Here is a 144179-nt window from a genome sequence, read left to right on the forward strand (position 1 = left end):
ATTGAGGTCTTTCATCCATTTGGAGTTTATTTTTGTGTATGGTGTGAGAGAGTGGTCAAGTTTCATTCTTTTGCATGTAGCTGTCCAATTTTCCCAGCACCATTTATTGAAGAGACTGTCTTTTTTCCACCGGATGTTTTTTCCTGCTTTATCAAAGATTAGTTGCCCAAAGAGCCGAGGGTCCATTTCTGGGTTCTCTATTCTGTTCCATTGGTCGATGTGTCTGTTTTTGTGCCAGTACCATGCTGTCTTTGTGATCACAGCTTTGTAGTACAGCTCGAAATCCGGCATTGTGATGCCCCCAGCTTTGTTTTTCCTTTTCAACAGTTCCTTGGAGATTCGGGGCCTTTTCTGGTTCCATACAAATTTAAGGACTATTTGTTCCAGTTCTTTGAAAAATGTCCTCGGTATTTTGATCGGGATAGCATTGAAAGTGTAGATTGCTCTGGGTAGTATGGACATTTTAACTATGTTAATTCTTCCAATCCATGAGCATGGAATATTTTTCCATCTTTTTATGTCTTCCTCAATATCTTTCAAAAGTGATCTATAGTTTCTAGCATATAGGTCCTTTACGTCTCTGGTTAAGTTAATTCCAAGGTAACGTATGGTTTTTGGTGTTATTGTAAATGGGGGATTCCCTAATTTCTCTTTCTTCAGTCTCGTTATTCATGTATAGAAATGCAACTGATTTCTGGGCATTGATTTTGGTTGTACTTTAAATCCCTTTGGCTAAAAGAGTTCTTCTGTTCAACATAAACCAAAACTTCCATTTGCACAGATGACATTCCCAATGAATCATCATCAACAATATCTCAGGACCTGAGTTTTTAATCATGTACTAGTCAATATCACATGTAATGCATAAGGTGAAGCTCAGGGTAAGCTTAATTTATCAGAATTTGCTGCAAACTTCATTGGAAACTGTCCTACAAGGAAATATTGTAACCTGAGAGAACTCTTCTTTGCTTTGAGTTATATATAATACTAGCTTCAAGTATCTTTGAGATATTACCAAGCATCTATTTTATTACCAGACAGTGACTTAAAGACTCAGAGACCATGGTTCATATTGCTTATATGAATGATTTTTATTTTCTAGTATGTCTCTGTAGTCACCTTTACTGCTTGTACTTCTATACCTGATAAATTTGTTCACCTCTGTAACATCATGATTGTTTAATCTCGTCTTTGAGTAAGACTAGGATCTCTTTAATGAGATGCTATAATAAAGACACTTGAGCTGATATTGTGAGACTGATTTTCTTCATTAGCAGATTCTGATATCTTGAGTTTAATTTGCAATCATAAAGTACTGTCCATGAACCCATGCATCTAATAAATTAGAGTGAACAAAGAAAAGATTGAGAAGATATCTTTAAATTTAGGTGGGAAACATGGTTTTAGTTATTTTGGGTATTCAAGTCCCAAGTTCCTCTTATGATTAAAGAGACCAATGCTTTTTTACCACTGGTATCTAATTTGCAATTTCCTTCTTTGATGTTTTGCTGGCATCATGTTACTTAAATGAAGCAAATATGCTCTTAGCTTTAAGCAGCTACTTAAATCCTTTTGAAGTAGAGTAGAAAACAGCAGGGTTCTGGAGTTAGGAAGATCTGAGATTTAAATACCAGCTCTGCCATTAAGTAGCTGTGTAACCCTGGGCAAGTTATTTAACTTCTCTGAGTTTCCTTCATTTTGCCTATAAAATAAATATAATAATATTAAAGTGGAAGATTTCTTCTAGGGATTAAATGAAATGAAAAATCTATGCAAAGAGATTTAATACAAATCCTACTAAAAAGTAATTGTTCCTTTAATGGTACGTATTATTAATTTTATATACTGACATAATTTTAATAATTTACTTTTCGTATACAAATATTTTAGAATAATATCTCATTTCAACTAATTTTTATTTCAAATATTCTAGAAGCTTTCAATTAGTTCTTCTGATATAGTTTTTTTTTTTCCTATGTCTCAATCTTCTTTCTCAATTGTGAAATCTACTCCTTCTCTCCAGATGAAAGATATTTGACTAGGAAGTCAATTCACTAAATGCTAAACTAGGTGTCCCAAAACTACCATGTTTGTGAAGGAAACAGGCAGAGAAGACAGTACAGCAAAGTCATTTTTTATTACAATAAAGTGTTTTGTAGAACATTCTATAGAATCTTAAGCTGTGAGCTAATCTAAGAAAACAAAATAAAACAGAAATGAACATGGAGATTTTATAGATAATAATAAATATTAATGACCTTTCTTGGAAATTCATAGAACACTAAGCCTTTGAGAATCCCTAGATAGGAACCTCAAGTTTCTTGAGTCCACTAGTATTTTCATTTTCATTTATTTTTATCAAATGCAGTTGACCCTTAAACAACATGGATTTGAGCTGCATGGGTCCACTTCACAAGGGTTGGTGGTCCTACTTCTTACACCTTTCAAGAGTCACTATAACTATTTTTTGAATAAATTTTTGAAAATAAATAAAATCCTATGGAATTAGTGTTTGTGTGCAAAACACATTGGTAAATCCTGTCACATGGCTTTGACACCACACCCTTATGAAGAACATTGAGCTCTGATCAACAGGGTTGGATTATACGTATTTGTATCAATGAGACTCTATGTATTCTTTTTCTACGGTTTTCATTAAGTATATTGAGTTACATCCTTGGTTTTTTTCTTAGGGACTCACAAATTTCAATCTTAATTCTTAATATTTTAATGGCAAGATGAATAAACTAATGACAAACTCAAAGAAAAGGAGACAAGCAGCACAAACTATATTTCTGATCTGAGTATTAAATACCAGATTTATAGTTTTGGGGATGGAGCAGTTAGGTGCAGAAATGGTGATGGGTCTCTGAATTTGAGTGGAGGCAAAGATCAAGAATCTAAGAGACCAGATGATAGATTTGTTAAAATGCAAACACTTAAAACATTTATTTTAAATGGGATAATTTCTGTAAAGTACATAAGAACATGCCTAGCATAAAGTAGGCATATACTAAATGATATATACATTCATTGTTGGTATCCTCAATTTTGGTAATGATGATAACCAACAATTTCAAAGTATGTCTTAAACAGAAAAATGCATTTGCAAACCAATGTGTAAATTTGATATTTTTGTCCCCATTTTACAAATCTGCATATTGAACTTTGAGAGGTTAAGTGATTTGTTTACACTTACATATTTAGAAAAGCACAAGAACTGAGAAAAAATAAATAAAATGAATAAATAAAATATTTATCTAAAACTACATTTTTCCTTTTACTAATTTCTAGAAAGAGAATATTCACTTTTCTACTTATAAGTACCAGCTTTATTCTCCACAGGGAGCTACACCAAGATAGCTATCACATTTTGCTACTTAATTTGATTTCTCATTTGTCTCCTAAACAACCTGTTCCATACACTAATTCTTTGGTCTCTTAGATTGTTCTCAAATGTCATAACTTTTCATTTGTTAATGTTCCTCTTTATGTAGGACAACCAGAATTACAAAGTACAAATGTAGTTTTCATTACTTCAGCGTTCAGTTTATTTATTTTTTTTAAAGATTTTATTTATTTATTTGACAGAGGGAGACAGCCAACGAGAGAGGGAACGCAGCAGGGGGAGTGGGAGAGGAAGAAACAGGCTCCCAGTGGAGGAGCCCAATGTGGGGCTCGATCCCAGAATGCTGGGATCATGCCCTGAGCCGAAGGCAGATGCCCAACGACTGCGCCACCCAGGCGCCCCTCAGCGTTCAGTTTAAACTTTATTTTCCTTGCTCTTTAAATAGGCTTTTATTAATTTGAATTTTGATATGTATTTACATAAAAGCTGTGGTGTTTTGACTTCTTTTTCACATGGATTATAGTCATTCCAATCCTTACTTTTTCTGTCATTGTATAATTACTTTTGTATAGCTAAGTGTAGACTTCATTTCTGCTTAGGATGCAGGAAGGTGCAGTGAATGTCCCTGTTACCGTAAAAACAAGAAAGATTATTAATCTAGAAAATCAATACTTTCTTTGAGCCCATCAGATTGCTAAGGTTAAATACAAGTATGTAAACCAATTCCTAAAGAGGATAGACAGGACACAGAACTGTGTCACTTTTGACAAAGCTTGGAAGAAAGAGGAGATCACCATACAAATGATTAAGAAGAAATTTAAAAAAATAATAATAATTACAGGCAAACTTGGGCCAACATACCAGTTTGGAATAGCTGGGGGCCCCAGATAAAATGGGAGTCCATCTTAACTAGAAAGCTCTTCTTAACAGCACTTCACCTTATTTTCACAAGGAAGGTTGAGGACAAGATTAAAAAAATACTGAAGGAAGTTGTACTTTGTGGTGCCAGGGTACATGAAGTGATAGGAAACCAGAGGGTGACATGGCAGTGACAGGCTCCAAGCCCTGCCTGTCTTCCTGGACCCTACTTTCCTACAAACTAAAAGACTCACACCACTGGGAAAGAGGCAGCAAACAGTTTCACATCAGGATGCAGAAAAAGACTTATTGCTTCTGGGGGAGGAGTAGAAGCAAAAACTTCTACCCCTTGAGAGAGGAATAGGAGACTAGTGATCAAAATTATATGTATTATGAAGCATACATTTGGTACCACTGGGAAAAGACAGGGAACGCTCACCCAAGACCAACCATCTATAGAAGGAAGAGTTTGACTGCCACAAGGAGGAAGAGAATAAATGCACAGAAAGTCCTACTCCAAAGTCTAGTAACACAGGGTTAGTCAAGACTGAGACTGGACCAGGGAAATAGCAAACCACCATCTGTGCACCTCACACAGTTTAAGCACCAAACATGCAGCAACAGTCCGGCACTTGAGAAAGGGGAAAAATGTGTAGAAAGATCCTACTTGGGGTGCAGGTGTGCAAAACTGACTAAAGTTGAAAAGGTAGCAGAAACACCAAAAAAACGTCTAGCGCTCTACTCCTTACTTTATATGCACGGTAACAGCAGCCCAGTACTAGAGGAATTTGAAGCCTATGTATCTGTATTAGCCAGGATTCTTAGAGAAACAGAATTAATAGGATATATATATATGTGTGTGTGTATAAATATATACATACAGATGTGTAGGAAAAGAGTTACTATAAGAAATTGTCTCATGCTATTATGGAGATTGAGAAGTCCCATGATCTGTCATCTCCAAGCTGGAGGCCAAAGCTGGTGGTGGAGTTTCAGTTCAAACCCAAAACCCTGAGTACCAGGAGAACCAATGGTGTAAATCCTAATCTGAGTCCAGAGGCCCAAAGTCTCACTTTCAGCCCAGAAGTTCAAGAATCAGAAGCACTGATGTCCTAGATCAGAAGAAGAGGGATGTCCCAGCTCAAGCAGAGAAAGCAGATGAATCTTGCCTTGCCTTACTCTGCCTTTGTGTTTTATTCAGGTCCTCAACAGATTAGATGATGCCTACCTGCTTTGGTGAGGATCATCTTTACTCAGTCCACCAATTCAAACACCAATCTCTTCTGGAACGATCCTCACAGACACATCTGGGAAAATGTTTTATCAACTATGTGGCATCTCTTAGCCCAGTCAAGTTGACATATGACATTAACCATCCTAGTATCCCTAAAGATAACAATAGCAATAACAAAACCCAAATTGAGTTCAATTACAAACTAAATAAGCACATCCCCTACACTAACAGCATACCTATTTCCAATAATAAATATTATTTTTAGTCTTTATCATTGTCTATACAATGCCTGATATTTACTTAAAAAATTGAGACAACCAAAAATGTAAGACAAAAAATTAAAATTATTGTCAAGAGATAAAGCAATCAATGAAATCAGACTCAGGAATGGCCTGATACCTGACTATGAGATAGGGACTTTTAAATAACTGAAAATATTACAGGATCTATTAGAAAAGGTAGACAATATATACGTATGAGGAAATTTAACAAAATGTAGGATAATTTAAGAGAGTAAAATAAAAATGCTAGAATTTTTAAAAAACACTTTCAGAGATGAAGAATTCCTTTGATGGGTTTATTATTAGATTGAACACAAAAGAAGAGAGAAAAGAAAAAAAGAAAGAATTCCAGAGTAGAAAAACAATAGGAAACAGGCAAGCATATACGTAATTGGAAGACCAGAAGGAGGAGAGAGAATTGGGGTACAGAGAAAATATTTGAAGAGATAATGGCCAAGAAGATCATAGAATCCCCATCAGCATATATACTAAGAAAACAAACCAAAACCCATCTACCTAGACACATCTTATTCAAAATATGGGGGGAAAAAGAGAAAAAGAAAGTCTTGAATGGAATCAAGGGGTAAAAAAGGAAATTTTATATACCAAGAACAATACAGAAATTGTCTTAAACATATTGACTAGAAATGATACAAGCCAGAAGAAAATTGATTTACATCATTACACCACTCTAAGAAAAAAAAAATCATGGAAAGCAGAATTATACATAAAAATATATCTTCAGGTATTGTTAAAATATCAATGATCCCAAATTGATTTGTGAATCCAATGCAATTTCAAACAATATCCCAGCAGGGGAGAGTTTGCTTTTGTTATAGATTGAAAAGTTTATTCTAAAATATTTATAGGCATGTAAAAAAGCTAAAATAGTCAAAGAATTTTTGAAAACAAAGAATAAAGTAGAAATAGAAGAACTTCCAATACTTGATTTCAAGATTAAATCTATAGCAATCCAAATACTTCAATATTGGCAAAAGGATAGACATGTAGATCACTGGACCAGAATAGAGAGTCCAGAAATAGGACTACATGTATGTTAGAAATTAGTTTCCACCAGAAGATGGCAAAGTAATTCAATGGGAAAAGGATAGTCTTTCCAACTGGTGATGCACTAATTGGGTACTTAAACACACAAAAAAAGATTTGATGCATAATTAGCAAAATAAAGAAAATTTAACTCAAATTAAATCATAAAATTAAACACAAAACCCACAACTACTTCTAGAGAAGTCATATGAGAAAATTTTTTTTGACTTTGGAATAAGCAAAGTGTTTTTAGACAGGACACACACAGCAGAAACCATGGAAGAACCAATTTTCTTTCTTTTTTTTTTTTTTTAAAGATTTTTTTTTTTTTTATTTGACAGAGATAGAGACAGCCAGCGGAGAGAGGGAACACAAGCAGGGGGAGCAGGAGAGGAAGAAGCAGGCTCACAGCAGAGGAGCCTGATGTGGGGCTCGATCCCATAACGCCGGGATCGCGCACTGAGCCGAAGGCAGACGCTTAACCGCTGTGCCACCCAGGCGCCCCAGAAGAACCAATTTTCAACTGTACTTCATCAAACTTAAAAATTTTTGGTCTTCAAAGAACTAAAGAAAATAAAAAGACAAACTACATACTTGGGGGAAAATATTTATAACTCATATACAGGCATACTTCAGAGATACTGCAGGTTTGCTTCCAGACCACCTCAATAAAGTAAATATCGCAATAAAGTGAGTCGAATGAGTGTTTTGGTTTCCCGGTGCATAAAAAAGTTATGTTTATAGTATACTGTAGTCTATTAAGTGTGCAATATCATTATGTTTAAAAACACAATATATGTACCTTAATTAAAAAATGCTATGTTGCCAAAAAACACTAACCATCATCTGAGCTTTCAGTGAGTTGTAATCTTTTTGCCTCAATGTTGATGGCTGCTGACATCATGGCGGTGATTGCTGATGCTTGGGTGGCTGTGGCAATTTCTTAAAATAAGACAGCAATGAAAAAAAAAGACAATGATGAAGGCTGCTACATCTATTGATTCTTTTGCGAACAATTTCTCTGTAGCATACAATGCTGCTTTGATTACATTTTACCCACAGTAGAATTTTCAAAATTGGAATCCTCTAAAATCCTGTCACTTTTATCAACCACGTTTATGTGATATTCTAATTGCTTTGTTGTCATTTTAACAATCTTCACAGCATTTTCACCAGGAGAGAGAATCTCAAGCAGACTCCGTGCCGATTGCAGACCCGGATGCCATGTCCATCTCTGGACCCTGAGATCCTGACCTGAACCGAAATGAAGAGTTGGGCACTTAACTGACTGAGCCACCCAGGTGCCCCAGGAGTAGATGCCATCTTGAGAAGCCATTCTTTGCTCATCCCTAAGAAGGAACGCCTCACCCATTAAAGTTTTATCATGAGATTGCAGCAATTCAGTCCCATCTTCAGGCCCCACTTCTCATTCTAGCTCTCTTGTTACATCTACCACATCTGCAGTTACTTCCTCCACTGAGTCTTGAACCCCTCAAAGTCTTCCATGAGGATTGGAATCCTCTTCTTTTAAACTCCTGTTCATGTTGATATTTTGACCTCCTCCCATGAATCACAAATGTTCTTAATTGACATCTAGAATGCTGAGTCCTTCCAGAAGATTTTCAATTTACTCACCATCAGAGGAATCACTACCTAGGGCAGCTATAGCCTTACAAAATGTATATTTCTTAAATAATAAGCCTTTAATGTTGAAATTACTTTGTTTCATGGGCTGCAAAATGGATGCTGTGTTAGCAGGCAGGAAAACAACATTAATCTCGTTATACATCTCCATCTGAGCTCTGGGGTAACTAGGTTCACTGCCAACAAGCAGTAATATATATATATATATATATATANATATATTAGGTATCATTTTTATATATATATAGTTATATATATATAGTTATATATATATAGTTATATATATTGTTAGTTATATATATATTGTTATATATATATGTAGTTATATATATATATATATTAGGTATCATTTTTAAGTAATCTCCACACCCAATGTGCAGCTTGAACTCACAACCCTGAGTCACATGCTCTATCAACTGAGACATCCAGGTCCCCTGAGCAGTAATATTTTGAAATAAATCTTATTTCTGAGCAGTAGATCTCGATAGTGGGCTTAAAATATTCAGTAAACCACGTTGTAAACAGATGTGCCATCATCCAGGCTTTGTTGTTCCATTTATAGAGCACCGGCAGAGCAGACTTAACATAATTCTTAAGGGCCCTTGAATTTTCGGAATGGTAAATGAGCCTTGGCTTCAACTCAAAGTTACCAGCTGCATTAGACCCCTGAACAGGAGAGTCAGCCTAGCCTTTGAAACTTTGAAGCCACCATTGACTTTTCCTCTCTAGCTCTGAATGTCTGAGCTGAGATGGCATCTTCTTCCAATATAAGGCTGTTTCATCTCTATTGAAAATCTGTTGTTTAGTGCCACCCCCTTTGTTAACTATTTTAGCTTGATCTTCTGAATAACTTGCTGCAGCTTTTACATTGGCACTTGCTGCTCTACCTTGCACCTCTGGTCTGGGGATGGCTTCTTTTCTTAAACCTCATGAACCAACCTCTGCTAGTTTCAGAGTTTTCTTCTGCAGCTTCCTCACCTCTCTCAGCCTTCACAGAGTTGAGAAGAGTTAGGGCCTTGCTCTGGATTAGCCTTTGGCTTAAGGGAATGTTGTGACTGGTGATCTTCTATTCAAACCACTCAAACTTTCTCCATATCAGCAGTAAGGCTGTTTTTCTTTCTTATCATTCATGTGTTCACTGGAATAGAACTTTTCATTTCCTTCAAGAACTTTTCCTTTGCATTAACAACTTGGCTAACTGGTACAAGAGGATTAGCTTTCCACCTATCTTGCCTTTCGACGTGCCTTCCTAACTTTAATCATTTGTACCTTTTGATTTAAAGTGAGATACATGCAGCTCTTTCTTTCATATAAACACTTAGAGACTATTATAGGGTTATTAACTGGCCTAATTTTAATATTGCTATATCTCAGGGAATAGGGAGTCCTGAGGAGAGGAGAAAGGAGGGGGAATGGCTAGTTGGTGGAGCAGTCAGAACCCACACAACATTTATCAATTAAATTTGCCATCTTATATGGACATGGTTTCTACTGCCCTGAAACAGTTACAATAGTAACATCACCATAACAAATACGATAATAATGAAAAAAATTTGAAATATTGCAAACGTTACCAAAATGTGACACAGAGACATAAAGGGAACAAATGTTGTTGGAAAAATGGCACAAATGGACTGGCAGGGTTGTCACAAAACTTCAATTTGCAAAAAACACAGTATCTATGAAGCACAATATGTCTATAGCCATTAAAAGGCTTGTATGAACTCTCACAATTCAATAATAATAACAATAATATATCCACTAAAAGTAGAAAAGAATTGAACAGACTCTGCCTTACAAAAGAGATATGGATGGCCAACAAAGACATTCAGGAAGTTCAGTATCATTATTAATTGGGGAAATGCAAATGAAAACCTGAATGAGATTCATTACAGACATATTAGCATGGCTAAAAAAATGGCAATGCCTAGTGTTGACAAGGATGGAGAGCCACTCTTATACATTGCATTCAGGAAAGCAAAATGGTACAGCCACTTTGGAGAGCAATTTAGCACTTCATATATAATATTTAAGATGCACATATTATGTATATAACATAATATAGATATAATATGAAAATAATATAGATAATATAACTAATATAATATAATATAATATGTAGCCAGCAATCCCCCTCCCAGGCATCTAGCTAAGAGAATGAAGACATATATCTGGAAAAAGACCTATACACAAATGTTTATAGCAGCAACTATATGTGTTATGAAAAATATGCATCAATGGTGAATGAATAAATAAATCTTGATACAGCCACACAATTAAATATTGTTCAGCAATAAAGGAACATAATATTGATGACACCTAATAAAGCAGAATGTTAAATTTATTATGCAAAATGAAAGACACAGACACACAAGATTGCATACTTTAAGGTTCTATTTATATTACATTCTGGAAATGGCAAAGTATAGAGGTAGAAATCAAGTCAATAATTTCCAGGGCTGGGCGTGACACGGACTAACTACAAAGGTGCATGGGGAAACTTTGTAATAATGGAAATATTCTATATCTTCATAGCAACAGTGGTTACACAACTGTATCCATTTGTTAAAAACCTAAATAATTGTACACCTAAATAGAAAATTTTACCATTTGTAAATTACATTTCAATTACCATGATTTAAAATAACTTAAATGATGTTCTTTATGTTCATTTCTGCATCAAGGTTTTTCAAAACTTAATTCTGTCATTCAGCATATTAGTAAACTTTCTCTCCTAGCTTGTGTATTTCACTGTCTTGCAAAAAAGGCTTTTTAATCTCCCTTCAAGGTGACATTGATCAATTCAATCTATACCGCCCTTGTTTGGTTGACTAAACAACTTTAAACCCACAAAGACTGCAGCTACTAGACAGATTGAAGTAACATGTACTACAAGGACATCAAAACTATGACCTTCCACCCTGTTGGCAGAAAGTTCTTGCAATGCAGGCAACTGAATTATAGAGGAAGGTTGATGTTGATGAAGTTATCCCAAAGTACTAATTTCTATCTTGAATTTCTTTATGAAAAAAAAAAAAACCTAAAACTTCTGTGGCTATTCCATGTGTAAATTAATGTGGATAAGTCTTATTGTCTGACTTTGTTTTTCGATCACACTTATCCTTTTTATTCTATCCTTATTTATTCTAAGTTGTTTATTCATAACTTTTATATGAGTTCATGGTCATTGCACTATGCTTAAAATTTAAATGAGGTTGGTGGTAGGCCTAGAGGAGAGATCAGCATACATGCAAATCAACAGCTGTTATGAGTACTTTAGGCCAATAGATCTTAACCTTTGAGGGAAGGAAATAAGGATCCCTCTAGGTAGTCACATATTTGCTGAATCAATGAGAATTAGATGGAACTTCTTCCCAGGGTGAAAAAAAAGCATGTATTTTGTGTAAAAAGGAGTTCAAAGACTGTGAATCCCATCCATCCTTTCATTAAGAGGTCACCAAACCCTAAGAGAAGGATCACTATTATAATGGCTTATGAATACTTGCTAAGTTCTTGGAACTACTTAACCCTCTTAGGAAGGTGATAAATTTAGCAAAGCAGTAGTTCACTTGTATATTCACTGAACAAATATGTACCAATTTCATTTTGACATTGTATTTAGTGATTTTTATGCAGGTTCTCATATCCTTTACTTACACATCTACTGAGAAGTTTCTTACAAATTTCAGGATTTTACCTACTGAAACTCCGAATAAGATTGTACAGAATTTCTATTTTTAAATGCTCTGCTAGGTTCTTCTGTTAAAAAGGCAGGTTTGGAAATATGGTTCAAAATTAGTAAGTCCTGTGTTACTTTTCAATGCTTATAAAGGCATGAGATTATCTAACATGTTCTTTATGTTAAACTTCTTTTCAATGCAAAAAATTGCTGATGAGAAATATATTTCTAAAGAACATGGCAGAAAATTCCATGCCTTCATAACCATTTTAAACATTTGTTCTGGGCAAAATAATTTTTAGATGCCTGTAGCAATAACGAAGAAGCCATTACCAAGTGAAATACTGACTTCAGAGAACTAATAATGTAATAATAAAATAAAATATAATTTTCAAAGAATAACACACAGATGTTCATAATTTTTGATGGGAAAATATCACTGAAATTAATACTATAAAGACCTCTAAGAATCAGCACTATTAATCAAATATTCAATATTGGAGAAATCTTTAAATTATTATGCATATATGTTTTGTAAATTTTTTCCTTCTCATCTACTCTACTTATAAATATTTTAATATAAATTTGTTTCTATACTCATTGCCTCATAATTTGCCTTAGAGATTAATTGTCCATACTCCTGGTCTATGCCACCACCCTGTATATCCAGACAAATATATTCCTCTTTTTTACCCATAGAATCTGACACAATTTCCCTGATAAGCTTTCACGTCTTGTTTTGATCAACAAAAATGCAGTACAGACAATTCTGAAGGGCTCAACTTGTACCAAATGTTTGTACCATCTCTATTTCTGATGAGAAAGCTCTCCTCATATTAACCCTTACATATCCTATCCTGTGGGCCCAAGTCTGTAATAAGTCTCCAATTCTTAATTATGTTTTTAAAACTTAAATGTTGTTCTCATTACTATAGATAGACATAGTGACTGATAGATAATTTAAAAATTTACTCTTTTTCATTCGTAACTGTTGAATGTTACGAACTGTATACAGTTATGAACTGTATAGTTGACACAGCTATAGCCAGATATTAGGAACACAAAGACAAAAAGGAGAGTCTCTGTCATAGACAGTTTACCATATAGTGACAAACACCATAATATAAAATACAAACTGCTATCAATGCAATACAAATACAGTGTAAAAGTACAGAAAAAATAGATGTAGATATCTGACAATGATTGCTGTGTCATGTGAGACCTGTCCATACAGATTTTAATGTAAAAATACTTCAATACTGTGAATCAACACATTAGACCTCATTTATTTTCAAGTATTCTTGGAGACTTTTGTAATTTGGACCTTTTACTTTTGCTAAAAATGAGTCAGACTTCTGTAGAATTTTGTGGGTAGGACCAAAATGACTAGGTCTTCAGGGATAGGAATTGCGGAAGAAGTGAAAGGATAGAGAGTGAGGAAAAACTGGAAACTGGGGTGTTTTTCACAACTTCCCATGCTGACAACTCAGCTAACTTGCAGAAGAAAACAGCATCCTTGGAAGGATCCCATTTAATCAACCTATTCCCAGGCAGCAAGTTGACATCCCTGGGGTATGGTACCATATTGGGAGCTAAGTATTAGTATCTGTTATTAAAAAGCTGGGAAATTGTTTGGATGCCTGGGTGGCTCAATCGGTTAGGTGTCTGCCTTTGGCTCAGATCATAATCCCAGGGATGTGGGATCAATGGAGCCCTGCATCAGACTCCCTGCTCAGTGGGGAGTCTGCTTCTCCCTCTGCCCCTCCCCCAGCTTGTGCTCCCATTTTCTCTCAAATAAATAAGTAAAATCTTTAAAAGAAAAAAAAAGCTGGCAAATTGTAAGTCAGACTGTATTTGTTGAATCTATGTTGTTGTTACTATGCATAACATTCATCCCTGCTGCCGTGTCCACTTTATGTAAGAGACAGTCTGTAAGGACAAAGGTGGCTGGAGAAAGAGGCTAACTGATAGATAAGACATCATCTTGTTCATGTGATTATAAACTTCTTATTCTGCTGAAACTACTCTTTGGTGAGCATTCACAGACGGATCAAAAAAATTTTTGATATTCTGTGCTCATTCAGAGACATTTGTCCAGTATCTCTTCCCATTTCTTCTTTTCGCTATTTTTCCAATGTGTTCCTTCTAATCTCTGATCTTCAGTCACAACCTATGAATCAGTGTGGATCTTGCCTCTGACCATCTCTCATTTCAGGGAAAAAAACAAAACAAAACAAAAAACCAAAAAAACCCTCAACAAAGCAGATATACTACTCACAATTCTGCCTACTGGGAGGACTTTTCTTCCCCACTTTATTTGGAGGCATCATGGAGTGAAACCATAAAGCTACTGCTGTTTGGGGTGGTTCTAGTCAATCCTTCAGAGCCACTTATAAAAAAGGCCTGATTTTTCCTTCCTCAGTTACTAGTCATAGGAAACTCCTAATAGGGTTCTAAGAATAATGATTGAGAGAGATGGGCAATAGAGCTGGATTATGGGCCATAGGCATCTGAGCCATTTGCTCATGTGACTTAATCTACGCCTTCAGGCTTCACTCAAGCCTGACCTCGTGTGTTGCTTTCATTTGGTGATAGACTTCCATCCATGCCCAACAATACCAATTGGTGAAGGGTAGCTCAGGTTGTATGGTAACTTGGTAACAGAATCTATTTCTTAAAAGAAGATAATAATCCCAAGAGAATGCCATTGCTTTGCTCTAAAATCTTAAAAGTCTGCTTTGTGATTTACCAACAGGAGTTTGTCCATCAGTGCCATTCAGTATCCCTATCTGCTACCATCATTTTGAACATAATTGGATTTGCAGTATCCTATGGCCCAAGTGGTAGAGCAGCTTATGCAATAATCTAAATTTATGGCTGAATTTTCTCTTTTCTGCAGCCCTGATAAAGAACGGACTTTAAGTTTACCTGGCAAATGGGTTGGAGTAATAAACCCAAATAAGGAATCTGTTGCCTCTGAAATCCAGAGACATTCTGTACCTTCCTTAATAATAGAAAAGACCTGATAAAGCAAATTTCCTTTCACCTTTGCAGGGATATTGGGACATGTGCAGGCCATTGAACGCCTAGAAATTTCATCAAGGTTTTAAGGCCCTGAATTTTTGTGGAATTCTTTACCACCTTCAGTTAGCATGTGTCTTATCAGGGTGTTTAGAATAGTTCCTTCTTCTTTTTTACCAGGTCCAATCACTATGGTGTCATCAATATAACGGAGCAGTACGATGTCCTATACAATAGAAAGGCAGCTGAAGTGCCTTTAGACTAGACGATGTCCTCAGGACGGATGTTAGATTTAGCCCTGAGGTAACTCAGCAACAGTGTATTGCTGACCCTTTCAGATAAAAGTCAACTTCTAATGGTTTTCACCAATAAAAAATCTGCTGAATACCATGTGTCAGGGGATTGTGGAAACTCCAGCAATGAAAACATGATAAAAACTCTAATTGGAATGATTACCTACTTAGATACCTTATAATCCACCGTTATTCTTTCATATACATCTGCCTTCGGCATCAGCGAACTAGGCAATCTGAGGATGTAGGTCGTAAGAAGCACTACTTCACCTCTTAAGTCCTTGATGTGGCACAAGTGAGTATTATATTTTGCTTGTTATACTGGTAGATAAAGGTAGTTCTGTGGTTTTTACTTGGGTTTTTCTCCACAAGTCAAGGAATTAATCTGGCTTTCTGCAAGTTGCTGCGTTTGTGCCTCACAACCATGTATTTTATCGTGGGGATAAAATCACATGATGAGTTTAGGTGCACACTGTGGCCTACTGTGGTAACCAAACCATACATCCAGTTGTCTGTATAGACATCTACTATGGCTACTGGACTACAGTTGCCTTTTGTAGCTCCAGGAATTGCTTGTCAGAACCAAGGTGGTAGAGCCTCACAGCCTAGATATTCAACTTCTATAATACACAGTCACTCTGATAAATGTTGGCAGGGTTTCTTGGAGGAAGGCTAGGAGGTAGAATTACAGAATAAATTCTCGTCTGTGTGGCCACAACCTTTTTCAAGGGAATCCAATATCCTCTTTATTAAGAGACTCTGGGTCCAGAAACTGTCTCAAGAGTAAAAGTTGGTTGAGGGGCTTGGACTACCTTGTGGCAATTCAAATCACATCTCTCCACCAGACCTCGTGTTTTTCTGACTATGATTCTATAGACTGACCATCTATTTTAGTTCTAAGGATACCACAATCAGTTGACTAACACCGAAGACCTCTACAGATCAAACTCTACTGATCACTGTGTTGCCTATACTTTCCATTTCTTTAAGCCACTTTAATTCTAGTGATTAAGTGCTGCCACTCAGCTCCTGCTGTTTTGGGGTTTTATCACACTCACTGAATATAGGGAATCCCTGGGATCCCATTATCTCCATTGGATTTTGGGAATCCAGTTTGATGGCAGCATTTGCCACTGTCATCCCTGGCCTAAAGGTAATAGCCACCCCAGAATTCTTCAAAGCTGCTGGAGCTTCCCTGAGGAATACTTTAAGGTTAAAGAAGTGTCCCTGGACAAATTTAGGTGCATAGATTAGAGCTGGTGAGTGGGATAAATCTATGCTAACAACCATTTCTTCCTAAAACTTTGGATACCTACTTTTCAGTACCACACGTTTTAACTCCATTATTTGTTACCTTTGGGTAAAAGGTTTAATCTACCATTACAGCAAACTGCTACAAATATTCTTAGCCCCTTGATTAAATATATTAAATCCAAAATCTTTGCTTAGTACTGTGGTCATTTAACACATTTTGACAATCCAGCATTATAATCCTTCCTCCCTGATCGAACAAACTTAGAATTTATACTTATAAGGGCTCCCCAGATTTCTGTCAATAAAAGTAATTCTTTTGGTGTGCATGGCACCTCGTTACAGAGCTAAGAGGAGACTTGAAGATTATACAAGGTTTCCCAGTATTTACCTGTAGTTGCTGTGTTCTTTGCTGGAACAAGGGCTACAGTGAGACATAGAGGGAGGAAAAAAGCAAGTTGAAGGACCTCTGGACCTTAATGGCCATAGGAAACTATATTATTTTTTAGCTGCTAGTCAAAACCACACAAGTAGATACATTGCAGGCTATAAACTAGATGTTAAGGGAGTTAGGTATTGGACAGGGCCCATTCAAAGATGCTCTGCTGCTACTATTTCAATGCCAGTCCTGCCAACAGGGCATTTTTTAAAATAAAATATATTAAACTAAGTGAGTAATTGATATAATAAAGCTCCATCAAGACCTTTATGCTTTTCATTAAATGTCAGGCTTTGATGAATCTCCAACTGCTGGATCTCTTTCCTGTGTCTCATATCCTAAACAGGACTATATTCTTTTGAAACATGGCTGCTTAAGGGTCATTCTTCAAACTCTTTCCCACCTTTGACATTTTTACAGGATGGCCCTTTAAAATAAAACATGAAAGGTTTTCAAAATAATGATGCCCTAGTATGTAGTCACTGAAATAACAGTGTTGGTTAACCTGAGAGGGGAAAGGTGTCTTGGCAGACATATGGACAATAACCTTTAAAGCTGAGATCATGACTTATTGGTCATCTAAAAGACAATATCACATAGCAGGTCAAAACATGGGCACTGGAAACTGAATCCCTAGATTCAAATCCCAGCTCTACCACTTACTTGCTATGTGATGTGGGGAGGTAAATCTCTGCTGTTCAGTTTGCCATCTGTAAAATAAAGGAATTGTAATAGTAAATGTCTCCCAGGATTGTTATAGGCTTTCAGTAAGTTATCTAAATAAATTAAGATAGCCAATGTTTAGAAAACTGCAGGACTATATCATTGTTAGTTCTTGATATTTTGTATTTCTTTGTAATTTTTCTTTAATTACCATGATTTTGTATTGATCAATAATAATGATAATATCAACAGTGAATATTTCTATATCATTTAATGATTTATAAAGAGTAATATTAAAGTTATTTTTTTTAATCTTCATATCTGTTTTGGTAGGAGTAATTATCTCTATTTTCTAATTGAAAAATCTGAGGTTACTGAGATAATTGAGAGATGTCATGGCTTGCTAAAAATCACCAAAAATAATTAATGTAGACAGGATTTAAATTTATGTGACCTAATTCTACATTCCATCTTTTTCCAAATGTAACTTAATTATATGATTCATGATGCATACAAGGGTTTACTTATGTAATTCCAACTTCTTGTACTTTCATTCCTTCATTCATTTATTCACTCAGGAAATGGCTCTGATGGGGCAGTATACCAGACACTGGGGACACTGTGCAAAAGGAAGAGATAAAATCTTTTATTATCAAGGAGTGATAGCCTAAATAAGAGACAAAAATTAAACAAATGTTTATGAAAAATATGTTTAAGAAGGAAGATATATGTAATTTATATTATAGAGAGCTCAATAAAACGCTAGCTCCATGAGAGTATGAAACTTTTGTTTACTATGATATCTTTAGTATATAGAAGAATGCTTGAAACCCTAGTGCTTAGTGACTACTTCTTAAATCAAATAAATCAGCAAATTATAAAATATAGCAAGCGGAAGGAAGGAAGGAAAAGTACTGAAGAAAGAAAGGAAAATACCGAGGGAAGGAAAAGGAAGGAAGGAAAAGTACTGAGTGCTATTGGATGGCATAATGGAGAATTTAATTTAAATTGAGGAACTGGGGCTTGCTTGAAAATGTGCCAGTTAAGCTGAGACTGAAAAGAGGACAATAGCCAGATGAAGGGTGAAGGGTGAATGGAGTGATCCAGGTATGGGGAAATCACCTGTGAAGCCCAAAGGTACCAATGAGTCACAACAATGAAAAAACCAAAGGAGGATCATTCTGGCTGGAACATGTTGAAGTAAGGAAAGAGGTGCTAAGAGGGAGTAGGGGAGAGAGGGAAGGACCAGAAGCTAGAGGGTCTCAAAGGCTGTAATAACAATATTACAGTTTTATCCTACAATAGGAAATCATTGAATGATTTGCACAGAATATAGTCAATTTTTTACTGTCTAGTAGTTATATAAAAAAAATAAATCAGAGGTAGGTATGATTGGAAAAGGAAGGTATTGTGGTAGTCCAAGTAAAAGAGGATGGCTGCTTGGATTAAAGGGCAGTAGAAATAGAAAGAAGTTGGAGAATTATAATAATAATAGCAATAATTAAGATTAACTGAGCAATTACTATGTGCCATCCACTGTTCTAAGAGCTTTATATAAATTGACTAATTTCATTTTTGCAGTAATCATATGGGAATTAAGGTATTAAAAAATAAGTAAGCTTCTTATTCTTACACAGTTAGTAGTAGACAATCTTAAATTTGAACAAGGGCTGTCTTATTTATGAGACCGTAGTCACTGAAATCTATTTATACTGGATAGACTGGAGATAAGATCTGGGAATATTGAAGAGTTCATGATAGATTAGATGATGTGTATATCTAGAAAAACTGTGAAGTTTTGGTTTTACTAAGCTGGTGGGGCATATGTGTCTGAAGCCCAGTAGAAATTCCAGATTTGCAATGTGATTTGAAGGGAATCATTTCCTTTTTTATTTTTTTAAAGAATATTTATTTATTTATTTATTTATTTATTTTTATTTTAGAGAGAGGGAGGAGGAGCAGACAGAGAGGGAAGAGAATCTCAAGCAGACTCCCAGTTGAGTGCAGAGCCTGATGTGGGACTTGATCTCACAACCCGGAGATCATGACCTGAGCTAAGATCAAGAGTCAGATACTTAACCAACTGAGCCATCCAGGTGCCCCTTTCCTTTTTTAAAAGTTATATATAGATATAGATATAGATGATATAGATAAAGAGCTTGGGAAATAGATGAGGTTGCCTAATGTGAGAGTGTGATGCAAAAAGAAGTTGAACTGATATTTGAGCAATTTCACAATGTTGGGGCCAGATAAACATGTAAAGAAGCTTAAAAAGAGTCAGCTAAAGACTCATGAGAAAAACCAAGAAAGCATGGTATCATGACATGTAGGAGTGTTTTGAGAAAGAGGAAACGGCCGACTGGATCAAATGCTGATGAAAGATCATACAAGGTGACTAAGCAGAACATCTACTGGAGTTAGCAACATAGAGGCATTGGTGTCATGGGGACCGAAGGCAAACCATAGAGTTTGGTGAGTGATGGAGAACTAGGGAAGGATGGCTATTAATGAGAGTAAGCAATAAGCTTGGAAGACAGAGTGGGAAACGAGGGTAATATGTGTATATGCATATTTTAATGTTATACATGAGCATATTTGCATATTGGTGGGGAAATCAGAAAGAAAAATATGGAAGAAACAAGAAAAAATAGAAATAACCAGCAGCAGAAAGCCATATTAAGAAATTACAGTACAGACCCAAACCAAAAAAATGGGATGAACTTAGGGTTAGAAGCTTTAGATCCATTGCTGTCTGCCACCAAGGATCAGCTTTTGAACTCCCTCTCTTGGCTGCATTCCAGAGGACACCTATAGGATTCAGGAGGTTGGACAGATTGACAAAGAAAGAGTCTGTGCCTTCAGCCTTGATATCTCATTGTGCTGTCCCTCCCTTCTGTTTGATTTAAGTAATAACTTGATTATAAAACATAAGATGACTTGGTTTGTTAATTTTGATCATATTGACCTGTAAATAGGAGAAGTAATTAATTCTTATGCTCCCATGGGAAGGAATAAGTTAAGCAACAGAATCTAGATTTTGTCTACTTAGCAATGGGCATTTGAGACTTATACTGTTGAAGAGAGATCCCTTAAGGGCTCCAGAAATATATAAAATGATTAAAGCCATTAATGTGTTTATTCATTTGATTATGCATTAAATACTTGACTATTCTGCAGATATGTATTGAGTGTCTATTACTTGCTAGCCACTGCTTTGAACAAAGGGGGTGATGAAAATAAATGAAATCTCTGGCTTCATTGTGCTACGTTCTAGAGAGAAATGTAAAGATACACATACTATCATAACATTAAATATACACATATTATAATCGGAGGTCTGATAAGCACTATGACTCTTTAGTGTAAAACTTAAAAACACAAAACTGACAGTTTGGGTAGCAATACAGATAGTTTCCAAAAATGGTGATATATTCTATGATACAAATATGAAGTGGTTGCTTGAAGTGAACAGAGGATTATATGCACCTATAATTTAGAACTGTTATATATAATGCCTGGTGACACACAGTAAACATTCAGTAGGTTTTAGCTGTTACTATACAACAGGAAAGACTATACAACAGACGAGCATGGAGTGAATAATCGATAAGGGTTTTTGGGGAAAAAAATGAGCCCTAAACTTAACTAGGAAAATGAAGAGAGCGGGCAAATGAAGAGGAGGAAAAAGCCCTCCTAAGCTGAGGGAGGAGGATCTGACAAGACAAAACAAGGATGATACTGAGGGATACATTTAGGAACCTGTTATTTTTGTGACTGAAGCACAGTTTGTGGCCATCTGAAGAGAAGGGAGAACTAAAACAGTACTCCAATGTCTTCTGGCTCTTGAGAAGCCAGGAATAATGATAATGTTGAGGGTGGGGTGAGAACAGCAGTGTCCCCTAATCTTCTCCACTCTCTCAATTAGACTGTAGCTACTAGAAATAACTATCTGGTCCCAGGTATTATACTTAGGGCTGGAGTAAACAAATTAGATCTGAAACCTACTTTCAATGAGTTAACAACAATGACATATTTTGAGTAATTTCTAATATACACGTACTGTTTAAAGTGATCCCCATATATCAATCCATTTAATCCTTAAAACAACTCTGTCAGCTAAATAGAATTCTTACCTCCTTTTTATAAGTGAAGAAACTGAGGCACAAATAATTATAAGTCTTGTTCAGCATTGTATTCTTAAGGTCAGGCACAGCGTCTGACATCAGAACTTCTCAATACATATTTTTTAATGAATAAATCAATAATGGCCAGATGAATCAAGTCAAAACCTGGCTTTGTTGGGGCCAGGGTTGCACATACATAATCAGGTCACTGTCTCACTGGTTATATTGTGAGATGATTATAGGGCAATGGTTTTCAAACTTTCTGATACATGATTATTTCCAGAGGTTCTTCTTAATTCATTAGGTCTGGAGAGAAGTCCATGAATCTGCATTTTTAATAGGGATCTCAAATGTTTTATTCTAAGATGATATCTGAACAAATTCTGGAAAACAGGAATTTGCTGTACACAATGAGTTGATAGTCACTGCAGCTCAATACAAGATGATAGTTGTGGCTCAGTCTATCGAAGGTGGAGGGGAATGGTGACTTCAATGACAGTATAAGGAAATCATCAACTGCAGTGGAATCTGGTTACCTTCATCTCCTTCATCCATATTGCAGGGCTTTTCAACTTCAGTATTATTGGCAATTTGAACTTCATAATTCTTTGCTGTAGGACAGCTTTCTTTTGAATTTTAGAATGTGTAGCAGCAACTCTGGACTCTACCCCTAGATGCCAGTAGCTTACTCCACACCCCCTAATTTGTGACAACTGAAAATATCTCCAGATATTGATAAACGTCTCATGGGGTCAAATGCCTCGAGTTGGAAATGACTGCCACAATGGAAGACAGAGAGCTTTCTCCAGTCCCTTAGCTATAGCAATTTCTGGCCTTCTAAACTGGAATCGTGCGTGACATCTGATCTGTTTTCTCTTGAGTATTACTCTGTGAGACACTATGTTTTCTTTGGTAAGTATAGTATACTTACTTGGCTTTTTCTAGGACTCAATGTGTGTCATCCCCCTCCCAATCTGGTTTATTAAACCAAATGAGACAGACTATCAGGGTCAAGACATGGCTGATATCCAAAATAATTATTCCTTTTTCAGTTTCCGGAGGGCTCAGATTCCTTTTTACTCAGTTTACAGGGAATTATAATTAACTATGACAGCAGAATAGGACCAGTTTTCCAGAAGATATATATTATAGAAAGGAAAAAAATCAAAGAGAGAGAAATAGATAAAATTGCTTGAAAGAAAGGAGTGAGGTACATTTGAAAATATTTCAGCACAAAATTGTCAAAAATCTAGTTTGGAAAATGCAGGAAATTTCCCAGTCTGGAAATTACTCCAGTCCTTTATCTTCCATAAGGTTAAACAGACAACATGTAATTACCCAGGGGTATATCCTTCACCTTTCCTCTCCATTAATTTCTCTTAACTGTTCTCAGCATCTTTCAGTATTATATGAGAACAGTAAGAGTGAAACCTTGTTAAGAATTTTGATGGAAGAAGTATCAACTACTATTGTAAAACACTATGCAGTATCATATTCCCATTAATATATGCAAAAATCTTACCTAATTTTAGCATAATGCAAAGAGTAACCAGGTAAGTATTTGCTATTCACTACATACTTCTAGTGAAATAATTCCTAGTTCACTGGCTAATCAGATCAGTGAATTAGTGTGGGCAACCAATGAAACAGTTAAATAGCTATTCAAAGCACATTCTTATTTAAAGCAGAAAAAAAAAATCTACTCAGATTTATATTGACTTCAACTTTTAACTAAATTTATTCACCTCGGAATCTATTATAATGAAACTTCGTTGTTAAATAAGTTATTTGGTTTGAGCTACCTTGACTAACATGCTTTGTTGAAGAGAATAATGCTGCCTAATTAACGTTTAGTAGGAGAAGAAAAACAAGGAGGTCAATACTATTTTCAGAGGAGACTAAAAAATGGAGAATCAGAGAGAAGACAAAAGCCCAGCACTGCACCATCTGTTATTCTGGGCCAGGAAATATCTGTAACCTTGTTACCCCCATTCAGTTCCTTTAAGGGATTTCAGAAGATAAGGTAGCAACAGTTACCTTATGCTTATGCACAAACACTGTTACTTCTGCCTTGAATTCTTTGCCCGGAGACAAATACTCTCAAGTGACTCGGTGGGTTTTACCTGCCGTTCACCCCTGAATCTGGTCAATTCCAGGTGGTTGTGGGGTGGGTGATTAATGAGATAGCCAAAGACCCCAACTCCAGGTGGCTTCAGTGGGAAGCAGGGATTGAAGAAGGCATAAAGGCAGAAGATGGCTGGGCAGAGACAGCCTGCTTCTACCACCACCACCACCACCACTGTCTTCGCCTGTACAGTTGTTCAAGCTGCCAGAGGCTTCTGGTTGCCATGGCAACTGTTGGGCTCTGCTGCAAACTCAAAGCAGAGCCTCTGAAGTTAGGTACCAAACACTGGAGCTCAACAAATGGGAAGGCAACTGGGGAGGGAGCAGAGACCAAGGATTACCCAGGTACTAGGGCTCCAATTCCTATAGCTAAGAGGACCATTTTAAAATGGAATTTTTGTTAATGTTTCTGTAAAATGAGATAGTTCTTGCCAGACATTATTCATGAGCATCATTTGGTGCCCTGAGAGAGGAGACTGCCAATCCTCTCACTCATACAGGCAGCGGAAGGGGGGTTGGAAACGTGATTACCAGGAATGCACCGAGCCCGCTCATTCATTCATTCAATTAGATATTCAGCATCTCCCGAGAGCTCATTTGTGCCGGGCACTGTGCCAAGTGCTGGGACTGCAAAGCGAAATGAGACACCATCCAACACTCAAAATTAACAACGATAATTAACAAAAATTAGCAGAACCTTCGTGAGCCTGGGGAAAACTGATTAGGTACTGTAAGCTTGCCACGGGTCTCTCTGGGAAGGCAGATTCAGAATTCAAACGCGGGAGAGAAAGAGGCAGTGGCCCCCGAAATAGTGTCAGGCAGGAGGGAAGGCCAGGGGGAAGAGGGAGGCTTCTTTCCCCAGGGAGGGAATCTGTCAAGGCCACTCAAACGTTTCTCCGAGGCTGCGCGAGAGAAGAGGTTTGTTTTTCTTTTGGAAAGACGGAGCCCTTTTCCCCACTGGGCTCGATTTCTAGTAGGAGAAGCCCCGCCTCTTTGGGCCGTAGATTGGCCCAACTCTTTTTCAGATAATTTATGCTAGCATCCTCTGGGTCTGATTGGCTCCCCGGCTCAATTCCGCCGGGAGTCGCATCCTACCTGGTTGGGAGGCGTACAGCCTTGCTACACTCTCCGCCGCGGTACTCTCCTGGCTGCTGCTGAGGTGGAAGAAAAAGTCCTAGCTTGGAGAATTGAGCGGAAAAAGCGATCCTGATGGGTTCTTGGAAGGCTTTTTTCTTCTCCCCCTTTCTTCTGTGGAGTCAAAGTAGAGTGGTGAGGCTGATGTTCTTGTTATTGACCCTGCATCTGGGAAACTGGTGAGTAAATTCAAGGACTTAAAACTACTCTTTGGGGTCAACCCCTTCTCCTTCATTTCTTTTTCTCTTGAAAACCATTGTAAGTTAAGTAATTTGCATTTCTCTGGGCACAAGCCCGATATTTTACCATCATTTTATTTTCTGATTAGATATACTTATTTTCAGATAGGATGAGATGAACCTATGTGTGAAAGCATGGAAGGCAGTTCAGTTTTGGATTTGTTTTGTTTTGGCTTGTTTGACTTGGCACAGTGGAAACTAGTAAAGGTTCAGTTCCTGGGAGGGGGAGTAGAAATGATTTTGCTACTAAATTTAGTGAATGAATGTCATTGATGAACTTTCTGGATAATTCTGCATTTTAAAGAGAAAGTTATTTTAGAAACTTGTTACACAACATGGTATGTATGGTGCTTTTTTATAAACAAATATTGCTTTTTCTCTTATCTTTTTTTTTTTTCTATTCTGGAAAAACCCAAAGTTACATATGGAGAGAGATTATAAATATGGCTTAAAAATCAGGGTTGAGAGTGTGTTATATTTAAGTTAGAGATAACCATGTATATTTTATTGAGCTCTCTGAATAATTTTAATTTTAATTGGTTGTCTACAAGGAAGTAAAAAATTGTATGTATATGAATGTGTGTGTGTGTGTGTGTGTGTGTGTGTGTGTGTGTGACAGAGAAAGAGAGACAGAGACAGAGACATTAACAACTCCAAGCCTCCAATTTAACAGGAACAGGATTTGGGCTCCTTGGGCTGTAATATCTTCCAATAAAACTTTGAAATCATTCTGACAGAAAAATGAAATGCTCAGGTATTGTACCTGGATATAGGAGTAGTGGCTGAATGGAGTTAAAATATGTTAAAACACAGACACTATTAAGGTCTTGGACATACTGTTCATATCATGTAATTGTGTTTTATATAAATGCACATTTAACATTATATTATTGTATTATGTGATCATGTTTAGAACTCAAGGGTAAAATGCAATCATTATGCAGATGGAAACATGTCTTTATAACTACTTGCATCATTACTAAAAAAAATGATGATGATGATTAATTTTACTATATAGCTAGAATGAATATTTTTGTCATTGCCAGCAGATAGAACAACTGTATTTTCTCTCCAAAAACAAAGAATGGATCAAGCTATGCTAAGTAATATTAGACTTGTCAGAAAAGGTTTGACATATGATTTTTTTTAAGTATTACAGTTTTAATTTATTTACCCTTTCAGCTTAGAAACTTAAATTCATTCTGCATGGGCACAAACATACTACTGACTAATTATTTCTTGTATATAGATTGTATCATAATCGCTTATTTCTTTGAATATATTGTAAAATTATAGAAGACATTTTGGTCAATCATGTATCAGTGTTTTCATGCATCTTCATAATATTACAAATGAATCTGTATTCTCATAAGTAAAAACAAATTTACCCAGTAATTTTCTGAAATAACAACCTGTATGCTCCTTTGCCATTATAAGTGCAAGTTTCCCTTGGAACCTAATAGACAAGCTGATTATTGAGATATCTAAAACAAAACATCTAAAGAGATAGTAAAGAAACAATAGCTTTTGTTTTTGAGGATATTTACATCACAATTATCGTAATTGGCTCCAGAACTCTCTTCAAGCTCCTCAGAGTTAAAGAGTTATGTAGTATAGTGGACGGAGATGGGTTCTAGAAGTCTGGAGACATGATCTGTGTCAAGAGTCCTTACCCTCTTTGAACAGTTAATTCAGCTAGGAAATGAAGGGCAGTAAGAGATCATTTATGATTTCTATGTGTTTTAGATTTGAACTGAAACATAAAACAACTCAGTGGTTGCTTTATTGGCTTTTCTTTGCAGTTTTCAAGAGTGAAATTCTAATTGGAATTCCACGTACTTTTTTTTTTTTTTACCATATGTAAGAGTGAGTGAGAGAGAAGTGTTACGCAGTTAAAATAGATAAATTATTCATTTTATCATAATGGTATAGACAATTTGGATTATTCTGGCCAATCAATGAAAGAATATTAAAAAATAAGGCTCTATGTTGCTGTTATAATTAGCTGTCCGGGCCTCCATGATGAGAGTTTATGTCTTCACTTTAAAGTAGCTACAGGTGTGGTAAAGTTTTCACCCTTTTAATATTTAGCTGGAGATATTTCAACATGTATAAACCGGTTACATTCATATTTCCTTCTCCCTTTCTCCTTCTTTTGAGGGACCTTTCTTTTAAAACTTATCACAAATCATTCTGTTTATAAGAATTTTATTGTCTTATGCTGGTTTCTAAAATAAATCTTCAAAGTCACCTATGTGGGGATTTACCAAACTGGAAGTTGTTATTTCTTATATTTAATCAGAGACAATAGCTCGTTTCCTTATTAGTCTCCATCAAATGCATAAAGGAGAGACACTATTGATTTTTATATTGCTGAACTATGAAAGCCTATGCTATTGTTGTAACTAAAAGCTGTAGTCAAGTTTCCTGTGTTTAGTTCTCTGTGAGGCTCTATGGCATCTTGACAAGTTGGTTAAACTCTAAAGCTTGATTTGACTTATTTATCATGTTGAAAAAACCTGGTTATAATCAGATTTTGAAGAAGAGTTGAAAAAAGTGCTTGGAGGTTTTAGTTGTTCTAAAAAGTAATTTGTGATAAGATTTGACTAAGAAGTTATATTTTGGAAGAGCCCAAAGAAAATAACTTGTTTTGTTTTTTCCAAACAATTTCATGAGTGAATAATCATACAATTTAGCAGTCAGTTTCCCAAATAAAAATATTCAAATATACTTCCTTTATAAAATATGTTATTTTCAAGTAATTTCAGTAATGTATTTTGTGGGGGTGGTAGTGAATGATTTTTCTTGAGGCATTTAGAGTTTTGACTTAATTTTCTGATAAAATACTGATGCAAACTTGAGGACAAAACTACTGAGTAATGATGTTCCATGACAATAAAATATTCAAAGAAGGAACAAGATACAAAATGTTTTTGAAACTAAAATGCAAATACTGTAATAGATAAATCCTCTGTCTATAGAGTCTTTTAGGTATATTCTTCTTCTATTTTGTTCCATTATATACTACGAGACGTTCTTTTGCCTAAGCAACAAAAGGAAATGTTCAACTTTTCATTCAATCATTAAATAGGCTAATCTAATATTTTAGAGTTATATAAAGGTGATTAAAATTTGTCTAAGAAAATATTAATGATGAGGGTCCCAAAGGACAGGAGACAAGGCAGGGTGGAAAAGTGGGGGAAAAAAGCTCTTGAGATATTACCAAAATATGATAATTAACTGCCACAAGGGAAAGAGGAAAGGTGGGCATAAATTAAATGTATGGGCCTCAGGGGAATAATTCACATATACACAAGGTACCAATTGAGAATCCGGGACTTGGCCATTAGAATGTAAATTCTAGTTTTAGCTCCACCACTTCCCACTAGGGTGATTTCAGGAAAATCTTTGAGGCAGAGAGTCCTCATTTGTGAAAATGGAAATGACGTTCTCCTTTCCACTTGTTTCAAGACCAAGAGAGAAAATCTGTACAAAGTACATAGCACTTAAAATTTTAACTGAAAAGATATAACAACAGATATTCTGAGAATTACAGTGATTCTAGTATTTATTATACTGGTTAAAGTTGTCTCAAGCACAGTGAAGTCCTTGAACCCTTAAGCATTATCAGATATGTTTTGGATTCCAGAGAGATCATTCATTCTTTTATTCAACAAATATTTCTTGAATGCCTGTTGTCTGCCATACACAGTACAACACGCTGGGTTTACAGTGGCAAATAGACTAGACATGAGTACTACTTATTTGCAGTTTATACTCACTGCTAAGGCCAAGATTTATGGTATTTATCAAAGCAAAACATCTTGTAGTCACAATAAGGAAACATAACATTCAGAACTCCAAGGATGAACAGAACAGTCTGCTATTAGAACAGATCTCAATCAAGGAAAGAGAATTAGAGAGCCATGAGATTTCCCATCACAATACTAGAAGACTATGGGGGAAATGTCTCCAAAATTATATAAAGACAAATGTTCAGTCTAGAATGTTACACTTAGCCAAGTAACCAATTAAGTATGAAGGGATAATACTGCTTAGATACTGTTCTTCTCCCCATCTTGCAGATGGGAAAACTGTAGCACAGCAATTTTTAGGAACTTGCTAAACACCTTGCTGATAAATGCTGAATCCAAGACACAAGTCCATGTGTTCTATCCCCAGAGCCTACATTCTTAACCACCACACTTTTCAGATGACAAATGCAGTTTAAGTCAAAGCAAATAACATGACTATGGATGAATGGGAAGGAAAGGAAAAGAGGGATGGAAGGAATGAGGAAGGGAAAGAACAGACAATGCAACTGATAGAAGCAAGGTAGGTATAAAAGTCTACTCTGTACCTATCACATAATCTGGAATATTATGTGCAGTGCTAGATTAATTATTTTAGGAAAAACTTCAACAACGTGGAGCCCTTGATCTAGAAAAAATATAGGATAAAGAGTTAAAAGCAAGAATTTGGAATTCAGTTAAGTTTTTTTGAGGACTCAGATAGCAACATATTTTTAAGAATGCTATATAAAATCATGGTTGAATTTACGACACATAGGTAAAGCAAACCATAACCGAGTAGTGAAAGCTATGTGAAAGCTGATTTTCTTCCAACACAAAAGGTCTAACAAAATAATGGATGACTTATCACTAGACTTCTTCAAGCAGAAGCTTGTTAGAGTTCTTGTACTCTGTGGGAGGCAGATGAAATTTATGTCTCTTTCTATTTTTAAATATCTCAGAATCTAATTCTATTTGTACTAAAATAGTTTAACCAACTGAAGCCTCCTGTTTCAGGAAATAGTCTTAGCTATTTATTCACTCAGTAAACATTTTTTGAGCATTAGCATTCATTCAACAAATATCTACTCAGTGCCTACTGTGTGTTAAGCAGAGTTCTAGCAATTGGGGATGCAGTGATATGTAAGACAGAATCCTTACCCTAATAGTGTTTGTATCCTGTATATAGGGCATATATGTAACAGAATATATGCTAGATGAGCAGGACAAAGAAAGCCGAGCCCCTGTCCCCAGTGAACCTGAACACTAGTAGTTTATATTCACTATTCAGAATTCTAGAGGAGCTATAATGTGGACATCAAGGAAGCTGGCATAGTTGCAACTCTGGGGAAAGACTGAATGTTCTCAGCTGTCATGGGTGTATGTTTGGATCAGTATTAGTGAAGGAGAGAGAGACTGAGATTGAAAGAGAGAGAGAGAACATTACTAGTCCCTGGCCAGTGGTATGGTCTCAGAGTTTAGTAGGTCTTTTGAAATTGAGAACTATTCCTATATCTTCTGGGAGATCCTTGACTCTGGTCCTCTAACCTGTGGCATTAAAATGGCAACATTCTGTTATAACCTGTATCATTTAGTTTAATAGTAAACTTATGAACTGTAGGAATCCTTTTCTCCCAGATACAATGTATTTGGTGATTTTAAATTTCTCCTTATTTTTGGACAAATACATTGAGTAACACAGTAGTAGAGATTGCACTAGGCATTAAGGACAGAGAAGTAAAGTTGATAAAGACCCTCCACTCTAACTTGCAACTACATGGGGATATCACAAAGTCTATGATTAGGATATAGTTAGCCTAATAAAAATAGTTTAATATTGGTGTGATCAGGGTGTGATTTGGTTCTTTAGGTAGCTTTAAGACTGCCAGAATCAAGGATTCTGGACAAGTTAATATTTGAGTAGATTTCTAGGAGTGTTACTTGCAGTTGCACAATTTGTGAATTGCTTAAATACAGGGGCATTACTCACCTCTCGGTCATCCTAGATATGTATAATTATCAGAATAATCTTCAACACATGGAGAAGAGTGGTTTGGGTAAAGATTGCCTTTTCCACAGAATAGCCATATTGACTAGAACAAAGTAACCATATTGGCGAGATTAAACTTAAGTGTTACTCAGACATGTATGTTCTATAAACTATTTTGTGGTTCTGTGCAGGTGGCTTATGAGTGTATGTTTGTGTTGTCATTTCCTTAGTAACAGTTCTTTTTGAAAAACCTTCAAACTGTCACACCTGGAATGACTAGAAAGATAGTTTTGCTGTTTCTGTTCTATGCATTTGTATTCTCTCCTTTTTAAGTGAATGGGTCTGAAGATATCCTTGTGTCAGTGAAAATATTTTAATCTCTCATTTTGTGATCCCAAGACTTAGGAAAACAGGTATATTTTTCTGCATTCAGAGGAACTAATTGCCATTTCTTTCTTCAGTTTAATTTTAAGATCTTTCAATGTGTTTTCTAATTTAATAAGCCTCCACTTTGCAAAATTTAAGCAGACTTATAGAATTTATCTGATGCATAAGAGCATTGAAGGCTTAGAGAATGCGAATGTCATAAAGAATTATATTGTTTCTAAGACTCATTTATATTCTGTCAGGACCTATGTATATAAGTTGGAACAATAGAGATTTTAGTGTTTAATATACTTTCAAACCAATGGTCATTTTTAATACACTTAATGAAAATTATGGTTTATTTTCCCTCCTCTAAAAAACAGGTTTCTTTTTATTTTGGCAGGGCAAGTTTCATCTAACAATTCTCTTTTTCCATAATTTCTGTAAACTCCTATATTGATTCTTCTACTTAGTTATGATTTTAACCTCTTACATCCTCTTAATAATTTTATAAGTCATACTGTTATTGTGAAAGAAATATTTTTGTTTTTATTTATGAGGCGTTAGTGCTAGTATCATAAAGTTACTTGGTTTTTTTAAATTAATTTTATATTAAATTAGCTACAATAGTAAATTCTCCTATTAGGCCAATGGTGATAGTTCTTAGTTATTTATTTTCTTGATTCACTGTAATTTTACCTGCAAATAGCAAAATGAGTTTTAATATTCTTTCCATTTATTCAGTGAATATTTTTATTAGACACCTACCATGTGTTAGGCATTGGGCTATGTGCCAAAGATACCACATTGAAAACCTTAACCCTTACCTTCAGTGAGCTTAGAGAAGGTCATAAATAAATAAGGTAGTTAATTAAGATGCAATGTGATCAATTTTATGGGAGAGTTAAGCCCCGGACTTTTTGGAAACACAAAGTGGAACACACTTACTTAATATTCTAGGCTAGGCTCCCTTCTTCTTCCTCAAATTTCCTAAGTATTCTTCTCTATGTGTGTTAAGTGATGGCTCCCATATTCCATAGTGCTAAAAAAAAATAACCATTGAATTGAGTGGATTATCATTTCACCTCTCTAAAACTCTGAATGTTCAGATCTATAACCCTGTCATGCTTTTACTTCTTTTGCTTCCCTACTAACTTTTACAAATAATAAAAATGATTCAGAGCTACAATTGTAGAAAGGAGCTCTGTACAAAAGAATTTAGCAGCTAGACTATCAAGGAAAAAAGAAAACAAGAAAATTCATTTTTTAATTTTTTACTTTACTTTTCTCATTTTTTAATTTCAGATCTAAAATCAATAGCTATATCTACTCTTTAAAAGCTAGCTCCTGTGGACTTTGGCATTAGGATATCTTCTACTCAGAAACATTAGAACAGGTCTATTTCTTTCCTGGAACTTGTCACTTGACTTATGCTTACAGAAACATATCTGATGTTTATAAACAAACGCTAATCTGTCATGAGCAACAGCTCACAGATGAGGCCTGGCTTTGGAGTTTCATTTCCATCTTCTAAACAGATTAATGGAAGAATTTTCCGCAGGTGTCAGAACCAGGACATTTGCAGTCGCCTTTATATGAACTATATAAAGGATGACTATATAATTTATCATCCAAATTAGGCCATTTTGTGAGTGAAAGAGGGTGCTATTATTATTCTAGGACAACAGGTGTAAACCAAAGCCATCCTGGGTAAACCCTGATGAATGTTTAGCCTTTTTATAAAACATTATATTAATTGACTTGCTATAGACTTATATTATTTTATATTATATTATTTTTCTCTAGCTATAAAGATGAATTCTCTTCATAATTGTATGGTGTAACATACCTTGTTTTACTTAGCCTGTCTTAGTTATTACTAGTTCAAAACTTTTGCTTGTTTTATTAAGAATGGTAATACACTCATTAAAGTACTTTTTCACATACAATAACTTATTATATAAACAGATTGATTTGTATAATGTCTTAAAATAGCTTAGACAAAAAAAGACATACCAACACTGATGTAGGTGACTCAGAAATTTTCCTAAGTAAATAATTAGCACTGTCAATTAAAATATGTGAGGAGCAGAAGCGTTGGAGAAGCAGATGCCAAGGTGAGATTAGACATGTAAGAGATTTTTTAAAGATAAACAGGAGAAAGTGGAAGTAAGCTGAGAGGGACCTCAGATGATAATGGAGGAGGTCTGACACCTCCATGGTGGTGGGGGGGGGGAGGAGCTTGTGTCAAAAGAGTCTCAGACCATATAACCCTCCTAATAAAATTTTGACCAGGCCAGTGAGAGTTGTCCAACATGAGATGCCCTTTAGAGGAGTCCCTAGTCCTGCAGGAATGGGTGCATACTGGGACTGCCTCTATGTTCAGTTATTGCTGAAAGCCGCCCAGGGAAGCTTGGGTCTGGTGCGGATGCAGGTCTGGTCTGGAGGGCTGGCAGCTGGGTGTCGGTCAACTCTGTTCCCATGGAAGAACCAAGTAGCAGATTTTCAGGGCTGCCACTGTTGTTTTCTTGGCAGAACATAAAGTTCTGCTTCTCTCTATAAAAGGCTCTGTTTGATTATTTAATTTTATGATTTAAAAATTTATTTCAAAACACTATTTGATTTATAGGAAAAGGTAGCTCATTTTTAGGCATTAATGACAAATTACCTCCTTTTCATGTATTTATATTACAAAATTCTACAGAAAGACTGTAGCATACTATTAATACACAAACAAAATTCAATTTTCTATTGCCCCACTAGTATAGAACACTCAGTGTACTCATTATGCCACTTTCCCATTAAATCTTCAGCCGTTTTGTACATAGGTTTTGGTAAAAACAAATTGTTGTATGTTATTTTCCATATAACATTAAAATATGAAAATATTTTTCTATTTTTTATAGACTACTCACAAAATCGCTCAAGAGGATATATCCATTACATCATAGGTTTATATAATTATTTATAGTATTTAAAATTTGTGCTATCATAGGTGATATCGTAATAAACATCTTTGCATATGATGGCTTTCTATACCATTTGTTTAAGTAGTTTTCTCTTTTATTAGAAAATAAGATAATTTAGATCAGGAATACAACTTTGTCTGCATTTTCAGAAGTTAGCACATTTGTACTACATGATATTTCCTCTATAAATGAATTAAAGCGTTGAATTGGAAGTTAATCACATATGTTAGAAAGTCTTTTTCATCAGAGAACGTGTGTGTGATTCCCTGAAATCATTATTCTAACCTTTCGGAATTCAAGGATGGAGATTAGCATCCTACCCATGCACAATCCAAATGTACTAATTACCTACCGTAAGTGTTGCTGCATTCTTATGAATTAGAAAACTCGCAGTCCAACCACCCTGGATATTTTAATAAAGATAAAATGAGATGATGCTATGGAAACTTCCAAAAAAAAAAAAAAGAGAGAGAGAGAACAGTCTTCAAATTAAGTTAATCTTCCTGGTTCTATTATTTCATAGGGTATGTCCTAGAAACTCTATAAATCTATTTTTTCTCATCTGTAAAGTAGAAATGTTAATATTTATTTCAGGGGATTACTCTGGATTAAATGACATAAAATGTGGAGAGAACATAGCACACAATTCCTGAAACATGGTAAGAATTAATGGTGCCCTATAGGCACTCAGTGGCTGATAGTAATAATAAAAACATTAACCTTTAAAATAACAGTTACTAAAATTTTATACTCAGGGGTCTAAATGTATTTCCATTAATTATAAAATTATACTTATTCAAATTATATAAAAGAAGTGCTTGAGCACGAGTCAAGAAAGTCACAGTGTTACCTAAGAAAATCATACTTCTTTCCCCAAAATGAAGTCACTCAATGTATATTAACATTACAAAAATCCCCCAGACTGGAAAAGATATTGAGACATCAGATAAATTATGTGAACTATTTTTTAAATTATGACAAGTACTTTTTAATCACCAAAATAATACCAGTAAGACCTTAATGTAATTAATGAATATTCTGAAGGTAATTTAGAAAGCTTGGACGGAAGATGTAGAAAAATTAACTATAATGAAATTTTCCTTCTATTATTGCCAAACATGAGGGCAGTTAGCTTTGTGGTAGCACTGAGGTTCTCATATTACCTCCGAGCTGGCTGGGAAGAGGGGAATATAAATCACTGTGAGCATGTGCTTTTGGGTTATCGGGATGTTGCTACTGTTAAAAAATAGAAAAAGCTTTTTATTTTTTTTTCCTGGAAACTTCCATTTGACTACAATCACGTTTGAAAGAAAGATCAACTGCTTATATGTGCAGTGGTCTGCCTCTAACCACCAGATGTTTCATTCTATAAAACTGGGATTTAAAGCTAAATGGATGCTCTAAAATTTGGGTTGTTGCCAATATCTTAGCAATTCTAACTAGATAGGATAACTTGCCTGGAGGACACACCAGCAGGGATTCTTAATACCTCAGTATTTTCAGTGCTTTAGTTTATGAATGAATGTGTGTGTGTATGCATATATTTTACTGAAGGAAATGAATTATTTTAAATAAATCATATAACTTTATTTCAGTAGTATATACATTTTAAAGTTAAATACAACAGAACAATTAATATAAATAAGCTCTTCATTAAAAACCTGTTAACTAAATGTACAATAGGGGTCCACATATGAATTTAAATTGCATCCTGGGTAGTAAACTACCCCCAAATCTCAGTGGCTTACGACACTAAACGTTGATTTCTCACTCAGGCTACATGTCCATTGTAGGGCAACTGTGGCTCTGTCCATGGTGTCTTCACTCTGGGGGTGAAGTAATGAGATAGCCTCTGTGTATGGCTGGTCTTTTGGCAGAAGGACAAGAGAGATATGGTGAACTGTGCCCCAATATTAAATCTGCTGCTTGGTAGTGATGCATGTCACATATATTCTATTAGCCAAAGCAAATCACAAGGCCACACCTGAGTTCAATGAACAGGGAAGTATAATCTTCTGGCAGGAAGGAGCCTTTCAGGTCACATGACCAAGTTAGAAGTCAGTGGAGTGAAAAGTATAATTCTCTGACAGAAAGGAGAGAAGAAATGTTGAGAATAATAGTCCACCCCATTATCTGTTGGTAATAACTATCAATAGAATTACTATGGAGAAGAAATGAGGTAGCAGATATCTTAAAGGTGATTTTAATTTATAATGTTAATTTTTACTCATTAAGGATAAAAAGCGTAGATGTTAACTAAACTTATTGTGGTAATCATTTTGCTATATATATATATCAAATCATTCTATTGTACACCTTCAATTTATGGTATAATATATGTCAATTATATCTCAATAAACCTGGAAATTTTTTTTTAAAGATTTGTGTATATATTTGAGAGAGAGAGAGAAAGTGCATGCGAATGGGGGGGGGGGGCAGAAAGAGAGGGAGAGAATCCTTAACCAGACTCCCTGCTAAGCTGGGAGCCTGAAGCAGGGCTTGATCTCAGGACCCTAGATCATGACCTGAGTCAAAATCAAGAGTGGGTCACTTAACTGACTGAGCCACCCAGGTGCCCCTGGAAAATTTTTTTTTCAAAAGATAAAGATGGTGAGGGCTGCATTAGCTAATATGTTTTAGGTCCAAAGCAAAAGAAATCTAAAAGGATACTGTAGAAAAATCAACTCAAGATAGTGAATTAAATTTGCATGTTTACTGCTAGGCGGAAGCCTATCTCTGAAACATATGTAAATAACTCATGTATTTTGGATTTATCTGATTTCACCAATGTAAGTGTTTAGTCTTTGAACACTTTTTCACTGAAGGACTGAGATTTACTAGAGTAGCTGTTAAGTCAAGGATGATCATACTCATTTGAAGATGGCATTCTTTATGAGTAATAAAGGGAAGTGTAGTTTGTTACTTTTGATGAATTGTAGATGAATATCTATATTGCTGCATTTTCTACCATGGTGCAGAATTAAGCTGAATCCATATGCTTGTTAAACACAGAGAAGCATTAACTGGAGAGTTAGGACTTGATTCTCAGTTTTGCTAATAAGTGAGTTTGTGGATTGGCTAGTTCCCTACTGTCTTTAGTTTTCTCATTTATAAAACAAAGGCAATGGTGTTATTTGATTTCTAAAGTCGCAGTTCTAGTCATAAAACTTGAGAGTCATGTCCTCCTCCATATATAGGGCAGGTGAGTCACCCATTCATGATTTGATGACAAGACGATCTCTGACAAAGTTTGTAGAATATGATGCCTGAGTTCTTCTGAATTGAAAGGAAGAAACATAGATGTGTTCAATACTTTTTCCTTTATTCTCCTTTTCTACACATGCATTTTTAAATATCTCACTAGTTATTACAACTCTTCCTGTATTTATTCACCTTTTAATTTTGTATTTTTGGGTGTGGTGGTTTAGAGTCACCACATACAGTTGTGCAGATTGTGTACTGCACAAATCTATGACCATAAAAATTATGATTACCTTAAACTGTGTTTGTCAATACAAAATTTGGTTGAATTTCCTATCTTTTTTAAAAAATTATTTAGTGTTGATAAAGTGGATGATGAAGATGATGAGGATTTAACGGTGAACAAAACCTGGGTCTTGGCACCAAAGATTCATGAAGGAGATATAACACAAATTCTCAACTCATTGCTTCAAGGCTATGACAATAAACTTCGCCCAGATATAGGAGGTAAGTTAGAGTTATCTGTTTTGGATTTTGGTGACTATGAAAAGCTTATTTACTGACGTTATTTTAATCATACAGCTCATATTCCTTGAGTATCTGATGTATGTCAGAGACTGCTAGGTTTGATAATTACTAGTTAAATTGGCACTGTTTTGAGAAATTCACAGTCTAATGTGGGAAGAAAGGCATATAAACATTTTTGATGTAATTATTTTACAACTGCTACCATAAAGGGAATAACAGCGAAGTTTTTATAAAACTGCCTGAAAAGCTGAGAGGTATTTCATAATAGAGAATATTTAAAAGGTAAGCAGTGTTCTAATTTTGTGCCGATGCAGCATTGTTTTAATTAATTATAAGCCGGTAATGGTGCAGGTAATCCTACTTTGTTTTTCTTAGTCATTTGCATTTATGTATAAGTTTTACAGTAATTAACTTCTAAGCCCCCCCTCATGACTTATTAAAAACAAATAAAAATTGTAAACAAGCCAACATTTTCATTGGGATTGCATTAAATCTGTGGTCAATATGGGGAAATTGAAATCATTACCATATTGAATTTTTACTATACTAAATTCATAAGCATCGTGCATTTCTCTATTTATGCATATTTTTATTTTTTCCTGTGAAGAAGTGTTAAATATATTTTACTAGATTTAATTCTATATATTTGGAATTTCTTTTGCAAGTGTAAATAGACTTTTAAAAATTTATTTTCTAATTTTGTACTAGCAGTATATATAAAAAAATAGTTATTTTGCAAATTTATTTTGTCTACAGGAGCCTTCTGAAATTTATCAATTTTAATTACTTATTTTTATATTCTTGTAGGTTTTCTACAAAGATAGGGTAATGACTTACAAATAATGACTGCATTGCAAATAGTGTCTATTTGCAAATAATGAGTATTTTATTTTATTTCCAAAATTATACTTTTTTCATGCCTTGTTGCATTGGCTAAGACTAGAGTAAATTTTGAATAGTTTTGGGTTGTCTCTGATATCAGGAAGAGCAATTCATCTTTCACTATTAGGTATGATTGCTGTACGCTTCTTTTTTTTAAAGATTTTATTTATTTATTTATTTGACAGAGACAGCCAGCGAGAGAGGGAACACAAGCAGGGGGAGTGGGAGAGGAAGAAGCAGGCTCCTAGCAAAGGAGCCTGACATGGGGCTCGATCCCAGAACGCTGGGATCACGCCCTGAGCTGAAGGCAGACACTTAACAACTGTGCCACCCAGGCACCCCATGTAGGCTTCTTTTTTAAAGCCACCCTTTGTAAATCCTTTCTCTTCTTATTTTGCTAGATTTTTTTTCCTCCTTAATGTTTCAAATAATTTCTGTACATCTATTGAAATAATCATATTGATTGTATATTGCCCTCTATTCTACTTACCATTTGTTCTGTAAGTGACTGTCTGATTTTTAAACCTTAAACCAAATTTGCATTTCTGTAATAACTGGCACTTGGTTGTGATATGGTAACTTTTAAAAAATATCACTAGATTTAGCTTAATAATATTTTGTTTTGGAATTTTACATCTATGTTCATGAAGGACATTAACCATTTATTTTACTTCCTGTAATGTCTCTTTCAGTTTTAGAACCAAGATCATGCTAACATCTACAAATGAGTTCTGTTTTCCCTCACTTTTCACCTTTGAAAGAGTTTATCTAAAATGAATCCTATTACTTCCTTAAATATTTGGGAGAAGTATTTGGTGAAGTCATGCTAGCCTAGCATTTAATTTGGGAGGAATTTTTAATAATTCAATTACTTCCATAGTCAGTTTTAGTAAGCTAAACCTCTTAAGGAATATAAATTTTCAAATTTACCAGTGTTAATTGTTTCATATTAACTTTTGTGATAGTTTTAATGTTTTTAGTATCTGAGGGTTTTTTTCCTCTTTATCATTTCTGATATCAGTAATCTGTTCTCATTTGTGAATCAATTTTGAAAGACTTTTTCAATTCTACTAGTATTGTTATAAAATCAAAATTTGGTTTTGTCAATTTTCTCTGTTGAAAATTTTTGTTTTCTTTCTTTTTTTTAAAAGACTTATTTATTTGAGAAAGAGAGAGTGTGCACACATGTGCAGGGGGAGGGGCAGAGGGAGGGAGAGAGAAAGAATCCACAAGTAGGCTATTGAGCGTGGGAGTGGGGCTGGTGGGCTCGTTCCCAAGGCCCTGGGATCATGACCTGAGTGGAAACCAAGAGTCGGCAGCTTAACTGACTGAGCTGCCCATGGGCCCTGAAAAATTTTCTTAAATTTCATTGGTTTATGACATTTGGTTTACTATGTTAATATAATTTCCTCATATGCAATTTGCTGTTTTCTTAGATTGTTCTAATTATTTAATTTTAAGGTAAAACTTAGACTTAATAAAATAGTATCCATACATGGAATTTCCACAAACCCTTTAACTATAATGTTAACATTTTATATAACCATAAAAAACCTAAATCAAGAAAATAATATCAAGAATACCATTAAATACTCTACAAACCTTATTCGAGTTATGGCAGGTGCCTCATTAATTTCTTTTTATCTGTTTCAGAACAACAACAAAGATCACACAATACATTTTGTTCTCATGTCTCCTTATTTTCCTCCAATCTGATGTAATTTCTGTTTTTCTGTTTGTTTCATAAACTTGATAAATTTCAAGAGTACTGGCCAGTGGAATGTCTGTCAGTTTGTCTGATATTGTCATTATTCCACTGAGTTTACACATTTTTACTAAGGATAACACAGAAGTGATGTTGTGCCCTTTCAGTGTGTTATATCAGTAGGTACATGATAGTATATCTTATTACTGGCGAAATTAATTTAAATCACTTGGTTTAGTGTAGTTTCTTCTAGGTTTCTCCATTGTAAAGCTATTATTTTTCCCCTTCTAGATTAATACATATGTTGTGAGGAGATACTGTCAGGAGGACAGTCAACTATGCAAAAATTTCTCAGCACGTTTGTCCATTAAGCTAGTATCCATCAATGATTCTTATCTGTAACAGTATTTATTACTGTGCTCTTTGCCAAACGGTGACTCACCATTATTATCATTCCTTCTACGCATATTATTTGTAATTCTACCATAAGGAAGAGCTGTGGCTTATCCTCATTTATTTATCTATTCATTTATACTCAGTATGGACTTACACATGTTTTATTGTATAGCTCTAACCCATTACTATTATTATTTTGTTGCTGAAAATAAATTTGGCACTGGGATTTCCTACAGTTTGGCTTCTGTGTCCCTTCATATGTCCCCATCATTTTCTGATCACATCCTTACTTTTTAGTACATAAGATATTCCAGGCTCATCTTGATCCAAGCAATAAAATTCACCATTTCTCCAAGGTATTAGAAATCAAGATCAGGGCAGTAGGTATATTCATTAATATTGGATGTTACTGCTACTTAACCATTTCAGTGAGTAGAAGTAGAAAATATATGTTCTACAAACACATTCACAGGCATCTATATTTCTGTATCTATCCCTTTTGACATGTATTATAAACCAAGAGTTCATACTGATATTTCTGCTTCCAAACTAAACACCATGGGGTTCATTCTAGTGTTTCCTCTTTATTTGTAACTCCTTTTTCCAACAGTGAGACACCTGGCTCTGATTTATCCATAGTATATTTTCTTATTTTTTCAATTCCAGTAAATACAAAATGTAGTTCTAAAATTTTGATATGTCCCTTGTCTATGAAAACAAATTACCTAGAATAAAATGCTCAAGTACAATTGTTTTCATCTTTAGCTTTACAGAATATAATTAAAATACTATTCAACAAAGTTAACTTAGGTTCTTATCTTTCCTATTCCCTTCAATGGTTATTTTATTCATTTTTAATACAGTTTGGCTCAAGTATTTTCTGGATATATTCACTTTGACTGGAATTCATCCGTGTCTACTTTTAGTACTTGCATGGTTTTATTCGTTTATATTTAATTCCCTAATCCGTTTGGAGTTTATGGCATGGTAACAAGTATGAATCTAATTTTTCTCTTTACTGAATGGCTTTTCTGTTGGCTAAGCATCATTTATGAAAGAAATCAATCTTTGCTTCTGTTATTTGAGACACCCACTTTCTCATATATTACATTTTCTTATGAACTTTGGTTATTTCTGATCTTTCTGTTCCATTCTCTCATCTGTTTTTTGCCACCACACTATATTAATAGTAGAGATTCAACAGTATATTTAGGCTAAAACATTTTTTTAAAAGCTTCTATTTATTAATTTGTCAGAGAGAGCATGAGCAGGGGGAGCAGCAGGCAGAGGGAGAAGCAGGCTCCCCGCTGAGCAGAGAGCCAGATGCGGGACTTGATCCCAGGACCCTGGGATGGTGACCTGAGACAAAGCGGCCCCTTAACCGACTGAGCCACCCCCAAGGCTAAAACATTTTGTATTAGTGTCTTGTAAGGCTAGTTTCACCTCATATTTTCATTTTGTTTTGTTTTTCCTTTAAGTTTTTCTGGCTATTTTTGCTGTTTTTGTTTGTTTGTTTTTGAGAGGGAGAGAGGGGGTGGGAGGGGCAGAGAGAGAGAGAGAGGATCTTAAGCAGGCTCCACGCCCAGGACCGAGTCCCACACGGGGCTCCATCTCACGACCCTGAGATCATGACTCTAGCCAAAATCGAGTCGAATGCTTAACTGACTGAGCCACCCAGGCGCCCTATTTTTGCATTTGTAAATAAAATATATGGGCTTTATTATCAATAAATTTAGCTCCATAAAAAAAAAACCCCACAAAACTTGTTTGTATGTTTATTGGGATTGTGTTAAATTTGTAAATTAATTTTGGGAGAACTAACATCTTCATAATACTGAGTAATCTAATATGGGAATGATTTACTTTCACTCTAAGTTTTTGGCATATTGCTATCCATGTTTTCTTACTTCTTTTGTAGATTTTGCCTCAACAGTAGCTGTTTTGTTATTCGGTTTATAAGTATTTTGTGTAATATCTTCATAATGACTTAGAGCTTTAAACATTAAAAAGGAGACCTTAATTGTCACATTTAAAGCTTTTTGACTTAAATTATGCCCCATTGGAAGTATAATTTCCTGTTGCTTCTTATTGTTTCTATATGCCTGGTATCTTTTTGCCTTACCCATTAATTTTTGCCTTCGTGAATCACTTCATTTTAGCTGTGCCTTCTGTACGCAGCATATCATTAGGTCTTGCTTTGTGAGCTAAAATGAAAAGATCTTTTTCTTTTCATAGATAAATTAATTCCATTTCATTTGTGGATATGACTGATAAGTTTGTTCTCAACACTTCCATAATATTTTAGTTATATTTGCTGTGTTTCTGTGTGAGATGTAGATTACTTGCCTTTCAACTGATAATACTTTTAGTTTACTATTTTGGAAGTTTTATGTTTTTGTTCTAGTTTACCTTCATATTTTTAACTTTCCCAATGGCATTAGTCCCTGTTTTTTTTTTAACCTTTTGCTCTTTCGATTATCAGTTGTCATTGGTGCCCTTTAAATCCCACCTACTGTGCATAGAACAGTGAGATTTTTCTATTTTTTCCTCTCCTTTGCTCTATTATTTTTAGTCAACATATTTTCTGCTTTGCAAGAGTTATAACAATTGTAAATTATTTTCAGTCTCTTGTTTTGATCTTTGTTTTAGTATTTAATCTGTCTTGACATATGTTAAAATACTCACCATCAACCCTTTTTCTGAAGTTTTTCTAGTCCTGTCTTACACTAGTAGCTTTTTCAAGAAGTTTTTATATGTAAAAAACTTTTTTTCCATTGAATTGATGCCTGTGGGACAGATTGGCTGCATATGGCTTATGGTTCCTTTCACTGTTTTCCTTTTATCAGGCTATTTCAAAGTTGCTTGCTTAGTGTATCATTTTTGAGAAATCTGATGCCAATCCAATTCTTTTGCCCTCACAATTTATTTCATCTTTTTGTTCATGAAGGCCTTTTGAATTTTCTTTATTTCAATTGAATACTTATACTAGGAATTTTCTTAGAGTTGTTCCTTTTGAGTAACTTTTCTTCTAGGTTACTGATGTGTCTTTTAAAAGTACAATTTCTTTCTCTCTCTTCCTTCCTTCCTTCCTTCCTTCCTTCCTTCCTTCCTTCCTTCCTTCCTTCCTTCCTCTTTGTCTTTCTTTCTTTCTTTCTTTCTTTCTTTCTTTCTTTCTTTCTTTCTTTCTTTCTTTTTCCTTCCTTCCTTCCTTCCTTCCTTCCTTCCTTCCTTCCTTCCTTCCTTTCTTCCTTCCCTCCTTCCTTTCTCTTTCCACTCTAGTGTTGAGTATTGGTTCTCTTCCATTGCTTTAGTTTTCTTTTGCATGAGTTTCAATTATACATATGCTAATCAATCATAGTCTGCCTGCCTTCTGTTTGCCACTCTTTCTCTGAATTCTCTCTTTATCTCACTTATATTCTCTTGCTTCCCCCTGCCCTACCTATTATTATTATTTTTTTTAGTGTAATCATTCTTGATCATCTCGTAATTTTGTCTCTTTGTATTTCTTTCTTAAGTTCAATCAATTCTCTGGTCATTTCTTCCTTTTTTTGTTTCGTGTGTGATGGAAAGAGGACATTTCTTTACTCATTTTCTGAATTTCTGACTCAAGGGTATTTTCCTTATCCTCAAATTGTTGTTTGAATACATTTGACTGTTTAGAGTTTTGTCTTACAGCTTTTTTTTTTTGGTTAGTATTTTTTGAAGAGATTTTCCATAGTTGATTTGTCCTGGGTCTTGATTTCTTATTTCTGCAACACTTTTATATAGGTCTTTTCCTTTTTTTCCCTACTGTGTTTCTAGTTTGTAAGTGTTTTTTAAGATTGCTAATTCATTGATGTTCTCTTATGTCATTATAGCAAAGCCAGATACTTTAAATGAATTTGCACTGTAGGTGGTGCATATTTGTTTCATGCTAGGAGATGGATGTTATGATTTCCAATTCACTGGTTCTCTTTTCTTGTAGGAACATGAAATTCCCCCTTTGCTTCTTTTCCTGCTCACCACCCAGTTTTTAAAGCCCACTTCTTTTTTCCTTTTTGACATTTTTTCCACCCCAAAACTACTTATTTTGGAGACTGCTCTTTCACATCACATATACTTGTAGATAGCTTTCCTGTTAGTTCTGGTTCTGGTCATAGGACACATTTTAAACTATTTCAGATTTATGGCACTCATTCTCTCTACTTGTCCTCTTACACCTATAACTCTCTCCTCTCTTCCCCTGTTTATCTTAGTCTGCTTTGCTTACCACAAATTCTTGCATTAGAACAGAGATGAGAAAGAGCTTGAGAGATATTTTTGCCAGGATTTGGTGGTTTTTGTTTTTTATTTTTCTTTTACAGTTGTTTTAGAATCTGGGCATTCTCTGTCTTCAGGTTATGCTGAGGCCACAGTTTTTGTGTACTTGTATTTTTCCCTTTTTGTTGCTCTACATGTTTTTGGAGGAAATAGGAATTGAAAACATAACAGACATACAAATTACCTCTAAACCTTGCTTTAGCTTTTCAGTTTATTCCTTTATAATTACTTCTTGGACACATTGACTAGTTTAAGTGAATAATGCTTAATTTAAAAAACTAGGTTGTGTTCTGGATATATTTTTGTTATTTATACCTAACTTAATGTGATTTTCCACCAAGAACATACTCAAGTCAAGTTTAATATTCTTGTTACTCAAATGACCTATATATCAACTTTTTTGTGTTTTTTAAATATTTTTATATTAAAAATATCTAACTGAAACCATTAATTTTTCTATTTTTTAAGTCATTCAGTTTTTGCTTAATACATAATGAAACTTTTTAGATACATACAAATTTAGGATTTTTATGATTTTTTATTGAATAGAAGTTTTATATTTGGATTTTGCTTACTTAAGTAATACAATCTTTTTCTTTTAAACAAAGTGGCTAGTACAGATAAATTTAAGATAATTATTGTATATATTTTTAAAAATCTACTGCTTTTATATTTGTTTTGTTTTTCTAATCTGCTTAATTTGCTCTACACCAGTTTTTATTTTTCCTCTATTCTTTCCCTCATTTGGATTTATCATGTAGTTATAGCTTTATTTTCTCTTTATATTATCTTATTAAATATAATATTATTTATCATTTTTAGTGATTAAAATGGGTATTCTTACTTTATTAGATTTAATCATAAGCCAATAACTTTATCACAATTCAAGGACATTTCAAGCCATTTACCACAGAAATCCTAGTCTTTTTTTGATATTATATCCATGTATTTTTATGCTGTACTTTGAAATAACAAAATTATTTTAAAGTGTTTAAAAACAATTACATTTGCCAAGAGATTACTCCCTTTGATAGTCTTTTCTTTCTTCATACCGTGTTTCCATTTAGAAAAATATTCCTCTCAGTATTTCTTTCAGTGTAAATCTCATGGCAAAAATTATTGCAGTTTTTATTGAAAATATTTTTATATCACCTTCATTTGAATGATATTTTCAATGAATATTTAAACCCAGGATAGCTGCTGTTTCCTTTCCAAACTTTATAAATCTCACTCCATTTTCTTCTCAATTCTATTATTTCTGTTGAAAAAAATCACTTTTCAACAACAATGTTGCTGTTTTACAAATAAACTATTTTTTATCTCTGTTTGTAGGTTTTCTTTGTCTTCGGTTTTCTGCAGTTTCATATAAAGTTCCCATACATTTTTGTTGTGTTTTTGGTATTTGGGAGAATTTGCAGGATTTCTTGAATCTATTTGTTGGAATCTCTGATTGCTTCTGGAAAATTCTTGGCCAATATTTCTTCAAATATTTTTTCTGTCTCAATTTCTCTGTGACTCCAATTGCCCACGTTTGACGCTTCCCTATGTCCAGTATGTCTCATACACTTTTATATAATTTTCATTGATTCTCTCTGTGTTTATTCTCTTTATTACTGACCCCTTTTCTAGTTTCATAATTCTTACTTGTAGTATTTGCATCTGATTTTTAAAGTATTTCAAGTATTTTATCAAATTTGCCATCTTTTCATCATTTTCTTATATATATTAACTGTAATTATTTTAAAGTCTGATAATCACAATATCTAGATCACTTGTGTGACTTTTTAAAAAATTTCTTTATCGGGGCACCTGTGTGGCCCAGTCAGTTAAGCATCTGCCTTCCACTCAGGTCATGATCTCAAGGTCTTGGATGGAGCCCAGTATCTGGCTCCCTGCTCAGCAAAGAGCCTGTTTCTCTCCCTTTGATGCTTCCCCTACTTGTGCTCTCTTTCTATCTGTCTCTCTCTGTGTCAAATAAATAAATAAATAAATAAATAAATCTTTTAAGAAATTTTTCTTTTTCATTTTATCCCCTGCTTTAAGGTGATTTGTCTAGGTTTCATTTATTGTATGTTAATTTTTTATTGAATGTAGATTATATTAAAAATAATGGAGATTTTTTTTTATTTTATTATATTATGTTAATCACCATACAGTACATCCCCAGATTCCGATGTAAAGTTTGATGCTTCATTAGTTGCGTATAACACCCAGTGCACCATGCAATACGTGCCCTCCTTACTACCCATCACCAGTCTATCCCCTTCCCCCACCCCCTCCCCTCTGAAGTCTTCAGTTTGTTTCTCATAGTCCATAGTCTCTCATGTTTCATTCCCCCTTCTGATTACCCCCCTTTTCTTTATCCCTTTCTTCCCCTACCGATCATCCTAGTTCTTATGTTCCATAGATGAGAGAAATCATATGATAATTGTCTTTCTCTGCTTGACTTATTTCACTTAGCATTATCTCCTCCAGTGCCGTCCATGTTGCAGCAAATGTTGAGAATTCGTTCTTTCTGATAGCTGAGTAATATTCCATTGTATATATGGACCACAGCTTCTTAATCCAGTCATCTGTTGAAGGGCATCTCGGCTCCTTCCATGATTTGGCTATTGTGGACAATGCAGCTATGAACATTGGGGTGCATATGGCCCTTCTCTTTACTACGTCTGTATCTTTGGGGTAAACACCCAGTAGTGCAATGGCTGGGTCATAGGGTAGTTCAATTTTTAACTTTTTAAGGGACCTCCACACTGTTTTCCAGAGTGGCTGTACCAACTTGCATTCCCACCAACAATGTAGGAGGGATCCCCTTTCTCCACATCCTCTCCAACAATTGTTGTTTCTTGCCTTGTCTATCTTTGCCATTCTAACTGGCGTAAGGTGGTATCTCAGTGTGGTTTTGATTTGAATTTCCCTGATGGCTAATGATTTTGAACATTTTTTCATGTGTCTGTTAGCCATTTGTATGTCTTCATTGGAAAAGTGTCTGTTCATATCTTCTGCCCATTTTATGATTTGTTTATTTGTTTCTCGTGTATTGAGTTTGAGAAGTTCTTTGTAGATCTTGGATACCAGTCCTTTATCTGTGGTGTCCTTTGCAAATATATTCTCCCATTCCGTGGGCTGTCTCTTAGTTTTTTTGACTGTTTCCTTGGCTGTGCAGAAGCTCTTTATCCTGATAAAGTCCCATAAGTTCATTTTATCTTTTATTTCTCTTGCCTTTGGAGATGTGTCGTGAAAAAGGTTGCTCTGGCCGATGTCATAGAAGTTGTTGCCTATGTTCTCCTCTAGAATTTTGATGGATTCCTGTCTCACATTGAGGTCTTTCATCCATTTGGAGTTTATTTTTGTGTATGGTGTGAGAGAGTGGTCAAGTTTCATTCTTTTGCATGTAGCTGTCCAATTTTCCCAGCACCATTTATTGAAGAGACTGTCTTTTTTCCACCGGATGTTTTTTCCTGCTTTATCAAAGATTAGTTGCCCAAAGAGCCGAGGGTCCATTTCTGGGTTCTCTATTCTGTTCCATTGGTCGATGTGTCTGTTTTTGTGCCAGTACCATGCTGTCTTTGTGATCACAGCTTTGTAGTACAGCTCGAAATCCGGCATTGTGATGCCCCCAGCTTTGTTTTTCCTTTTCAACAGTTCCTTGGAGATTCGGGGCCTTTTCTGGTTCCATACAAATTTAAGGACTATTTGTTCCAGTTCTTTGAAAAATGTCCTCGGTATTTTGATCGGGATAGCATTGAAAGTGTAGATTGCTCTGGGTAGTATGGACATTTTAACTATGTTAATTCTTCCAATCCATGAGCATGGAATATTTTTCCATCTTTTTATGTCTTCCTCAATATCTTTCAAAAGTGATCTATAGTTTCTAGCATATAGGTCCTTTACGTCTCTGGTTAAGTTAATTCCAAGGTAACGCATGGTTTTTGGTGTTATTGTAAATGGGATGGATTCCCTAATTTCTCTTTCTTCAGTCTCGTTATTCGTGTATAGAAATGCAACTGATTTCTGGGCATTGATTTTGTATCCTGCCACCTTACTGAATTGTTCTATAACTTCTAATAGTTTGGGAGTGGATTCCTTTGGGTTTTCCATATAGAGTATCATGTCATCTGCAAAGAGAGACAGTTTGACTTCTTCTTTGCCGATTTGGATACCTTTGATCCCTTTTTGTCTTCTGATTGCTGTTGCAAGGACTTCTAGTACTATGTTGAATAATAGTGGCGAGAGTGGGCATCCTTGTCGTGTTCCTGATCTTAAGGGAAAGGCTTCCAGCTTTTCCCCATTGAGAATAATGCTTGCAGTAGGCTTTTCATAGATGGCTTTTATGAGATTGAGAAATGTACCCTCTATTCCTACACTCTGAAGGGTTTTAATCAGGAAAGGATGCTGTATTTTGTCAAATGCTTTTTCTGCATCAATTGAGAGGATCATATGGTTCTTGAGTCTTTTCTTGTTGATATGATGTATCACATTGATTGATTTGCGAGTGTTGAACCATGCTTGCATCCCAGGTATGAATCCCACTTGGTCATGATGGATAATCCTTTTAATGTACTGTTGGATTCTATTAGCAAGGATCTTGTTGAGGATTTTGGCATCCATATTCATTAGAGAAATCGGTCTGTAATTCTCCTTTTTGAGGGGGTCTTTGCCTGGTTTGGGGATCAAGGTAATATTAGCCTCATAGAATGAGTTTGGTAGCTTTCCTTCTGTTTCTATTTTTTGAAATAGCTTTAGGAGAATAGGTATTATTTCTTCTTTGAATGTTTGGTAGAATTCCCCAGGAAAACCGTCTGGGCCTGGAGTTTTATTATTTGGAAGGTTGTTTATCACTGACTCAATTTCTTCATAGTTAATTGGCCTATTTAAGAAATCTATTTCTTCCTGTTTCAGTCTTGGTAGTTTATAGGTTTCCAGGAAGGCCTCCATCTCTTCCAGATTGTTTAGTTTTTTGGCATATAGCTGTTGATAAAAGTTTCTAATAATCCTTGCAATTTCAATGGTGCTGGTCGTGACCTCTCCCTTTTCAGTCATAATTTTAATAATCTCAGTCCTTTCTCTTTGTTTTTGGACAAGTTTTGCCAGTGGTCTATCAATTTTATGGATTCTCTCAAAGAACCAGCTTCTAGTCCTGTTGATCTGCTCTACTGTGGTTCTGGTCTCTAATTCATTGATTTCTGCTCTAATCTTGGTCAACTCCTTCCTTGTCAGTGGGTTAGGCCTGTCCCTCTGTTGCTGTTCCAGTTTCTTGAGGTGAGAATATAGAAACTGCATTTTAGATTTTTCTATTCTTTTGAGTGAGGCTTGGATGGCTATGTATTTCCCCCTTAGGACTGCCTTTGCAGTATCCCATAGGTTTTGGACCGTTGTGTATTCATTCTCGTTGGTCTCCATAAATTGTTTAATTTGTTTTTTGATTTCCTGGTTTATCGAGTCATTCTTGAGCAGGATGGTTCTTAGCCTCCAAGTGTTTGAGTTTCTTCCAGGTTTTTCCTTGTGGTTGAGTTCCAATTTCAGAGCGTTGTGGTCTGAGAATATGCAGGGGATAATTTCAATCTTTTGGTATTGGCTGAGACCTGTTTTGTGTCCCAGAGCATGATCTATTCTTGAGAATGTTCCATGGGCATTTGAATAGAATGAGTATTCTTTGGTTCTGGGGTGTAGTGTTCTATATATATCTATGAGGTCCAACTCGTCGAGTATGGCATTCAAAGCCTTTGATTCTTTGCTTAGTTTTTGCCAGGGTGTTCTGTCTATTTCTGATAGTGGGGTGTTGAGGTCCCCTACTATTACTGTGTTCTTATCTATATGTCTCTTTATTTTGGTTAAGAGTTGGCTTGTGTATCTTGCTGCTCCCCTGTTGGGGGCATATATATTAATAATTGTCATATCCACTTGTTGAATACTTCCTTTAAGAATAATATAGTGCCCTTCTGTATCTCTCTCTATGGCCTCTAGTTTAAAATCCAGTCTATCTGATATGAGAATTGCTACTCCAGCTTTCTTTTGAGGTCCATTTGCGTGGAAGATGGTACTCCATCCCCTTACTCTAAGTCTGAATGCATCTTTGGGTTCAAAATGAGTCTCTTGTAGACAGCAAATGGATGGGTCATGTCTTTTTATCCAATCTGCAACCCTGTGGCGTTTTATGGGAGAGTTTAAGCCATTTAGATTGATAGAGATTATTGACAGATATGATTTTAATGATGCCATTTCTCTTTAAAGTCTTTGTATCGGTTGTGACTTGCTGCTCTGTATCACTCTTGGGGCCTTTTTACCTTTATAGAGCCCCCCTTAATATCTCCTGTAGGGCTGGTTTCGTGGTTACGAAATTGGTTAATGATTGGCGATTTTGGAACGTCTTTATTTCTCCATCAATTCTGAATGACAGCTTTGCTGGATAAAGGATCCTTGGCTGCATGTTTTTCTCTGAAAGAGCTTTAAAAATGCCCCCCCAAGCCTTTCTCTCATTCCAGGTCTCTGTAGACAGGTCTGACGTAATCCTGATACCTTTGCCTTGGTACGTGAGAAATTTCTTTGCCCTGGCCGCTTTCAATACTGTATCCTTGGATCTAATATTTGCGAATTGCACTATGACATGCCGTGGCGTAGGTTTGTCCTGGTTGAGCTTGGATGGGGTCCTCTCTGCCTCTTGGACACGAATGCTTGTTTCCCTTGCTAGATTAGGGAAGTTTTCAGCTACAATTTGTTCAAATATCTCTTCTAGACCTCTGTTTTTCTCCACCCCTTCAGGGATGCCGATGATTCTGACATTGGATCGTTTCATAGAGTCAGTAATCTCCCGTAATCTACATTCGTGGGCGTGGATTTTTTTAAGACCAGCTTCTATTTTCGTTTTTTCTTCTACTAACCCATCCTCCAATTCGCTAACGCGTTCCTCTGCCTCGGTGACCCTGGCCGTCAGAGCCTCTAGTTTTGACTGTATTTGGCCCACTGAGTTTTTAATTTCTGTCAGATTCGCTCTCATTTCTGCCCTTAGGGATTCTATATTCTCAGCAACGCTTTCTCTGATGCTTTTTTCAAGTTTACTCATCATCTTGACCATTGTTGCTCTGAATTCCATTTCTGATAATTGGGATACATCCATATGTATTAATTCTGTGGCCGAGGCCAATTCTGTGGCAGAGGCCACAGACTCATTATCTTTTCTTTGCTGGGGGGGACTTCTCCTTCTCGTCATTCTGATGAAGAGAGATTGCAGGGTTGTCCAGAGCCCAAGTGTTGACTGGGACCCAGGCCGTGCGCCCTTGTTTTATAGAGATCTTAGGGATGTGGGCTTCTTCCTTAAAGAGTTTATTTATTTATTTGAGAGAGAGAGAGACAGTCAGCAAGAAAGGGAACCCAAGCAGAGGAGTGGGAGAGGAAGAAGCAGGTTCCCGGTGGAGAAGCCCGATGAAGGACTCCTTACGGAGCGTTGTGATCACACCCTAATCCGAAGACAGGTGCTTGGTGACTGCGCCACTCAGGCGCTCCGGGTTGTGGGCTTCTTGATTTTTCAGCCTGCCTTCTGGGGGAGGGGCCTGCCTGCCGGTACTCAGAAAACCCTGTTTGGGTAGAGTCTCTGTGTCCCTTGCGAGGGGGGATGGGGATGGGCACCCTGTGAGCCGGTATTTCCGGGCTTTTGTTCTCTGGCGGCTTTCCCTGGCGGTTTGCTATGCCTCTTCTGAGAGAGCAGCAGCGGCTGAAATTCAGCCTCTGTCTCAGAACAGAGGGATCGCGGATCGTTCTCCACTGATGTTCTGGCCACTTTAACTCTGTTTCTGTTGGTGCTGCTCAACCCTGCAGCATCCCGGGCTGTGCGCCCCACACCCGGCGTCCCAGCCCTCACTTCCAGGGCCGGCACGTCTCTGTCCTTTGTGTTTCCAACCCCGCCCGCCGCCAGCCGCCCCGCGCGGGCTCCCGGAGCTCCCCGTCTCAGTCTGGTGTCTCACGGGTGCTGACCGCGAGTCCGCCTGCTCCCCCGTGCAGGTGGCCCTCCAGCCGCCAGCCGCCAGCCACCCCGAGCATGCTCCCGGAGCTCCCAGTCTCAGCCTCGATCCAGTGAGCACACCGGAGCTCTCGTGAGATGCTTGGTGGTGCACGCTCCCGGCTCACGGACTCAGTCTGCCGTTTCCAGAGTGCGGGTCCGCGGTCCGCCCGCTCCCCGGTGCAGGTGGCCCGCCAGCCGCCCTGCGCGCGCGCTCCTGGAGCTCGCGTTCTAAGTCTGTTGTCTCGCGGGTGCCGTCCGCGAGTCCGCCTGCTCCCCCGTGCAGGTGGCCCGCCAACCGCCAGCCGTCCCGCGTGCGCTCCCGGAGCTCCCTTCTCAGCCTGCTGTCTCAAGCGTGCGGGTCCGCGGTCTGTCCGCTCCCCCTTGCAGGTGGCTACCGCTTCCCGGCGCCCTGACACGGCGGCTCCCTCCCCCTTCTGTTTAGCTTCCGATATCTGTGCGCGGTTTCACGGCTCCCCGCTTCGTACCTCGATACTCAGCGCTGGAGATGTTCATTTGTAGAGATCCAGATGTATCTTCCTGCGTCTCAGGCTGATTCCGTGGATGTTCCTGCGTCTGGTACCTATCCAGCTCAACTCAGGGGACCGGCTGAAAAAGGGGTCCCCTACTCCTCCGCCATCTTAACCTCTCCCCCCAAAAATAATGGAGATTTAGATGTGTTATTTCTTTCCAGAGAGGATTTTAATTAAGTTTCGATAGTAGGGTCAGGTTAATGAAATCGCCTTCATTTGGCTCAAACCGGTGTATTTCCTTTCGTAAAACTTTCCTTTTTCCCAGGGCATAACCATTTGAAGTCTCTCAACAGATAGCCTGAGGTTTGTACTAGGAACCAGTCTCCTTAATGACCCCAGAGATGCTGGAAATAGCTGAAACCTCTCCATATTATTTTAGACACTTAGCAGCTGATTTATATTTGGTTTCTTAGCATCACACTGTGCATATGCACAATTTAAGAATTAGTAAATACCTTGAGGGGAAATTGCATGTAGAATGTCGGATTGAATCCTCTGTTGTTCATTTTATTGCAGGGAAGACTTGGCTGTCTTGACAGCCCTTAACTCCAATTTTGTCTCTCAAGCCCAATGAGACAGATGCAAGTTCTAAGCCACTGTCCTTTTTCAATCACCATTCCTATGCAGTAAAACAGCAAATTCACCAAAGGGGAAAAGTAGCCAGTATAATGCAAAGCTTACATTACTGCATTTACATTCCTTCCAGGAAATTATTGCATCAAATCCTGATTTTGTTAGCTGCTGTGAGATTCTTTCAATAATTTTTTAAAAAATTTTAAATAAATCATATAGTCATGTTCATTGAGATGGTTAATTTGATACCAATTATTCATCGTAAGAAGCAGAAATCTGTACTTCCATTTTACTCATCATACTTCACTATTATTCGTTGATACTCTCTTTTCTTCCTGTAAATAAGTTTCCTGAAAGTAGACAGCACCATATCCCCGGTCACTAAAACAATGCCTGAAGCCTAAACTTAAGGTTTCACTTACTGTTTGCTGAGTGAATATTTGCTGAATAAAAGCCAGTGTATATAATCTTTCTTTATTCCATGTGTAGGTATTTTGACAGTTCTACTTCAACAATTTAGTGTTTTAAGTACATTATTACAGATCAAGATATGGACTTTCAAATTCCACGTACATCTGTGACATCATCACTTTGTTTAATAGTATAGATCAAACATGTCCTAAGAACTGTGATAATCATACTGTGCATAATAGCATTTTATCTGTGCACCTCAGAGTATACATAGTGAATGTCTTACTTGTTGAGGTGCTCTCTGCAGGCATTCCTTTCTGTCCAAAATTTCATTAGCATCTTTACTCTTCATTGATGCTATGAAAACTTATACAATCAACTTACTGAGGACTTCTAAATTTAATGGCAAATTGACATTAAGGTTGTATAATTCCAGTAAATTTTCAACTACTATATATTGAGTCTTTTTCTATTTCTTAACAACTTTTCAGGTAGAGTCTATGGCTTTGCAAGCAATTTTAGTAATTCATATAGTTTGATCTAATCCAGGAATTAATATCTTTTTTTTAAGATTTTTTTATTTATTTGACAGAGATAGAGACAGCCAGCGAGTTAGGGAGCACAAGCAGGGGGAATGGGAGAGGAAGAAGCAGGCTCATAGTGGAAGAGCCTGATGTGGGGCTCGATTCCACAACGCCGGGATCACGCCCTGAGCCGAAGGCAGACGTTTAACTGCTGTGCCACCCAGGCACCCCAGGAATTAATATCTTAACAGAATTAATGCTATCACTCTCCCAGGACACAGAGCAGACGAATGCCATTAGAGAGGGACTTGGTGGTGTGAGGAAGGGAGGTGTGATCTGCTCTTTTATTCTGTTCAACTCTTCTAGATTCCTAGTGATGGGAACATGCAGGAGATACGAAGAGGAATGGTCTTTATGTTCATTTAGTTGGGTGCAGTTAAAACATTTGTCTTGTTAGTTTTCACTTCATTTCCAGCACACATGAACCGGCCCTTGACATACTTTGAGAGGCAGTAGTATAAATAACAAGTTTTATGGGTAGGAGGGTAGGATTGGTTTTTGTTGTTTGTTCATAGGCATTTTATACTGTTTACTTCCTTGACATGGGAAATCGAGATGGTTCTATCTTCCACCCTCCTTAGCTCCTTTCATCAACAAGATCATGCTCCTGGTGTACAACTTTCTTGCATCAAAAAACTGGTGAGATTCCTCTAGCCCAGTCAGTTTCTTTTGATGTGAGTTATTCCCACGAGAAATTAAAATATCCTAAACACACTAAAGAGTGGGCATGCAGGTACTACACTGCTTTTCTTTCTTTAGATCCCATCGTTCCTTTCTAACTTTCTTATACCCCCAATCAGATACAGGAGCAGGGATAGGTTGTTAAGTCTGCTGCCTAAAGAAATGTTTAACTATAGAACAAGAGGCCCAACTTCCATTTTTCTAAGAAGATATTTCCAATAACTTAATTAAATATATGTATAAATTAAGTCATATTAAAATAGATAAAATATATATTAAAATTGTCATATGTATGTGTATTAAATACTTGAAATTGGTTATTTGTTACTGATTATTTGAAATATGGTTAGTATGGCTAAGAAAATACATTTTTACTTTAACTTAATTAATTTCTATTTAAATTTAAGTAGGCATATGTACCATGCATAGTAGCATTTTATCTGTTCATCTCAGAGCATACGTAATAAATGACTTAACTGTTGGAGTGCTTTGTAGGCATTTTTTTCCTATCCAAAACTTATGTTAGTATCGTTTCTGGCTTTCTGTGTTAGTATTTATTGGCTAAAGTATTAGACTGCACTTAAGAACTTATATCCATATGTACCTTTTCATCCATATGTATCCAAATATCTATGTGTCCATGTGTAACCTGTAGAAGGAGAGGGTATTAGTTGACATTCCCCTGTTAGCAAGGCCTGGGAAGAAGTATCTGTACCCAAATGTGATATCTTTGGGATGAAAAACCCTGCTGTCTATTCTAGGGCAAGAAAAACATATCTTCAAATTCTGTATATTATAATGGTAACATATAAATCAGTGGGGTTATTTCTTTTTTTTAATGCTTATTCTGTTACAACAGAATAGACTGTTAAACTAATATTCCAGGATTAGAGATTTTAATTGACCTGAGTTAATTTTTAATTAACCTTATTTAATTAATCTGAATTAATATACAAAAGTAACCCAGAAGCTACATAATCTGCTAAAGCTATCTTAGAGTAATTTGAATGTGTCATCTAAGAAAGCATGGTTAAAAATAATTATGATGAAAGTATTTTAAAAATATGTTTTATTTTATATCTTCTGATTAAAAACTGATTACCCATTTCTACAGTTGGCTGTCTTCAGTTTTGCCTTAGCTACATGGAAGCTGAGTGTGGAAACTTCACTGATCACACTGCTTTCTTCTTTTTAAATTCTTTTTTGCTTCTTCTTACTGTTCTCTGCATTTTCTTTAAGTTGCTTGGAATGTCCATTCTTTCTTATATTCATTCCCACTGAGAGTTTATCTTATATTCTGCTGAGATACTTAAAGCAAAGTACTTAGAACAACAATGCAGAAAGAGGCCTTGCAAATATAATCCAGTGTCCTCTCTACCTGCCTTTCATCTATCAAAAATGTAATTTGCTATGGGAGTACGTTTTTATCCGCCATTGTTATGCTGTTACAAAAAAGGTGATCTTTTTTCTCCATGTGCGTTGAAGAATTAAACGTAGTCTGTGCCCACTTCCTAAATATCATTTAATGAGCCCGTAGTGACAATTCCCTTTCAGTCTCTTTTTTTATTTTTGAATGAAATCTGAAGTTTTCTTTTTTAAATATCACTCAAATCCTCCCATTGAACAAACTCTGTACTGAGAAAATCATAGAGCTAAGAAAATGTACTTACTCTACCAAGGAGCCCATATTTTAAGTGATTTCAGCCACAAGTATTGTTCACAGTGTGAACTGATAAAAGTGGTGATGAGTCATTATTAAGGAACAATGATAGCTTCCTGTTGTTTTCCTCTTTACTGTACATTTTGAAGCATATAATCTCTAGCTGGTGTTTTAAAATTAATCTGAAATATTTTAGTTCACTTTCAGGATTATTTATTCTTTCTTGTGTTTTAGGGCTGACATTTAAAAAACTAGATGAAATACCAGCAGACCCAAGTTATAAAATGGGGTACATAATAACTAAGGAAATACTGATAGTTTGCAAATATATATTTATTAAGTTATTTATTGAATATCTTCATCAATAGCAGTGTTCTACATTGGACTCACTAATGTGATTCTTTTTTTGTCCTATCCCAGATGAACTTGATTTCTGTTGCTCATGAAACATTTCAGTGTGGCTTATGCCCTAATGCAAGAGTTAATACTTTTCTAGTATTATATATTTGTTTCATGATTGGTTAAGGAAATATTGATATCAGGAAATCAAGATAGATGACTCATATCTAAAACTTTCTCTACTATAAATGTGAAAAGTATGTCCTATATATAAAAAATCCCCCATGAATCATTTATTTCTCAGCATAGACAATGTTCAGCCCTTACTATCATGCAATAAAGAGGTGTTCAGTGTTTGTTGATTTATCAGGTGAACTGAAAAAAAAACTAATTAAATAAGTTTGGTAAGTTGCACTTAATTGCTTATAACTGGCAATAAGTATACTTACATATGGAACTAATAAACCTATTTTTTAAATTAATTGGCTTTCATAAAATCCATTCTGTAAATCTAGCTAAAACTAGCTTAATTATATGATAGTTATTGGCTTCAATTCATTGTCAAAAATAAGTAGCAAATAATTTAAGCAAATCATCTCAGAAGTCATCAGCCTAAGTTAAATTATAAAGCCTTCTATAAATCATATGACCTACTTTTATTTAAAGAATCTAATTGTTGGTTAGCAGATTGAATTACATTGTCATGTACTGCATAGGTCTAGAGACCTATGCTTCTGCATACTAAAACTCTTTTTAACAAATCTTATTTACTTTTCTAGCTAAAAAATGTATATATACCATGTAATAAAATCTTTACTTGAAGAAAACCGAACTGTGTAAATATTATTATGCTTTTCTAAGTGTAGTTTGTTTTTTAATTGCAAAAGGTAAAATTAAATATTGTTTTAAAATTATATAAGCACTGTTTTTCAAAATACCTCAAGTTTTCCACTGAATTCTTGCTAGCATGGGAAATCTGCCAGATTGGAAGTTTTCAAGGGGACCTGGGGCTGGATAGAGACTTTGACAGGCAGGCTTAGCTATGTGTTAGAGAGGGAGGTGGTCCTGCCAGGTTGAGCATAATGTCTGGATTGCAAGAATGATAAATATTTGGCCAGAAATGGGCCAGATAAAATTTAGTCAGATAAAATTTAGAAAAGAGAACTGAGTGTTACTAAACATGCCACTTTAGTATAGACACTTTCAATCCACAAGGAGGTTTTTCTGGTTTATTTTGTTTGCATCATCTCTATATAAATCTCTGTGAGATATGATAGGTTTTCTTCTTGAAATGGTTTTCTTCTTTTTGTCTACGTTGTGAACTCTTTACATTCACTCTTCAACAAGTATTTGCTAAATTAATAAATGAAACCTTTATACTTTATTTGGTGGGACAGGGAGAATAAAATGAACTATGTGAAAATATTTTCATAGCAAACAAAAAATCATAATCCAATATGGTGGTATTTCAGGTATTCATAAATCGTGTCATTTGATAAACATTTAAAAGGCTGATCTGCACTACACCTTTTGATAGACTATAAAAATACTGATATACAGTATACACCATTTAAGACTAACTGGGAAAACACAAATGGTTATGTGCAAAACACAACAGACAAAATCCATAGTGACATCTATACAATATACTCTGTGGAATTTAGATAAAAATACACCCAAGTCTGGAGCCAACAAAAACAACCTAAAGGAATGTTGTTAACAGGGGAGAAAGAAGTAAGAACAAATATTTATGACGCTCCTCATAAGAATCAGACCTGAAGGTGGATGTTTTATAGACATTATCTCCTTTAATCCTCATAACCAGGCTTCAAGTCCCATTGTGTGCTAAACATACTTATACTGGTTCACAATAGCTACTTAGATACTGTCCCAACTCTGCATTCAGTGACTTCACATTTGTATCCTTAAACCAGTCATTGTGGGAATATTTACCCATGGATATCGACAAAAGCTACAAATCATGGCTTCCCCCCGACCCACTATGGGAGCAAGGCTGTTAAACAGTTACCAGCACACCACTGATAGGCGCTAAGTAGAATTGCATGATATTTAGGTTCTAATATCCATTCAGATTCTAAAATCCTATCATATTGCAGAAAGCAAACTATCTAGCAAATTTTATTGAATTAACTTCCTTAATTTTAATGAAGGATTTAGATATTTATAACATTTTTAGCTTGTACGTTAAAACATTTTTAGGGGTGCCTGGGCGACTCAGTTGGTTAAGCATCCAACTCTTGATTTCAGCTCAGGTCATGATCTTAGGGTCCTGGGATCAAGCCTCGAGTCAGTCTCCATACTCAGCATGGAGTCTGCTTGGAATTCTCCCTCTCCCTCTGCCCCTTCTCTTGCTCATGCTCTCTCTCTCTCCTTCTATAATTAAAAAAAAATGTTTTCAGTTAAAAATGCTAACTTTTACACACATAATTGATTTGTGAACTGAAAAGACATTTGTGTTTTTGTAATGGTGATGTTTCTTCATTTTCTAATGAGGAATATTTTATTATTTAAATGGTAAATGTTATTTATGAAGATTTATTTAAAGCTAAGATTTATTTAACACAACCTATGATCATATCTTTGACCATTCTTTGTGTTGGTATTTTGCAGTGAGGCCCACAGTAATTGAAACTGATGTTTATGTAAACAGCATTGGACCAGTTGATCCCATAAATATGGTGAGTAATGAATATTAAAAATAATTGTCTGTCATAGAGCTCTTGTGTATATACCTCAATAATAGAATGGTTATGTGACAAATTCTGATAGCTTATCATGAAAGAGTTCAGGGCAACTGTGAAATGACTGTGTGCCAGGTTCAGGGACTAGTGCTAAAATATCCCATATCTAAGAATGTGTTGCCTCTTACTCCAATGTGCTGTGGATGGTAGGAACTATGCTAGGGCATGAAAAATTATCACCTGATTCATCAAGGGTAGATCCCTGAAAAAATCTAGAGAGAGATAACCAGAAGGATTGAGGGAAAAATAGAGAAAGAAAAGGACTTATTGGCAGAGGGGGAGCATGCACAACCTGATAAGATCAGAGGAACTTCTAGCGGTTTCATGACACTGGAACATAAAGTGAAAGTAAGGAAGTAAGGCTGACAGAATGCTTATGGCCCTTATTAAGGAGGGTCTTCTCAGCCATAATAGGAAGCTGTATGTTGTATGAATTGTATCCCCTTATATTAGAGAAATGACTGGAAGCTTTTCATCAGGAGGTTATCACAGGTGAATTTATATTTTTAATAGATCACTCTTTCAACAATGTAGATCGACAAGACCATTAAGAGGGTTAGAGATACCAGTTAAGAGGTTGCTGTAGTCTAGGTAATAGATATTCTATTCTGAGGTAATCCCAAATTCATATTCTGAGGTACTGGAGTTCAGGGCTTCAACATATGAATTTTAGGGGGATACAATTCAGCCCATAACACCATTCAAAGATAATTCTCGAAAATTTGCTGATTTTCTCTTACTTCGTTGATTCATTAGCACAACTGTCAAATAACCCCCTTATTATAGGCCTTAACCACTTTTTTATCTGAACAGCCATCATGCCTAACAATTGCCTGTGTCTGCTGATTCCTACAGTATTACTGTCAGCCCCTGTTTTTCTCTTACTTAATATGATGTTCACATGATTGTCATTAACTTTCACAGCTGCCTGCATTGACTACTGCACTGACAGCATTTTGGCCACACCATAACTGACATCTTTGTCTCATTGCAAATGAATATGAATTGGCTGTAGATATAAGTTGAGTATGAGAATCTGAAATGAGGAGCTCTCAGGACAAAGTTAGAGCAAGAGCAAATATTTGTCAGAAATTAGCTAAACCTCTTGGAGATGGGAACAATAGTCTTAAAGAGAATAAAAAAGGAATAAATATCAGACCTTAAGGAACACATACATTTAAGGACCTGAAAGATAAAGCTGAGGTGGTAAAAGAATCAGCAAGGTTGGCAAGAAAATGGAGGTAAAACAATGGCAAAGAAACCAAGGAAAAAGAGAGTTCCAATACTTTTTTGAGTATTGGCTCTGTCCCAATTGAATTCCTAAACAAACCACTGATTTTTGTAAAGATAAATATTCTATATACCTGTATGTATTAATTTAACATTATGCAAGTATGAAATTTTATAAAGTGATACATTACTAAAATGCTAATTTTCTCCTAAGGAGATTCTTAAAATGTTTAGTTTCCAATTAACCAATGCTTAAAGAAGATAAGCCCATTAGAGCTTATGGACATCTACATTTTCTGAATTGCATATATTTTGTCTTGGGCTCTTGTTTTTAATTTGAATGAATTCATTTTTAAAAATGTGGTCATTAAAGAGAAATAGCATTCAAGGCTGTATTAGTATTCCAGAGATACTTTGACAAGGATGGCTACTGAGAAGCTTGTATGATGATCTTCCTGTATAAAAGTTTCATGGTATTAAGGATTTAGTTTTCCCAGTAGGACAAACTACACACTTGTAACCTTGGCCAGTGATAGTTTTTTAAAAAGCTAATTAAATGAAATTACCATTAAAACTGGTGATACTAAAGCATATACGAGAGAAAAAGACATAGAATACTTGATAGTGTTCATTAAAAGAGAAACATTGTCATACTGGGGATTAATAAGGAGCAGTTTACATAGATGACTGTTTTAACTAAACAATGCAGGAAAATTAGATTTCAGTTTTCTAAAATGAACAAAATTGCTTTGAATATGAGTGTAATCAAGCAAGCAGATTTGAGCGTAATTAAGTAACCAAGAGGATAGGTTTTTTCCCCCCTTAATGATTCATACAATTTAAGTTACTGGTAAGTGACAAAATTAATATATTAGCTTAATGGTTTTTTTTTTTAATTAGCCAAAATCTGGCTTCATGAAAAATGGTTATTTATTTTTAAGCTTGGCTACGTAAAGTAATATCTCTTTAGATTACTGATAAGACCTAAAACAATGTTATTTTATAATAAGATATGTTTTTCCTCGCTTTTTTTCAGGGTCATATTAATGACTTCAATCTTGGTGTCACTATCAAAAAATAGGATATTCAATTATTGAACACTGAATAAATGTATAATTTAGTCAATAAATAGATTAATTCTATAGTTTACATTTTGAGATTTAAATTCAAAATGAATAACAGATGCACTAATGAAGGCTGAACAAGAATAAAGTAATTTAGATAAAGGCTGTTCAACTATGTATGCTATAATTAAAACTCTGAGTTACATATGAGCACTGAGTAATGTATAGAATTGCTGAATCACTAGATTAAACACCTGAAAATAATATAACACTGTATCTTAACTATACTGGAATTAAAACTTTAAAAAACTTAATGATAAAAAAATCTTAAATATAAACAGAACAAAAATATATAATCAGAACTGAAGGCAAAAAAAATGTTAATAGAGGTTATTAGCCTGGGATTAAAATGTTTTTTAACCTCTTAATTTTGGGGGCTTTCGAGAAATTTTATGATTTTACTCTTTTGGGTAAGTGTCTCAGGATAATAAAACAATAGCAGCTTACCCTCTGACTAGCTACTACGACATTCAAGGGGCATAGCAATTCTCTGAATCAAGTCAAAATCAATAACACATCTAGGGAATCCAAGATGAAATTATGGGTAACCTACAGGAAGCTAAAGACAAGGGGAATAAGGGGGCACCTGGGTGGCTCAGTCGGTTAAGAGTCTGACTTCGGCTCAGGTCATGATCTTGGGGCCCTGAGATTGAGCCCCAAGGCAGGCTCCCGGCTCAGCAGGGAGTCTGCTTCTCCCTCTCCCTCTGCGCCTCCCGCCTCGTGCTCTCTCTCTCCCTCCCTCTTTCTCTCAAATAAATAAAAATCCTTATATATAAAAAACACATAGGGGAGTAAGTACAGAAACAGTGATAGATGAAAATTCCTGGTATAACTTGGAGGGAAAGGCCAAGCAGGCTCTGCACGAGATGGTAGAAATGGACCAGGCAATTGTGTAGGCACGCACCATGACCTCCCTAGAAGACACATTGACCATTGTCACTGCAGACCACTCCCATGTCTTCATCTTTGGCAGGTACACCCCCCTGGCAACTCTATCTTTGGTCTGGCCCCCACAGTGAGTGATACAGACAAGAAGCCCTTCACTGCCATCCTGTATGGCAATGGGCCTGGCTACAGGGTGGTAGGCCATTAGCAAGAGAATATCTCCATGGTGGACTATGCTCACAGCAATTACCAGGTTCAGTCTCCTGTGCCCCTGAGCCATGAGACCTATGACAGGAAGGACGTAGTAACCTTCACCAAGGGTCCCATGGCATACTTGCTGCATGGCATCCAGAGCAGAACTACGTTCCTTCATGTGATAGCTCATGTGGCCTGCATCAGTGCCAACTATGATCACTGTGCCTTGGCCAGCTTGGCAGGTAGCCCCTCTCCAGGCCCCCTATTCCTCCAACTAGCTCTGCTCCCCTTGGGCATGCTATTCTGAGGGCCCAGAGCCTGGGCACCCACCAACCTATGACAGATGGCCAGCCTTCCTCTTTGAGCACTGCCCACAGTGTGGGAGCCCACACCTCAAGGGCCAGGTAGGTGAGGGGTCCTCATGGCCTGTACAGCTGCCAGAAAGAGGACCCAGGAAACCAAAGACTGCTGCCTGTCTCACTCCCCTCTGGAATCCCCCACTGAGGCCCAACCAGTTCCTGGCCTTTAGCCGCTGCTCCCTCCCTGCTTCCCCTTTGGCCAACAGAGTAGCTTTCTCATGGGTAGGTGGAAAACACAGACTTCAGAAATTCTCAAAGCATCTTATTTTTCTAGCAAACATATTTTCCAGACCTGGAGGTCCTGGAGCTTCCATGGAACATTCCAGACCTAACCTTTCCACTCCCTTCCCCTCTGGAACCATCGGGCCCCACATGCTCATGTCTCTACCTGCAGAGGGGACCAAGTCCTTCTCTGCAGGGTGGGGGTTTGCTCCCTCACTCATTCGAAGGCCTCCCAGGGCTCCCAGAAAGTAAACTCCCTGGACCGGCCATCCAACCCCAGGGTGGCAAGGCTGGGAAGAGCAGCCTGGAGAAGCAGATACTTCCCAGCTCTCAGTATGCATGTCCACTCCTCTCTGAAGTAACACTCCTGTTTGGATGGATGAAATTATTTTTCTCTTTTTGGTGTTGGTTAAAAGGGAACACAAAACATTTAAATAAAACTTTAAAAAAAAACCAACCTTTCTTAATATTTCTGGCAATAAAAAAAAGAAAGAAAATTACAGGTATAATTTGAACATGGGTTTACTTATAGAAACTGGTACACCCTTATATAGTTCAATATTAAGAGATTACTGATATGAGCTTGGAAAGCATGGACCCAGAGAGGGAAGCAAACTCAACTTCATGGATGGATCCGAGGACGTTATGCTAAACAAAGTAAGTCAGTCAGAGAAAGATAAATACCACATGATTTCACTCATATGTGGAATTTAAGAAACAAAACCAATGAGCAAAGGGCAATAAAAGAGACAGAGAGGCAAACCAAGACACAGACTCTTAGCTAGAGGGAACAAACTGATGGTTATCAGAGAGGAGGGGGAGGAGGGATGGGGGAAATGGGTGACGGGCAGCAGGTGTTGTATGGAAGTAATGAATCACTCTGTTGTACACTTGAAACAAATATTACACTGTAGGTCAACTAGTTGGAATAAAAACTAAAAAAAAGAATGAGGTCCCAGTTCATGTCTGAAGAACTTTATATCATTCTAACTGCCAGAGTGATACATCACACAGTCCTAGAGTAGAACTGCATAGATTCTTCCTGCATTAAATTACAATTTATCTTGGTAATGGAAGCAGAGCAGAGGAATCAGGGCACCAGTTATGAGGAGCACAACTTAGAAAGTTGCTGGGGCACTAGCTGGGCTGGACTCCAAAACAACTACTGGCTGGAGATGACTACAAGAGGGTCAGCAGTACACAAACAATTAAGTAAACTTAGCAAAAACCAGAGAGAGAGAGTGCAAGCACAAGCAGGGGGAGGGGCAGACAGAAGGAGAAGCAGGCTCCCTGCCAAGCAAGGAACCCCATGTGGGGCTTGATCCCAGGGTCCTGGGACCATCACTTGAGCTGAAGGCAGATGCTAAAGGATTGATCCACCGAGGCGTCCCAAAGCAAAACACTCTTAAACAAAAGTATATGTAGAACTACAAAGTCATAAACATGATTTATTATGGACTGGAAATGAAGGATTTTCCCAGCAATCAAATTTTGTTCCATTCATTTAAGTGGATCGGCCACGTATCAAGTGTGTGTGGGGGGGTGAGGGGGGTATAGTTAATAATCTGCATGAAAATGGTGAGGGCTGACTTTTAAGTCTTTTTTTACTTTATCTTATCACTCATTTTTTTAAAATGTTTTTTTTATTATATTATGTTAGTCACCATACAGTACATCCCTAGTTTCTGATGTAAAGTTCGATGATTCATTAGTTGCGTATAACACCCAGTGGNTTTCTTTATCCCTTTCTTCCCCTACCGATCATCCTAGTTCTTATGTTCCATAGATGAGAGAAATCATATGATAATTGTCTTTCTCTGCTTGACTTATTTCACTTAGCATTATCTCCTCCAGTGCCATCCATGTTGCAGCAAATGTTGAGAACGTTCTTTCTGATAGCTGAGTAATATTCCATTGTATATATGGACCACAACTTCTTAATCCAGTCATCTGTTGAATAAACTCCTCAGATATATAAGTTGTGTTTAAACATTCTAGATATATTGAGAAAGCTGGTGCCCACACAGAGATTTTTCTTCAAGAATTTCTTACATTGCAAGGAACACGTTTTTTCAATATCTCATGCAATTGGTGTAAATGTTCAACTGGTTTCTCTCCCTCTCTCTCTCTGTCATTCTCTCTCTTTTTTATCACTGCTGCTTCTAGATTCAAGGAGATAATGCCTTAGGCATAGCTTCTACATATCAAAGAAATGCTGTTTATTCCTTTTACTATATTAACAGGAATTAGTCACTCCTTGCCAAGTACATTAAGTTAAGGAATTAATGAAACAGCAAAAGCATGGGAAAAAATATATATATATAGGAAAATATATATATACTTTTGTATCTGGATAATTGACCTGAATATGCTAATGGAGGGAAGACAAAGGATTTTTGTTTTCTTGGCTGTGATGAATTAAAGTACTTGAAGAAATGCATTTATATTTAAAGATTTTAAGTTTATTTGCTTGGTTTGTACAATATTTTAAGGCTTGTTTCCATGGATTTAATTTTTTTTATTTCTGCATATTATGTTAATTTTCTTGGCATTAGATACTCTAAAATCTATTTCTTTTTGCAAGCTTCATCTTAAAACAGCCATAAAATTTAGGTACTTTTTGATTTAACACTAGCAGAGATAAAATTAAAAATTTTACACGGATGAGTGTTATTTTCATCTCTATGCTTCTTTGATCCAGCATGCTCATTTACCCCATAAATAGGAAGTTAAAGTTCCAAGATTAGGAAATTAAATTAACCTCTGAATCTCTAAAACTTATTAAAATAATTTTATTATTTCTTGATGTAAACAAATAATTTTAATTTTTGTGGTTTTGTTTGTCTTACATTTATTTGCTACCTGTATTGTGACAGTTGGTGCATTGGCTGCTAAGTTATAAAAGATACGACCTCCTTCCTTCAGAGAAGCACAACACCTAATAGGGAAGATGGCTAAAAAATGCAAATCAGATCAAAACAGCAGGCGAAATGCCAGGAAGAATGCCATGTATGAACCCATATTTGTTTTAAGTTACAAATGGTGACCCTATGCTTTTTTTTTTCTTCTGATTTTGATTCAGTAATTCTCATCAGGAACTTGGAATCAGAATGTTGAAATGCTCTTCAAAAACTTCTGGTCAACCAAGTTTGGTGGCGATTGCCTGAAGCCATTTTCAACAACCAATTTAGTGGAAATTAAGTGGGATTAAATTAAAGTAACAAAAACACCTATAGCTCAGAAGAATTTTTATGAGGAAAGGTCATTGAAAGACATCATGTCCATTTAGGCTTTATCCTTGTTTATGTTTAAAACATCTTTAAAATTAATTTCTAACATTTTATAACATTCTCATGATCAACAATGTTCTCATGATCACTGGGCTTTAGAGCTCAGGATGATCATAGTAATGATCTTGCCTAGTGCCTTCATTTTTCCAGTGAGACAGAATAAGTGACTTGATCAGCATTATATTCTAGAAAGTCACAGACTTGGAACTATGGTATGATTTCCAGATTCCATCCAACCAGTGTTTTTCACACTACATCACAACTCACTACAATACTCTCTTTCAATGTATTGGTAATCATTTTGTTGATTATCTGACATGTATTTAAAATTGTGCCTATAATTAAAAGACAACACCTTATTTCTTATTCAATGTGTTATTTTTATATTTTTTAGTGAAAAGGATTTTAACAAAATATTAAAGTTTTAGGTCTTAGGTTGGCAGTGAATTTGAACTAACATCAATTGCTCTGCAATTTAATTAAAATGTGAAGGAGAAAAAAACTTGTTGAAATGTCTTGACATTTGGGGTTTTGCTATTATGGAAATTATGACAAATTTCTATAATGGAAATTCTGCAAATTGTGTGCTAAACCTTGGATTTTCTCATAAGACCACTAAGCTTTGTGATATGCACAATTATATCCAAGCTACTGAGTTAAACACTGAAAGTCAGTGTTTCTAAAGCAGTACAAACAATACCATTTGAACAGCAGACTGACAGTGTCAGAAAATTCATTTTCTGCATTAAGAATATGGACAATAGAAAGAATCTATAAGGTGGTAATTAGTATAAGTAATTTAAAGCACGAGACCTGCAGATTCTCTCTAAATATATCATTTCCAAATGTATTGTTCCATCTTGCTTAGACAGAAAGACAAATTTTAACAGCAAGAAATGTTTTTTTCAGTCTTATTGAGGTAAAATTGACAAATAAAAATTGTATATATTTAAGGTGTATCACTTGATGTTTTGATATACATATACCTTCAGAAGTGATTACCATAATAGAGCTAATTAACATATACTTCACCTTACATAGTTACCTTTTTCTTTTTCTTTGTGTGTGTGTATACGTGTGTGTGTGTGTGTGTGCGTGTGTGTGTGTGTGTGGTGAGAGCTCCTAAGATCTATCCTTTTTTTTTTTAGATTTTATTCATTTATTTATTTGGTGGGGGAGAGAATCTGAAGCAGGATCCACTCTGAATAAGGAGCCCAATGTGGGGCTTGATCCCACAAATGCAAGAACATGACCTGAGCTGAACCAAGAGTCAGATGCTTAACCGACTGAGCCACCTAGGCATTCTGAGATCTATCCTTTTAACAAATTTCAAGTATACAAATATTGAGGAATATATTTTTAATACAGTGTAACTTCAGATGCAGGAATACTTGTCACATTCAGACCACAGAGCAAAGAATAGCAATCTAGCACTGAACCAATCAATGGCAAATGTTGCCCATGTAGATGGAACACAGATGGTTCATCGGTGATAGGGCTTCTCTAGAAAGCAGTCTTCACTTGAGTTAAGATCATCTGTTGCAGAGAATTCTTTACCATGCTTTTAATAGTAACCATGAATATTATTTCTTTCCAGATGTCATGCTGTGTATTTATAGGTTCCCCATTTAGAATGTAATCTTCTCTAACATATTACGGAGGTAACAGTATTTGACTTGTATTTGTATAACTCTAGTTTAGATCATAGACCTGTAACTATGAATTAGTTTAGATCATAGGTGTGTGTAACTATGAACTCAGCCATGAGTTTATGAAAGTTTGGCCTAATAATTCAAGTGCATTATAGATGGCAGGGATTAAAATATATGTATAGTCCATTTATCCCATAAACAACTATTTATTGTCTTTTATATGCCAGACCCTATTTTTAAGAGTTGAGGTTACAGGTCTTATTCTGCTTTTTGTTTGTTTATTCATTTGTTCTGTTTTTTAGATTCCACATATAAGTGAAATCATATGGTATTTGTCTTTCTCTGTCTGGCTCATTTCACTTAGCATACTTCTAGGTCCATCCATATTGTCACAAATGGCAAGATTTCATCCTTTTCATGACTGAGTAACATTCCATAGTGTGTTGTGTGATATACACACATATCTCACATCTTCTTTATCCATTCATCTATCAGTGGACACTTGAGCTGCTTCTATATCTTGGCTATTGTAAATAATGCTGCAATAAACGTAGGGGTGCACATATCTTTTCAAATTAGTGTTTTTGGTTGTTTTGTTTTGTTTTGCTTTGGTTTTTTTTTTTTTTTAGTAAATACCCAGTAGTGGAATTATTGGATCATTATGTATTTCTATTTTTAATTTTTTGAGTAAGTGCCATAACATTTCTTCAGTGGCTATAGAAATTCCCACCAATAGTGCACAAGTGTTGCCAGAGGGGAGGGATGTAGAGGTTGTGCAAAATGGGTAAAGGGGGCAATGGGAGATTGTCTTCCAGCTATGGAATGAATAAGATATAGGAATAAAAGGTACAGCAAAGGGAATATAGTCCACAGTATTGTAATAGCGTTGTGTGGTGACAGAAGGTAGCTACCCTTGAGGTGATCTGAGTATAACACATAGAATTGTTGAATCACTATGTTATATGCTTGAAACTAATGTAACATCGTGTGTCAATTATACTCAATTAAAAGATAAATAATAAAAGAAGAATGCTTGATTAAAAAAAGTTCAGATTATAGTATTGAATAATCAATACAATAATTTGTCCTTATGGAACTTACATTCTAGTTGGTAGGCACTACAAAATAAGTAAATATATAACATATGAAGTGTTAATGAATGAAATAAAGAGAAATGAGGGAAAGCACATGATAGGAAGGGTCAGGATGGTGGTGAAGTTTTAGCGTATGTAGTAGGAAAGCATCACTCATTAAGTGACATTTGAATAGAAATCAGCAGTGTTAAAGGAGAAAGTCAGGCAGACACCTGGAGAGTGATTTGCCAGAGGAAATAGCATGAGCAAAGGCTCTGAGATAAGAATGTACATGGAACAGCAACAAGAACAGTAATGTTTGTAGTAAAATTAACAAGGGTTAAAAGAGGTAGGAGAAGTTGGTTTAATTAGGGTTCAGATCATCTGGAGTCCTTAATACATTGAAAGGTTATTGGGATTTTTTGTCTGAATGAATATGACAATGTGATAGAACAGTGTTGATCAGTGGAGTGATAAGATATGACTTAATATTTTCAGTGAGACCATTATCCTTCTGAGTGAAGAATTAACTATAGGAATTCAATTGTGGAAGCAGGGAAACAAGTTACAAGTAATTGGAATAAACAAAGAAAAAGTTGATGATGGTGAAACAAATAATAATTTATCAGGATCTGTAAGTAACTTGAAAGTGGTGATGCCAAGATATTTTGAAGACCAGATGTGGAATTATAGAGAAAAAGAGGAATCAGGAATGACTCCAAGATTTTTTTCACCAAGAACTTGGAAGGATAAAGTTGTTTAATGAGATCAAGAGTTCTGTTTTGAAATTTTAAGGTTGAGGTGTCTATTAGCTATCCAAATGAAAACTTTAAGGAGGCAGTTACACATCCAAGTTGGGATTTCAGGGGAAGTATTTGCACTTGGAATATAGGCTTCAGGCTCTATACATGATACTTAGTCATGAGATTGGATGAGATTATCTTGGGAGTGAAGAGAGGGGAACTGAGTGTTTGTTATTAAACTGGAGCACTGCTTTGCCAAGGTACGTGGAAGATGCAGGGGAATTAGCAAAGGAGACTGAGAAGGAATGCACTGAGGGAGAAGGAAAACAAGACTCAGTTGGTATCCCAAGTTTTGAGTGGGCCAAATATTTCATGAAACAGAAATTGATTAACTGATTCAAATTCTGCAAATGAGCTAATAATATGAATATTTATAGCTTTGCAGAAGCTAGCAAATTTTTATGACTTAGATAGAATCTTGGTATTGGAACTTGCTGTCTCTACACATGAAGAAATTTCCTCAAAAATAAAACTATGTCCATAAAATGTTCATGTCTTCTGGAGGAGGCATTACATGGCTATGTTTTATAATCTTTGTAAATTGGAATGTTTGCAAAGGCCCTATTGCCCCCTTTTTAAAATGAGAAGTCTTTCCTTCATTATTATGACCATAATATTATAGAATGCTTACTATGTGTGAAATCATTGTTTTAAGAAATTTACATTAAATATAAGCAAGAACTTTATGTACTATAGACTTGAGAAATTTACTCAAGGTCACCTGAAAATTGTTATAGTCAGAATTCAAACCCCAGAAGTCTTCCCAATAATAGTATTCACCCCTAATCACTGCACTAGACTGTCCCCCTTTAAATGCAGTCTCTCCTCATAGGCTCAGAATAGTCCAACTACCCATACTGAGAAGAATTTGGATTTATCTTGACTATATGTCAGCTTCTTCACTTGGGTGCTTTTCTCCAGCCATTTATGTTTCTGTCTTTGTGCTTGATGCAGTGCTATGGTGAATCTAGAAAGCCTTTCTTTTGCCTTCCAGGTTGTCTTTGTTTCTCACTTCAGCTCCCTCTGTTGCAGATGCCACACAATTCATGTGCATATCCATTCCTCTTTTTTATCCATCTCAGAAAAGCGGGGAGACAGTAAACATCCTTTTGATGCCTATGCATTTGGGAAGTTCCTAGAATTTTTTCAAGAAATTGTCCTTCCCAGTGATATTTGGTATCAATAGGCCATAATTTTGATGAAACTTCTCAAGGCACGCATAAAGGTGGAAAGTTAAATTCACAAATTTATAAATGCTTAGAAGACCTTATTGTTTAAAATTTCAAGATCTGAAGTAACAGATTTCTCATGGTAGACTGATAGAAAGAGATATTATTGACATGTCCAAGATTTTTCTCATCCTAGCAGTAGATGCCCTGGAAGAGGACAGCCACACCTCTTATTCTCCTATGAATGGTACAGGGAATTGGCAATATCATATGTTTGATCCCATGCAGTAATCTTAAGGCAGGTAACATTCTGGAATTACTTTGCAAAACATATGACATAAATAAACATAAATTGTATGACTTAATTTGGGAGTCTTCCAGTTGAAAAATAGAATTCCAAATTTTATTACCTTTATGCAAAGCCAAAGTTGAATCTGAGAACTTCTTAACAAGCGGATATCTGTGTGGGGAAAAAAAATGGTCATCTATATGTTCTGGAGCATATTTGATGTTTGAAAGGACCTAAAAATCTCCTACTTCTATCCCTATGTAGGCATTCTGAATCCACTGACAAATAGGCATAGAAGACAGGCAAACAAACCTTTCTAATCAGTAATTGAAGTGAGGATGTAGAATAGGGTTAGGGATGTGGACTCATGGCTTTGCCAGCGCTCCTGTGCATCTACTGACTCCAACTTTCCATTAAGACTTTGAGAGAGTTTATTCAAATCAAGTTTGGAGTTCGGAGAATGAAAAAGAGAATAATTTATTAAGAAATGATTTTTTTATATATTGCATTTAGCCAATTGAGAAATATGGAACAGACTTCTCTGAGAGGTAGAGTGAGTAAGAGATGGGACAAAATGAAGAGCATAGATTTACATAGAAATATGAGCTGGGGAAATATGATTCTTCCTACCACAAAAATCAGTCATTTTAATTTGTCTAGCAAAAACGCAGATGCTTAATTTTTTAAGGCTTCCTGAATCGATGTATGGCCATTCCTACTGTTATAGCTCTGTAATGGTCTATTTTATGTGTCCACTTGGCTAAGCTGTGGTACTGAGGTATTTGCCTAGATGTTGCTGTAAAGACATTTTTTAGATGTGAGAATTAGCCGACTTTGGGTAAATCAGCTCATCCTTTGTAATGTGGACGGGCTTCATTCAATCAGGTAAGGCTTTATGAGAAAAGACTGAGGTCCCTCATGGAAGAAGAGCTTCTGCCACCAGTCTGGCCTCTGAATCAAGACTGAAACATTGATTCTTCTCTGTTCTTCAGTCTGCTGGCCTGCCCTCCAAGATTTTGCCTTTGAGGTCTCCACAATTTCCTGAGTCAAACTTTAAGATAAATCTATCTACTCTGTCTGTCTGTCCATCCATCCACCCATCCATCCATCTTATGGCTTCTGCTTCTCTGGAGAACCCTGACTGAAACAGGTTCATAAGGATTGTTCCCACCCCAGATTTTAGGTTACTTATTATATACATCTAGAATCTAACTCTATCTTCTCTAGTATATTATACACTTTTTAAGGGCTGGCAATTTTTTTTATTTGTATCCTTTGTAGGGTTTAGCTTTCTGTGATTATTTAAGTTTGGTGTTTTATCTTTGAAATTGTATATTGAATATTATAGAATAAATATCTAATAGGAAATGTATGATTAAGTATGGTGCATAAAATTAACACATGAAGTATTAGGGCTTTCAGTTCATGATACTCAGTTCAGCAATGCATGGAGATGGAGCTGTGTCTAGGTTCCAGAGTCAATTATTGGTAATTGGTAATTTTAGATAATTGTTTTCAAAAACTCTTCCAGATATAGAATTTTTTGTATATCTGAGGAATGCACAGTCCCTGGTGGACAGAAAATACATGACGTTTTTCATTATATGACTTACAGTCTTTTTTCATTATGCTCTATATTTTACTACCTTTACTTCCTCCCCACTTTTATTATTTGACCCCAGCATGTATCTGAATTTCACATATGCTTCAGGGGTCAGGCTAAATACAACTTCTGTCATATAGTCTTCCTTAAGTTTCTCTAGGTGAAAATAACCTCTACTATTTCCATTTCTCTTCAACTGTACCTTTCCTAAGTTTTATTAATTTCTAATTTGTATTTTATGTGTAGTATATTCATAACAGGTGGGATCCATTTTCATCTTTGTAAACTCAGAACAACATAGAAGTAACTTAAACACTGAAAAATATTTGTTGAAAAGTTAATTGATGAGTGCACATGATTTTATGTTCTTTTAGCAATTTACATTTAGAGACAAAAAAGTAAGAGCCCAAAAGTTTGGTAACTGAACCCAAGATTCATGTCTACTTTTTAAATATCTCTCAGTGTTTTTCTAGATTGATTCAATGGTTTATCCTGACATATCATCTTTGCTCCTTATCTCTTTTTCTATTTGAAAAATAGAATAACACCAAGATTTTTCTTACCATATTGTGATAGTATCAAGAACTGGTGCTTTTATAATAACTGAGGCAAAGTGGAGCAGCTACCTATGAACTTTTACCACTCAAGCGATTTGTACTGTGGATTAGCTATGCCTGCACCCTTTCTCTACACGTCCATGGCCTTAGTATCTAATGTACTGTAAACCATTATTTGGCCCAGCATGCTATTTTGGCCACAGGAATAGCTAGTTTAGGGAGAGATTAATGACAAGGTGTGAAGACCAGATCAGGATCAAACAAAATTCATGATGCAATTATGCACCTATATTAATTACTTAGGTAGGTCTGCATTTTGTGTGAAGTTTCTTCCATCAGTAGAAAGACAATAATGTTGAATGAACTAGTTCTATTACATGTGAGACACAGTGCATTATTGCAAGTCTGACCATGTTGTAAGAAGAATATGGGACACACACTTCCATCAACTATGTTTTGATTTGATTGAGTTAGACATCAAGATGACTCACTTCTTCACTTTTATTCACTAATGCTGTTTTCTCAGCTAACTTGCAAGAAAAGTGTCATAATGTACATTGGATCTTGACTGTTAAACGCACTGTTCCTTCCTTATTTCAAAATGCTTGTACTGGAAGCTATTGTACTTGTTGTCCTGAGTGAATGGACATTCCTTTTCATGTTTCTTTTGTATATTTCTTATGCAGATAATTAAAACCTCTAAATAAGAGCATGAAGAAAAATAACACAATTTGATCATTTTCTGGAAGTTATACTAATATAAATGAGTAAACAAAATTGGAACTTTGGATTACATATAAAATAGCACAGCAAACTTATCTCAGTGAAGCACTTATTAAGGATTAGCAATTGAAAAGAGCTTGGAAGTATTCACATCTGCAAAGGGTTTAGGAAGGTTGGATTATCAAGACACATGCTCTATATCTTTCTCTTCTTGGTCCTAGACTGAGGGAATAATTATGGGTAGAAAAATTTTCCCATTTCCCCCAAGACTTTCTGCTCAAAGAGCTTACTCTTAAGAAATCATATTTTTTTTAAGATTTTATTTATTTATTTGACAGAGATGGAGACAGCCAGTGAGAGAGGATACACAAGCAGGGGGAGTGGGAGAGGAAGAAGCAGGCTCACAGCAGAGGAGCCTGATGTGGGGCTCGATCCCATAACGCCGGGATCACGCCCTGAGCCGAAGGCAGACGCTTAACCATTGTGCCACCCAGGCGCCCCACTTTTAAGAAATCGTAACTCTTGGGGCGCCTGGGTGGCTCAGCCATTAAGCGTCTGCCTTCGGCTCAGGTCATGATCCCAAGATCCTGGGATCAAGCCCCACATCAGGCTCCCTGCTCTGCGGGAAGCCTGCTTCTCCCTTTCACACTCCCCTTGCATGTGTTCCCTCTCTCGCTGTCTCTGTCAAATAAATAAGTAAAATCTTAAAAAAAAAATCATAACTCTTTCAATGGAGATTAACACTTTATCAATAGGTATTCTAAAAAAGATCCTGTCAGTTGCTAAGCCGATTCAAAGCTGCTTGCTAAATCCCACCTCTATATATTGTTAGTTCCCTCTCAAGTGCAGTCTTTAATGTCCTATTAGTTAGGAACACAGCAGCCAAGTATCATCAGGTAGCATGATGCTCTCTTTGACAACCAATGTTGGATCTTTGCCAAGCCATAATCCTGGCAGGTATGTAAGCCTCATCCTTTATCTTAAGAAGTTTCTACTGTTTGATTCCATACAAAAGTACAAAGTAATTCTGCCACATGTTATTAAATACTCTTTTTTAGGGTCCACCGTAGAATGAGTATAAGGCTTCCTTCTATTTGCACTTACTATTAAAATCAGAAACTATGTCATTAACACACATTACAATGCTAGACTCTGAATGGTTAATTATTTGTGTCAGTTGAAGGGTTTGTTTTGATAAATCATAATTTATTCCAAAGAAAAGATATCTGGCCTAAGAAGCAGGAGGTCAGAATAAGGGTTAAAGATAACTGTTTTAAAGCCATCCAAGGATTTTCCACAAGATTAAGGGAGAAATTACAACAGTGGTATTTTATATGAAGGCCCACTGGCCCACCTAAATGCATGCCAATCCATTAATATTACTAAATAAGATGATTAAGCATCTATAGGATAAATATATTCATTATTATGTATTATGAGATATATTTTGCATTATGACTCAGCTTGAGTTATGAACAGTACATCAGCAAGTTGGTGGCTACGGAATGTATAGAGCTTACCTGATTGCAAAAGTACCTTCAGCCTCTATTCCACAGCACAAGTTGATTCTGTGCCATTCCAAACGAAGTTGGAAAAAACTAAATTTTAGTCATCTCTCTCTCTAAATTATTCTGGCAAACTCAAGGCAATCAAGACTATGTCAGGAGGGGATCATGATGCAAGTGTGTTTGTGCTTAAGGACTTCATGTCTTCACTTCCATGCAAAACAGTGACACACAGTAAAGGCTAAATATATGGATAGATTATTGAACGATCACATATTACATTATAATATGGACAAATTATTCATAGTAATTTATCTAGTAATTTATCTATTTATATTGCTTAATCCCTTCAGAAAGCACACCTCATTCTCAACTGCATAATGTCTAGGCCTTTGTTGGATTTTAAATAATTATTAATATGTGTGTGCCTTTTCCAAATTGCAACATGGTTCATCCAATGTTGGTGATGATCCTTAAACACGATCAATAAGATGATGGTGTTTAAGGATACAAACTTGTAATTAGTATTTACTACTTATAAGTAGCAAATAAGCCAAAGAGATCTAGTGCATAGTATAATGAATATAGACAGTAATGTAGCATAATTATGTAATCTGATAGATATTGCTACAATGTCAGATTATAGTATATAAATGTATCAAAGTAACTTTATGTATGCTGTATGTTGTACATCTTAAAATTATGTAATGTTACATGTCAAATTTATTCAATAAATAAATAAAAAGTAAAAAAACCCAAAATACATAAAAGAAGGTTTTCCTTTCTAGTCTATATTCCTTCTCTATTCCATTTCCTCTATATTCTAGTCAAGTAAATTATAATTATAAATATTTTGCCTGGAAACTAGGATTTGCTACAACTTCTCTATTAACAAGTTGGCTCCAGTCTGTTTATTATTCTCCTTACCTTTTTTCAAATCTTCATTCATTTGTTAAACTCCCAATACACTTCCATTTCTTATACTAAATATGTCCATTCAGGTAAATTGGCCAATTGAGGGCATTATATCAGGAGTGAGCAACCAATCTCTCCCACCACACGTAACTCATATAATACCTCATATTTTTCAATTTACTCTTTTATTTGTCTCTTAATATCAAAGTTATACCCACACATATATATAATCACTTTCCTCAATAGCATTGATAATTATTGCATTCTTATCTTTAATTTTATTAAATCAATTTTAATGCTTATAATATGGCAGGCATTTTGTCAGGATACAAAGTTAAATAATACCTAATCACTTCCGCGAGGGTTCTCTCATAACCATACATTTTCCTAGTTACAGGCACTTGCTGATAATGGGCACAACCTGTGCTCTAATCCTAGCCCATCAGGCTCCACCAGGACCACCATTATATGTGGTTGCTGTGGATGTAGATTTGGGATTCAGCCTGTGGTGACTCAGTCTCCTTATCATCTGCTTATTTACCTCTGTGATGTGGGGAGAATTATTTTACTTCTGTATTGCTCAATAAATGTGATTTAAAAATAAAGATTATAGCAGTACCTATTTCACAGGGTTGCAATAAAGCTTTAATGACAGAATACATTCAAAACCCAATGTAGTGCTGCTTGACATGTTATACCCGCTTAATAGGGGTATTTGCATGTGTGATTGCTTTGAAATGTTTGAAAATGGTGGATCTACATAATTGTAATTAATTTTTTGGATGAAAGACAATATAAGGTCTTTTAGATAATTTGGTGAGTATTTGCATCTTGATTTTGTACTATTTGTGATTTTTTTTAGCTTCAGCCCCATGACAATATTACAAAAATTAATATAATTGTTAACATTAAGATAATTTGCTTTTATATTAAATGACTCTATCTCACATATTACAAAATCTTGAGCAAAATTTACAAAAAATTATAAAGCCACACTGGGAAGCAGTTATTACTAGAAATTTTGGATTTTATTTTACATGATTTCAGGTAAACAGTTAAAGAGGAAGGTTAAGATAATGGCATACATTTTTATTTGAAATGACTGAGTTTAAGGGCTATTTACTTACAGAAACTTTATAATATAAAAATGTAAACATCTGAAGGAAACATCTAAATAGTGACTTTACTATTATAGGTTGTTACCCTTCTTTTTATCTTTCAGGAATACACAATAGATATAATTTTTGCCCAAACCTGGTTTGACAGTCGTTTAAAATTCAACAGTACCATGAAAGTGCTTATGCTTAACAGTAATATGGTAGGAAAAATTTGGATTCCTGACACGTTCTTCAGAAACTCAAGAAAATCTGATGCACATTGGATAACAACTCCTAATCGTCTGCTTCGAATTTGGAATGATGGACGAGTTTTATATACTCTAAGGTAAAACTATTTTTAAAAATGTAGCTGTTCTAATTTATTTTCCATACTAATACTTGATCAACTCACAAATTTTCTTTTTTCAGTTTTACAAAGAAAGAAATACAGAGTTCCTTTCATATACTAAAATGGTGGTATATTTTGGAAACTTTCTTTTTTAAGTTCAGAGTAACTGGTATATGAAAGGGACTAAAAGCAAAGAAAAAAAAAACCCTCTTGATATCCCCCTCCTCTGAAATGTAAGATGGTGTGGTGTGACCATTATGTGTTTAAACTCATAATGCAAATGGCTGACAGAAATTTCTCTAGGAGCCAATCCTGCTATATAATTCAATAATGTACCAAAACATCCTTAAGAAGGATTAAATGAAGATTCAAATTTATTTAATTCATTGTCTGGAACATATCTTAACATATCAAGGGTCATACCAATCTTATTAAGAATCATCCTTAATGGAAAGAAATTCATGAAAATTTAAGAGAAAACAATCACCATGCTTAACCATATATACTCTGTTAGTTCTCTGTGTGTGTGTTTGTTGTGATCCTGAAGTGTAAATTTTTAACTGTAAACAGAAATTATACTGAAATGTATACAGTGGCAGCTTAGTTGGCTGGAGAGGAAAATGTTAGAATTTTCTTATTCACTTGTGAATGCTATATTATCACTTAAAACTTTGAGACATTACAATTATTATTATTTTCTAATACATCACTATCTGTTCTTGTAGGCCAAAATCATTCTTAAAAATTAGACAAAGGATTTTTAATGCTTGAAATTATTTATTATTTAATATTTATTTTTTTCATTTAAATAGATTGACAATTAATGCAGAATGTTATCTTCAGCTTCATAACTTTCCAATGGATGAACATTCCTGTCCACTGGAATTTTCAAGCTGTAAGTGACAAAATATGTGATAATTTCAAGAATTTTAGCTTCAGACTCTGTTTATTTAAAAGTGTAAAATAAAATGAAAGAAACTATGATTTATATAACTTTCAGAAGTGTGGATTATGTTCATTTCTCAGACAAAATAATTACAAATGATGTACTTTTCTTGCTTTTAAGTTAAAAAGTGACAAATGCATAGTAAATGTATGTTTTTAATTATATCATTGCTTACAAATTTTGGGTTTATCCAAGTGCCTTTTTCCTATTTTTGATTAAATAAAGTAGTCCTGAAGATAGGTTTGTGTTCAAATGTTTTAACAGTGCCATGAATAAAATATTGATTCAAATTTTATTCATCTCCCTGAGGCAAGATTTAACTTTATTACATTGGATTTTAAAATATGTTTCAAAGCTTGTTTTGGTGAATAATATTTACTACATGAATAGCAAATCTTTGAGAAGACTTTAATGAATTAGAAAAGCCAAGGTAGAAATAGGCTTATTTTATACAAAAGAAACATGGAAACACAGAGAAATGATTAGAGCTAAATAATTTGAATATAAAAAGTATTTTGTTCCAAGAAAATTATTATTATCTTTCTATAAGAATATCAATTTTATTTCATATTTATTAACATGTTTACATATATTTTTATAAAAACATTTTTCTAGATAATATATAATGAACAAGTCTTGAAAACATGTAAAATGAGTTTTAAAAATGTTATTGCCTATATCCACAAATCGTGTGCTCTTTTCCTTCTATTGAAACCTGACTTTTTTATATATCACATTCTAAAGTTTATTCACTGTAGATTTTATGTATTCACAGGTATTATCCTGCTTCTTCACTTACAAAATTCCCAAATATCTTTTATTGCTTTTGTTAATGATTTTGACTTTTCTTAATGATTTTTGTCTCATTAAAATGTCCTTTTAAATTTATAATCTATCTCACTGCTTTAATTTTCTAACATTAACTTCTCAATGAATAAAACAGCCAAATCATAACAAAGACTTGATTAATCCAAGCACTCAAGGAATAGTTGATATGCGAATATTTGAAATGTCGCAATTATTGTACTTCCCTCCTAGACACCATGATTAAATTCTTGGTATGATATCTCTTTGGCTTTGAATGTCATTGCTGGAAATTAATAATTTGTCCCTGTGAATGTAATTGGTTATCACTGACATAAACAATGGTAATCTTAGCTAACTTTTCAGGTATTCTACATGGGTTCCATAGAGAATTAAGGTTTCTGTTGGGTTTGGCCAGCAAACCCTGAGGCGGCAAATGAAAAGATTACTCCAGACACCTTAGTAGGAGAAAGGAGAGGCCTGGGGACCAGACGTTCTATCGGGGAAAGGCCCTGAGCCAAGCTTTGTCTCTACTTTTATTGATGTCTTAGTAATATATCAGGTGCAAGAGCAAAGGAAGGAGGAAAGTGTAACTTTAATGGTCAGGATAATAATATATGGGGCAGTGTGTGATAAGGGCAAGGAGGCAAGGAGTTCGTGAAGTACATGACTACCATAGGTGCCTGTGGTAAATTTTTCTTCAAAATTTAAACATTTACTCCTTAGATGAGAACCTTGAGACACAGTAAGAATCTGGCCATTTTCAGCCAAAAAACTTCAAAGGAGGCCCAGGGTTCCAGGCACTCCTCCTTTGCTTTTCAATTAGTCTCATCCAGGGAGGCATATACAAGTCAGAATTTGTCTATCCCAGCACTGTGAATTCCCACAGGTTTCTACACCTAATATTTCACAACAAATATATTAAAAAGATTTCAATACATCCCCCTTTTAAAAGTTAATGTCATGAAATCTAGAATAGTTAAGTAATAAGCTTACTATTTTTATTTGTGCCCACACTCCTATATTCTATATTGAGAATATTGAGAATATTACTATATTCTAGGGCAATGATAATAATAATTTTAAAAATTGCAAAATATGGAAAAGCAGGATGGTTAGAGCCCTATAGAACAAGAAAGAAGACATGAAAAAATAAAAGAGAGAACAGATTTTTAATAGGTTGATGGAAAAATGAGCTATTTCTTTGAATGAAGGATGAGGAGATCCTGGTACAAAGTGATAAAATGTTTGGGAAATTTTTAAAGTTGATAGTGAGTTCTGTTCCTATAATGTAGTAGACCAATTCTTCTGTTGAAAACAATTTAAAACTTTATGATATTAAAAATTTTCTCAAAAACATGTAAGTGAAATCACCAGGAAGGAATTAAAGCATAAAAAAAGAAGCCAGAAAGGTTTATTATAGTCACTTTGATCCAAGGACATTTGCCAAACAAGGTAAATTTAAGCTTTGACTTTGCCTTGTGGATTAGAGTTCTAATAGAACATAATTTCTACGTACACCTGGGTTACAAAGGCTGGACACTTAGGGTATCATAAAGAAGCACCCCCCATGTACACAAACACATACATATACATGTACACACACAACCACTAAAGTCTTAAAGAAAAGTTGCCTCTGCAATCAGCATACTAGGGTGAAGTAACTCCTTGAGAGGATATAATTACAAACCCACCCTCACATGAATTTGCAGCCCAAACTTCCTTCACTTGATTACTCCCAAAAGTCCTTGTGGATTTTTCTGACATGTGGCAGAAACAAAATTTTTTTTTGAAAGAATGCACCTCAATATTAAGCAACTTCCAAGATGAAAAAGACATTTTCAACACAAATAACTAAAAAAGATCTAGTATTCAGGGTTTATAACTAATTCAGACCAAAAAAGAGAGAGAGAGAGAAAAAACCCCATAAAGGAACAGGTGATTCAACAAGCAATTCTCCAAAGAAGAAACCTAAGAATCTAATAAACATATGAAAAAATTACTAGGTTTCATTTATAACCAGGAAAATGTGAAATAAAATATGCTTACAAATCAATAAAAATAGACTGTCTACATCAAGTTAAATGAGAATATGGATCCAAGTATATTTCCATACTCTGGCTGGTGAGAGAATTTATTGGTATATTCTTTATGAAAAGAAGATTGGTACTGTCTCATAAAGTAGAAATTATATGCAATCCATGACCCCAGCTATTCCACACTTAGGTATATATCCCAGAGAAACTTGCATATATGTATTTTGTGAGGCATGTATAGTATTGTTACTAGTAGCAATGTTACTAATGATCAACAAGAAACATTATAGGTGTTTACAACAGTAAAATAGATAAATATCAGTACATCTTTACAATGGAACAAATTTACTAAAGCTACATACATTAGCATGGATGACTATTACAAATATCATATCAAAAGAAGTAAAATATACAGTAATGGATCTAGTATGGCAACAATCAAGAAGAATTCAAAAAGAACCTAAAATAAGCTATATGTTTCAGAAATGCATATCAGAAAATCTATAACAAAAACATAAGGGAAGGATTATCACAGAAATCAAGTTAATGGTTACCTCTATTTTTGAAAGGGAATACGATATCGGGGTGGACACATGAGTTTTCCTAGACACAAGCATGATTCTATTTCTTGATTTAAGTGGAGTTAACTGGATATCACTATTTAATCATTACATGATTACTTTTAAACTATACACATATATTTTATGCCATGTTTTCTATATTTGACATACCTATAATACAAAAATGAATTTCAAAGAACTTGTCTTGGAATGATGTTGGTATTAAAATAGTAACAGATTTGAATCTTGCTAATCTATTTATTTTTATTTTAATTTTTATCTAGATGGGTACCCTAAAAATGAAATTGAGTATAAGTGGAAAAAACCTTCTGTAGAAGTGGCCGATCCTAAATACTGGAGATTATATCAGTTTGCATTTGTAGGGTTACGGAACTCAACTGAAATTTCTCACACAATCTCTGGTAAGAAGGAACAGTGAATGATGCTAGCATCATATGGCTTTGTATTTAAATCTATAGGTTGGAATCCATACTTTTATATATTTTAATAGCAAAAATAAAACTCTTTTTTCTTCCAGGGGATTATATTATTATGACCATTTTTTTTGACCTGAGCAGACGAATGGGATATTTCACTATTCAAACCTACATTCCATGTATTCTGACAGTTGTTCTTTCTTGGGTGTCTTTTTGGATCAATAAAGATGCAGTACCTGCAAGAACATCACTTGGTATGATATGAATATTATGCTATAGTATCATAGGACTGTTAAAATTTTATAGCTTATAATGTATAGTATTTTATAGTTAAATATATTAGTTTATAGTTGAATATATTAGACTATTACTCTACATTACAATCAAGCAAAAATTTAAAACTACTCTAATGCTTTATAAATTTTTAAACTACTCCAGTGCTTTATAAAATGTTGAAATGAATATGACAAACAAGTAGGAAATAGAATCACAAAGAATTTAAAATTTCAGAATTAAAAAAATTTTTCCTGCTAATAAAGTTCGAATGAAACATAAATATTCAGCAGGAATTAATAAACGAAAATCATATAATCCCTGAGTCTCAATTTGTTTTATATTTTTAATCACTGTTCATCAAGATTTTATTTTAATTTTTTAGCTGAATCACTGATAGCCAACATTTATTGACCTATGTGTGTTTAGAAGGCTTTGAAATCCCCTGCTCTTACAATGGTGCTAATCAACAGTGAACTTTTCTAAAGGGCAAGTCACTGAAAGGGACAAGAAACTTCTGGGCTTCTGTAATCTATAAAATGTGTAATTAGTCTATGAATATTTTGAGAGTTGCCTGTACAATAACCCTGATTAAAAGGGTAATTTGTAATTCATACTCGAAAAAATAGACTTTTGGTTTCTTTCTTTAGCAATCAATTGCAATAATCAAAATCATAAGAAAATGTGTCTAATTACTGTACATTTGTTTAAAAGAAAATAACATCCATTTATGTATTGATATACAAAGACAATTTATTGATCAATTTCATTCCCAAAATCAGTGCAAGACAGGAATCACTCTACTGATAATTGTGTCTTAAAAAATATAAAGTTGAGACAGTCTATTTTCATGTGCTTTCTGTGATAGCTGGTGAATAACCTCATTTAATAAATACAGTAAAATGCAAATGACATAAAAATGGAAAGATAAAACCTGATGCACCCACCTCTATACTTGGAAAAAGTAGTCCCCTTGGGAGTCTAAAAAGAAATGTACATAGAGCCAATTGATCAAATGTATTCAATACCTGAGTTTTGTTTCCTATCTAAACTATTATTATTATTTCAAATTATTTTATGTTCTAAAGTAAACAAACTATTTCAGATTCTTTGTATGCTACCATGAGTAGGACTTAAATATTACATTTTTATTTTTAAACAGTATTCTCATATATTTCCCAAAGAGAATTTGAATGGATTATTCCTACCATGATATTTGTATGAAGCCGTTTAAAAACCATGCCATAGTCTCATCAAAGGGAATATAGCCAATTGTGGAATTGTGTTGTTACATGAATTCATATTTTTTAATATTAGCATATCGACTATAAAGATAATCCATAGCCACATCTAACTTGAAGAATATCTCTTATAATTGTGGTCCCTATGTATTTGGAGCTCAAGATTTTTTTTAAACAAGTATATGCACATAAATACATATATACATACGTACGTACATACATGTCATTGAAGTACAATTTCCTGAGCTTATTTATTCCACGTTGTGCTTTAGCAAACATTTACCAAATGCTTTTCTATGAAACAGGTAGTGTTCTAAGTGCTTAAGTGTTAACAGTGAACGGTTGCTATAAAATCCCCATGTTCATAGCATTTATGTTTTAGTGGGGTGTGCAGGTAATGTACAAATATAAAGAGCATATAATGTCAGTAATAAAAGCTATGGAGAGAAAGCAAAATCAATGGCAAGAGAATTGCAGGGAATATGCGTAAATATGATGTTTGCTATTTTATCCTGTGGAGTCAGGCTATACCTCTTTGAGGAGGTAGCAGAGACCCACTGAAGCCTGGGAGCTAGCCTGTTGGATATGTGGTAGAAAGATAGGACAGAGGGAGAACCAGTAGGTCCTAAAGTGGGATCTTCTTTTCTATCATGCTTGAAGGTCATAAAAAAGACAACTATGGCTAGAACTGACTAAAAAGTGGTAGAAAATGAGATTGGAGATATGGCCAATAGTTAGATCATGTAGGTTTAGTAGGTCACTTTACAGACTTTGGATTTTATTCTCAATCTGACTTGTAGGATTTTGAGCAGGAAATATCAATGCATCTGCTTAATAACCCAAATATTTTCTTATTATCATGGATTCAAAGATATTTTAATAAGAAATCCACTTATTTTTAAGCTAAACACTGTGATGATATGTACTAAATTAAAGAAATAATTGTCCGAAAGCTAAGTTCTGCTGTAGTTTTCATTGCTTTACAAATAGAAATGTAATAGCATTTTAGTAAAGTGAAATTTAATGCAGTCATTGATATTGAAATCAAAACACACATTGTCTTTAAGGGTTTTTCTAGTAAATTGGGATGCAAGTATGGAAGGCAGGAATACATTTGGAAATCTGCCTTTGTGTGAGTGTGGCAATGTAATGACTTAGTAAGTTACCAGAAAAAAAATGCATAAGGTGAGGAAGAAGAAAGACTTGTTCATTCATGGAAATAATTTAGCATTTATCATATGCCTAGCCTTTATAGTTTTGGCTTAAAAATAATTGAAGCATTATCTACTCCAGTGCCGTCCATGTTGCAGCAAATTTTGAGAAATCGTTCTTTTTGACAGCTGAGTAATATTCCATTGTATATATGAACCACAACTTCTTAATCCAGTCATCTGTTGAAGGGCATCTGGGCTCCTTCCACAATTTAGCTATTGTGGACAAAGCTGCTATGAACATTGGGGTGCATATGGCCCTTCTCTTCACTATGTCTGTATCTTTGGGGTAAAATGCTAAGTGAAATAAGTCAAACAGAGAAAGACAATTATCATATGGTTTCTCTCATCTATGGAACATAAGAACTAGGAAGACTGGTAGGAGAAGAAAGGGATAAAGAAGGGGGGGTAATCAGAAGGGGGAATGAAGCATGAGAGACTATGGACTCTGAGAAACAAACTGAGGGCTTCGGGGGGGGGAATGGGATAGGCTGGTGATGGGTAGTAAGGAGGACACGTATTGCATGGTGCACTGGGTGTTATATGCAACTAATGAATCATCGAACTTTACATCAAAAACCAGGGATGTACTGTATGGTGACTAACATAATAAAAAAACATAAAAAAAATAATTGAAGCAAAAATTGTGAGGAATAATAAGAGAAAAAAGAAATCTGTAATCATATTTGGATATTTTAACATCCTTTCTCACTCAATGATAGAACAAGTTCATGGAAGAAAATCAATGAAAATGTTGAAAATCTGAATGAAATTATCAACTACTTGATCTGATTGATATTTATAGAAGACTACATCTAACTATAGAATATACCAAATTTTCAAGTGCATATGTAACATTAACCCAGATTTCAATAAAATTTAAAAGACCAAAATTTTCCAGAGCATATTTTCTGACCAAAATGGAAGTATTTAAGAATTAATATAAATAGAGGCACCAGGGTGGCTCAGTCGGTTGAGTGTCCAACTACTGATTTTGGCTTAGGTCATGATCTCAGGATTGTGGGACCTAGCCTTTGGGATTTTCCTATGCCTCTCTCTCTCTCCCTCCATCTTTCTAAAAAAAAAATTTAAAAAATATAAATAGTATAGATAATAATGGCCTTATCTATTTGGAAATTTAAAAATGACCTTTTAGACAGCCCTTGGGTCAAAACAGGAATTAGAATATATTTCAAATTAAATTTTAATTAGAATTTAACATATAAATAATTGTGAGATACAACTAAAGCATTGCTTAGAGGGGAAGTTATAGCTTTACAATGCTAATATTAGAAAGGAAGATATAAAATCAATATTCTAAGTATCCACCTTAAGAACTAATAAATAAAATAAATATGTATAAATGTATTATAAGTACTAAGCAGGATATTGCTATGTCAGTTTTTTAGATGAAAGTCACAAAAGAGTTAAGAAACTTCTTTTTTAATAATTTTTATTTTGTTATATTAGTCACCATACAGTAGATCCTCAGTTTTTGATAAAATGTTCCATGATTCATTATTTGCATATAACACCCCATGAACCATGCAATATGTGCCCTCCTTAATACCCATCACCGGCCTATCCAATTCCCCACCCCTCTTGCCTATCAAGCCCTCAGTTTGTTTCCCAGAGTCCACAGTCTCTTGTGGTTCATTCCCCCTTCTGTTTACCCCCATTCATTCTTCCCTTCCTTCTCCTACCAATCTTCCTGCTATGTCTTATGTTCCAAAAATGAGTGAAACCATATGATAATTGTCTTTCTCTGCTTGACTTATTTCACTTAGCATAATCTCCTCCAGTCCCATCCATGTTGCTGCAAATGTTGTGTAATCGTTCTTTCTGATGGCTGAGTAATATTCCATTGTATATATGGACCACATCTTCTTAATCCAGTCATCTGTTGAAGGGCATCTCAGCTCCTTTCATAATTTAGCTATTGTGGACAATGCTGCTATGAACATTGGGGTGCATATGGCCCTTCCCTTCACTACGTCGTATCTTTTGGGGTAAATACCCAGTAGTGCAATTGTTGGATCATAGGGAAGTTCAATTTTTAACTTTTTAAGGGACCTCAACACTGTTTTCCAGAGTGGATGTACAAACATGCATTCCCACCGACAGTGTAAGAGGGATCCTCTATTTCCACATCCTCTCCAACATTTGTTGTTTCCTGCCTTGTCCATTTTTGCCATTCTAATTGGTGTAAGGTGGTATCTCAAGGTGGTTTTGATTTGAATTTCCCTGATGGCTAAAGATTTTCAACATTTTTTCATGTGTCTGTTAGCCATTTGTATGTCTTCATTGGAAAAGTGTCTGTTCATATCTTCTGTCCATTTTTTGATTTGATTATTTGTTTCTCGTGTATTGAGTTTGAGAGGTTCTTTGTAGATCTTGGATACTAGTCTTTTATCTGTAGTGTCATTTGCAAATATCTTCTCCAATTCCGTGGGCTGCCTCTTAGTTTTTTGACTGCTTCCTTGGCTGTGCAGAAGCTTTTTATCTTGATGATTCCCACAAGTTCATTTTATCTTTTATTTCTCTTGCTTTTGGAGATGTGTCATGAAATAAGTTGCTGTGGCCGATGTCAAAGAGGTTGCAGCCTATGTTCTCCTCTAGGATTTTGATGGATTCCTGTCTCACATCAAGGTCTTTCAACCATTTGGAGTTTATCTTTGTATATGGTGTGATAGAGTGGTCAAGTTTCATTCTTTTGCATATAGCTGTCCAATTTTCCCAGCACCATTTATTGAAGAGACGGTCTTTTTTCCACCGGATGTTTTTTCCTGCTTTGTCAAAAATTAGTTGCCCAAAGAGCCAAGGGTCCATTTCTGGGTTCTCTATTCTGTTCCACTGGTCTATGTGTCTATTTTTCTGCCAGTACCATGCTGTCTTTGTGATCACAGCTTTGTAGTATAGCTTGAAATCCGGCAACGTGATACCCCGAGCTTTCTTTTTCCTTTTCAACAATTTCTTGGCAATTCAGGCCCTCTTCTGGTTCCACACAAATTTGAGGGCTGTTTGTTCTAGTTCTTTGAAAATTGTCATTGGCATTTTGATTGGGATGGCATTGAAAGTGTAGATTGCTCAGGGTTGCATAGACATTTTAACTATGTTTATTCTTATGATCCATGAGCATGGAATATTTTTCCATCTTTTTGTGTATTCTTCAGTGTCTTTCAAGAGTGATTTGTAGTTTCTAGAATATAGATCCTTTACGTCTCTGGTTAAGTTAATTCCAAGATAACGTATAATTTTTGGTGCTATTGTAATTGGAATGGATTTTCTAATTTCTCTTTCTTCAGTCTCATTGTTCGTGTATATAAATGCAACTGATTTCTGAGCATTGATTTTGATCCCGCCACATTACTGAATTGCTCTATAACTTCTAGTAGTTTGGGGGTGGAGTCTTTTGGGTTTTCTATATAGAGTATCATGTCATCTGTGAAGAAAGACAGTTTGACCTCTTCTTTGCCCATTTGGGTACCTTTTATCCCTTTTTGTTGTCTGATTGCTGTTTCAAGGACTTGTAGTACTATGTTGAATAATAATGGCGAGAGTGGGCATCCTTGTCGTGTTCTTGATTTTACAGGAAAGTCTTGAAGCTTTTCCCCGTTGAGAATGGTATCGCCTTAGGCTTTTCATAATGGTTTTTATGAGACTGAGGAATGTACCCTCTATCCCTACATTCTGAAGGGTTTTAATCAGGAAAGGATGATGTATTTTGTCAAAGGCTTTTTCTGCATCAATTGAGAGGGTCATATGGTTCTTGACTCTTTTCTTGGTGATATGATCTACCACACTGATCGATTTGTGAATGTTGAACCACCTTTGCCTCCCAGGGATGAATCCCACTTGGTCATGATGGATAATCCTTTTAATATACTCTTGGATCCTATTAGCTAGGATCTTGTTGAGAATTTTGGCATCCATATTGATCAGGGAAATCGGTCTGTAATTCTCCTTTTTGATGGGGTCTTTGCCTGGTTTTGGGTTCGAGGTAATACTGGCCTCATAGAATGAGTTTGGTAGTTTTCCTTCTGTTTCTATTTTTTGAAATAGCTTCAGGAGAATAGGTAATATTTCTTCTTTGAATGTTTAGTAGAATTCCCTGGGGAGTCCGTTAGGCCCTGGACTCTTGTTTTTGGGGAGGTTTTTGATCACTGCTTCAATCTCTTCATAATTAATCGGTCTGTTTAAAAAATCAATTTCTTCCTGTTTCAGTCTTGGTAGTTTATAGGTTTACAGGAAGGCATCTATTTCTTCCAGGTTGTTTAATTTATAGGCATAAAGCTGTTGATAAAAGTTTCTAATGATCCTTCCTATTTCATTGGTGCTGGTCATGATCTCTCCCCTTTCATTCATAATTTTATTAATTTGGGTACTTTCTCTATTCTTTTGAATATGTCTGGCCAGTGGCTTATTGATCTTCTTTATTCTTTCAAAGAACCAGCTTCTAGTTCTGTTAATCTGCTCTACGGTGCTCCTGGTTTCTAATTCATTGATCTCTGCTCTAATCTTGATCACCTGCCTTCTCGTGCATGGGTTAGGCCTGTTTTTCTGTTCCAGCTCACCCTTCTTGCAGTGAGAATATAAAAACCGCATTTTAGGTTTTTCTATTCTTTTGAGTGAGGCTTGGATGGCTATGTATTTTCCCCTTAGGACCGCCTTTGCAGTGTCCCATAGGTTTTGGACCGATGTGTTTTCATTTTCATTTTTCTCCAAAAATTGTTTAAACTGATTTTTAATTTCCTGGTTTACCCAATCATTCTTGAGCAGGATGGTTCTTAGTTTCCCAGTGTTTGAGTTTCTTCCAAATTTTCCCTTGTGATTGAGTTCCAGTTTCAAAGCATTGTGGTCTGAGAATATGCAGGGAATAATCTCAGTCTTTTGGTATCAGTTGGGACCTGGTTTGTGACCCATATATGGTCTATTCTGGAGAAAGTTCCATGTGCATGCAAAAAGAATGAATTTTCTGTTGTTCTGGGGTGTAGTGTCCTATATATATATGTATGAGGTCCAGCTGGTCCAGTATGTCATTCAATGCTCTTGTTTCTTTGTGATTTTCTGCTTAGGTGATCTGTCTATTGTTGAGAGTGGAGTGTTGAGGTCTCCTACTATTAACATAGTATTATCTATATGTCTCTTTATTCTGGTTAAGAGTTGGCTTGTGTATCTAGCTGCTCCCCTGTTGGGGGTATAGATATTTATAATTGTCATATCCACTTGTTGGATACATTCTTTAAGAATAATATAGTGTCCTTCTGTACCTCTAACAACAGTCTTTTGTTTAAAATCTAATCTGTCTGATATGACAATTGCTACCTCAGCTTTCTTTTGAGGTCCATTGGCATGAAAAATGGTTTTCCATCCCTTCACTTTCAGTCTGGATGTATCTTTAGTTTCAAAATGAGTCTCTTGTTGGCAGCAAATGGATGGGTCATGTCTTTTTATCCAATCTGCAACCCTGTGGCATTTTATGGGAGCATTTAGGCCATTCACATTGAGAGTGATTATTGAAAGTTATGATTTTAATGATGTCATGTTGCCTGTGAAGTCTTTGTTTCTATAGATTGTAAATTTCTGTTCTGTATCACTCTTGGGGCCTTTTTACTTTTATAGAACCCCTCTTAATATCTCACGTACAGCTGACTTGGTGGTTATGAATTCCTTCAGTTTCTGTCGATCCTGGAAGGTCCTTATCTCTCCATCAATTCTGAATGACAGCCTTGCTGGATAAAGGATCCTTGGCTGCATGTTCTTCTCAGCTAGAGCTTTGAAAATACCCTGCCAACCCTTCCTGGCCTGCCAGGTCTGTGTAGACAGGTCTGACAGTATTCTGATATTTTTCCCTCTTAACTTTCTCTTCTACCATTCCATCCTCCATTCACTGATTCGTTCTTCTGCCTCATTTACCCTGGCCGTCAGAGCATCTAGTTTAGACTGCATTTGATTCATAGCATTTTAAATTTCTGCCAGATTTGCTCTCATTTCTTCCCTTAGAGATTCTATATTCTCGTTAATATTTTCGTTAATATTTTTTTCAAGCCTACACATCATCTTGACCATTGTTACTCTGAATTCCATTTCTGACAATTTGGTTATATCCATATCCATCAGTTCTGTGGCAGAGGCCACACACTCATTATCTTTTTTTTTTTTTTTCCTGGGGGGGATTTCTCCTCCTTGTCATTCTGATGAGGAGAGGTTGCGGGGATGCCCAGAGCCCAAATTATTGACCAGGACCCAGGCAGTGTGCACTTGTTCTATAGGAACCTTAGGGATGTGGTCTTCTTAATTTTTCAGCCTCCCTTCTGGGGGAGGGGGCCTGCCGTGCTGATACTCAGGCAACCCTGTTTGGGTAGAGTCACCCTGTCCCCTGCAAGGGGGGATGGGGATTGGCACAAAGTGAGCTGGTATTTCCGGGCTTTTGTTCTCTGGCGGCTTTCCCTGGCAGTTTTCTGTGACTTTTCTGAGTCAGAGCAGCAGTGGCCGTATCCTAGCCTCTGTCTCAGAACAGAGAGATTGCAGTCTGCTCTCCACTGAGCTGTCCTGACCACTTTAACTCTGTTTCTGTCAGTGCTGCTAAAAACCCTGCAGCATCCTGGGTTGTGAGCCCCACAGCCGCTCTACCAGCCCTCACTTCCAGGGCTGGCATTTCTCTGTCCTTTTTGTTTCTAATGCCGCCAGCCACCCCCAGCTTCCGCGTGCGCTCCCGGGCTCCCTGTTTCAGTGTGGTTCACGCGCACTCCGGGGTGCTGGTTTTTAGTCTGGTCGCGCACGCGCTCCCGAGCTCCCGGTATCAGTCTGGTTCCAGTGAGCACTCCAGAGCTCTGGTTTTCAGTCTAGTTGTGTGCGTGCTCCCGAGCTCTTGGTTTCAGTCTAGTTTGAGTGTGTGCTCCGGAGCTCTAGTTTTCAGTCTGGTAACACGTGTGTTCCCAGGCTCACAGTCTCAGTCTGCTCTCTCATGGGTGCCAGTCCGCAAGTCTGGCCCGCTCCCCAGTGCAAGTGGCTACTGCTTTCTGGTGCCCAAGCACGGCGCTTCCCTCCTCCTTCCATTTATCTTCTGATATTTGTGTGCGGATTCATGGCTCCCCGCTTCGTACCTCAATATTCAGCGCTGGAGATGTTCATTTGTAGAGATCCAGATGTATCTTCCTGCATTTCAGGCTGATTCCATGGTTTTGCAGGATGGTCTGGTAGATACCCAGTTTGACTCGGGGACCAGCTGAGAAAGGGGTCCCCTACTCCTCTGCCATCTTTTCTCCTCCTTCCTAAGAAACTTCTTTAAGGTCACAGGGCTAATACATGGAAGAGTCAGAATTTGAACCTAAATTTGCCACCATAACTCCCAATCTATCATACCCCTGTCTTTACTTTTTTTTTCAATCCTAAGTGATGATAAAAGTAAAAAGAGGGATGTATAAGAGAAATTATTAGGGCATGTTTCAAAGGAGACATGAGGGGTAAATGTGGTATTGCCCTTAGTATATCAAAAAGACCCTTTCTATTTTTTTTTTTATCACAGATGTTGCTGCTGTATAATAATTGGCCACATTAAGAAGATTTTGGCATTACATTAAGTACTCTTTGGAGAGTACATAATTCCACTCATGGGGCCATATTTGGTGGACATAGAATGAGAATTATAGCAGGTTAGGTAAGGAAAGATACGGCATGTACAGCTGTGAGGTAGGGGTGTCAAGATTAGCAGTTCCAAGAACCATAGGAAAATCAAGACTAAAGAAAAACAGACATACACAGAGATACATACACAAGGCTGAGGCCCCAGGATATACCTAATTTTATGTGCTGAACTCTGTAAAATATGAAGATTTTCTCTGTGCTTTTTGAGTATTCCATTGATATAATCTTGCCATGTTTTTTGCTTAAACTTTGAGATTAAAAAAGCCTTAATTCAAGTTATTGTTTGAGAAAACACTGTACTAATTTGGATTAATTTTAACTGTGTGTGGCAGAAAACCTCAAATCACTGTAGCCTAAATTAGGTATAAGAGTATTTTGTTTTTCATATGAGAATCCCAGAGGTCAAAGGGTGACTGCAGTGTGAGGGGCTCAGGCTCCCTCTGGTTCTCTGCTGTGCTGTGGATGAATTTAATTTAATTCTCATGTGAGAATCCCAGTAGTCAAAAGGTGACTGCAGTGTGAGGGGCTCAGGCTCCCTCTGGTTCTCTGCTGTGCTGTGGATTATTTTAATTCTCATGATGATGTAATGTTCTATGATGGCTGTTGGTGCTCTGGCCATTACGTTCCAGCAGAAAACTATGAGGAAGAAGGAAAGACATGCATTTTCTGTCTCTCTAATGTCATCTTTTATTTTTATGGAAATACAATTGATATTATATTGGTTCTAGGAGTATAGTTTAATGATTCAGTATTTGTATTGCAAAATGATCACCACCGTAAGTCCAGTTAACATACATAGTCACAAAATTTATTTTCTTGTGATGAGAACCTTGGAGATCTACTCTCAGTAAGTTTTAAATATACAACACAGTCTTATTAACTATAATCAACATGCTTTTTGCATTATATCCCTATGACTTATTTATTTTACAATTAGAAATTTGAAACTTTTTTATTTTTTATTTTTTAAAATTTTTTATGTATTTTTTTTAATTTTATTTATTTATTTGACAGAGATAGAGACAGCCAGCAAGAGAGGGAACACAAGCAGGGGGAGTGGGAGAGGAAGAAGCAGGCTTATAGCGGAGGAGCCTGATGTGGGGCTTGATCCCATAATGCCGGGATCATGCCCTGAGCCGAAGGCAGATGCTTAACCGCAGTGCCACCCAGGCGCCCTGGAAATTTGAAACTTTTGACTCCCTTTTTGCATTGTTAATGCTGTCTCTGGACATTGTTAACACCCTTGACTTAATACTCCTTGGCTAGATCACAGCCTGTGTCCACACATAGCTGAGAGAGGTGGCAAAGAAGTTCTTCTATGCAGCCTCATGCCAGCTAAAAATTGGACAGTCTCTTGCTATGGAGGAATGGGAGCGGGGGTGTGGGGAGTCAGCTATTTGTAGTCCACAAATTTAGATGATTAAAACTCATTACAGACACAAAGAGTACATTGAATGTAATGTAGCTATGGTTACTGGTCATTTTTTTCCTGTAAATCACGAATAATCATATCTTTTTATTTCTATTGTTTCTTTCTGCTCCCAACATTGCCAAATCATATGGAAGAATAAAAATGGGGTGCTATTTCTTATCTTGTATTTTCCACTTCCACAGGTATCACTACAGTTCTGACTATGACAACTCTGAGCACAATCGCCAGGAAGTCATTACCTAAGGTTTCTTATGTGACTGCGATGGATCTCTTTGTTTCTGTTTGTTTCATTTTTGTTTTTGCAGCCTTGATGGAATATGGCACCTTGCATTATTTTACCAGCAACAAAAAAGGAAATACTACTAGAGACAGAAAGCTAAAGAATAAAAGCTCGGTATGTTAAAAATCTCTATTGTTATAAACAGCAACTTACTACTAGAGATACTGTTTTGAATACTCATGTTATACTTGCTTAGACTAACAGGGATTCTTGAGGTACTCTAACAAAAGCCAAATACCATTAAGATGAAACTGGAGGTTTCAATGACTGTTAGGTCATTGCCCACCAGGAAAAATATATTAATAGTTCCCCTTAGAAAAGATTCTTGGATCCCCCTTATAAAGAGCAGTTTCTTATGCTGTGAATTTTCCTCAAGTGGTAGATTCTTTGTACCTAAAAAATTATTTAAGATCTCCCTTCGATTCTTTTTTTGCTGTTGTTGTTAAGATTTGGGTAATAACAACAGGTGGCCCACAAAATTACTTCATTTTTAGAGATAAAGAACCCTCTTTAATGTTAGTATTCAGCTGTGTTTAAAAGTCATAGCTAAAAAGTTGTTTTGGTTTGTGTATATTTTTGTGCTCTTACTCTCCCTTCCCTGTCATATATTTACCTCAACATATGTAACATCAAATTGATATATTAGAATTGGTTCTATTTATTCTAAGGTACTTAAGTGTTGGATGATTGGCTATAAATTCTTATTATAATGGCAATTACAACAACCTCAAAATAATATCCAGCACTTACTGAGTATGCCAGATTTCATCTATGCTCCTAGGAGTACAAGTTCAGTAGTTTGCACAAGGACAGCCTGTGTAAGTGAAAAATCCAAGACTCATACCCAGGTCTTTTTTGGTGCCAGAGCAGAAGCCTGTAATCCTTCCTTTAAATTTCTGTTCTCATAGGACTCAGAAAAGCAAACATTTGTTTCTCCAATATTGACCAAAAAGGCACTTTATTGCTGATTCTAGTAAATGTTTTCAAAGCAGATTTGTTCCCAAATACCTAAATAAATGAGAACTATATACAACAGCTATGCTTGAATGGCAAGCTTGTAAGCCTACCATAGAGCGTATATAATGAGGCATGGAGTTTTCCATAGTATCTTCTAACTTAGTAAGTTCTAGGATGCAAGGCTTTTCATCCCTCTTCCCATTTGTCATTAATTTCTTTATAGAACTTTGACATATTTTTAAATTACATTTTACTGTTCATGTTATATTCCAAGGACCAAACCCTATGTGTATTTGCTTTCGGTTTCCCACAGTATTCCAAGACAGCAGAGCACATCGCTGGCAGTACACATTAGATAACTTGCATTACAGAATTAGCCTGTGACTTTCTCAATTTGACTTATTTTAGCTTATTGATGGGACATATTGTAGCCCCTGAAGGGACAAACCATCAGAAGGCAATGATGTCAATTTCAATATCCATTTGCTAAATTTTTAGGTAAAGAAAAATGCAGGTTTTTTACTATTTTCCTTTAATCAAAGCCAAATATCCTCTCTGGATTTTCCATTTCATTATTTACTCATCCATAGCTATGTTCAATTACTACTTTGAAAATTTTACTTCTGGAAATTGTAAATAAAATCAGGAAATGTATAATCTCACATAGATTGTCTAATTTCATTCTAAGAATATGTAATGCACATAATATTATTATATTATCAAAGACACTCAACCAAGTATCTACTCTGGGACTACAGCTAATCAGTTTGACTGTCACATTTACTCAGTAAGCTTAAACACTGGAGTGCATACCTTAAAATTATGATGTTTTTAAATCTTTCATTCGCCAAATATTTATTAAGGATACCCATGTCCTAAGCAATGTTCTACAATAATTATTTAAGAAAAAAAATCTATATTGAGTATTCAAAATTAAACATCAAGCCCAGGAGGCAAATAATAAAGATGGAAAACTATGGAATAAAAATTAAATAAGAGGTTTGAAACACTCAATTTCAAACATCAAAATTTAAATTGATATATACAACTGATTACCAGGGTACAAAAAAATATTTTCTTTAGAGCCAAAATAAAGTTCTATAGTCTTTCCTTTCTGCTCAGTTATGTGATTTATGAGTTCTTTTAATAGTAAAAGACATTTTGATTGAAAAACTGGGATCAGTAATCAAATCTGACTCCCTGCTTGGTTCAGTGTTCAGCCATCTGGTCTTGCTAATCAAGTAAATCAGAATGCACTTTTATGAAGAACAAACAGCTCTGCTTGTTGTCTCAAGTGCTCTATTTAATGGTTTGGTGGAGTCTGCTTTTCCTTCTGCTAGCCGAGACAAACACACAACCTAGACCTAGAACTCTTGCAGCATTTTGCTCTTACACCTTTTCCAATGTTTCTTTGTGGTTGTCCTTCTTTCTGTTCTTCTTCCTCTTCCTCTTCTTTTATTCCTTACCCCCAATCCTTTCCCTCCTCTTCCTCCTTCTTCCTCTCCTCCTCCTCTCTCTTTTTCTTCCTTCGATATCCACCCTTTCTTTCATAAGTTCAAAATTCTGAGTAGTTGAAAATCTAGCATTTCCCCCTTTTGTTCTCTAGATGACTTACAGCAGTAGTCAGGTCAGAAACAAAGACCTTGACTAGAGTCACTGAAAGATCAACATGTCTCTTATTAAGCAAAACCAGAATCACCTTCTCGAGGTCTGACTGCTTAACTGAGAATCCCAGAATATTCCAATTTATTTTAAAAAGAGATAATATTTGGATGTGTCCAAATTTAGATTTTTAGCTTCCATGAATCCTCTTAAAAAACATAAATGAATAAAAATGCTTTTTTACCTTATCTACATGTGATATATTAGGCCCTTTCTCTCCCTCTCTCCCTCACTCTCTCTGTCCCCCCCTTACCTCCCACCTTCCTTCCTTCCTTTGATCTTTCTTTCCATATCTTCCTTTCCTCTTTATTTTCTTACTGTGGATATCAACGACATTTTAATTTGGTCCATATTTCCATCCCATCTAATACATATTATTGTGTTTTTATTTATACTCATTAAGAATATGATTCAGGTGTATTTATGTCAATATCTATTTTTTTTTAAATCTAAGAAGTTAAGAATGTTGGAGCATGGAATCAAGACTCTGAAACAGATAAAGGTCATAGAAATGTAATTGTGCTAAACCACTCATTATTAACTAAAGAGTAGACATGTTAAAACTAGAATATACCTCCCATAGATGATTAGGAATCTCAGAAAACTATGTTATATATACCTATATCAGGGTCCTGTTTTGCCCATTTGAGGACAGACTGACATATATAATCTCTCAATTTGTTTAAAATGTACAATGATGGAAATTTATTTCACCAACCAATGACAAGGCACTTTGGAGAGAAAAAAACAATAGCATGTGTTTTTGCCTTCATAAATCTTTAAATCTAGTTATGGAAAAATATACTATACACAAAGTATAATACAAATTAAAATCAAAAGTAAGCAAAGGTACTATAGGGGAATCAGCTCAATTAGATGACTGGTTTCAAATACTTTTTCAAAAGCATAATATTTTCTAAAATTAATATAAATTAAAAAAAAAATTAGGGGCACCTGGGTGAATCAGTCAGTTAAGCATCTGCCTTTGGCTCAGGTCATGATCCCAGGGTCCTGGGATCAAGCCTCATGTCAGGCTATCCATTCACTGGGAGCCTGCTTCTCCCTCTCCCTCTGCCTACTGCTCCCTCTGCTTGTGTGCGCGCTCTCTCTCTGTCAAATAAATAAATAAAATATTTTTTTAAAACCATTTTATTTTTTACTTTTTTAAAAGACTTATTTATTTATCTGAGAGACAGAGAGAAAGGAAACATGGAGGGGGGAGGTGGAGGGAGAGAGAGAAGGGAAGCAGACTCCCTGCTGAGTGTGGAGCCTGACACAGGGCTCAGTTTCAAGATCCCAAGATCATGACCTGAACCAAAACCGAGTCAGATGCTTGACCAACTGAGCCACCCAGGTGCTCCAGTAAAAAACATTTTTAAAGGAGATGTTCATATTGAAATAGAGATAGGTACCACAAAGCCTGAGCTATGTGGTCTATCCCTTGCACTGAGGAGACCTTCAGACACAATGTGGTGCAGTCTGTGAAACACTGACTTAAGCACTTAACACTGAGAAGAGGCTATGTCAATGTGAGCCACAGTGGAGTGGGAGGGCTTCCTTTCATTTCAGGTGTAAATAATTCATTCAAAAAGCTGTAAACTAATTCTTTCAAAGGGGATTTGACAGAAAATTACAGAGATCATTGAAATAGTTCCTTGAAGAATAAGTTGCAAATTTCAGGAGAACAAATTAGGAAGAGCATTTAAGATAGAAAGAACCACATGAGCCAAGTTGAGTCTTACATATGAGAATAAAATACAGACTGTTATTTGTTCCAAGCTGTATTGTCCAATGCAGCAGCCATTAGCTATATATGGCTAGGTTGATTTAAATGAATTAAAATTAACCAAAATTTAAAATTCAGTATATTAGTATCATTAGTCACATTTCAAGTGCTCAATAGCTGCATGTGACCAGTAGTTACCATATTGGACTGTGCAGATCTAGAACATTTTTATCATTTTAGAAAGTTGTATTGGACAGTGGTGGTCTAGAAAATGGGAATCTTCAGAAAGAAAATAACCTAGGTTGAGGATAGGAAATGTTTATCGCCAAGTTGTAGAAAGTCTCCAGTATCATGGTAAAAACTTTACGTTCTGTCCTGTCAGCACTATTAAGCCTTGCATGTTTTTAAAAGCAAGATGGCATATTCAGGGGGCGCCTGGGTGACGCAGTCGTTAAGCGTCTGCATTCAGCTCAGGGCGCGATCCCGGCGTTCTGGGATTGAGCCCCACATAGGGCTCCTCTGCTAAGAGCCTGCTTCTTCCTTTCCCACTCCCCTGGCTTGTGTTCCCTCTCTCACTGCCTTTCTCTCTCTGTCAAATAAATAAATAAAATCTTTAAAAAAAAAAGATGGCATATTCATATCTATGTTTCTGAAGGATAATTAGGAGCAGAATAGAATATACAATTGAATGGCAAAAGAGGCGAGGAGATAAATTTGGAAACTATTGCAATAGCTCAAGAATATATTACTGAAGCAGGAACCAGGGTATTAGAGTGAAGATAATGTGTAGCAAAGTTTTTGTTTTGCCCACAATCCCCAACCTGCAGCCCCTTCTCTGCAAAGAAAAGATTTTATTTTCAGTTAGTTCATATATATATGAATAAACATTTGTCTACCTTTCAGAATACTAAAATAATGAAAAGCCATATCAATATAAAGTTTCACAAATTATAAATCTTTCCTGTAGCTATATTTGACAAAGTCTCCAGGAGGGATTATTTGATACTGATGAGCTGTGAAAAACAAAGTTATTTAAATAATTGTAAAGAGTTGGTGGATGTGGGATGTTTTCAATGGATGAATAGCCATTTAAGATCAGTTGTGACAATGGTCATATAGTGCTTCTGTAGAGGTATATAAATACCAACACCAACAGCTTCTTTTTTTTTTAAACCTTGCTTTCCAAATAACACTCCTTTGTATTTCTCTTCCTACTAAAACCATCATAGATTATTACAGCTGAAAGGGACCAGATTAATCACAAGTAAAAAATCTCATTTAAAAAATTAAATGTAATAGTTATATGCATGCATGGTTGAAACACATGAACAAATCAAGCAATGCAAAATGTACAAGAGTAAAATTATTTGCCTTGCAACCTGCTCTCTGTCTTCAGAATTAGCCACATTTTAACAATTTTTGCCTTTACTTTCCTCTGATGATTATTTCCACTATAGTTCTGATTCTTGTGGTACCAGACTTCAATATAGTCATAACTCTTTGGTGTAAAAAAAAAATACAGCTTTCCCACTGTCTCCTTCTTATTCTTTCCTTAATATTTAATCTTACCTTTAATAATTATTGGTTAATTTTTGAATTTTAAATAATATAAATATCTACTTCTTAATTCATTAATATCACTAATTATAATGCCAATCTGATTATTATTTCTTTGTCAGTAAAGCTTTTTCTTTTATTACATGAAAATGTTTATCTTCATATCTTTCTCCACGGTAATAAAATTTCTTAGGATCAATACACTTTCTGTTTTTTTTTTTTACCTTATTCATTTCCTCATTGCATAATATTCCTAGCGTTGATTTCTGAGAATTTTCCTTTTTTTTTTTTAAAGATTTTATTTATTTATTTGACAGAGATAGAGACAGCCAGCAAGAGAGGGAACACAAGCAGGGGTAATGGGAGAGGAAGAAGCAGGCTCATAGCGGAAGAGCCTGATGTGGGGCTCGATCCCATGATGCCGGGATCACGCCCTGAGCCGAACGCAGATGCTTAACTGCTGTGCCACCCAGGCGCCCCTATTTCTGAGAATTTTCTTAATTCTTTAATTCAATTTATTTTTGTTTTCTCCTCTAAAATTCTTATTAGATGGATTTTAGACCTTTTGGTTAATTATCCACGTATTTCAGATTTTCTTTTTATCATATTTTTTATTGAGGTATTTTTTGTGTATATATTGTGGGCAACTTCCTTCCTCAAGATTTTATTTAACAATGTTTTAGGTTTTTTTTCCTTAAATTTACAATAACTTCTTGAATTTCTGAGAGCTCTCATTTTCTATCTGTTCTCCCGCCTGTTTTCCTTAAGTGGACACAACATCCCTTCAAGTATTTCTGAGTGAACTAATTCAAAAGTTTAATATTCTTTTAAGTTTCCTGAATTATTAGAATCAGTCTTCATGTTTTTCCTTTATACTGTTAGTTTACATTGAAAGTTCTTGGTGATTTGTCTCCAGTAGGCCCTGCAAGCTTGGCCTGTAATTACTGAATGTTCAACTGTCACATTTCATTTTCATGTGTGTGGATGGGGAGCATGACATCTTACTGCTTCCAGACAGAATACACACATTCTAAATGATGATGAGGGTATCACTAGAACATTCTAATACTAACTCCATGAGTCCTAATCCTCCCTGGAATGGCATGAATTCATCTATTTATTTTTGGAAGTTACAGAGTTCTAAACGTGAGCAGACACCAACCTGTCAGCATCTCTACTTCTTTACATGCACAGATGAGCAATGGTTCAAACAGCTGTAGCTATTCTGAAAATGGACATTAATTAATGCCATGTTTTCCATCCTGCTTATCATTCCCATTCGTCCTGCATTAAAGCGTTTCTGAGGCATCTTGGGTGGGAACAATAGCTCCCACACTCAGGTTTCCATTTTCTGAGCCTCTTCTGAAGTGTGGTTTCCTTTGGTCTACCTTACCTGTTGGCCTATTTTCACCTTTTCTTTGTCTTTCAAAAACTTAGTACGAAGTTTGACATGCTGATTGGCTGCTCAGCATCACTGAAATCCACCTCATGTCTGTTTTTAACACTGATGTGGATTTTGTAGTCTTTAAAATCCCGACTGATACTTAAATGGGATTTTATAGAATTGGAGTGGAGAAAACCCGTGCTCAGGCTGGCATTCTCGCATGCAAAGTTTTAAATGGGACACTAATAATGGTGATATTAGTTAGTATTTCATAATATCAATAACATGACCTAATAATGTTTGATATTCATATTACTAATATTTAATAACATTGATGACATCAGTATATGATACAATTAATAATTATGATATACAAACACATACATATAATTTGTACATAAATGTTTTCTTTACTACTTAATATTTCTTTGGCATTAGTGTATCTTGGTGCCTGAAATATACTTTGTACATTTTACTCTATTATTAATATATAAATAATGTAGCATTTACTCTCTCTCTCTCAAATAATAAATAAATCTTTAAAAAAAGTAAAGGTGGGGGGCATGTGGGTGGCTTAGTCAGTTGAGCATCTGACTTGGTTTCTGCTCAGGTCATGATATTAGAGACCGAGCCCCATGTTGGGCTCTGGACTATGTAGGGAGTCTGCTTGAGACTCTCTCCCTTTCTCTGTCTCCCTCTGCCCCTAACCCCCCCTCAAATAATAAATAAATAAACCTTTAATATATAAATAATGTAGCATTTAATAAATAATCAGACAAACGTATCTTTAATAATGAGAATGGGATCAATTTTTCATAATGTTAAATTCAGCTATATTCTTAGTGACTTTTCCAAATAACGACAAAATGGTATATTCTCAAAACTATATTATTTAATGTAAAAGAGACTCCTATTCAGTTATGTAGTTTCTTTTTATATTACCTAAACTGATTTATTTTTTATTTTTTTCAATGCTTGCTATTTTGGGGGGGCGAGAGGAGCTTTATTTGAGAAATTATAAGATGGGTAAAACAGCTGCACTTCAGATAAATAAGGTTTGGAATGTGTATATTCTTCTGGTTACTCTTTTAGTGGTTTCCAGGTCACAATCTATGTGTCAAAATAGTTTATTTTATTGCTACTGTGTCAGCTCTTGGGATATTTTTCTGAGCATATATAAAGGCTATGTCTAGTCACATCCATCATTCATTAAAGTGTAGCTTCTTTCACTTTCTGAACTTGTGGTGTTTTGAGGGGGGCAGCAGGAAACTGGAAAATTGTCAGTTGACAGTGTCACTGCAGTAGAAACTCTCCATGATTTTGACCACCAGAGGTTAGTCCAGCTTTAAAATTAACAACTTACAGTTTTTCTCCACTTTTGGGCACTTTCATGTTTAATTATCCCCCTCATGCACAATTGATATCTTCCAACAAACACACCGTCTTCCTATTTATGGCAGTGCTGAGTGATATATGGAATGTATTTTGTGCCATATAACCTTGAAATTGCCAACTAACAAACTTGTATTTTAATCACTTTTCACTCTGATCAACATTTGAACATATGCTATTTAAGTATTAAGTGACAAGGAAATGAATACCAATTGGCCTCATTTTGTACTTAATTTTACTGTTTCACTAAAATTTCGGAGTCTAGTCAAGTATCCCCAAGGATCAAGCTCAAAAGATATGTCATGAACATTTAATAATATACTGCTTCTGCTTTTTATGATATATCCAGGCAAGAGGAGTCATGAATTTATTTGTGTTTAGGGCATTGCTCCTTGTCTTCAGACTGCACATTTTGTTTCTAATATTATGACTTGTGTGATGTATTTATCTTTTTAACATATCACTAAACATGATTATTTGCTACTTTTACATCTACTGAATTTTAATATTTAGTGGTTTGGATTCGAAATAAAATGGATTTGAATATAGGTCCAACTTTTTAAAAATTCTCCTTTGTGTTTAATTTTTGAAAGCTTTTCTACACAATGTTTGATTTTCATGGCTTTGAAATTTCTTTATTTCAAAATGCAGGATGAAAAAAATGATGTAAACATTTTCATTAGGAAGAATTTAAGATCAGGTTAAAATAATTTTTATAATCTCAGCATTATATTTAGTATTTAGATGATAAAGCCACCAATTATAATAAGTTGTAAGATTCACATTTTAAGATAACCCCTAAAATATGCAGAAATTCTGAAGGAAGGGTTATTAAAGCTGCAGTCTTCATTAATGTTTTAATTGCCATTTTATTCAAGAGTCCGTTAATGGGTTTTATTTTCCAGTAGCATTTTTTATGAGGTCCATATTGTTGTTGTTATTGTTCCTTGTTTAAGCATGTATTTTATACCAAATGATGGTATTTCTTCTTCAAGCATCAACACTAGCAATGACAATGAAAACAACAAGATTACCTATGATGAATACTTACTATGTTTCAAATGTTTTGCTTTGTGCTTTATGTATATCTTCTCATTTAATTATCAAATGGATCTATGAATTATTGTGACTTTTGTATAGGAGAAGACACAGAGATAGAAAGAAGAGCACTAACATTTCCTGTTCAGAGTGACTTAACTCTCCTGGGCAGAGCTGGAATTTCTGTCCAAGCCTGTCTGACCCCAAAGTGATTGCTTTTGTGTTTCATCGTATCCCAGATTTGCTTGATTTTTTTAAACATTTTTTAAAAAAATCTTTTTATTATGTAAGTATTATTCAGAACCTGGTATCATAAAAAGTTAATCTGATATGTGTCTCAAATAATCCTGATAATAGTAACTATTATAACTGGGCAAGATGGAGTACTCATCATTTAAATAAGCCATGACATTTACTCACCTCAGCCATCACAATGATTAGGTGCCAATCTAATTCCAGCTGTAAGGATAGCTATATTGGTAGAATGAGTGGAATTTTGGACACAGTTGTTCTCTAACCTGAGTTTTTAACTCCTGCATATTCTGTCTCCCAAATATGATGCTTTCTCCACTGCTACAAACCCAACCCATGTCTTTTTTATTCATTCACAGATCCCCAAAGCTTTTCTGCATTATCAAATTGTCATCTCTGCTATTTGTTCTCATTATCACTGAAATAAGTTACATAATATAATAATAGCAAACAGATACATATAGAACTGTGAATGTTTTAGTGTAAAATAGAGAAATATAGAGTTTACTTTGTTTTAGAATTAGATTCATGGTTAACAATATTTTAGTGGGTCGATTTTCTAAAGCTATAAGATATATTGCATATTTGAAGGGTATATTTTCTGCATGGTCTTTGGAATGTAAAATAATACTAAGCTATGTCTTACAAAGTAAATTATAATCTAAAAACAAATTAGGATTGACCACCTCTTTGATTTCTGTAAACTAAGATTATTTTTATTGCATATCAGTCTTTTAGACTTTGCCTTGAGGAGACAAATTGATCTTTCTTTATGGTATTAATTCTCAAAAACTCATTTATTATTTTACTCAGGTGTCTCCTGGACTCCATCCTGGATCCACTCTGATTCCAATGAATAGCATTTCTCTGCCACATGGAGAAGAGGATTATGGGTATCAGTGTTTGGAGGGTAAAGATTGTGCCAGCTTTTTCTGTTGCTTTGAAGACTGCAGAACAGGGTCATGGAGGGAAGGAAGGATACACATACGCATTGCTAAAATTGACTCCTATTCTCGAATATTTTTCCCAACAGCTTTTGCCCTGTTCAATCTGGTTTATTGGGTTGGTTATCTTTACTTGTAAGTTCTATTTACCAGGCAAAAATCATGAGAAGTTTAACTAAATCCAATATAATCTATTGCACTTCAATAATATGAAGTTTAAATTTAAAATGCAGAGAAACCAATGGTTAAAATGTAAAAGCATTGTAACTATTCCATTGATTCACAGGTAAATGAAGCAGCAGCCTTCATGTTAATTTACTTAAATGTATGTAAAAGAAGTAAGTTGCAAAATTCAGTATAGTAAAATACTATTATATATTTTTACTTTAATCTTATTTATTTTATGTGTAACACATTAGGATTTTGAAATCATAAGTTCCATCATTCATATTTTAAAGATGGAATACTTTAATAACTTTAATAATATTTTATTTAAATATAATCTATCATAGTTTGTAATGGGAACCTAATCCCATGCCTAATGTTTACATAGTAATTTTTTGCTTAGAAAATATTGTTTTGATTTTTTTTTTCTTCCTTTTTATTTGTATGCCCAGTTTGGAATAGAGCTAATTAAAACCAGAAAGCCATGATTTCCCAGCATTTCTATCCAGATGTTTTACTCCCAAGAACAAATCAAATTAGGAAAAAAGGCCAATTTTTTTACTTATTAAAAGGCCAATTTTTATCTGTATTTTAATCAAGTCCATTTCCTGATTCAATATTAAATAGAACTGTAGTTACTTTAGTTTGGGTGATTTACAAACTAGGATGAAAACCGCCAAAGTAATTTCTTTTAAATACAGACGAAAAAAAAAGTTACATGTAACCATTTTACTCTCTGCCTCACAGCATTTATGAAGTATGAAGAAGTTAACACTGAAATGTTTAGATACACCAACACTGAAATTAAATACAGGAAGAATTGATTTTTTCTTTATGTTCTACAAAAGTGTTACATTCTCTAAATTGACAAAAACACTGAAGAACAGTGCTTGTATTTACTCATTGTGGGCAAAGAATTATTATCTAGCAAATTGAGTAACAGTTCATACTGAGGATATGGTCTTAAATATGTACTATTAATAACTGTCAGACTAAAAACATCCTAGAAATATAGTTTTAGGTGTGTGTCATATATTGTCTTTGCCAGGTCCTATGTTTGGACACTGTCAGTTTTATATCTTTGTTGTAAATTGTTATTATGTTCTCTTTTTTAAAAAATGAGAGCAGGCTCAAAGATCATGTTAAAAGTGGAGTTCTTTTAGAGGTACCTCTAAGGAACATGAGTGTTGGAGCTCTCTAAATTCTTAAGATAGGAGCACAGCAAGACACACTATAGTGTAAAGCCTATTGGTTAATAGTTTCCCCAATGCCTCTCTCGTTAAAAGGAGAGTTAAATTTAGGCTTAATCATTACATTCCTGTAAATAGTTTGGCATATCAGTTGTTTATAAGAACTCCACATTCATTCACCACCACCTAATTTTTCGGGAAACCACCAAGGTGATCTTGGAGAAAACCTTTAAAAATTGCTTCCATTGCCAAGAGCAAGTATGAGGATAAAGAGTTTTGTGATCAAAGCTTATCCTATGGTATGTGGAGGGAGCTAACACCTGAGCATTTGATACTAGTTTTTAATACAGTAATTCCCCCACATGGTCAGTGAATACATGAGTAAGGCTCTAGCATGGGTATGCTTATCTTTATAGAATATATAGGGTTTTTTTTTTAAATCTAAATACATTTCATTGTACATTCCTCAGCTAAATCAGATTTTTTTTTTAATTTGATTATAAACCTCTGAAAAATGTAAGCATGAATTGAGTGATAATGCCCCAATATCCACCGACACTACCTTTTTTGAATGGAGAGCCAAATTAAACTTTGGCCATGTATATATTCACTTACAAATTATTCATGCATTCATTTTTATAACTGAGTATTGATGGATATTCTTAATGTGAACATTCATTTATGGATAAATGGAAAATGAAGTATCCATGAAGAATAAAACACTTCACTAAAATGTATTATGGCTATTTCCATGTTCTAAGCTATAATCTGTTCATTTTCACATGAAGGCAATTTTAATTCTGGGATTCTTCAACTCTATCTGAGCATGACTGTATTTTAAAATACTTAAAATGCTTAATATAAATAGCTTTGATTTTTTCATTGGTGTTCCATTAACTTGGCTTTAAATGTTGGCAATATTAGAAAGTGGAAATAAAATTAATAAAAATATGAAAGATGCTTTACTATATACATTCATTGTATAGAGCATCGAAACAAGCACTTTGTTTTCAAAACAAGTGGAATTTTGAGAAGCTTTATTTAAATATATAGATCAGAAAGAAAGGTGTACAAATCTTAGTATTTCTAAAAATGAGAACAAAAAGGTGAAAATGCAGCTAGACTCTTTACAAAAAATATGTGGAACTTATTTTCAAAGGGAATGCAGTCTAATTCCTGTCCCTCTCTTCTTTCAAGAAGTTTTACCATCTTGAGAAACAATTTTCTAAAAAATCTTCCTTTCAGAGTTATATCTGAATTTATTGGTCACTGGAATTTGCACTTCCTAGCTGCTTTAAATGGTTTTAACACTAACATAGACCAAAGAAGAGGGTATAGAGGCAGGAAGGATAAATGGAACAGAAGGATTTAGAATCATTTGGGAAAACATTAATTCATATAGACCCGTCCTTTAAATATGTGACCAGGATCTAAAGTTCTGAGAAGGGAAATTGTGACTGGAAATTATTCTCTTGAGTTCAGAATTGCATAATATTTCATTTATCCTTGAATTGCACAGAAAAACTTATGCTCTCTTGAAATTAATTCTTAAAATGCCCCAGGTAGTTTCTGAGGGAAAAAAAGACAGAAAGAAAGAAGGAAGGAAAGAAGAGAAAAGAAAAGAAAAAAGAACTTAGCCTCCCTGAGAATTTGGTAGGGAAAGGGCAAAATTCCTCAGTAAATCTAACTAAGTATAAAGTTTTAATGCAAATAGAAATCAGACAATTTATTGGATGTTTTTAAAGACATAGATTTCATTAAGTAATTACTAAAACTGATCAAATATAGGTTAAAACACAGTAACTGTGTGTAACTATAAAATCACCAGGTTGTTTTTTCCTTAATATTCCCATATCTCACTTTAATATACAGTCATAAAATATTCTGCATTTTTGCTTTATAGCAAGGCCAAAATTGAGGGCTGCATGCTTGTCAATGATCTAGCATCAAAAAAGAATGATTGATAGTCTTCTCATATCAAGGAGCCCATAATTTTAAAATGGGAAATTATATTCCAAGTCAATATGTTGTTTTTTGTTTGTTTTTTAAAAGATTTTATGTATTTATTTGAGAGAGAGAGAGTGTACAAGCAAGGGGAGGGGCAGAGGGAGACAGAGAAGCAGACTTGCCACTGAGCAGGGACCCTGACACAGGGCTTGATCCTGGGACTCCAGATCAGGACCTGAGCTGAAGGCAGAAGCTTAAGGGGTTCCCCCAAGTCATTATGTTGTAACATCTTGTACTTTGATTACACAAATGGAGCTTTAGATATGATCATTTGTTCAAGTAAAATTTAAATTAATAACTAATAATTGAATAAGCACCTAATAAATGAATAAGTACATACATAAAATTATCAAACTTTTATATCAGGGCCCATTTTCACTTGGAAAATTTCCTATAGCAAGATACCACATTTCAATTATTTCATTGATCTTACTTAGCACTAGAATTGAAGTGATTCAGTGGACATTTAATGAGTTAACATTTGTCCCACTAAAAACATTTTTGAAAATAATTTCTGACCAAGTATTTTTCTTTACATCATCAAATTTACTTAATTTCTCAATGTCTTACCATATGAAGTCCAGACATACTTGGTCTCATGTTTCTCTTGGTCTTTTTTTTTTCACTGTTATAAAGCCCTTGATAAGCCACTGTAAAGTCACAGAAACCATTACCAAATCACTGTCAAAAACACTCCAAATGGGGGCACATGGGTGGCACAGTGGATTAAGCATCCTACATTGGTTTCAGCTCAGGTTGTGATCTCGGGGTCATAGGATCAGGCCCCGGGGCTCCGTGCTCAGCATGGAGTCTGCTTGGAATTCTCTCTTTGTCTGCCTTCCCTTCTCTCTATCTCTCTCTAAAAATGGATTAAAAAATCTTAAAAAAAAAAAAAAGATTCCAAATGGAGCTTCCAAACACTATTGACCATAATTATTGCTCTAGTAAATATAAAGTCAATTCTGCCTTTTTTTTTGTCTTTGCATTTTGGAAAAGACATAACCTAATGCAAAATATTTATGCAGCACTTTCTATGGATGAAGTACAACAGGGGATATATAAAGATGAACTTTCAAGAAACATATAGTGAGAGGATGAGTTATACAATTTAAGGGAGGGAGGATAACTCTGGGAAAGTTTCTACAGATGGGAGCTTGAGAATTCAATATGTCACTAGGTGAGGTTAGAGATCACACTTCCAGTCGAGTAAACAGCTTGAATGAAGAAACAGAAGCATGGGCACAAATAAAAGTTCCATTTTAACTGAAAGTTAAGATGCATATAGAGGCAATTAAAGATGAGACAAACAAAGATAGGTCAGGCCCTATAGTAAAGAGGCAAGAATATAAACTGCAGGGGGCTGGGTGATATTCTAAATTCATAAAGAGTTCACAAAGATACTTAAGTAGAATAGAGCCATTATTAATACTGTAGAAATTTCCTCTTATTGGTGTGCAATGTTTGTAGTAAGAAAAGCCAAAGCCTGTTAGGGAGCAACTCAAACATGAGGTGAGGGAGGAAGAAGGCTAGTACTGCGGTGACAGAAGTTCAGTGACGGAGAGGGAAAGCTAGCCCTGGAATAAGAAAGGAAAATGGAGCCGGAACTGTGATTAACAAGCAGCATTAATGACACGGTGTGTGTGAGGAGAGCAGGGGTCCTGTAGTGAACGGTACAGACGTGTGTGTAAATAGACACTAAAACATTATAAGCAAGTTAAGGATGCATTAAGATCTTGTTTGCTGTTACTTTGAACATTTTAATCAAATGCTTATTTTTTTCTATTGATCTATGTTTTTCCCACATTAGGGATGAGGAAAAAGAATAATCTCCTAATGTACAAATCATAAAGCAGGTCTGTCCAGATTATTACTAGTAGTAGTATATTTAAATCTGTTTCTCATTAAAAGGGCTTTCTCTTCAAGTAATTTTCTCCTCTTTCTTTCTGAGAAAGAAAAAAATAATGCATTTGGAGAATGAAGAGAGGAAAACTGGCAATAGAAATAGGTTGCTGTAGGACCAGAAAAATCCAGGAAGTTGATTTATATTCTCAGTTTCTGAAATATTTGTCTCAAAATAAATAAATAAATTTTTATTGTTGGACCACGAAATGTACCTGGATCATGAATAGTTTGAATCTGTGAATGGGTAAGATAAGCCTATGATAACTGTAAGGCAGTTAAACACAAAGGGCTAATGAACAGATTTTAAAGACATGGCTGACCTAAATGGGAACAGTTTGGATCTCGATAAATTACTGTAATAACAGCTATTTGCATCCATTAAGTATATCCGGTCACTTCATATAATAAAGTCTTATGGCTTGTGATTGTAATGGCTTTTGTTGTCTAATTCTGCCTTAGCATTTTGGGGAGCATTTTGTGAGTGTGTGGCAAAGGTATCTCAACTTTTCAAAGTATTCTGTACTTTCATGATTCTAAGTGCAAAATAAATCAGTAACTTCTAATGAAAAAAAGTGTTATGCTCTCTTAAAACATGTTTTTTTAAATAGTTTTCATACAACTGTGTCCCTTTATTGTTTTATACTCTATTATCATCACTTTAGTGTTGAAGTTTTTGATCAGTGTTGTTTCATGTTTTCCCAATGAAGAAAATAAATGTAAGGGTTTCTCTTTAATAGAGAGATCTGAAAATGAACTGAACTATAAAAAAGTAGGTAAGAATAGCTCGTATTTATGCATGATTTTACAAAGACTATGAATTTCTGGATAATTCTAACAACCTGTGATTTCATCCTAATATGAACTGTGAGATACTCTTCCCCAGGTGAGTCAATGAGAGCAATATATATTACATGGATTAGTACCCAGACCATTCCAAATACTCCCTGTCATGAAAATGTCTTATTTCACTTGAGGAAATAGTGACGGAAAATTTCAAGCCAGAAAATCAGCAAAGAGGGTATTTTCTGCTTCACCCTTGCAGTTCTTTCTTCTCTGCCATGATAGCAGAGTACTTAAAAAAAGAGTTAATGAGTTTCCCTTCAGGTCCAATGTTGTTTCTATAAAATACTGAAGTAGATGGAGGAAGATTTAATATTTATTGAGCACCTGTCATTGTCTGGAACTTTAAGCATTCCATATTAATAATGTAGTATCCAGAGCAAAGAGCTCTACTTAACAGATAGGAAAACTGAGGCTTGGTATATTAGATTCATTCTCCAAGCTCAAATGTCTATAACCTGAAATTAAATTTAGAGACCCTTACCTTTCAATTACATGAAACTACTCCAATGACAAAATGATTGTTCATATTCTAACACCAAAACAGGTTTTCTTCACAAAAGAGAAGTTTAGACCTAAAACATAACCTACTCAGTTCTGTTTAAAGCACAAAAATACTCTAATATTTAGTAAGAGCATGATCTTTACCAGCTTATTTGTTATTTCCAATGCAGACTTCATTTCAGCTGAAATATTTTAAATATACACTAAAAGTGTTCTGAAAAATTCTCCTGCCATCCAATCAAATATAATACAGACTGCTGACTTTCTGGAAAAGGAGTTGGCCAACTATGGCTACCACACTGGTGATCTGAACACAGCCACTCGCATTCATATATGTATTGTCCATGGTTTCTTTTGTACTACAATAGCACAGCTGAGTAGGTGCAACAGAAATCAAGTGGCCCATAAAGGCTAAATATTTTTCTCTGGCACTTTATAGAGAAAGTTTGCCAACTTATATTTTGGAATAACTTTACTTGTGGCATTTATAAGGTACCACATTACAGTGACAATTTAACAGAAAGGTAGTTAACTTGAAATTTTGAATTAGGAATGAAGAAAGTGTTCAATGTCTCCTTTAGCCTGTAGAGCAGCAGTAAAGGCTCTTATGATGTACTGTACTGCTTGCAGTGGCTGTTCCATAAAGAGATGAAAGCATAACTAGTTGTAGTCTGCATGCTACACTGTTTTGTGAGTTTCAGAAATGTTTCATTTTCTCAGTATTCAAAACACTATATCAATGTAATAAAGTGTTTAAAAAACAACAAGCAAATTTCCACATTTTAAAAAATTCATATTCTTAATTATTTCATTTCATTTAAAAAAAAATTTTTTTTTTATTTATTTGAGAGAGAGAGAGAAAGCACAGGCAGAGTCAGGGGCAGAGGCAGAGGGAGAAGTAGACTCCCTGATGAGCAAGAAACCCAATGTGGGGCTCAATCCCAGAACCCTGGGATCATGACCTGAGCCAAAGGCAGACACTTAACCAACCGAGCTACCCAGGTGCCCCTTTTTTATTTTAATTTAAAAGAATAAGATCTTAGTTAAAAAGAGTTTTATGTGAAATAATGCACTTAATTGCTCTCCACTGTACTTCATAATTTCAGCCCCTCTCGAAGAGACATTAATTGAGGCTATGTTCTTGTTTAGAATTTGTAAAAAAAAATTGTTGTAAATCTGTTTTATTAATGAAAATACATGCTTCCTCATAATTATCTCACTGTTATTTGAAACAGAAAAAGTAGATTAATCAAGAGAGAAGATTGCTGTTGCCACTAAAATTGACACAAGATGCTTTAAGTAAAAGAAGTGATAAATGCAAATATTAAAGTAATTTTAATATTTTCCCCCTTGAGACAACATGAAGTATGTCTCCTCATTAAAATTGTTTGTGTCAAAATAAAATCTTTCTTTTAACATTTTTCACAGTATTAAAATCTAAGCAGCCCTTTCCAAATAATTTCACTAGAATAAATATTTAATTTAGTATGCATATTACTCATGTACTTTCCCTCTGCATTTCAGGATGTGCACTTTAATTATTAAAATTTACATTTCAAATAGTCACCAAAAGTAGTTTGTTAAAAATTGTACACACTCTGAAAAAATAGGAATCCTTCTTTAAGAAAATACTATATGAGAAGTAACTTAGTAAAGACATACTCAACATTTAGCATAAATGAAATTTCTGAATATTGATTCAAGTATACTACTCACATTTTCTTATTTTCAAACCAGGATTGAGATTTTTAATTATTTTTAGCTTCTAACCTTCAAATTATTGTGCTAACATTTCAATTCTTCATTCTGACTTGTCTTTTTAAAAGATTACACTCGTAATAAAAATTTTGAAAACCTCATTTTGCATAAATATAAATAATATTAGCATACTGTTTTACTACACAAGTATCTTTATATTAATGATCTCAGCTGACCATTAGCAAAGTCTATGGGAAGTGAGGGACCAATAGTAAGCACTCCATTTGGCAAACAAGACAACAGTGAGCTAGACAGTGTGGGAGACCTAGTGAACATCCCACATCAAGCTCAAGCCTTTTTCTTAGAAATTCTGTGTTTACAATGTAAACTCTGGATTTTAAGGCATGTTATAAAAGAATTTGAACCATCTGTACAGCATGCATAATCCCTCCCATCTTCCCTAACTCTGTCTCCCTTTTTGTAAGAAAATGTGTTTCCACCTCAGTGTTTTTGATGTATTTTTCAGTCATGATCCCAGGAGGAGAATGATGGGATATTTGAATTGTGTAATTTGAGAAGGGTTTAATAAAAGGACACTTTTTGAAAGTACAGATAAGAGTTAGAAAAGCCCCCAAGCATCTTCTAGAGTCCTAAAACTAATTACAGAAGTGGGTGTTAAAGGACCAAGGGGAAGGGAATAGGCAGGAAGCTAGAAAGAAAGAGCTGTAGGCAAAAGGATATTTGACAGGCACGGTAACCTTTAACTGAAGGACACTGGCATCTCATGGCAACTCTGCTGGAGGGAATCTGTAGAATAAATATCCCACTGACATCTCTTCCCTTCTTCCCTTTGATTTTCTGCTAGTGCTTATCATTGGCAAACCCTACTGAAAGCCAGAGGTCCAGGGGGACCTTGATCTAATCCTTACAGTCAGTTTTCTGGGACACAGAGCAGAGGGCAAAAAGCTAGAGGGATTTGGAGGGGAAATGGAACCAGAATAATGTTTGAGGACACTACTGGGAAGAACTGATTACAATTAACGCACCTTAAGGTCATATATTTATTTTCTCTCCACCTGGAAAATAAGAGTTAGAAGAACCCCAGGCTTCTGATTTCTGTGCTTCCCACTGAACGGTCAATAGCCATAACTGGGCCAAGATGTCTTGGCAAGCTTGACTCACGCATCAAGGAAGCTTCTCTATCTCTCCAGTTTCATTTTCTCCGATACTGGCGGTAAAATTTTTGGCACATTGCTGCAGTAAATTTTAAGTATATATTTGCTCTAAGAGCCAAGGACTACTTTGCTAGATTTTTTTAAAAAATTGATATTTGTTGCCAAAGTTCCGGTTAATATTAATGATGTTATTTTTTCTTTGTCTCCATTGTACAATTTTTTTTCTTGACAGTTTGAATGGAGAAAGAGAAGCTAGACCAAGAAAGACAAGACTTGAATCTTCCTAACTCTTCCTTTCTTGTTAAGATTACAATGAATATGACATACTTTCTGAGTTTGATAATTTTTATAAAGCAGAATAAAATAGTATACACTGAGCATGAATTACCATTTTAACCAGAAAAAAAAATAGTATACACTGAGCTTTTACTATGTGCCCAGAATTATTTACAAAAATTCAATCATGAAAGAGGGTGCAAATTCAAAAGGTATCAGTAGTATTGGCTGGCCCCACAATTGAACATTTATGACTCAACATGAACACACCATTTTTCAATTCTAATTTAACCACCTTTGACAAATAATTAATAAAGGAAATTGCAAGTGACATGTTGAATAACTATGGTGAAACTAAGAACCATGTTCTTCTATGAGGACTTGTAAAACAGAATGGCTTCTGAGAATGAAAAATGAGTGGGCGATAGCAAATAATATGACAATAAGAAAGTAATCATAGCTAGCACGTAATATTCACTTGATATTGTCCTAAGAGCTTTATTCATAATAACTAGCCTAATCCTTACAATATCCTAAGTAGCAGGTATTATTATCCCCAATTTACATAAATGGAAGCTGAGGCACAGGGTGGTTGAGATACTCGCCCAAGGACACAGAGAAAGTGAGCGGTACAACTGGGATTGAACCCAGGCATGCCAGCCTGGAGCCTGTCCTCTATATCACACTACAAGACTGCCTCTCTAGGCATTTAAGCTCCACATACCCAGCCTAAACCCTAAAGTATTACTATAAATGCATTTCTTTTGTAATCACTGACATTGAATGATAGAATCAGCAGGACATGCATGTTCAGAATGGGATTAAAAGCAGAAGATTTCATTAATGGTCTAACAATCTAGAGAAACAAGATTATTTGTATGGATCTGTATAACTGGAGAGTCAAAGGCCACAGGTTAATTGTTCTAACATAAAACTACAAGGATGCAGGGGTAGATAAAAAGGTCAATCTCCAAATGAAATCCACATATTTAATGTTTTAAATTATTTTATTAATTAAAATTACTTCTATATGACCCGGCAATATTATCTATATCCAAAAGAATTAAAAGCAGTATCTCAAGTGGATTATTTGCACACCCATGTTCATTGCAGCATTATTCACAATAGCTGAAAGACGGAAGCAACCCAATGACCATGGAGAGATGAATGGATAAAGAAAATGTAGTATATACATACAATGGAATATGATTCAGCTTTTGAAAAGAAATAATGTGACATGCTACAATATGGATGAAACTTGAGGACTATATACAAGTGAAATAAGCAGTCACCAGAAAATAAATACTGTAGATACCATTAATGTGATATATCTAAGATGGTCAAATTCACAGAAACATGAAATTGAATGGTAGTTGCCATGGGATGGGGAAAATAGGGAGTTGTTTAATGGGTACAGAGTTTCAGTTTTGCAAGCTGAAGAAGTTCTAGAGATCTGTTGCAAAATAATGTAAATATAATTAACACATCTGAACTGTACACTAAAAAATGGTTAAACTGATAAATTTTATATTCTATGTTTTTCACCATAATTAAATATATATCTGTTAGTAGATAGGTAGATGTTAGACAGATTGATAGATGATAGATAGATGATAGATAGATAAATCATTTCTAAAATATTTGCAGAGTGGATATAAGTGGGTGGCATCTGGAACAGTCATTAGATTTAGGAAAATTGCAACCCTTGTTGTGTAGTAAAAAACAAAATCAAAAACAAAAAACGGCTTTGAAATTATGTAGAATTGGAAACAAATCCTAGCCCTCCCTTATTTTTGTGTGACCATAGACAAATTTCTTAAACTTATAAGCCTTACTGTTTTGTGTTAGTTGATTTAATAAAGATAGCTTTTATATAAACTTGTGGCATCTTTCAGATGATCCAAAATTATTAATATCTGCTCTGGTGATTACTTAGGGAAAAGAGTTATGAAAAAGAGATTTCTTGAAATAATGACTTTCTGATCCAGGATGCTAATAGGCACAAGTGTGCATTGTACAGCAGTTGAAAATGTGACTCTGAATTTAGATGCCCAGGTTGTAGCCCAGCTCCATTACTTACTATATTGACACTGGGGGAACTACTTCGCCCAGCCAAGCCACCCTCATCTCAACTGTAAAACATGGATGACAATAAATGCAATGACTCCACAGGATGTGCAGTAAACAATGTGAAGTGAGTGCCATAAAAGATGATTCACAGCTTTCTTCCCCCAGCCTTACTCTTCTTTAGAGGCAGAAGAAGAAAATAAATATTTGTCTCCTCACACTTTTTTTTTTTTGTAATTTAAAGGTGACCACATGATCCAATTCCCATTAATTAGATGTAAGAAAGTCCCTGAGTCTTCCTTCCAGCAAACTTTTCTTTTTCTTGTTAAGAATTATATGAGGTTGGTGTGTACATTCAGTCCTTAGATCTGTCAGCTTTTGGCCTTTCCCTTCTTCCTTTCTTGAATTTAGACACAAGACCTGGAGGTGTAAAAGTTGATGTATAGGAAGAACAGGGATCATACCACTGCCAAATAAACCTTAGACTGCTTATCCCAGGATTTCTTTTATTTATGAGTTAAAAAATAGGCCTCTATTTTAAAAGACACTGTACAGGCATATTGCAAGCATTAAATGAAGCAAAGGAAAGAAAGCACTTAACATGGTGACTTGCCTGCAGGAAATTAGATTGACAGACATGTGTGCCAACTTGAATATGCATCTCTCAATCCTTGAGTTTTGTACTCTATGATGCAGAATATATGCTAAGGGAATGCATTAGTATCAGTCTCCATGTAAGCCATAATTCAATATTTTATCACTTCCTTAACTTTTGCCAATAAATACATAATTGTAAGAGGACAATTATCTTACAGGTTTCCTCAGTTTTTTACAGGGCTGTTGTCCAATATATTCTGACTGATTAGTTTAACAGTAAAAAAGGTAGACATTCAAGAATGCATGTGAATATATTGTGAGAACTTTCAAAGGGTTTGCAAAAAAATCACTTTTGGTAAGGATTTCACTGTTGCATTAAAAAAATTGGATGTGCATCTGGTTTGGACCATTATAATGAGCTTAAGATATCTTGGTGGGAATAGGGTGTATATACCATATGCTGAAGCCTTAGTTCATTGATTAGTTTATTGAGCCGTGCTGACTTCCTAGTATAAAGCTGATTCATTTTGTGATTCATCATAGGAAAGCTAATAAGTTGAAATGCTTCTTTGACTATTCTGAAAAATGTGTTTCCTAATGGTCTTTAAATGGTGTGGTTTTCAACCATGACCTGCTTTCCTTAAACTATCAAGAGGAAAATTAAAATAACATTTAAACTAAGATGAAACACTCAATGAAGTAATGATGTGCCTGGTTCTTTGCAAGTACTATATAAAGCAAATTATACTTCCAGAGTTCCATTATTTACTGTGTCAACTGCATGGTCGATTGTGTTTTTCAGAAATGTTTGCAATAACACTGCCCAATGCACATGTTCTTTTTACAATGGGATTTTGACCTCCCTCCAATTAAGAGGTAGGACTTACGTTATTTCTTTATAATCTGGAAAGGCTTGTAATTCTAGTGGAAGTAATTTTACAAGCACTGCAATGTTAGATCATAAAAAATAATACAACTTTTACCTAGTTCTCTTGGGATACTCGGTCCTACAACCTAGCAAGTATGCTGTGAGGAAGCCCAAAATAGCCTACATAGAGAAATCACATGGAGATATAATATGTAGGTGTTCTTAGCCCTTAGGCCAACTAAGGTCCCAGCTGACAGTATCAAACTACTCAACAAGTGAGTGAAATGTCCCCAGATTAATTCCAGTCCTCAGGCATTGAATTGCCTTTTGTCATTTAATCTTCTTCCCTGAGGCCCCAGACATAGTGGAATGAGGACATATCATCCCAATTGTCCGATATCTGAATTCTTAATCTACAAAAACTGAGAACATATAAACAGGAGCGTTTCATGCAGTAAGTTTTGAGGTACTTAAGGCAGTAATAATAACTACTGCAACTTTTCTTCTTCAGAAATGAAGGAGCTATAAGTGATGGAACCTAGGATTCTTTAGTGATAGTAATGCTATAATCAATATATACTATCATCTCTTCAATTCTGAATAAATGTGAGCCTCATGAAAGCAGGCATATATATGTATCTCTTAATTTAAATGCTTTCTAGGCCAGGTGAGTTATTTAAATATACAATTTCTGAAACAGCCTACCTAAGACTGGTATTAGATAGAGTTGCAAACCAAAAAGCATATATCCTAAGTAAGGCACTTAAATTAATATTCGTTTCAATATTCTGGGAAAACACATACATGCTATATACTACATATCTGTTGTTTCTACCTTCATGAATTATTTGTCTCTAGTTCCACTGTGTGCTCCTAAATTGGTTCAATACTCTGATGTTTTCCCTTCCACCCTTATTCATTGCAATCTGAGATACTGGGTTTTTAATAACTAAGAACTTTGTCATAATTTATTATTTTTGCTTAGACTATTCTTTCTCCTACAGTTTGCTTTGTTAGCCCTTTCTTATATTTTATATCTAAGTTTAATTGTAATCCAAAGGAGACATCCTCTGACTACTTTATAAAAGTGGGACCCCACAATTATTCTCTGTTCCCTATATCTGACTGATCTGAGTCCCATTTATTCACTTTGATGCACTTATTATAAGCAGTAACTTTTATATAGATGTACACAAATATTGATCTATAGATTAATTGATTGTCTATTTTCTATGTTGTAAACTTCACAAAGTCAGGGTCCAAAATAGCTGCCACATAAGAGGAAATTAATAACTATTATTTGAAAAAAATACTGAAATAATGGTTCAAAGACAGAAAAGCTATAATGATACCCTGATTCTAAGACAACAAATGTGTGAAAAATTTCCTTTAAAAAGTATGGAATGCAAGATACAGTCAATCAAGCAAATGGACAGTATTCAATGGTATCATTATCAACTAGAAAAAAAGAAAAGGGATTGAATAAAAATCCAATCAAATACTATAACAAATGCAAAAAAAGTGAGGAAAATGACAAAGACAGAAGATAAACATGACAAGAATTGAATGGATTAACACAGGCAAGCAATTAAAAAGTAAAGAAGAAAAAGCACTGATAAAACAAGTGAGAATAAAAAGATAATTCACGTAATCAATGTTGGAAATGTAAGCAAGACAAAGCATCGATAAAGAAAGACTTGAGACTCTTACAGTACTTTGTACAATTACACAATATAACAAGGTAATAAGAACTGCCCAAGATTGACATGGAAGTATTAACTATCGCAATAACAATTGAATCAAGAAGGAAAGGCACTGGAGCCAGAGAAATGTAACAAGGAGTTATTTTAAATTTTAAGGAAAAAACTAGAAATAATTTTTTTTTAATTTCTCAATTTGACTTCTACACAAAATTTATTTAAAATCTGGGAAAAAGGGGGAACTAAGAAAACTACAGGCCTGTTGTGTAGGTGACAGTAATATATTTTATATGAAATTCCAGTAAACAAAATTCAGCAACCATAATTCCATGACTGACAGAATATTACTGGCTACCTATCACCAAGATCTTCTGAGGTGATAATACAAGAGGGTTGTGATTGCTAATACCTCACAGAAATCATGAAGACATGGATTAAATACATTAAGACACATTCTTTATATATTCTTATGACAGATATGGGTGTGCATATATACATATACATATATTACACATTATTTCATTTAATCTCTTGAGTTTCCCTACGTTACTTTTTAAATTTTATTTATTTATTTGTTAGGGACTCAGAGAGAGAGAACACAAGCAGGGGAAGTAGCGGGCAGAGGGAGAAGCAGGCTCCTTGCTAGATGTGGGACTGGATCCCAAGACTCTGGGATCATGACCTGAGCCAAAGGCAGATTCTTAACCAATGGATCCACTCACGCATTCTTTCCCTATGTTATTTTAAAATGAGGTAGTGAAGGCGCACCTCGGTGGCATGGTCTGTTAAGCATCCAACTCTCAATTTCAGCTCAGGTCATGATCTCTGTCAGGGTCCTGAGATGGAGCCCCGTGTTGGGCTCCTCCCTCAACAGGATTCTCTCTCTCTCTCCCTCCCCCTCCCTCTCTCCTCCTCCTCTCTCTCTCTTAAATAAACAAACAAAGTCTTTTAAAAAATTTTTAAAAATAAAATGATGTAGTGAAGGTTTTGGTAGAATTACCTGTTCGGGTCATGTTGTCGGTAAATGGCAGAGTAAGACTTGAAGTTAGATTAGCCTGACTAATTACAGTGTGTGTTTGTGTGCTTCCTTCCTTTACAGTTTTATAGAGAGAAAAATAAAAGAAATGTGGTTACGTCCACAAAAAGCATTATAAATTGACAATCAAGTCACAGAAACATTAGGAACAGTGACTCTCAATGTGAAATATTATAAACATCATGGATTATTTTCTCAAATGATACTGTTTTAGAACAATATTTTATTTCCAGATTGCTGAAATACATAAATACAAACACATCCTCATTTCAAAAGTGCATTAATAAGTAATAAAAGTGAGTGAAAGTAATAAAGTGAAGACAAATTGCCCTCGGGATTGATGAGAGCACCTATTAATGAAATAAGACTTTTAAAAACCATAAAAATAATAAATAAATAAATAAAAAAGAAATTCCTCTTTAAATATTCAACATTGAATTTCGATGGACATTTACCCAAGAGGATATAGACAACTTTCAAGTTTGAAAAAGTTTTCTGTTACGTTTGTTTGTTTGGTGAAATGCTGACTATACTTCTAATGGTAATCATTTGACATATATTATACATAGTGCTTTCATATACACTGGGAAAACGTGCAATTAGAGTCAAACAGACCACTATCCATCTACTATTATCCAATCACATTAAATAAACCACTTGAGTTTTCCATTTCCTATTTCCGGAACAATTAGATACAGCCCAAGTGTTTTGAATCTCATCTTGAATATCTGAATCAAAAGTCCTTCCAATCTACGAAAAACCATCTGTTATTCATTTCTGTTTCAGAAACTTCTTCCAGACACAGCATGAAATCTATTAGTCTTGAGAATTAGTGTAGAAACACTTGAAGTCATAGGACCTAACCTTAGAAATTAAGAACCATCAAGCAATTTCAAATATAGTTGATGTATTAAGAGTAACACGACAGCCTCATCTCACCAGAGTCAATAATTTTTATTCCTATTACTGGTTCCAAACTACAGGAATATTTTATCTAATTTTTTTTTAACGTGAACTTTTTGAAGTAATGTGTGTGACATGGTGGGGTGGCCCCTGTAAATGTATGGAGGGATGGCTGGGTTTTTGAGGAAGGAGAAAGCCATGATAAGATAAGGTAAGATTTATTGGGGGTGATGCCAGAGGAATTACCATCACTATCTTGAATGATTTTTTTAAAAATAAAACTTGGATATATTGTAATTAAGTGGTATATTCCTACACCTAGGTTATCAGTTTTCTTCAAGGATATCAGTTTTGTAATATGTAAATGATACCCATGCACCTTCTTGACTAAATGTATCTCATTCCTAGGCAGTGTTCTACGCCATTCCTTTCAATTCAACAATAGAGAAGAGATCTTATCCCTGGAAGGTCTCTGTTAAACACTCAAACACCTCTTCATAATGACAGAAGGTTTCCAGAAACTTGTTGGTGTTTTCTTTCCACTGGTGTGGATATGTTTATCTGAACTGTAATACCTAATTGCTTTTTCTACGTTTTACTGTTTACAAGGCTCCTTACAGGGAATCTTATTTCATTTGATGTTCAAATGTGAAAAGTAGCTAAAGACTATCACTAGCCTCACTGCACAGTTAGGAAAACAAGAACTAGTTATTTTCTGAAAGTTAGAAAAGCAGTCAGTGAAGGCCAAAGATTTGAGCTCATTTTAGGGCTAATTCCAGAAATCTTTCTACCACAACACCATTCCTTTCTGACTAGTGACCTTGCACTTTGACCAGCCCAGATAATTTAGCCCTGTGGGATGTGAGGAAGGAGACAGAGGGTTCTGTCTGAGAGAAGGGACTGGGTCCACAAGAGCAAATATTCTTTGGATAAAGGACTATCTGAGATCATTTGGCCTGGTGGGCAGCAAGGAAGCAAAGTGGAGAAGAGCTGAAGGCATTGAGAAGTGAAAAAAGAAGACTACAAACTTCCCTAGGTATGGCCGACCTACTGCCACATAGATCTAATACATTTTACCAAGAAACTCTACAAATCTAATATTGTAATAAAAATACTGCAGGGTTGAGTAGTCACAATACATGTCATTTTAAACTATACCAATTATTTGATTCCTGAAATAAAATAATGTTTTGACATTTAATTTTAGATCTAAGAAAATTGAAATTCAGAGAGGTTTGATGACTTTGATAGACTCCTCAGCTACCAAATTCCAGAGTTGAAAACAGAACCAGCTTTTTACACCAATCCCCGTTTAATTTTCTCTACATAAATCTCAGTGAACTGTACTTGTCATGTGTAAGACATTTTGGTCATTTGAGTCCTAATGACAAAATTAAAAATAGAATTAAAAATAATATTTAAGTAATACTATAATTCTTATGAAATATGAAGTACTGGGTAAAAGCTAAGTAATCTTAATAGTCATTTTTCACTTTTCATAATGATGCATAAGTAATCTTTTTTTCTACATATCTAGAATCAAAATGGGTTTGGCTTTGACTGAATTTTAGTATTTTGTCTTTTCAAGAGAATCTTAGAGCATGTTGTATGTTCAATAATGACAGATATTCATGTAGATCAAATTTTGTTTATCAAGTACAGTACTAAACAAGCAATAAAAATGAGTTTGGGAAAATTGATTAATTGTAGTTATACTCAAGTAATTTGTATAAAACCAAGTTTGTGGCTTATCATTAATTCATTGGAGGTATAATTATTTAACAAAGCTGTTAGAAAGAATTTGCAGTAAAATATGATTTGTTTATTAATTTTTTTGCCAAGGCATCAATGAGAACATGCTAGCATTAACATAAGGGCAGAGCAGTATTTGCCTTAAAAAATAATGCTTATAGGATTTTTGAAATAATTACCTGAACATCAAGAAATGTTGAAAACATAACATATTTCAAATGTAGAAAAATATCTTGATAAAATTTAATCTATACAATGTTAGTAAAATATATTGAATTTATTTTGATAAAATAATGTAAACAGATGATTGACACTGTCAAGAGCTCAGCTAAACTGAGAAAGAGAACAGAGCCACTGGTGTTACAGTAGCCCATTCCAGCAACAAACCAAAAATAAAGGTGTTAAGCCTTTAATTACTTACTGCTATAATTTAAACAAGAGTCTGAAACTGGAAAAAGTGTCAATTCCCCATTACATTTCCCCATTCCAAACAGCACACCAGTCCCATGTCAGGTGAACAGATAAAGACAAAGACATAGGAGCTGGGTTGGCTTACTGTTGAGGAAGCCCTGAACAAAAGGCACTGGCAATTTTATGGACTTTGGGGTTGGGAGGAGACCAAAGAGAAAGGTTAGGGGAAGAAAAGTACTGGGTTAATCTGAGTAAGAGTGCTACTAGGTTTTCTTCCTCTTTCCCCTATAAGGAGGCCTCAGCAGAGCCACTAGAAGACCTCTGTCCAAGACCTCAAAATATAGGCATAAGGAAAGAAGATCCTAGAGTTAGGAATGCAAATATGAGAAGAGCATGACCACCCTGTGGGACCCTGAACTCTTGATTTCAACTCCCCCCAGAAGCTGCAATGCAGTGGCTGTGCCCCAAATTTGGTTTTAGGGCCAGCAGCTTCCCCCATAAGGCCTGCCATGTAAAGCCTTTGTAATTGCCCATGGTTGGGCCTGAAAAAATCAAACTTAGGTTTGTAAACAGAAGCCAAACTCCTCATGCATAGTTCTCTCTTTCTTTCTGTGGAGGCAAAATATATTCCATTTCTTTTTAATTCTAAAATAATAAAATACATGACAATTCATAATGAGTGCAAACAATGATTCCTTTATTTTCAAGATATATCTTTATTTTTCAATTGTTGGAAGTATGGAACTTGATCGGTCTGATGAAGGAACTTTAATCTTGTGTTCTGTTTTTAAGATATAGGAATGTGCACTTAGATGTTAACTGTTAAACTATTTTCTTTACTAAGTCACTTCCTAAGTGATTTCAACCAGGAAACACTGCCTAAATGCTAATGGCTCCCCAATTAATATCTCTTCCTTGAACTCCATACTCAGCTGCCAAATTATCATCTCTCCTTGGTTCTCCAGTAGACATCATAATCCTGCCCCAGTTTCTTGATTTCTGTCTCTTTAAACATGCTCCTCCTTTAGTCTTCTCCATGTTAACAAAAGATAACTGCATCCTTCTGGTTAGTTACTTGGGCTAAACACCTTGGGTTTTTGTCTGACCAAACATTTAGCTTAAGCACAAATCTTGCTGGCTCTTCCTAAAGATTTGTCACGTTTATGGCTACTTCCTAGCACTTCCAAAACTCTCTCCATGGTGACAAGTTACCACCATATCTTGCCTGGCTTGAATAGACTCATTTGCCTCCTCTATTCTCCACATCACAGTCAGAGTGATCCTTTTAAAATGAAAGTAAATCAGGTCATTCCAGTCCTCTGCTTGAAATGTTTTAATGGCTTCCCATCTTTTTCAAGTAAAAATACAAAATCCCTAAAATAAGCTACGAAGTTACATGGACTGACCGGGTACTACATCTCAGACTATCTACTTCCATTTCCTTCCTCATTCTTTCCACCTCAGCTGCACTATTTTCCTTGCAATTTGCTCAGATACAACATGCATACTCCAGGTCACACTTTGTACTTGCTGGTTCTTCTGCCTAAAAAGTCCTTCTGATATCTTCATGATTAGCCTCCTCACTTTCTTCAGGTCACTGTTCAAATACCACCTGATCAAATAGGCCTTCCTTAACTAAAATAAAAACCTCTTTTCCACCTCTCCACTGCAGTTGATAATGCCTCACTCTGCTTGAATTTTCTCCATGACTTTTGGTGATAATTGTGGATTAAATCAAATGATCACTCCCTGATTGTTTTTTTCTAAATATTCTATTAAAGTATTACCAAGTTAAGTATTTTTTACATAGGATTTTTAATGGATAAAACTATTGTGTTACAATCTAGGACTGTTGTTCAACAAATCCTTTTGAATGTACGTTCTTTTAGTATTTACATTTTAAGTAAGATGAAGCGCTTTCTAATTTTCTTAAGTCAATATATGGAGCTAAAAAAAAGAATTATTATAGGGGAAAAAGTAATTTGTGAGATATTTTGTTCAATTGAAACAAACTCCTCAAACATTGTCATTCAGTTTGCCATCCACTTAACCATTTATATAGGCAGAAATTTTACTCTGTTCCCTCTAAATACATCAGGCTCTAGGCAACCCTCCTATATGCAAAGAAAAATAAAGCATAACTCTTGCCTTTACCTTTTTGAAATGTGAAATGTCCAATCTAATCATAATTGTGATCTAATCAACAATGCAGGTCCTGATAAACTATCCTTATGTGTCAATACCATTTAAAATGACTTCATATTTTATGATCTTTGTAGAAGCTGATTGTCTTTAACTAATTTTTCAAAGATTCTGATTTTTCAGCAATTCAGATAGCATTTCTTAATACCACATCAGTGAAATTTGATATTAACATTTATATTTCTCCCTTGCAAGAAACTGCTTTGGGGCCATTTAAAAGAAGACTAATTTGTTCTTGCAATATATTGCCAAGCTAATTGACATAATTTTCTTCTACCTACATCTTTTGCAAGATGGATACCCAGTATCTGCTGTAATTCTTCAATTATGAAGAACAGAACTACTTAACACTGTTTTTTGTTTTCCAAGGAGGACTAAATTCATATCCAGTTGGCTTTGGATATACATACACTAATAGAAAATGTTTATATTTACTTCATTAATCAGATTTCCATTATTTAAAGCAATGATGAGTCCTAACAACTCTTATCACATGATATTAAGTATTATGATCCACAAGGATATGAAGTTAGATATTAGAACATGTAGGTTAGCTGTTTTTTATAACACATGTTCTAGTTATAGTTATAGAGATCTATTTTTAAATACCTTGATGTCTGACTTCCCAACTCCAGGAAAGACAAGGAAATCAGGTAAATCAAGGAATGATCCAGCAATTTTAATAAACTATCCATACTGAAATAAGGTTCTTTTTTAATACTTGTCAGTTTATGACTGTAGCATCGAAAGCTATCTCACAGTTAATTTTTAAGTTGTGATGAAACAAATGTTCATTATGACAGGATACCTGCCTACACCGAAGTTTGAATCATATCAAAAAAATTACCAAATGACTTTCTGTTTCTATAACTAACTTTTAGTTTTTAATCTCAAGTCAAATTATCTCCTAGGCTCATGGTGCATACTTGCATTTTCCCAGAAATGAAGAAGGAAACAAGAGATATAGAAAAGAATGAAATGATGCCCCTTAATTATAAAAACTTACAATTTTGTTAGTTATTTTGACAAAGTCAGCTGACATATCATTAATTTCTTTAGATTGTGAAAATTATTTGATGTTTTTAATCAGTATTATAAAAATGTTCAACTTGGGAGAAGTCATTGATAAATTCAGAAAGCTGCTAGAAATTTTTCTTATAAGAGTAATATTATTTCTGATAGGTTTCCTTATTGTTTCCTTATCATTTCCTTAATTTTCACCAACTTAGCAAATATAACCAATTTTTAAAAAATTAAAGCAGAGGAAAAGTACTATACATCAGGTGGTTAGGAAGGAACTATCTAAAAAAACAACTATTAAAAGAAGAAAAGAAACAGAATCTATAGGTAAAATACCCAATCTTATACTTAAATGTTAGCAGTAGTTTGCTGAAATGATACAAAAAAAAAATTGAGAAAGAACATATGGTACATTAGAATTCATCAAGAAAAGAGTTAATGATTCTGAAGATCAGAGACAGAAGTGGAGAATAAGCTACTCAATTTAGATAATTGGTCAAAATATTGCTAAGAATTCTAACTCACAGCATGACATTCAGAATAGTTTTGGGAAAAAAGAAAGCCATCAGCACTGCATCCAGACTCTTAATATACCTTTTCTATAAAACCTCCTCCTTTTATGTTTGTGTGGACTACACTTGGCCATTATGGCTCATAGTTTCATTCACAAAGAATTAAGTCAAAGGTAATGTAGAAAAACACTGTATGAAAAAGCAACCTGACCTGAATTTATTCTTTTTTTTTTTCCTTTGGAAGAGAGAGAGAGAGCAGGCGTGCTGGGAGGGATGGAGGGGAGAGAGAATCTTAAGCAGGCTCCATGTCTAGCACAGAGCCTGATGCTGGGCTTGATCTCACAACCCTGAGATCATGACCTGAGCCGAAATCAAGAATCAGATACTTAACTGACTGAGCCACCTAAGCTCTCCCTGAATTTATTCTTACTATATTTGTTGCAAAATAGTGACTTTTCTGACTGCATCATTCTTTTGGCAATTATTAGTTGGCATTCAACTATAAAGAAGAGCTTTCCCTTCTCCCTGAATTTATTTGTTTGCTTGGTCTTTAGTGTTAATATGTGATTCATGAATTCTTTTGTGCTTGTTGTGGCCTTTTTGTTTTTCATTGACCAAATCTCTTTTAATTTATTTTCATAGCATCCGTGGGTAGTAGCAAACTAATCATTTAGAAAACTATAAAGGAGTGAGTCACTCAAAATATTTAGCATACAGTAAATAACAACAAATGTAATTCTTCTCAGTTATTTTTAATTTTATAAGATGTTCCCTGTGTAACCTGAGTTTTATCTCACCCCTTGACAGCACAGGAATTAGGGGTGCCAACACCCTATGAACTAGAAAATGTACATAAAACTTTTGACTAGCCAAAAACTTACCTACTAATAGCTTAATTTGACCTGAAGCTTTGCTGATAACAAAGTTAATTAACACATATTTTGTGTGTTATATGCATTGGTACAAGAAAGTAAGCTAGAGAAAAGAAAATGTTATTAAGAAAATCATAAAAAGAGAAAATACATTCAATTAACAAAAATTATCCCTTTATGCTGATAATGCCAAGTAAATACAGAAGGTTTTCTCTCCCCATTCTATATTTATTTGTCTTTTCTTCCATAGTAAGAACACTGGCTCCCAACGATATCAATGTATTTGCTCATTTCTTTAATCCTACAATACGCATGGCATAATTCCTGTTTCTATATTCTTTTTTTTTTTTTAGAGTAGGTTCCACACCCAACATGGGGCTTGAACTCATGACCCTGAGATCAAGGGTCAGGATGCTCTATAGACTGAGCCAGCCAGGCCTTTCTCCTGTTTCTATATTCTGAAAGGATATAGAAACAATGGAATTACAGTCACAGTAAGTGCACCTCACAGCTTATTTTCTAAATAAGTACTGTACTGTATTTATATTAAAAAAAAAATCTGGGGGCGCCTGGGTGGCTCAGTCGTTAAGTGTCTGCCTTCAGCTCAGGTCATGATCCCAGGGTCCTGGGATCGAGCCCCGCATCAGGCTCGCTGCTCAGCGGGGAGCCTGTTCCTCCCTCTGCCTCTGCTCTTGCTTGTGTTCCCTCTCTTGCTGTCTCTCTCCATCAAATAAACAAATAAAATCTTTTAAAAAAAATCTGTGTATGAGTGTGCATGTTGTTCAAGGGCCAACCATATGTGTGTGTGTGCTATATGTATACATGTATAATGTATATATATCTTGTCCTCCTATATATCTCTGCTCTCTGCAATACTTGTTAAAAATACTCAATGGGTTTTAATCCATAACTGTCATTACTTATTTTGATTTCCTTTCCCAGCTTTGGTCAGTGGGAAATTTGTCAAGTTGGTTCTTGTGTCATTTGTACATGACACCTCATTTTTGAGTGACTGCATATTTTCTGGCTCAGTAAGATATTCCAGAATCATCTTGTAATCAGTCATTACTCTAAGTACTCCTGTTTTGCATTTAATGAGGAACAGTATTTACAAGACAAGCTGTGAGGTGTGCTCGCTGTGACTGTAGTTCCACTGCTGCTATATTCTTTGGGAATATAGAAAAAGGAATTAAACCATGTTGTATTACAGGACTGAGCAAATGAGCAAACACAATGGTATTGTTGGGAGCCAGGATTCTTACTATGGAAGAAAAGACAAATACAGAACAGAGAAAGAAAAAATCTTACTGCATTTGGTTGGCATTATTTAATAAAATGATATTTTTTTGTCATTTGAATGTATTATATTTCTCTAAAGAAGTCTTTAACTTTTGAACTCATTTCACTTTTCTCAGCTAATGGAGTATTGTTCTTTGCACTTTCATTCCTATTGACATGAATTAAATTTTTGCAAGTGTTTTTAACAGAACACTATTCCCACAATATGTGTTAGAGTTGAATAAAGATTGTGTAGTCATTACGTTTGGAAAACACCATGTTCTCTAACTCGTTTCCCGAGGTAGATAATGCATAACAGAATTTTAAACTCCTAAGAAATCCATCAGCAAAGGAACCTATCTAATCAGTTTTCCTAAACTATTTGATCACAGAATTCTTTTCCCCTTTTGAAAAGGGAAAATATAATCAAGCTAGTATTACACAGAAAACATTTTAAGAATGCCCTTCTAGATCATTTCTACAGAAACACATTTCTCAGTTTGTCCATGTGGCCCTTATGCAGCAGGGGCAAAGCTAGAGGAAACATACTATTTTCACACGTGCAAACTGCACAGAAGGATTCTTTATTGCCTTGAGAAAGGAGACATCCAAGGATAAATTCTGGCAAGATCCAAAGGCAAATTCAGCCGCTTGAGGAGGCTCTTCACTACCTCCAGATTATAGCTTTTAGGTGATGGTTCAATATGTATTAGGCAGTCCTTGTCAGTGACTAAATGATCATTTATACAAAACCTCTTTTTTTTTTTTTTAAAGATTTTTTTTAATTTATTTATTCGACAGAGATAGAGACAGCCAGCGAGAGAGGGAACACAAGCAGGGGGAGTGGGAGAGGAAGAAGCAGGCTCATAGCAGAGGAGCCTGACGTGGGGCTCGATCCCATTATGCTGGGATCACGCCCTGAGCCGAAGGCAGACGCTTTAACCGCTGTGCCACCCAGGCGCCCCACAAAACCTCTTTTTAACACCAAATCCAGGAAACAAATAAATTGCTGCCTCCTCAATCTTCAAGAATTTGTCTTTCTTATGTAAGAGCAATGATTTAAGCATTAGCAGGCTTGGAATTACAATATGAGAAATGTTACTGTATGTGCGAGATCTCCATTTACTACATATCTATCTCCACTGTTGAAAAATTTATGTCAGCCTTGAATTAATAAAGAGTAATTGGAAACGTAGAAACTGAAAAAGCTGAAGTTAGTTCTGTAATACAATTGCTAAAGACTATGCTCATGATTATCTTATACAAATTAAAACTCAAAGAAGCTCTTTGCAGACCCTAGATAGATACATAATTTCTTTTGGTAGAGATGATGAACCAGTTCAAGCCACTAATTCTTTTTTTTTTTTTAAAGATTTTATTTTTATTTATTCGACAGAGAGAGAGACAGCCAGCGAGAGAGGGAACACAAGCAGGGGGAGTGGGAGAGGAAGAAGCAGGCTCATAGCAGAAGAGCCTGATGTGGGGCTCGATCCCATAACGCCGGGATCACGCCCTGAGCTGAAGGCAGAGGCTTAACCGCTGTGCCACCCAGGCGCCCCCAAGCCACTAATTCTTAAAACTGCATACTACTTTTAATAAATGAGAGAATACACAATTTAAATAATTAGTTTTTTTTTTTTACTATTTTCTCCTGGTTTTATATAAAGAAATTGGGAGCATAAAGAAAAGTAGCATAAATTAATTTTACAAATTTCTCTCATGCCTCTATTAGCACCAAAGCCCTAAAGTTAAGATCTCTTAAATGAAATTCATTGACATATGTACTTTTGCATGGTTTTTACACTGCCTTTATTTGATATATGGTGACAACTCCAGTTCAAAACCAAATTTTTTACTCACTCTGCAAATATGCACTCAGCCCTATTTGCTGGATATAATTTTAGATTTAGAATACAAAAATGAAGACTACATGGGTTTTGCCATCAAGATGCTTACATTTAAAAAGAAGACAGGCATGTAATGAGATATATGAGTGAACGGTGCCAGAGAAGCCCTAAAAAATAACGAATGAAAAAAATATAATGAATAAAACTTTATGAGATGTAGGGAATAGATCAACTACCTGTAATGTTTATAAACACTAATGCTTTTCTGAATTAATTTTCATCAAGAACTTCACCTTAATCACCAGGGTAAAATTCTGTGAAGACAGGGGAAGAATGAATTCTAACATTCAGGAAAAACACTAATATGTGAATTAGAAAATTTTGGAAACAGAAATACCATTTTATTTCCTTATATTAAATTCAGAATGATGGCAAAGAGGATGCCTTCGTGGTAATAGAAGGAAGAAGCCTTAATCAGTATCATGACTCGGCATGCAGCATCCTTTTCCTATTTATTCAGTCCTGGTTCAGAACAGGGTTGAGAAGGCAGAGGATGCACAGACTTCCAACTCAGTTGTTATAGCAGTACGATGAAGCTGTTGGATTATCTGATTCTTAAAGGGTCTTTGAAGTTTACAATTTTATATATCTGGTCATAACAGATTAAATAGGAACAAGGCAGAATGCAAAAGAGGCACATCAGAACTGGAGGTGGGCCCAGCAGATCACCAGACCAAAGAAATTCTGACAACCAGGTGGAAAAAAAAGTGTATGGACCTCTTGTGGGGAAAGGCCATAGATGATGGGGAGGGTGGCAACAGAGTTGGAGGAGTGTTATGTAAGAATGAGAAGGCTAGGTGAGGACTCTTATCCAGTTCTTTCTCCATTTCCACCATGAATGGCAGGAACCTGGTTCTCCTTTCAGGTATCATTAAAAAAATGCTTGTCTGATTTTCCATGTGGTAACACAGAAAAGCCAAATACCTATATCAACATTTCCACTCCTTGTTAGACTGCAAGTGCACAGAACGGAGAATTGGACAACCAACCTGGAGAGAGCACTCTCTGGACAGGGTAACAAATCTCTCTTTTTTGCTTAGATGAAAGGTTCCTGGGCTGAGGGGAAAACATTCTCCAAATCTAAATGGATTCGCTTTGGTGTGACATTTGTGCATAAACTGGAAGGAGGCAGTTTTCAGGGTTTTCTGATAAAAATTTCACACTGTTCTAGTTTGTTTTCCTCTAGGAATCTTCACAAATGAGCCTGGGTGAAGCAGTTCCCAGCAGACATTCCACTTTATTAGGATCCCTCTTTCTCTTGTGGCTGCTTTTTATTTTTCTCTTTCAAACTCTTACAGCCTAGACCCTCATAGCTATGTGGTAAGTCAAATTTTCATTGCACCACTCTTTGAATGCCCCTGGTGGGGATAAGATGCTCCTTTCATTGTAGTACATGAGCTGAACACTCTGGGGTGAATTCTTCCATTGGAAAGCTGATGAGAATCCATCCAAGCTAACATTTCTACTTGCTAGAAAATGAACCTGAGGCCCAGGAAGGTTAAGTGAAATTAGCTTCTCTACTTCTATGACCTTAGTGACTTGAAACCGCCACCATGTCTTCCCTTCTTCACTACAACCCCTATTTAAGTGATACCATTGTCTTTAGATTTGCCTTTTTCAGTCCACTCTCCACACTGATAAATGAGTGATCATTCAAATGTATGTTCTTCACAGTGATGTCATGAAGTCTCTAAGGTTTACCATTGCCTTAAAATAACCTCTAATTCCATTACAAGTCTGTGACTCATCTGACCAGTTCTGATTTTCTGCTTGAACTCTTCTCATCTCTCTTCTCAAGGGCTATTCTCTACCCATACTGACCTCAGCATGCTCTTGGATGCCTCTGGGGTTTGTAAATGGTACTTTCTTGCTCTAAATGGACTTCTACCTTCCCCTTAAATCTAACTCATAAAGATTAGCGGTCAGAGCTTGAATGTCACTAATACCTCCTGCATACTGCCTTAGTTCCCTGCACACAACTACCCTGTTCCCAGATACCACTTAGCAACTATAATATGTATTGGAAATATTTTTTAAAATGTGTCTTTATCCACTAGACAATGAACTCCATTAGGGCAGGGTTTTTATTTATCCTTGCTGCCATAAGCTCAGCAAGTAGTACAGTGTCTAGCACATAAAAGACTCACAATAACTGCTTATAAAAAAAGGCAGTATTGGAAATGAATTTTTCTCCTTTTCAGTCTAATGTCTTTTCACTACTTCATATATTTTAATCTCACTTGAATCACCTATAATTCCACAATGAGCTTATGTCCCAGCTTTATGTACTATCTCTTCAGTGCACTGTGGTTGCAGCTTAGAGGATTGCCTCTGTTCCTCTAAAGTGCCACCTGATTTGAGACTTTGTTCCTCTACTTCCTCTTCAATCCGGTGAAATCCCGTTCATAGATCACTACTGCTATGAAGCCCTCCCTGACTCCCCAGGTTGACATTCTTATGCATCTACTATATTTTCTTTGTACTTGGCACACACCTCCGTGGTGGCATTTCCTGTACGTATTTGGCACATACTTCCATGATGACATTTTTTATATTTCTATTTGCTTGTTGCTTTAAAAACCTCAAAATTCATATATATAGGATTACGATTTATTTTTTAATGTCGATATTTATCACATGGTCCGATGCTAGTTATACTCAGTGAATACTTGTTGAATAAATGACAAAATGGGTATAATATTTTACCTGTTCCTTGTCCTTTTAATTCTTACAAATAAGACAGGAAAATCACCCACATAGTATAAAGCAAGACACATACATTTAATATCAGAATACCCCAGGGTTCCAGTTTTACCATTTGTATGCTTAAGTTACCTGAGGACACTCATCTTACTTTTCTGAACTTCAACTTCCTGATTAATGAGTTGAAAATAAATAATTGAATAAGTAAATAAAGTTCAAAATTAAGATATTTATAGGGAATCCATAGTGACCATTATGAAAATAAATATAATTTTTTAACCAGTGATATGATATTCTGATGTTATTATTAGAAATACACAGATTAAAAATGAGATCCAAAGGAGAAGCTAAGATGGTGGTGTAGTAGGAGGACCCTAGGCTTGCCTTGTCTCTCAAACACAGCTAGATAACTATCAAATCATTCCGAATACTCAAGAAATAGACCTGAGGACTGATAGAACAAACTGCACAACTAGAGGGAGAGAAGAAGCCACTAGAGGAAGGTAGGAATTGTGGAGACATGGTTTGGGGGAGAAACAGATCATGGATGCTGCAGAGGAGAGGGAACCCTGATCCTAGAGAGAGGTAAGAGGGAATGCAGCACATGAGAATATGCACAAGGAGAAGACTTCCTTAAAGCCACTGGGAAGCTGGGAAAATGAGAGGGACTGATTCTCATGAATTTTTGCAACCAGTAGGGCTCAAAGACTGGAGTTTTAGAGGTCCTTGGATGTGGCTGGGATGGAGAAACTGATGGTGCAGCCCTATTTCTGGAGAGAAGGCACATAAGCAACCCCACACAGATGGCAAGATCTGAGGATTTCCTAAGGCACATGTCTGGAGACTTTACTTTTCATGGAGGGCATCTGTGAGAGGTAGCATTGCCTGTCTGTGGACAAAGTAGCCAGCAGGCACCATTTCCCTCCCCAGCCCCTCAGTATAGGCATAGAAACACCTGCTGAGCGCGGCTAACCTAGAAACTGGCTATTTAGCTTGCTTTGCTCCAAATCCCACACCCCTGCACTCTGGCACAACTGCCCTTCTGTGTTAAACCTGCATCGGTCTTCACATGATGAGACCCCTCCACCAGAGGACCAGCACAGGTCCCTGCCATGCCAGGTCCCTAGAGTTTGGAGTTTTAAAAATCTGCTGGCTTGGCTGGAATGAGCCAAAAGTGCACAGCACTGCTCCAGGCAGGCAAGCAACCTGGAGACACAGAGTAAAAGCAATAATCTGACAAATGCCTAGGATGCCTGGGAGAAAATTATTCGCTTTTCTGAGAGGGCTTCTCTGAGAGCAGCAAGCATGGACTATCCTCTCCAGGGACAAAGGAGCTGCTGGCACCATTTCCCTCCCTCACCCCTGGCATAAACCAAATTCAGTAAACAGCACAGCACCAACAGTGGTGGCCTAACATCCTTACACCAAGCCCACCTCCCTTGTGCTTTACTGGTACTGCTTTTCTTGGGCAAGTGTACCTAAGGACCAGCACAAAGGTCTCTGTCCCCAGAAGACCAGGACAAACCCCCACATGCACCATGTCTACTGACCATAGAGTTCTGCAAAGCTTCAATTCTAGTGGAAATAGCATCAAGTCTCATTTAATGAGCAGACCAGGGATGCGTAGGTGGCTCAGTCAGTTAAGCACCTACCTTTGGCTCAGGTCATGATCCCAGGGTCCTGGGATTGAGCCCCACATTAGGCTCCCTGCTCAGGGGGGAGCCTGCTTCTCCCTCTCAGTATGCCCCTCCCCCCCAACTTGTACACGCATATTCATTCTCTCTAAAAAAACAAAAACAAAACACAAAAAAACAAAAAAACAAGCAGACCAGAGGACACCTAGTTAAAACTCACCACACTCTGGCTAAGGTCCAAATACGGCCCACTGCAAGTAAGGAGAACCTCTGCAGATGACTGAGCTGAGGGATAGAGCAGCCAAAACACAGCAGCACAGTGCACATAGCAAACATCAAAGACACTTCCTGAAACACCAGGCCCTGAACATTGTATGACCTCTTCTTCATAAAGGTATTACTCTCAGGAGCAGAAAACATAACAGGATTTTCTAACACACAGAATAAGACAGAGACCTAGACAAAATACCAAGATGGAGGAGTTCATCCCAAAAGAAAGAAAAAGAAAAGGTAATGGCCAGAGATATAATTGAAACAGATATAAGAAATACACTTGATGCAGAATTTAAAGAAATAGTCATAAGGATCCTGTTGGGCTTGAGAAAAACATGGAAGACTTTAGAAAAGCCCTTGCCACAGAGATAAAAGAGCTAAAAAACAATCAGGCAGAAATGGAAAATGCAATAACCAAGATTTAAAACTGACTGGATGTAATGACCACAAGGAAGGAAGAAGGCCAGAAATGGAATAAGTGATATAGAAGAAAGAATTATGGAAAATAATGAAGCTGAGCAAAAGAGATAAAGAAAAAGTGTGGCTCATGAGAGCAGACTTAGGGAACTCAGTGACTCCATGAAATATAATAACATTTGTATCATAGGAGTCCCAGAAAAAATGAGAGAGAAAAGGGGACAGAACGTTTATTTGAGGAAATAATAGCTGAAAACTTCGCTAATCTGGGGAAGGAAACAGACAAATGCAGGAGTCACAGAGAACTCCCATCAAAATCAACAAAAGCAGGCCAACACCACAACATATTGTAGTTAAATTTGCAAAATACAGTGATAAAGAAAAAAACCCTAAAAGCAGAAAGACAATAGAAGTCCCTAATTTAAAAGGGAAGACCCATTTGGTTAACAGCAGATATATCCAACAGAAACTTGGCAAGCCAGAAGAGAATGACATAATATATTCAATGTCCTAAATAGGAAAAATATGTAGCCAAGAATACTCTATCCAGTAAGGCTGTCATTCAGAATAGGAGGAGTGATAAAGAATTTCCCATACAAACAAAAACTAAAGGAGTTAATAACCACTAAACCAGCCCTGCAAGAAATATTAAAGGGGACTCTTTGAGTGGAAAGGAAGGACCAAAGTGACAAAGACTAGAAAGAAACAGAGAAAAATCTCCAAAAACAATGACAAAACAAGTAATAAAATGGCAGTAAATACATACCTATGAACAATTGCTCTGCATGTAAATGTCCATTTAATTCTTCAATCAAAAGACTTAGCATGCCAGAATGGATTGGAAAAATAAAAAGCAAACATGTTCCATCTATATGTTGCCTATAGGAGACTCATTTCAGACATACAAATACTTGCGGATTGAAAGTGAAGGAAAGGAGAATATTTACCATGCAAATGGACATCAAAAGAATGCTGGGGTAGCAATCATTTTTTTTTATAATTTTTATTTTGTTATATTAGTCACCATACAGTACATCCCCAGTTTTTGATGCAATGTTCCATGATTCATTATTTGTATATAACACCCAGTGCACCATGCAATATGTGCCCTCTTTAATACCCATCACCAGCCTATCCCAATCCCCCACCCCCCTCCCTCTCAAGCCCTCAGTTTGTTTCCCAGAGTCCGCAGTCTCTCTGGTTCATTCCCCCTTCTGTTTACCCCCCCTTCATTCTTCCCTTCCTTCTCCTACCAATCTTCCTATTTCTTATGTTCCATAAACGAGTGAAACCATATGATAATTGTCTTTCTCTGCTTGACTTATTTCACTTAGCATAATCTCCTCCAGTCCCATTCATGTTGCTGCAAATGTTGTGTAATCGTTCTTTCTGATGGCTAATATTCCATTGTATATATGGACCACATCTTCTTAATCCAGTCATCTGTTGAAGGGCATCTCAGCTTCTTCCACAATTTAGCTATTGTGGACAATGCTGCTATGAACATCAAACTCAATACATGTGAAACAAATAATCAAATCAAAAAATGGGCAGAAGATATGAACAATTTCCAATGAAGACATACAAATGGCTAACAGACACATGAAAAAATGTTCAAAATCATTAGCCATCAGGGAAATTCAAATCAAAACCACCTTGAGATACCACCTTACACCAGTTAGAATGGCAAAAATGGACAAGGCAGGTAACAAGAAATGTGGAGAGGATGTGGACAAAGGGGATCCCTCTTACACTGTTGGTGGAAGTGAAAGTTGGTACAGACACTTTGGAAAACAGTGTGGAGGTCCCCTAAAAAGTTAAAAATTGAGCTACCCTATGATCCAGTTGCACTACTGGGTATTTACCCCACAGATAGAGATGCAATAGGGTAGCAATCCTTACATCAAACAAACTAGATTTTAAACCAAAGACTGTAACAAGTGATGAAGAAGGGCACTATATCATAATAAAATGGTCTATCCCACAAGAAGATCTAACATTTGTAAATACTAATGCCCCCAACTTGGGAGCAACTAAATATATAAAACAATTAATAACAAACATAAAGGAACTCATGAATAATACAATAATAGTGGGAGTTCTTAACACCCCCATTTACATCAATGGACAGATCATCTAAGCAGAAAATCAGCAAGGAAACAATGGCTTTGATTGACACACTGGCTCAGATGAACTTAATAGATACATTCAGAACATTTAATTGTAAAGCAGCAGAGTACACATTCATTTCAAGTATATATGGGACATTCTCCAGAATATGTTAAATATTAGGTCACAGATCAGGCCTCAACAAGCACAAAAACACTGAGACCATACCATGCATCTTTTCTGATTACAACATTATGAAACTTGAAGTCATCACTGGAAAAAAATTGGAGAGACCACAAATACACGGAGGTTAAAGAACATCCTACTAAAGAATGAATGGGTCAATCAGGACATTAAAGAAGAAATTTAAAAAATACATGGAAACAAATGGAAATGAAAGCACAATGGCCCAAAACCTTGGGATACAGCAAAAGTGGTCATAAAAGGGAAGTACATAGCAATACAGATCTACCTCAAGAAACGACAAAAATCTCAAATAAAAAACATAACCTTACAACTAAAGGAGCTAGAAAAAGAACAACAAAAGAATCCTAAGGCCAACAGAAGAAGGGAAATATAAAAATTAGAGCAAAAATGAAATGGAAACTAAAAAACCTGTAAAACAGATCAATGAAACTAGGAACTAGTTCTTTGAAAAATTCATAAAAATGATAAACCCCTAGCAAGACTTATCAAAAAGAAAAGAGAAAGGACCCAAATAAATAAAATCACAAATGAGAGAGTAGAAATCACAACCAACACCATTGAAATATAAACAATTATAAGAAACTGTATGAAAATTATATGCAATAATATAAAAAGTATATATCAACAAGTTGGACAATCTGGAAGAAAAGAACAAATTCCTAGAAATGTATAAACTACCAAAACTGAAACAGGAAGAAATAGAAAACTTGAACTAACCAATAACCAGCAAAGAAATTAAATCAATAACCAAAAATCTCCCAACAAACAAAAGTCCTGAGCCAAATGGTTTCAGAGGGGAAGTCTACCAAACATTTAAAGAAGAATTAATATCTATTCTTCTCAAACTATTCTGAAAAATAGAAATAGAAGGAAAACTTCCAAACTCACTCAATGAGGCCAGCATTACCTTGATTCTAAAACCAAAGACTCCACTAAAAAACAGAATTACTGGCCAATATCTCTGATGAACACCGATGCAAAAATTCTAAATAGAATACAAGCAAATTGAATCCAATACTACCTTAAAAGAATCATCACCACAATCAAGTGGAATATATACATGGGTTGCAAGGGTAGTTCAATATTTGCAAATCAATCAATGTGATACACTGCTCTAATAAAAAAAAAAGGATAAAAACCATATGATCCTTTCAATAGAACCAGGGAAAGCATTTGACAAAGTACAACATCCATCCATGATAAAAACACTCAGCAAAGTAGGCTTAGAGGGAACATACCTCAACATAATAAGGGACATATACAAAAAACCCACAGCTAATATCATTCTCAATGGAGAAAAACTGAGAGCTTTTCCTGTATGGTCAGGAACAAGACGAGGATATTCACTGACACCACTATTATTTACCATAGTACTGGGAGTCCTAGCCTCAGCAATCAGAAAACAAAAAGAAATAAAACACATTCAAATCTGCAAGGAACATGTCAAACTTTCACTATTTGTAGATGACATGATATTCTATATAGAAAACCCAAAAGATGCACCAAAAAATTGCTAGAACTGATACAGAAATTCAGTAAAGTCACAGGATACAAAATCAACCTACAGAAATCTGTTGCTTTTTTTTTTCTGAAAGAGAAAGAGAGCACCAGCAGGTGGGGGAAGGGGCAGAAGGAGAGGGAGGCACAGAATCTTAGGCAAGCTCTATGCCCAGAATGGGGCCTGACACAGGGCTCAATCTCATTACCCTGAGACCATGACCTGAGACAAGATCAAGAGTCCCATGCTTATCCAACTAAGCCACCCAGGGTACCCCTGTTACATTTCTGTACATCAATAATGAAGAAGCAGAAAGAGAAATCAAGGAATTGATCCTATAAACAATTTCACCAAAAACCATAAGATACCTAGGAATACACCTAACCAAAGAGGTGAAAGATTTGTACTCTGAAAACTCTACAACACTCATGAAATAAATTGAAATGACATTAAAAAATGGAAAAAACATTCCATGCTTATGGATTAGAAGAATAAATCATTAAAATGTCTATACTACCCAAAGCAATCTATACATTTAATACACTCTCTATCAAAATAACACCAGCATTTTTCACAGAGCTAGAACAATCA

General features: G+C 35.5%; 1 protein-coding gene and 1 long non-coding RNA gene across 4 annotated transcripts; one reads left to right on the forward strand and one right to left on the reverse strand.

Moving 5' to 3' along the window:
- Positions 1-17047: 17047 nt before the first annotated feature.
- Positions 17048-24011, reverse strand: LOC117804401. Its single transcript, XR_004628783.1, has 3 exons — positions 23921-24011; positions 17760-17806; positions 17048-17081 (listed from the first exon to the last, which is right to left on the reverse strand). It is a non-coding gene; the product is annotated as an uncharacterized LOC117804401 (long non-coding RNA).
- Positions 24012-24853: 842 nt separating this feature from the next.
- On the forward strand, positions 24854-108200 carry GABRG1 (gamma-aminobutyric acid type A receptor subunit gamma1). 3 transcript variants are annotated; one of them, XM_019802303.2, is made up of 9 exons: positions 24854-25320; positions 38056-38204; positions 60916-60983; positions 79863-80083; positions 80899-80981; positions 84717-84854; positions 84971-85123; positions 96979-97067; positions 107735-108200. In XM_019802303.2, the coding sequence occupies exons 1-9, from the start codon at positions 25217-25219 to the stop codon at positions 108002-108004; spliced, it is 1275 nt and encodes a 424-aa protein (XP_019657862.1). In that variant the 5' UTR covers positions 24854-25216; the 3' UTR covers positions 108005-108200. The 3 variants fall into 3 exon arrangements, with proteins under 3 accessions (XP_019657862.1, XP_002921800.1, XP_019657861.1); XM_002921754.4 differs by having other exon boundaries at positions 24858-25320; positions 96856-97067; XM_019802302.2 differs by lacking the exon at positions 24854-25320 and adding an exon at positions 29602-29715 and having other exon boundaries at positions 96856-97067.
- Positions 108201-144179: the final 35979 nt, after the last annotated feature.

Source organism: Ailuropoda melanoleuca, chromosome 11, assembly GCF_002007445.2.
Source record: "Ailuropoda melanoleuca isolate Jingjing chromosome 11, ASM200744v2, whole genome shotgun sequence".
Lineage (NCBI taxonomy): Eukaryota > Metazoa > Chordata > Mammalia > Carnivora > Ursidae > Ailuropoda > Ailuropoda melanoleuca.

Coding starts and splice junctions, on each gene's coding strand:
- GABRG1 (XM_002921754.4), top strand. CDS start 25,217: ATGGGTTCTTGGAAGGCTTTTTTCTTCTCCCCCTTTCTTCTGTGGAGT. Junction 38,205..60,915: donor ACTTCGCCCAGATATAGGAG/GTAAGTTAGAGT, acceptor GGTATTTTGCAG/TGAGGCCCACAGTAATTGAA. Junction 97,068..107,734: donor AGCTAAAGAATAAAAGCTCG/GTATGTTAAAAA, acceptor TATTTTACTCAG/GTGTCTCCTGGACTCCATCC.